The sequence below is a fragment of the Stomoxys calcitrans genome, chromosome 4 (genome assembly GCF_963082655.1).
Source record: "Stomoxys calcitrans chromosome 4, idStoCalc2.1, whole genome shotgun sequence".
Taxonomy (NCBI): Eukaryota; Metazoa; Arthropoda; class Insecta; order Diptera; family Muscidae; genus Stomoxys; species Stomoxys calcitrans.
This window is the reverse complement of record NC_081555.1, coordinates 20651362-20765117: the sequence shown is the minus strand read 5'-3', so window position 1 is coordinate 20765117 and position 113756 is coordinate 20651362. Positions and strand designations below refer to the sequence as shown.

The window sequence follows — 113756 nt, the reverse complement described above, 5'->3', positions numbered from 1 at the left end:
AAGACCCCAGATCGGTTTATATGGCAGCTATATCAGGTTATGAACCGATTTGAACTATTCTTAACACAGTTGTTGGAAGTCCCAACAAAACACCTCATGCAAAATTTCACCCAATTCGGATAAGAATTGTGCCCTCTAGCGGCTCAAGAAGTCAAGATCCCAGATCGGTTTATATGGCAGCTATATCAGGTTATGGACCGATTTGAACTATTCTTAACACAGTTGTTGGAAGTCATGACAAAACACCTCATGCAAAATTTCAGCCAAATCGGATAATAATTGCGTCCCCTAGTGACTCAAGAAGTTAAGACCCCTAGTGACTCAAGAAGTCAAGACCCCAGATCGGTTTATATGGCAGCAATATCAGGTTATGGACCAATTTGTTGTTGGAAGTCATAACAAAACACGTCATGCAATATTTCAGCCAAATCGGATAATAATTGCGTCCTCTAGTGGCTCAAGAAGTCAAGACCCCAGATCGGTTTATATGGCAGCAATATTAGGTTATGGACCAATTTGTTGTTGGAAGTCATAATAAAACATCTCATGAAAAATTTCAGCCCAATCTAGTAAGAATTGCGCACTTTAGGGGCTCAAGAAGTCAAATAGGGAGATCGGTTTATAGGGGAGCTGTATTAGGCTATAAACCGGTTCATGCCATGTTCGACACGTACGTCAAAGGTCATGAGAGAAGCCGTTGTACAAAATTTCATCCAAATCGGATAATAATTGCGTCCTCTAGTGGCTCAAGAAGTCAAGACCCCAGATCGGTTTATATGATAGCTATATCAGATTATGGACCGATTTGAACTATTCTTAGCACAGTTATTGAAAGTCATAACAAAACACCTCATGCAAAATTTCATCCAAATCGGATAATAATTGCGTCCTCTAGTGGCTCAAGAAGTCAAGACCCCAGATCGGTTTATATGATAGCTATATCAGATTATGGACCGATTTGAACTATTCTTAGCACAGTTATTGAAAGTCATAACAAAACACCTCATGCAAAATTTCATCCAAATCGGATAATAATTGCGTCCTTTAGAGGCTCAAGAAGTCAAGACCCCAGATCGGTTTATATGGCAGCTATATCAGGTTATGGACCGATTAGAACTATTCTTAACACAGTTGTTGGAAGTCATAACAGAACACGTCATGCAATATTTTAGCCAAATCGGATAATAATTGCGTATTCTAGACGCTCAAGAAGTCAAGACCCCAGATCGGTTTATATGACAGCTATATCAGGTTTTGGACCGATTTCAACCATACTCAGCACAGTTGTTGGAAGTCATAATAAAACATGTCATGAAAAATTTCCGCCAAATCGGATAAGAATTGTGCCCTCTAGCGGCTCAAGAAGTCAAGATCCTAGATCGCTTTATATGGCAGCTATATCAGGTTGTGGACCGATTCAGACTATATTTGAACAGTTGTTGAAAGTCATAACGAAATTCAACTTGGTACAGTTATTGAAAGTAATAACGAAACACCTCATGCTAAATTTCAGCCAAATCGGATAAGAATTGCGCCCCCTAGTGGCTCAGGAAGTCAAGATCCCAGATCGTTAATAAATCTCCGAGACCGGACGGTATATCAACACTCGTCTGTTACGCAACCTTTTCAACCTTGGTTACCGTACGGGAGTTTTCCCAGCGCGTTGGAAGCTTGCGAACATTCGCCAATTGCTATATGCTCCGCGCTCTCCAAGGTTATGGAGAGTATGGTTAGCCAACATCTTGTGAGATATTTAGAGTCCAATGGCCTTCTTAGCGATAAACAGTATGGGTTCCGCATAAATCGCTCTACGGGAGACCTAATGGCATTTTTGTCGGAACGTTGGAGTCGCTCCTAGCAAAAAACTTGTCGCTTTTGAAGCCGGTAATCACTTCGTTCGATTTATATCAAGCTTACTCAGAGATCGCATTATACGAGTTGTTGTAGATGGGTTCTCATCCCATGAGTATACATTGACCGCAGTTGTGGCACTAGGCTCTGTCCTTTCCCCTTCCCTTTTTCTTATTTTCTTTGACGATCTATTGGGTAAGACTTTGAATCCAGTCTACTCATTTGCCGATGACAGTAGTCTGTGTAATTCATATTCATTCGACCATAGGTCCAGTCCTCAAGAAATTTTGGACAGTAGGCACATAATGTATGAGACACTCTCCCAAGATTTGTTGGCCATTTCCGAGTGGGGTAGAATGAACAGAGTAGACTTTAGCGACATTAAAACGCAGTGCTGTTTCTTTCCTCATCGATATCTATCGACGGTATAGATATTGAGCAGTCAGATATCTCTTGATGTTCTGGGCATGAAGATACAATGTGATGTCCATTGGTCAAAACACGTATTCGAAGTGTCGAAAGAAGCATTCAAGTGTTTGAGCTTTCTTAAGCAGTACAGGAAGTATTTCACCTCTTCTGATCTTCTTAATATCTATACTACCTACATCAGGCCGAGGATGGAATATAACTCTCATACATGGGCAGGAGCTGCTAAAGTGATCCTTGGAGCTACTTGACCGGGTTCAACGGACAGTAGATTATCCAACTCTATTGTTTCTCTTGAACATCGTCGGAATATGGGTAGCGTTGTATTACTGTATCGTTACTTTCATGGCGTGTGTTCCAAGGATATTTGTCTACATATCCCTGACGTTAGGATGTTCACCACGAATACAAGACTTGCCAGGAACTCACACCCGTTTGTAATTGATTGGCCAGTCGACCAAAACATTTATTATCGAGAAAATTAATTTTTCGCCCGAACCATTCGTATGTGGAATCGACTTCAGGCTAATGTCATTCCCACCGACATTGGCGTTCAGAAATTTAAGACGAGTATCCCTTAACTTTTCTAATCGCCAACGCAATGAACTGCATTATAGGGGACATCCCCTGCATGTTGGATACGTGAAAAAAAGGATTCAAGATCGCTTTATATGGCAGCTATATCAAAACGTGGACCGATATAGGTCATTTACAATCTCAACCGATCTACACTAATAAGAAGTATTTGTGCGAAATTTCAAGCGGCTAGCTTTACTCCTTCGAAAGTTTACGTGCTTTAGACAGACAGACGGACGGACATGGCTAGTTCGACTTAAAATGTCATGACGATCAAGCATATATATATATTTTATGGGGCCTTAGACGAATATTTCGAGGAGTTACAAAGAGAATGACGAAATTTGTATACCCCCATCCTATGGTGGAGGGTATAAAAACACTGTTGTTGCGATAAGATGGTAATACAATTTTCTACTTCCCGTTTTAAGAGGTAGTTGAGATACACACCGCTAACCGAATATACAACCTGTACAATCCCATGGCAGCGGGGTGTACGCACCCGATTGACCCGATGGAGCCCTCATCGGCAAGGGCTGCCGCCTCAGTGTACGTGTTTGTCTTTTTTCTTCATGGGAGAGGCACATCCCGGAGTGCCTTCTCCGCACGCTTCTGGTCCGTGGCGGGATTGAAAAGAACTCCGGACCCTGGTTCTGATCGGTTTGCCAGAATCGCCTTCATCATCGGTCGGTGTCGGTGAGGTGTAACCGGTGCATGGAGTGGGTACATTTCCGCTCTTGCTCTGGCCTCACTTCACTAAGGGAGTGTAGTCATACTGGATATGTCGCAAGGTGCTGTACGAACATAGCCAGCAGTGGGTCACAAGCGTCGTGTCGTCGCCTTCTGCGTCCTCGTCGTCGGACTATGTGACCCCTCCGACTTCTCCTGTACGGCAATATACGCAACGGTAGCATCCCAGCCCGGCCAGTGCCGGGAAATGTATAATTTTTGCAACTAAACTGCTACGGTCTTCGAGGCAAAGTTCGATGAGATTGTGGATTTCTTGAGTCGGAAAGATATATTGGTCGCAGCGATCCAGGAGACAAAGCTGATCAAGACCTGCAGCTTGCATAGTTGTCACGGATACAATGTGCTATGTAAGGTTCGCTCAAGGAATGGAGGTGGGGGATTGGCCTTCGTGATACTACATTCCGTGCAATATAGACCCATCTCGCCTGAGCCTGGCGCTAGTGACCCCTGCAGCTTGCACAGTTGTCACGGATACAATGTGCTACGTAAGGTTCGCTCAAGGAATGGAGGTGGGGGATTGACCTTCGTGATACACCATTCCATGCAATATAGACCCATCTCGCCTGCGCCTGGCGCTAGTGACCCCTACATGGAGTGCATGTGGATAGCAGTCAAGTCCTTTACCGCTGAGATAGAGCTATACAACGTGTACATACCGCCGGTTGGAGTGAGTAATAGTTTGCCATTACGCTGTTATGTCTTCAGGATTATATCTTCAGCAATTGCCTATAACAATTGGAGTATGCCGTTGCCTTCTGTTGTGCTTTTTATTGGGTTGCCTAAAAAGTAATTGCGTATTTTTTAAAAGAAAGTAAATGCATTTTTAATAAAACTTAGAATGAACTTTAATCAAATATATAATTGCCATTTTGTTCGATAACCTTTTGCCATCTTCCTGGCAAATTTAGTATTCCACGCTCATAGAACTTCTGGCCTTTATCTGCAAAAAACTGAACCAAGTGCGATTTAAAGGAGTTCTGCAAAGATCGAAATAAATGGTAGTCTGATGGTGCAAGGTCAGGGCTATATGGTGGATGCATCCAAAGTTCCCAGCCAAGCTCACTCAGTTTTTGGCGAGTGACCAAAGATGTGTGCGGTCTAGCGTTGTCCTGGTGGAATATGACACCTTTACAATTGACCAATTCTGGTCGCTTCTCCTTGATGGCTGTATTCAATTTGTCCAATTGTTGACAGTAAACATCCGAATTAATCGTTTGGTTCCTTGGAAGCAGCTCAAAATATACCACACCCTTGCAATTCCACCAAACAGACAGCATAACCTTCTTTTGGTGGATATTAGCCTTTGAAGTGGTTTGAGCTGGTTCACCATGCTTGGACCATGATCGTTTTCGACTAACGTTGTTGTGAACAATCCATTTTTCATCTCCAGTTATGATTCGTTTTAAAAACGGATCGAATTCATTGCATTTAAGGTGCATAACACAAGCGTTGATTCGGTTTGTTAAATGAATTTCTTTCAATGCATGTGGTACCCATATTAAAATTGACGCCAAACAAACAAATGTAAACAAAATTTCGGGCAGTTTTTCTTCTAAAGCAAGCTAAAAATAACAGCTGAAAACTGACAGAAGAAAGAATGCAATTACAGAGTCACAAGCCGTTGAAAAAATTTGTCAACGCCGACTATATTACTACTATATTACCGACAATTACTTTTTGGGCAACCCAATATAAAGAGATACAAAAATCCATTTTTTTTTTAATTTTTGTAAAAGATTTCTTTATTATTTAGATATTTGTTTTTTCTGTTTTTACTACACAATAAATATATTTATATAACTTATTATTTTAAATATAAAAATTTTATATTATTTTTTTTTTATTTGTCTTATAGATAAATATACGGCTAAAGCTTTTCTTTCATTGATGTGATGTTTGTCTTTTTTTGTAAATATTAATAAATTTCTATTTTAATTTGTATATATGTATATAAATAGATTTGTATCAAAAAATTGAGCAAGTTCTATTAAGGAAATTCTGTTTTTTTTTTTTCATTAAACCGTATTAAAGCAGTTTCTGGTAATGTACGAATGGTTAAAAACTATAAAATAAACAAAAAATAATATTATACAAAAAAAGAAATTTTTGATTTGAAATAACTTACTTTAAAACTCATATACAGACTCTGTTTGGGGGAATGTTTGCTGTTGTTTTTTATTTTCTCAATGAGATTCGAGTCGTTTGCTTGTGTCACTATTTTTGTTTTTTATAGAAAATTCATTAAAAAATTAATTTTTTGCTTATAAATCTGTTATGTTTGTATATTACAAACTCATTACGGCTTGGCTGAAGTTATATATGAAATAATTATTTTTCTTTAAATAAAGTTTATATTAATATTGCCACTTTTCTTATGTTTTGTTAAAATTTCTTTAAATAATAAATTTAGTTTTTGTTTTTAATATTAAAATATTACATACATGTTTATGATACTATTCGACAGTGCCGAATTTTTTATCTTATGATTTTTTTATAAAATATCCAACACTATAGGGAGAGGAGGGATATGTTTAAAAATATCGAAAAACCAAGTTTAGAGTATACAAATGCAAATATATTATCGCCATATAAGTGTAGTAGGCAAACGAACTAGTTCAATTGAACGAGTCAGTAAAATGTATGAACTGAACTAGATTGCATCATCCAGTTGTTTTCAATTCTCAATATATATAATCAAATACTTTTTTTCTTTCACACCCTTCACTAGCCACCGCTCTTTTGTTGTTTCAATCCGATGTGCGTATGATGGTGAGCTGACCAGAGATCTGCAGCGGTCGAACGAAACGCATGCCTCAACGCATCATGTTTTAATTTTTGAATGACTCAAACAGAATATTTCTATGTATTGAAAACAACGGTACTTGAATGAACACACAAACACAAGACGTTTAAGGTGGTGGGGGTTTTTGTATGTTACCGCATTTTGCTTGTGGGTGGCGTTGATTTAGCTTTTTTGCCTTTTTGGATGTCGAGTACGTGATTCTGAGTGCGAGTTAAAAAAATGATGAAACATTCAAACCAACCCTAAATTGTCATAAAATCTTATTGTGCATGTACTCGTAATAGGGTGAAGTAGTGTTACCGTTGTGCGACCAATGTGGGAATTTCCAACCTTTTTAGAGACAAATGACACTTTGAAACTGACAACTTTTCTGCGATACTTCCTGCAAAAGTGCGACTTACAAATTCTTACAAGACCCTGTCTATTATTTTTTAAGGGAAAGTTTTTTTTTAACTTGTTTTAATCGAATTTTTATGTGACCTTTTCTAAAATCTCAACGGTAACCCTGTTTTAAAAACTATCAACAGAACTACCAAGATAACAATTTCCCATCCCTGATGTTACTAAAGCAACACCGCAGCATCATCACTATGATTTTATTGAATGCTTAAGGCTCTATTACACGACGTGTAGATGTCTTATGACATGTCAAATTTAGTGTGATATAAACGAAACTAAAATATGACAACTAAGAGCATGCTAAGTTCGGCCGGGCCGAATCCAATATACTCTTTACCATGGATCACATTTGTCGAGTTCTATGCGCGGTATCTCTTTTTAGGCAAACAAAAAACATTGAATAAGAACTGTTATGCTATTGGAGCTATATCAAGTTATAGTCCGATTCGGACCATAAATGAATCGAATGCTGAACATTGTTGAAGTCATTGTGTAATATTTCAGTCCATTCGGATAAGAATTGCGCCTTGTAGGGGCTCAAGGAGCAAAATCGGGAGATAGGTTTATATGGGAGCTGTATCAAGCTATTGATCGATTCAGACCATATTAGACACGTATGTTGAAGGTCATGAGAGACGCCATTGTACAAAATTTCTGCCAAATCGGATGAGAATTGCACTCAAGATCGGTTTATAAGGCCCAAGATCGGTTTATATGGCAGCTATATCAGGTTATATACCGATTTGCGCCATACTTAGCACAGTTATTGGAAATCATAACAAAACACCTCATGCAAAATTTCAGCCAAATCGGATGAGAATTGCGCGCTTCTGTTCCTTAGTGGAATGTTAATGGGGAATTTAGTTAGTGTGGTGTAAAGTTGAAAAAAAGAGCTAAACAAAGTGACATAAAAACATGAATGTGGAATACTCCATATGGAGTAGCTGCAACGGCAGTCACGGACAATCAGCGGTATCGAGAGGAGAGTCTCAGTGAGAGACCGGGCGGCACCGGCTCATGCACAAATACTGATTGCCTATGATGCTCGATATGACAAGGCAGGTTATTGGCGTCTTTAAATAGCCAATGGCCACCCTGTACCCCCAGCAATCGGTTTTTTGGACCGGAACGAGCTTGGTCACCAACAGGAGCTTGACGAGGATCGCCACCTCCACATGAAAATGTGGCTGCAACAACAACAACAATGAACTTCTACTTTAACTGGGTCTTCATGCGAAATCTCCATGCCCGGGGGAGATGGAAATGCAAAATGCAAATTTTACCCATGAACATTCCACAAAGGAACAGGGGCAAACTTCTCACATATCAATGGGTGCTGTCCAATTCAAGTTTTAAACTCAATGATAAGGAGCCTCCTTTTTATAGCCGAGTCCGAAAGGCATGCAGCAGTGCGACACCTTTTGGTACAGAAGTTTTTACATGGCATAGTACCTCACAAATGTCGCCAGCATTAGGAGGGTATAACCATCGCTGTAACATTTTTTATGATGGTCTCGCCAGGATTCGAACCCAGGCGTTCAGCGTCATAGGCGGACGTCTGCGCTACGGTGGCCTCCGGGGGAGATAATATGGAGGAACTGATTTAAGGTCGATAAATATTACCATACTCGGTTTGAAGTCAATTAAGAATGCAGTGCCGGGAACTGTCCTAAGAGACTCAATAAATATGGATACTCCTCAATTCTGTTCGAAAATTGGCATTACGGCAGGTTATATTTTTTCTCTATTAGCGACTAGGATGTTCAATTTCCGGGTAGGGAGATTGTGCCCAAAATGTAACCCACCTTCACAGAACCCTCGATATAAACGGATAAAGTAAAACTAGACTGGGATCTTTATTCTTTGACTCTCCATTTTGCAGACTCTGCATACGACTTCGAGGCAGGGGTTTATTCAGAGTCAGACAATTACGATCTATGTTGAAGATATCGAGAAAGGAGGGGGATCTTTATTAATTTCTTAGGAACTAAGGAGTTATAAAAACTAGTCATTATGAAAGCTCTGTATAAGATTACGAGGCAAAGATGGCACCCAGACAGGAATTTTCAATCTATTTGGGACATTTATGTGAAGCTCAGAATTATGAGTTTAAGACTATGTATTCGGGTCATGTGAAATCGAGTTAAGAAGTCATACAGACAGATCATTTTGTAGGCTCTGGGTACGATTTCGTGGCAGGGGTGGCTGCAATATACGAACATTCAGGTGACGCTTAAGACTCTGTCTTAAGGTTATATGAAATCGAGGCATCTGGCAGGATGCATGTGTGGATCTGCGGTTAATGAGATAGGCTACTGGGCCTTGTTGGGCCTCTTGTCATCAGGGTTTGGAAAGCAATCAGGAATGAGCTGGAAAGCAATGGCTAACTTAAAGACATGGTCCATGTTACGCTTTACCCGAATATTGGAGTAACACTTTTTATGACAACTGTCCAAATCGGATGTAGTTCTTAGTTCTATTTTTGTCAGGGAAGAGGAGGTTCCGTATCCTATGGCTAGGGAAGCACGATATTGGTAGGGAGAACGCGGAAGCGGTAAAGCATCTCTTGTGTCAATACCCCTCACGGGTGGGATGGGTTTGAGGGATCTTTTGTTACTGTGGGTCTTAAGTGGTTGATTAGAGGAAATGAAGGTTTATTCAGGTATGCCGAACCCATACCTCACTTGACTTCTCACTCGCACTGGTTTTCTCGAACGGTCTGTCTTTCGCTGTGTCAGCTTGTGCAAATTTGCACAAATTGTTACTGGAAGTCATTTGCGTACTTTATTTGTTAGAAGAAGAGAGCGGGAGAGTGCGCGAGAGCGAGCAATTTTTTTAAGAGTTTAGTAATTGAGAGCTTGCAAATTTCTACTGGAGGTTGTTTCCCTGTTTTATGAAAATCAGCTGCTTAATTCAAATAAATAGCTAAAGAGAGCAAAGGTTATTCTTACTCTCCTGCAATTTTACTGAAAAAGTACGCGAACAGATCTAATATTATAATTGTTTCAAATGATGAACCACCAGATGGCGCTTCTTTGCGCTCCACATATTTATCTGATGTTTTAATTTAAAAATTTTTAACTATGCTGGTTTTTCTTGAACAATATGTTTTTCGTTGTATCAGCAGGACTATCGTTGTTTTAGTTGATAAAAACTTTTCACCACCAGATGGCGCTGCTCTATGCTCCATATATATAACTGATGTCTAAATTTAAAAATTTCGTATACATCTCCAAGCCTTAAGAAATTTAAATTTTTTAAGAGACGTTCTAGGTTGTGGGTGTCATAATAAAATCGATAATTTAGAATTTGCGTTCTTTAAACTCCATTTTCCTGATAAACTTGAACCAAATTGGGTCAAAACTAATTTCTATGCAGTAAAAGAAGGGTTTAACCTTCAAACCATTATAAAAGTGAATTCCAAGCATGCTCCATAAACATTGGAGTATGAAAATAGCTGATTTCCATTTTAAATATTTCAAGAATTTAACTTCCTCTCCTTTCCTTTTAGTGTTGTTTATCCTTTTAGCATACCAATCAAGATCACAGTTTTGTTGTTTACTCTCAATGATGACCTTTCTCCAGCATAACAATTTCTTCGCCACTGTCATCGGCATCTATGCCTATGCCACTGTGTTGAAAATTGTTATCATCATCCTCATCATCATCATCATCGTTGTCGGAATGTATAATTCGTTTCAAATCATCATCGTCCTCATCGAAGTAGGGTTTAATGGTCATGCCCTCTGTAAATGTAAGGAATGATAACAGAAAAACATTAAAATATGGAGATATGCCAACAAAAATCCATTTACTCACTCTTTATGGGAGATCTAAACAATTCTGTCTCTCCATCATCTCCCTCATCTTCGAACAGTTCCTTGCCCTTTTGTGGCAGCAAGGAGAAATTATAATAGGGCTTATCACCTCGATGTCGTCTAGCCAATAGACATTGGGCACACAAAATGCACATTACAACGCCGGTAATAATGGCCAAACTGGCCAATATGATGAACACAAAACGTGGCATACCCATAACGTGCTCATTCCTCTTCAAATGGAAAACCACATTTTTTACTTCAGCACCCATGGATGCAACATTGACCAGCCTTGAAGTTTCCAGGAATCGAGGTGCCTCCACCTTTAAAGTAACTTCTCCTGTGGGCACATTTTTCAGTATATAAGTACCCAAACTGTCAGTGAAATTGCGTATGAAATGTTTAACAATGGGTTTGACCACTGACACTTTGGCATGCTGTATGGGATGATTGGACATGTCCAGCACAAAGCCCGAAACCATGGTGGTATCTATTAAGTCTCCCAATCTGCCCAGGGGCTGTATTTCACTATGACCCACTATAAGGGTATAGGGAGCTAGTTTAATGACTCCCAAATCAGTAATTTCGTCATGTTTCACCACTGCCTTTACAACTTGGGTTTCGAAATTGGGGGCACTCACCTCCAAGGCATAAGTGCCTTCGGGCAGTATCAATTGGAAGCGGGCAGCATTTTTACTAACATTATAAACAGGATTGTGGTCTATGATGCGTATGAAAGCTTCGCGTATGGGCTGACCCTCGGCATTGTGCACAAAACCCACTGCCCCGGTATCCACTAAATGCAGGAAATTCTTAAGCTTTTCAATATTTTTACGCCATGCCGAGGTGATGTCCTTTTGGTCAGGCATACTGCAACAGGAGAGACCCAATGTAAACATGGGTATGTTGTACATTTTGTACAAGAGATTGGTCAAACGTTCTGTAATGTCGTGGCGTAAGGCTCGCGTTGAGGTAGAGGAGCACTGCAGGGGGGAATAATTGAATTCTGTATTTTCTATGTTATGGGCAAATTTCTCAAAGATTTGTTCTCCTTTGGGGTAACTGAAAAGAAGAAGGTTAATAATAAGTCAAGGATATTTTTTTTTACCAAAGGGGTGGCTTACCTTAATTCCGACGATCCTGTGGAGAAAGTCAACATTAAATCGAATCTTTGGTTTTCTAAAAATGTCAGCAAGAGATTTCTTCTCTTTTCGGATTCAGGGCTTAAAATACGTTCTCCCAACTCATTGCCAATGACGGGATCACATATGGAGTTGCTGAAAAAAAAAACAAGTACGAATACGAGCGATTAAACAAAAATTAAAAAATGTTAAAAATTTTTATTTAAAAATTATAAATTTAAAAAAAAATTACAAAATTTTATTTCTACCAAAATTTTTTTTTAAATTTTACAGTGAAACAAGTTGGCAATTGGTTATTTAAAGGCGTCAATAGGTTAGGTTAGGCTGAAAAGAGGGTGCAAATATTAATCAGCCCCATGCCAAAATTTACCTCGAAAATCTAAGTTAGGAATTCCGTGCTGCTTACAAAATCCTTTATTGTTTTCCATACCACGCCCCTAAGTTGGTTCATACCTGAATTTTGTCCCCACCTATGTGCCGGTATATGTTAGCCGCGAAAGCCGGGCAATGACAAAGGAAATGCTCCAACGTCTCATCATCTTCCCCTCACGCCCTACACATGCTATCACTTGCTGCACCGATTTTACATAAGTGAGCTCGTAGTCCTATGTGTCCCCGCACCGATTTTACATAAGTGAGCTCGTAGTCCTATGTGTCCCGTTATGGTACCGAAAGCTATACTGGCCTCCTTCTTACTTCCTTTCAGTAATAGGACCTCCCCATATGATTTTCGCCGTCCTACCGGCCGTTTCGCTGTTCCAGATGGTTACATGCGCATTCGTACCCACTCCCTTAACTAAGACTGTGTCGACCCGAAAGGCTTCGGGTTAACCAAGTTTATTGACGGCATTTCTCTGGCCTTCACTGCCAAAACGTCTGCTTTCTCATTCCCAGTTACTCCGCTATGGCCCGGCACCCAAACGATGCGGATCCTCAGAGAAGGCGTTAATTTCCAACTTACATTCCAAGACTGCTCATGATCTTACCGTCCTGTTTGTTATTGCCTTTATGGCCTGTTGATTGTACGTAAAGATGTTCATACTTTACGTCCTCGCGTTAACACCACACCACCTCACGCATTCCGTGATCTCCAGTACCTCCGCCTGCAGGACTGTATATTGGTCAGGCACTCTACAATAGATCTCATTCCCTGGGTTCTCAATATAGACCCCCAGCCCCACTCTGTCCTCTAGCTTTGATCCATCCGTGTAAAATGATCTTCCAGAGGGCAATACTAAGGTTCAATCTAAGACTATGCCGCTGGCAGTAGTCCTCAAGTATCGTCTCCGATCGGAAACTTCTCCTAGATTTTCTATCGTCGCCTCGATTATACCGCGATGGTATGAGCTGCTCCTATCCTCAATCCGCTCTCCTATCGCTTTAAGTCTCATAGCCGTAGTGGCTGCCTCGCGTTTAATCTGAATGTCTATGGGTCGGATATACAGATATGCCCTGGCAGCATTGCGCTGCCTCACAGTCCACCTCAAGTGTCGTCTCAGGTATCAGATCGAAACCTCTTCCATTTCTTCCAGGTTTCCTATCGACGTCTTGATTATACCGCGATGGTAGGAGCTGCTCCTATCCTTAATTCTTTCTCCCATCGCTGTAAGTCTCATAGCCGCAGTGGCTGCCTCACACTTAATCTGTATGTTAATGGGTCGGATATCTATAATAGTCTCCAGTGCCCTAGTGGGCGCTCCCCTCTCCTCCTAATGCTGGCAACATTTGTGAGGTACTATGCCATGTAAAACTTCTCTCGAAAGAGGTGTCGCACTGCGGAACGCCGTTCTGACTCGGCTATAAAAAGGAGGCCCCTTATCATTGAGCTTAAAACTTGAATCGGACTGCACTCATTGATATGTGAGAAGTTTGCCCCTGTTCCTTAGTGGAATGTTCATGGGCAAAATTTGCAATTTGCCCTAGTGGGCGTGATCCTCATCGTTCCGTCTATGCAAAGACAATATGTTCTCTGAACCTGTTGTATGGACCTTATGTTGCACTTTTTCTCCATAGCAGTCCACCAAACTACTGAGGCGTAAGTAAGTATTGGTATAATCACGCTCCTGTAGAGCCAGTGGACTTTCCTAGGATTCAGGCCCCATTTCAAGCCTACGGCCCGTCTACATAGTACCCAACATCTGTGAGCCTTCTCAGTACGCTCTTTAATGCGACACTTCCAATTCAGTTCCCTGTTAAAGATCACACCTAAGTATTTGACCTTGTCGGATATCGAAATAGTTCTATTGAGGAAACGCCAACGTCGTCAACAGACAGAATTCAGTTTTCTTTGGGTTAACATTCAGACCCCTAGGTCTAACCCAGACGTTTCCCATCAGCAAGACACATTGGGCCCTTCTGCATAGCTGGTTCGGATCCTTACCCCTTTAGAAGTATTATAACATTGCCTGCATAGCGGCGGGTTCAAATATCTCCTCAGTCAACATCCGTAATAGGTCATATATGGTGGTCACCCATAGGATTCGATCCCATAGCAGCCGGATTGAGCCTGATGGATTCCTTCATCGGCAAGGGCTGTTACAAAAATAACAACCCATAGGAGTGGCGATAAAGTACCACCCTGTGGCGTGCCTTGTGCCAATTTCTCCCCTATATTTATATCATGAGACCCCCAATTTATCCACCTGTTGCATATGGTTTATCCAGTCTCTAAGGACCCGGTCCACCCGGTACTGGTCTAAGGATTGGATCAATGTGTCGTTATTAAACGCCCTCTCGATGTCAATGCATACCGCTAGTGTGTACGTTATGGCATCGAGGGATTCTTCTATTTTATGCACAACCTTGTTCAGAGCAGTCTCCACCGACCTTCCCTTTACATAGGCATGCTGTTTGTATTTGAGCAGTTCACTGGATGTTCTACTCTTTATCATGGTGTCCACAATCCGTTCCATGGTTTTGAGTAGAAAAAACGTATGCCTTATAGATCTGTAGGGCTTGGGTATAAAAACCACCCTTGCCTCCTGCCAAGCTTTCGGAGTATATGCAAGTCCCGGGCACGCTTAAAAATATTGGCCAGGTGGGGCTCCAGATAGGCGTCAATAACTCGCCTTGTCATATCGAGCATCATAGGCACTCAGTGTTTGTGCAAGAGCCGGTGCCGCCCGGCCTCTCACTGAGACTCTCCGCTCGATACCGCTGATTGTCCGCGACTGCCGTTGCAGTTACCCTGTATGGAGAACTATCCACAACCTGTGGACGCGCCCGGTAGCTCGCAGCTAAGTTTCTCGTGACAGCATTGAACACTATTTAGACCGGACCTTAATGTTCCAGCCTGTGTGGTGCTCACAGCTATTCCGTGCCCTTATCATTGAACTTAAAATTGAATCGGACGGCACTCATTGATTTGTGAGAAGTTTGTTCTTTAAAGGAATTTTCATGGGCAAATTTGCATTACCATTAACGAATGGTAATGAAGGCTACCCAGGTGACACCGTGGGGAGGTTTGTGTCCATATTTGAGATGAACAAGACCAAGATAAACATGGATTTTGGATAGTTAAAACCAATCAGAACCGCTGCTTGATTTCCAACATTCACAATACACCCCAAGTGAAATTTTCAGTTTTTTAGAAAATTTGTATCACATGTTTTCCTGTAGAGATTTATTTTTATATATATTTTTTTATACTCACTTTTTGTTGAAAATCTTGAAAACCTGCTCAAAATTTTCCGTTATTGGCAAGAAATACAAAACGCTGTTTTGTAGCAGCTTCATAATTAAGGGTTCCCTTAGTTTGTAACCCTCAATGACATGGCGTACCATATTCATGGAAATTTCACGACCCAAAGGTGAAGCAGAATCAAAGAAGGAGCTTAAGATCAGAATTTTATATTTGTTTTCCTCGGGGGCGCCAATCTGAAATAGAATTCAAAATTATTAAAAATAAAGTAATTATTTAAACTAAAAGCAAGTGATTTCACTTATGTATTGGGTTGCCCAAAAAGTAATTGCGGATTTTTCATATAGTCGGCGTTGACAAATTTTTTCACAGCTTGTGACTCTGTAATTGCATTCTTTCTTCTGTCAGTTATCAGCTGTTACTTTTAGCTTGCTTAAATTATTATTATTTGATTAAAGTTCATTGTAAGTTTTATTAAAAATGCATTTACTTTCTTTTAAAAAATCCGCAATTACTTTTTGGGCAACCAATAGATTGATTTTTTAGCTATTATCTTTTTGGCAACACTGGTTTAAACAGCTCACGAAGGTTTTGTTTCACTGTCAAACATCTTCAGTTTGGTCTATAATTTAACCATGAATCGTCTTACAAACGGACAAAGCTTGCAAGTTATTGCATTTTTTAATCGAAATGCGTGCTCTGTTAAGAACGTTCATCGCGCGCTTCTTCCATTTTACGACGAAGTACATTTTTGGCTCAATGGGTGAATGAGTGAAGATCAGCCAGAAGCGTTGCAAGAGTTACGAATGCATCCAGAAAAAAATCACAGTTTAGTGTGGCTTACGGGCTGGTGGCATCATTGGACCGTACTTCTTTAAAGATGATGCGAATCGTAACGTAACGGCGAGCGCTACCTTGAGATGACATCCAACTTTTTCCTTTGCCCAGAATGCAAGAGCTTGACTTGCATGACATGTGATTTCAACAAGACGGTGCCACATGCCACATAACACGCGTAACAACGGACTTATTGAGAGCCGGTAATTTGGCCGCCTATATCATGCGATTTAACGTTTATGGGCTGGTGGCATCATTGGACCGCACTTCTTCAAAGATGATTCGAATCGTAACGTAACGGCGAGCGCTACCGTGAGATGATATCCAACTTTTTTTTGCAACACACGATGTTCGTCGTGCAAATTAAAAATCACTTCCACTGAATGATTACTAACTCTATTGTATATGTGCGTGTGTTTCTAGCTAACTTTGCTTTTATGTGTCATGCGATACAGACAATTGCCTTAGCCAAAGTGGCTATTGGCCCTCATGCAGTTCTCTGCTACTGACACAGCGGATTAAGAAATGCCATGGACAAATTAAATTTAAAACCAAAATTCAATGTGTCATTATTGTTTTTAATCACTAAACGTGGTATATTAAGTCAGTGGGAGAAAGTATAATCCGAAGTTTGTTTTTTTTTTTGGTTGTGAAAAGCGATCAGCCCAGTTCTTGCCATTAAGTATTTCAACTTGTTCTCATTTTACTTTCATTCTATGTTTACGTTTTCTCTTATTTGTGACATTTCTAATGGAGCCTTTTTGACATCCTCAATGTTCATGGCAACTTTACAATCTATGTTTTCGGCTTGCATGTGACCTTCTAATCTTCTATTATTGAGCCATGTTTTTTCGCCCGCTCCACCTTACCTTGATTAGTGTACCCTGACTTCATTTTAACCTTCTTACTTACATCTGCTGTCAATTTAATGGAGTTGTAATATAAACCAAACTCAGATTCTGCATAACCAAAAGCAGCTATTTGACCATTACGAGATTCAAATTCGGCCAAAGTGGATCGTAGTTCGGCATTTGTATGATAACGAGTATGCACCACATTTTCTATGATACGATAATCGTTGGCCGAGGCCCAATGTTGGGGATCATCACGCATTAGGGTAAAGTCCAAATGGATTTTTCCGCTGGCTGGCACCTCAATAAGTTCGCGTTGGGGAGAGAATCTGAAAATTACAACATTTTAAATTATTTTTTACACAAATTGACATCAAGTCCAACTTACCCATCAGCCAATACCGTTATATTGTGCACCCCCGGCAATGCCAACTTCATATAATCCCCATAGGTCCCACTGTAGGTAGCATGTTTGGCATCATCCAACATTATGGCCGCTCCTGGTACTGGCGTACCTATCGAACTACGCACAAAGCCCTGTGCTCCATTATGAATTTGTTCTATGAACAACAATAAAGGCTCGCGATTATCTTGCCAATATTTGGGTAACTCCGATGCCATGGGGAATTTATCACAACCCAATTCCATGGTCAATTCTAAAACTCCTGCCTTCATATAATTCCAGTCTTGCATGCCTCCCGTCACACTATACCACTGGGCGCCATTGGTAATGCCGCCAGGGAAATGTTCATTCTTAAACAAAGGACAAGGATTACCCAAATGCATGGTGGGATGAGCATTGGCATAGACCTGGGCCAAATGTTGAAACAAAGCATTGTCCTCGGTAGGATTCAGTTTATGGGCTCCGTTGGCCATGCGTAATCTGGTCATGGGATCATTGAAATCATTCTCATTGTCATCAAAAGGATAATTGGCCACCAAAGAGCCACCATGTAAATTGGCTGACAAAACAAAGGGAATGCTCAGAGTCCAATTCATAAGGGCCAATACCTCGGGTTCTGTGATCTTATTGAACTTATCTGTGCCATATTGATCGGGAAAATTGCGATTGAGATCAATATTATGGGCATTTGCTCGCCCCAAGGCACTGGACTTATCACCTTCTCTTGCCATTTCATAGCCATCCGGATTCATGGAGTACAGGAAATGCATGCGGGTGGTGTTTACCATTTTGGTTATGCGATTATCGAAATTGTAGCGCTCACAAATGTATTTGGTCAATAGGATGAGCATTTCACGGCCCACAGCCTCATTGCCATGCATATTGGCTACATATTTAAATTCTGGCACTCCCGGAACATGTTCACCCGGTGTGGCAAAAATTTCCATAACCCAAAGGTCACGGTTCTGGACGGATTTACCAATGGAATACAGTCTGGTTATGGACGGATATGAGTCAGCTATATCGTGTACAAACCTGAAAATTAAATGAAATGGAATGGTAATTTTTTTTAGAAAATACAAAAAAAAAAGATAAGTTTTTTAGAAAAAAATTTTACAAAATTTTTATAAAAATAAAATTTGTGAATGGGGTACCTAGGGGGGGGACGCCCCACCCCAAAACCTACCAAATATATATACAGACCAATCATGACAATATGGGACTCGAATGAAAGGTATTTAAGAGTAGAATACGAATCTGATACCCAAATGTGGGACCAAGTATTAGGGGGACCACCCCAACCCCCAAAACACCCCTAAATCGGACATATTAACCGACTGTGTTAACATGGGACTCAACTGAAAGGTATTTACTAGTAGAATACGAATCTGATATCAAACGAATCTGACCATTGCAATATGGGGCTCAAATAAGAGATACATTAGAGTAGAATACGAAACTGATATATATTTTCAGAGAATGACACTGAATGGCCTCCCCATTCCTCAAAACACCCCCAAACCGGACATGTTTGCCGACTATGTAAATATGAGGCGCAAATTAAAGGTATTTTGGAGTAAACCACGAATCTGATATCAACATTCGGGTCCAACTGCCTAGGGGACGTCCCACCCCCATAACAACCCCCAAATAGGACGTATTTGCTCACCATGTCAATTTGCGTCTTAAAGAGAGTGGAGCTCCCCACAGAGCGAACACATTTTCTGACTTTTGAAATAAGGGGTTTTGAATGAAAGGTATTTGAGTTTAGACAACGAATTTGATATCCAACTTCGAGTCCAATGGCAATATGGGGTTCAAATAAATGATATTGAGAGTAGAGCACGATGCTGATATATTTTCAGTGCTAAGTGTTTGGGGGACAACCCCACTCCCCAAGACACACCTAAATCGGACATATTAACCGACCAGGTCAATGTGGGGCTCAAATGAAAAGTATTCAGGAGTAGAGCACGAAATCGATACCCATTTTCGGGATCAATTTTCTGACGGTCTACCCCTTCCAAAAAACACCCCACAAACAGCAGTTAATTATTGACCATCTTAATATGGGGCTCAAGTAATAGTATGTGGGAGTAGAAAACGAATCTGATATCCAAATGTGGGACCATGTATTTACAAATTCACCGACCAAATGAAAGGTGTTTGAGATTAGAAAACGTATATGATAACCAATTTTGGAGCCAAGTGTTTGGGGTACTCCTCATCCCATAAACTCCCCTCTAACCAATGGCAATATGGGGTTAAAAAAAGTGGCATTTGAGAGAAGAGCACGATGCGGATATGTTATTCAGGGACAAGTGTCTGGGGACCACCTCACCCCGAAAACACCCTTAAATAGGACATGAATATTTACGGGTCAAGGCAATATGGGACTCAAATTAAAGGTATATGAGAGTAGATCACGAAATTCATACCCACTCTCGGGACCACGTTTCTGGGAGTTGACACCAACCCCTTAACCCACCAACCGCCACCCTGGGAGCCTTCTTACTCCCAAAATCCCCATGAGAATATCGGGCTTGAATAAAGTTTCATAGAAATGGAGTACATCTAATATCCAAACTCAAATGGCCTTAAACCTGTGGAGCGAATTCATGAATCAGTAAAGATGATATGGGATTCAGATAAAGGCATTTAAATCATTACTGTCAACAATTTGACAAATTGAATACAGCCATCAAGGAGAAGCGACCAGAATTGGTCAATCGTAAAGGTGTCATATTCCACCAGGACAACGCTAGACCGCACACATCTTTGGTCACTCGCCAAAAACTGAGTGAGCTTGGCTGGGAAATTTTGATGCATCCATCATATAGCCCTAACCTTGCACCATCAGACTACCATTTATTTCGATCTTTGCAGAACTCCTTAAATGGTAAAACTTTCGGCAATGATGAGGCTATAAAATCGCACTTGGTTCAGTTTTTTGCAGATAAAGGCCAGAAGTTCTATGAGCGTGGAATACTAAATTTGCCAGGAAGATGGCAAAAGGTTATCGAACAAAATGGCAATTATATATTTGATTAAAGTTCATTCTAAGTTTTATTAAAGATGCATTTACTTTCTTTTAAAAAATCCGCAATTACTTTTTAGGCAACCCAATATTTCTACCAAATGAAGAACACGTACACTGAATGAGCTTGCCTCATATTTCGCTGCAAGAAATCTGAACATATCCGCTACCAAATCTTCAGCCACACTGTTCACTACAAATACGCGTGAGTCGAATACTGAGCTGACTGTGATGGTCGATGGAGAAATGATTCCGAGCATCAAGTGTCCCAAAATACTTGGCGTCACACTTGACAGCTCCTACACTTTCTCCCCACATGCCACAGCAATCTGCAATAAAGTCAAAAGTAGAAACAAGGTCCTCAAGTCACTCGCTGGCAGCACTTGGGGTGCAGACAAAGAAACCTTGTTGACCACGTAGAAAGCAATTGGCCGGTCTGTGGTAAGTTATGCAGCGCCAGTGTGGTCACGTCAACTTTGTGACACGCAGTGGAATAATATTCAGATCTGTCAGAATGCCGCCCTCCGAACTGCGACGGGCTGTCTCCTCAGTTCTCATGTGGACCTTCTCCATTAGGAGACAAAGATCCTACCAGTGCGAAGATATAACTACATGCTGTCTAAGCAATACCTTTTGGGCTGTTATCGCAGAAATCATCCAAATCATCATCATGTGGATAGATATCCACCGCCCAGAAGCCTTAAGGTAGATCTACACGATCTAGAGCGTGAGGTTCAGCGCTACAAGAGAGAAACTCTAGATCAAGCGGGTCTGAACAACATTCATGCAGACACGGTAGCAGACGCGTTAATTGGCTACCGGGTGAATGTAGTCCTTGGAGAACGACCGCCACCCATTGCACCCGAAGAAATCGACCTCCCCCCGCAAACCAGAGTAGTTCTGGCTCAATTACATTCCGGCAGATGCAGCCGCCTCAATTCCCACAGAGCTAGGATTGATGCCGACGTGCAAGATGTATGTCCCGATTGTAACCAGGGACCGCACGATACACGTCACCTGCTTAACTGCCCGGCCAGACCCACTCGACTCAGACCCAGATCCCTGTGGACGCACCCCATCTTAGTCGGGGAGTTCCTGGGTCTTGACACTCAACAGAATCAAGCAGACGAAAGATAGAACACAATAAACTGCTACAACAACAACCAAATGAAGATATCCAACTATAACAACAAAACACACTTGTCCAACTGCTACTCTAAGCAATCGTTAATTGCCATAAGAGTAAATTTTCAATGTGAGCATTTTGCAGACTTCACTGTTTGCGACGGACCGTTCGGTTCATTCACACGTTTTGCGCTAAATTTGAAATAATTCATACAATCGGAAAGTGTCCGGCTACAGACGGTGGGGTTACCTGTTAAACATATGCCTGTTATCATACACCTGTATATATAGTAAATGTAGCACAAAACTTGTGAATAATTTTTTTATAAAAAAAAATTATAAAATATATATATTTCATACTAACTTTTCCAGGGCCACAAAATTATGATGCTCGAATTTGGTGGGTGTCAAGAACCCTCCATTTTTTTCAATATCCTCATCACTGTCGGCTCGTACAACTTTTACTTTGCGAAAATCACCTGAAATGAGAGCATAAGAATAGAAACTGAAGAAATGATGATGATAAAGAAAATCAAAAGGATAGTCAAATAGTTTAAGGATTATTAGAAATGAAAATTAAGGTGATTTAAATAAAATTTAAGAAGTTAAAGAGTGACATATGTAAATGATGAAAACCATAACCATAAGATTCTACATTCCTTCTCCTCTTTTTTGCTCTTCTATTCTTTTCGCATATCTTCACACATTTAAGTGAGTTTTGAGGTTTGAAACCACATTTAAGGTGCTCTAGGACACAGAACTCATGAAATGCAAGACAGGGGATGCAAAAATTAAAAACAATATGCAAAATGAAATATTAAGGAGATATTATATGCATGATGTAAATGATAACTATTCCAATATACGCCTTCTTACGTTACGATTTCAAAGATACAGTTTGTTGGTAGGGTTTTTGCTATATAAATTTTATTTATTAGCCATTTTTTGTTTGTTTGTTAGGTAATAATATACATACATCAATTATTTTAGGGTTAAAATATTGAATACTTGAATTGTTGACATTTTTGTTTTTAGGGGATCTCTGATATATTTTGTAGTTTTGTTTTTATTGATACGATAATTAGCCTAATTATACAATGTATATATAAATATATAGTTTAAAATATATATAGGCATGTTAAAAATTTTATTTTCAACAAAATTCCACACAAAAATATAGACACTTTGCTGCTAGTCATTCATAGATGGTATATATAAAGAAATATTTTTTTTAATTTTTATAATTTGATAAATTGATAGTGAAGTGAAAAGTGTTTTTATTATTTATAGGCTTAAAATATATTTAAAAAAAAAAAATTAAAAATAGTTGACACATATTTTTATTCTGATTAAATAAATTGGAGCTATTGATAAAATTTTAAATTCATATTTTTTTTTAATTATGTTGGATAAAATTTTATAATGTCAGATTATGTATTGCGAAAAAATGTTTTATTTTTAAGGAATATCCTTTTTTTTAAATTTTGAAAAAGAAAAAATTTTTAAGATAGCTTTAAAAAAATTAATTTTTTAATAAAAAAAATGATTTTTAATAAAAAAAAATTAAATTTTCCCAGAAAGAAATAAAAAATTTGGCGCAGAACATGTGAATGAACGGGAGGCACTCAGCAAACAGTGTAGGCTGCAAATATGCTTACATTGATAACTAACTCTAACTAACTAATCAACGATTACTTAGAGTAGAAGTTGGGCAAGTGTGTTTCTATGTAATACGTAGTTGAATGTTTTCATTTGGTAGAAACATATGAAGTGAAGTAATTTTGTTTCTAGCTGCACTACAAATGAAAATACTCTTAAGAGTATAGTATCAACATAGAAGACATACCTATTTGACAAATCCTACCGAAGAGTTTGGGTGGTTCCAAACGAAATAGCGATAAAACAAACTAGTCAAATGGTATTACAAAGCAAAAACACATTTTTCTGCCTAACTTTAGAAAACAAGGGTTTTTTGTGTTCTATTGGGTTGCCCAAAAAGTAATTGCGGATTTTTCATATAGTCGGCGTTGACAAATTTTTTCACAGCTTGTGACTCTGTAATTGCATTCTTTCTTCTGTCAGTTGTCAGCTGTTACTTTTAGCTTGCTTTAGAAAACAAGTGTAAAAAAAGTATATTTGATTAAAGTTCATTCTAAGTTTTATTAAAAATTAATTTACTTTCTTATTTGTATATAGAAGCAGATTACCCTATGGTATGCAGCCGGACAATATCCAATTGTATGAAAAAATAAAAACTTAATTTTTTAATAAAAAATATTTTTCTAATAAAAAAGTTAGCTTTTTTCGTAAAAAAATTATATAATAGTTAACTTAATATCTATTTAAGAAGAAAAAAAAACAACTAGAAACAATTTTAATATTTCAAACAAAAAATCCTACTGATAAGTTTGGTGTGGTGCCAAATGAAATCTCGATCTAGGAAACTGGTCAAATGCCATTACAAAGGAAACAAATTTTCTTTTCTTACTTTAAAATAGGGAACTTTACACAGGAAAAAAAATCACAAACATTTTTAAATTAAAAATTTTATTGAAAATAAAAATGTTTTCAATTAAAAAGTTAATAGAATCAATCATTTATTAATTGAATCTGATTTTTTTCAGTTACGATCGTGATTGATATTTAGGCAATTAATTAATTGATTCAATCATTGTTTTAATGAATCTGAACGTTTTTTCAATTACAATCGTGAATTTGAAATATTACTCATTTTCGATTAAAATATTAATTGTTTCAATCATTTTTTAAATGGAATCTGAGCAATTTTTCAACTACGAAAGTGATTGAAATTTTTGAAGTTTTTATTAAAAAGAAAAAAATATTTTTTTGAATACATTTTCATAAACATATTTAAAGTATTATTTTATTTTTTCTTATTAAAAACAAATAATTTATTTGTTTAAAGAAAACATTTTTTATAAAAAAAATTTATTTTCGGAGTAAAAAAAAAATATTTTTTAAGAAATAAAATTTACCTATTCCAAAGACAAAATGATTTCTAATTTAATTTTTTCTGAAATAAAATTTCTTTTCGAAACATTTTTTTTATTTTTTTTTTAATTATATTTTTTTAATTAATTTTTGTGAAACATTTTTTTTCTTAAAAAATTATTTTTTTTTTGCATACTAATACAATTTTATTTTTTTTTTAATTATTTTGATTTTATTTTTTTTTTCTTAAAAATGATTTCTTTTATATAAGAAAAAATAATTTTTTAAGTAAACAAATATTATATATTAAAAAGTTTAAAATAAAAAAAAACTTTTTGTTGACCAATTTTTTTATTAAAAAATTAATGTTTGAGATTCCATTGCAGGAATTTATTTTTCTTAAAAATTAATTTTTTTTTGCATACAAATACAATTTTAAATTTTTTTTAATTATTTTGATTTTATTTTTTTTTTCTTAAAAATGATTTATTTTATATAAGAAAAAATAATTATTTAAGTAAACCAATATTATATATTAAAAAGTTTAAAATAAAAAAAACTATTTTTTGACCAATATTTTTATTAAAAAATTAATGTTTGAGATTCCATTGCAGGATATTGACCGGCTTTAGACTATTGTTTAATGCTTTTAATTCAAAGAATAGTATAGCAAAAAAAAACATTTAAAAGTCAGCAAAGAGTGTGTTGTTGCCAGAAGCATTTGACTGGTTTCCTGTATCGCCATTTCATTTTTGACCAAGAAAAAATAATTAGCAGGAAAAAAATATATTTTACAAAAAAATTATTTTTTATAAAAGAAATAATTTTCTTAAGTTTTTTTAATTAAAAAATTAATATTTGCAGTAAAAATAATTACTTTTGTTAAGAATACATTTTTTATTACCAAATTTATATATAAGGTTTTATTTAAAAAATAAGTTTTGTTTTTAAAAAATTTAATTTAATATTAAAAAAAAAGTTTTTCTTACTAGAAAAATATATTTGTCATTAAAAAAACTAAATTTTATGAAATCAAGCTCGAGGTCTTCAGATTCATTTATTTATGACAAAACAGACAATGGCCGCCAGTAAAGATGGTTGTAAAATGCAAATTTTGCCCATGAATAGTCCACTAAAGAACAGGGGAAAACTTCTCACATGTCAATGAGTGCAGTCCGATTAAAGTTTAAGCTCAATGATAAGGGACCTCCTTTTTATAGCCGAGTTCGAACGGCGTGCCGCAGTGCGACACCTCTTTGGAGAGAAGTTTTTACATGGCATAGTACCTCACAAATGTTGCCAGCATTAGGAGGGGAAAACCATCGCTGAACATTGTTTTTGTGATGGTCTCTACAGGATTCGAACCCAGGCGTTCAGCGTCATAGGCGGACATGCTAACCTCTGCGCTACGGTGGTTGTTGTTTCTTTGTTACTCTAATTACTATTGTCTTGAAATTCTCTCCAACGGATGGGCAAAATATCGAATAAATAAAGAAATCTGAAGACCTTGAGGTTTAATTTCACAAAATTTAAATATTTAACTAAAAAGGTCGAACAAAATAAAACAAACAAAACTAAACATTTTATTAAAAAAAAAATAATTTTCTTTTTTCACAAAACTTAATTTTGTATAAAATTTAGTTTTGTCTTAAATTTTCTTAAAATTGCAGATTTTTATTAAAAACTCAAATTTAGTTTTTGTTAAAAAAAATTATTTTATCATTTTAAATGTTCCGGTGTTAGGGCGAAGATCATTAAATTACACAATTTTATTTCTCTTTCGAGAGGAGTAAACAAATATTATTTTATTTTAACTTTGACCCCTTACAAAACATCGAAAAATTCCACCAAAAACAAATATTTTACTTTAATACTTTTCACTGGATAATTATTTTAATTTTTTTTTGTTTATTTCTAATATGTTTTGTGTTTCCATATGCTCATATTATTTGTAATAATAATTTTTTTTATGTAATGGGTTGCCCAAAAAGTAATTGCGGATTTTTTAAAAGAAAGTAAATGCATTTTTAATAAAACTAAGAATGAACTTTAATCAAATTTACTTTTTTTACACTTTTTTTTCTAAAGCAAGCTAAAAGTAACAGCTGATAACTGACAGAAGAAAGAATGCAATTACAGAGTCACAAGCTGTGAAAAAATTTGTCAACGGCGACTATATGAAAAATCCGCAATTACTTTTTGGGCAACCCAATAGAATAAAGTTGCCAAGTTCATCGTTATAAATTTTATTATATTTAAAATGAAAAAAGAATTTGTATTAAGATTTGTATATCTATTTGATATAAATTCCATGTGGTGATATTTTGTTAAAGAAAAAGCATAAAATAATAATACAAAAATTTTGCATAAAAAATATTGACACTGAGTAGGCAATCTTAGATCTACAGCAACACTGACATAGAAAATTTTCCTATGGAAAATTAAAAAAAAAATTTAACCCATAAAAATTTTGTCAAATTAAAATTTATTGACACTGCATAGGCAAGCGTAGGTGTTACCAATACTAAAATAGAGAATGCCAACAAAACTTTTTTAATTTTTTTTTAGTTTTTATAGCGCACAACAAGCCGTTTACTGCCTTAGGTGTATGTCCATAGTGGCATGGGGCGTATAAATATCCGCACCCTATTTACATCCTTACCTAACCTAGTTTTAGAGAAAATTTTGTCCCAATTTTACTTCTAAAAAAATTCTATAACTTTGTCTTCTTGGTTTGGCTCGAGGTCATCGAACTATTTACAAAAACAGGTGTTGGTGTTTTATTTAATTTTTTTATTTGTAATTTTTACCAATATTTCGACCACCGCCGGTGATCCTCATCAGGGTTTTAAATTTTGAAACAAACCCCTGATGAAGATCACCGGCGGTGGTCGAAATATCGGTAAAAATTACAAATAAAAAAAAATTAAATAAAACACCAACACCTGTTTTTGTAAATTGTTCGATGACCTCGAGCCAAACCAAGAATACAATGTTATAAAATTTCAAAGGTCAACAATAAAAGCACAGACTAAAAAAAATTCTTTCAAAATTTTATTTTTATATAACACAAGCTGGACAGGGCCCGCTCCGCTGCGCCTTCTTTCACTCCCTATACTGTCACGGTCAGGAAAAAAGTCCTTTTTGGTGGCGCTGGCACGCCCTCTCAGATATTTCGCCCCATTGTGGACATCATATTGGTGCTCTACTCTCAAATTTCTTACATTTGAGCCTTATATTGCTATGGTCGGTGAATATGTCAAGTATGAGGGTGTTTTTGGGTGTGAGGTGGACCCCCATGTATCAGACTTGTGCTCCAGTCTCAAATACCTTTCATTTGAGCCCAATATTGTCATTATTAGTCTATATTTACATTTGGAGGGCTTTAGTGCTGGGGCGGCCGCCCTAGACAATAAACTAAATTTCGCTTAAATCGCCCCACCCATCTCCGAGACCTGGCGTTTTTTTTCAAATAGGGTAAGGGGAGGGTTTGAAGCTGAAAAAGTGTACTCTCCTACCAAAGACTTTTTATTGCTATCCTATACTATCCTGATTGGGCTTCATATATTTTTTTTAATTCCTTTTTTTAGATAGGAGGGGGAGGGCGATTCCCCTCTAATACGTCCTATCATATGAATATAATTTATTTTCGGTCGTCCCACATGACAGTTTGGTGACGCTAAGATGCAAAAGTCAATTAATTTGAGTCCAGTAATGTCGAGACGTGACGTCACCCAGATACTTGAATCCTTGTATCAACATTAGATTCGAACTCTACTGTTATAGACCTTTCGTTTAATTCCCATATTTTCCCAATTGAACAACATGGCTTATTGAAGCGTTTTAGGTGGATGGGCCGGTTCCAGACTCTGTCCCAAATGTGTAAATCAGATTCGTAGTAAAATCTCAAAGAAATTTCATTTTGGGTGTTTTTGGGGTTGAAGGGGCCTCATCTCTAGGCACCTTGGACCAAATTCTTATAACAGATGTGTACTCAACTTTCAAACACCTATCATGTGATACCCATATTATCGCAATCGGTAAATATGTCCAGTTGAGGGGTTTTTGGGGGGTGTGTAGCGCAGAGGTTAGCATGTCCGCTATGACGCTGAACGCCTGGTTTCGAATCCTGGCGAGAACAGAAATAATTTTCAACGGTGGTTTTCCCCTCCTAATGCTAGCAGCATTTGTGAGGTACTATGTCATGTAAAACTTCTCTCCAAAAAGGTGTCGCACTGCGCCACGCCGTTCGGACTCGGCTGTAAAAAGGTGACCCCTTATCATTGAGCTTAAAACTTGAATCGGACTGCACTCATTGATATGTGAGAAGTTTACCCCAGTTCCTTAGTGGAACGTTCATGGGCAAAATTTGCATTTGCATTGAACTACCTGTATTATTGAAGAGTATTAGGTGGGTGGGCCGGTTCCAGACTCTGTCCCAAATGTGTAAATCAGACATTTCTTTTTATACCCATTTTGTGACATTGGACATTCATGCCCGTTTTGGGTGTTTTTGGGGTTGGAGGGGCCTCTCCTCTAGGCACCTTGGACCAAATTCTTGATATCCATATTTTCCCAATCGGTAAATATGTCCAGTTGAGTGGTTTTTTGGGGGGTGTGGGGCTCCTCAGCCACCAGGGAATGAATTTTTACATCATCTTTTTACTGTACTGTTAAATACCTTTCATTTGATATCCATATTGTCCCAATCGGTAAATATGTCCTGCTGGGGGTTTTGGGGGGTGGAAAGGCCTCTCAGCCACAAAGAAAGACATTTTTATATCAGATTTGTACTCTAATTTTAAATACATCTCATTTGTTACCCATATTGTCCAAAGCGATGAAAGTGTCCTGTTAGGTGGTATTTTTGGAGGTGCGGAATCCTCCCCCCCCACACTTAAGGTGACATTTTTGTGCCAAGTACGTACTCTACTCTTAAATACCTTTCGTTTGATACCCATATTGTCCAAAGCGATGTTAGGTGGTATTTTTGGAGGTGCGGAATCCTCCCCCCCCCCCCCCCCCCACCCACACACACACACACACACTTTAGGTGACATTTTTGTGCCATGTACGTACTCTACTCTTAAATACCTCTCATTTGATACCCATGAAAGTGTCCCGTTAGGTGGTGTACCCTCCTCCCACACTTTAGGTGACATTTTTGTGCCAAATACTTACTCTTCTCTTAAATATCTCTCATTTGATTCCCATATTGCCTAAAGCGGTAAAAGTGTCCTGTTAAGTGGTGTTTTTGGGGGTGGGGGACCCCCGAGACTAGAGAGGGGGAAATTTTTATGCCAAGTTCGTACTCTATTCTTAAATACCTTTCATTTGATACGCATATTGTCCCAGTTGGTACACATGTCCGTTCGGGTCGGTTTTGAGATGGGGCGTCCCCCCAGGTTAGTTGACCCCATAACTTTATACCAATTTCGTGTGGCATACAAAATTTTGCTTAAATCTGTTTACGCTTCTTCGAGATCTGGCGTTTTAGAAAATTGTGGTATGGGGGAGGGTCCGCCCCCCCTTCGGATATCAAAAAATGTATTTTCACCGGAGGCTCAAACTCTACCATCTGTGAAAATGTCATGAAAATCGGTTCAGCCGTTTTTGAGTCTATACGGAACAGACAAACAAACTAACAAACAAACAAAGCGCAACAATTTAATTTTTATATAAAAGTTTTGTCAAAAATTTATTTCTAAAGATTATTTTGTCAAAATTTTATATCTATAGAAAATTTTGTCAAATGTTTTATTGACATAGAATTTTTATGTTTCTATTAAGAACTTTGCAAAAATTTAATTTGTTTCAAATTTTATTTATTTTTTTAATTTTTATTATATTTTTCTCATGTTTTGAAGACAAGTCATTAGAGTTTAAAAAAATAATTACGTCTTGGTAGAATTGCCCATTTTTGTTTAATTTGTCTAATAAACATGGCCTAGTAATGTGACAGGGCTTTTAATCACATGGACAGCACACACAAAACAATCAGAGCCTAGATTTAATAAATAACCATTTTTAATTACAAAAAATCGTAATTTAAAGAGAGGACCGGTTTTATTTATGACCAAATAATACAAAGCAAAGTAACCAGTTGTTATAGAATGCCCCTTTAAACTTATTTCTGGGGTTCATATGGCCTTTTGAATAATTGTGTAATCTGAAGGTTATTTAAACAATTGTTTACCCCGGCATTTTTTATTCTTTACAAAGCATATTTGAATTTTTAACACAATCTAAACGATTTGTGTAATAAGTGGACCATTTGGAGAAATTATTAATGAACAGAAACTTTCAGGGAGATACTCTTCACTTGTAAGCACAAAGTAGCGGCAATTAAACTCCCATCACTGAATGGGGTTGCTCTGTAAATGAAAAGTCCAGGGTAGAGAAATACCGAGTCCCAGTTATCGAAACTAAGGAGAAGGTCTCAGAACATCTGGCATTGAGACCAGGATTGTATCTTCAAAATAAGCTGGTAAGATTAGGCTTATAAACGAACGTAGTCTTAAAAACGAGGGTTGTCTTATAAACGAACGTACTTATAAACGAATGTAGTTATAAACGAACGTAGACTAACAAACAAATGTAGTCTCACAAACATATGTAGTCTAACAAACAAGTAAAACCATTCTAAGTTCGGCCGGGACGAATCTTTTATACCGTCCCCCATGGATCGCATCTGTCAAGTTTAAATGACTTTTTCGAATAGAAAAACACCACCTCCAAAATTTTACGCAAATCGAGTAATAATTGCGCCCTCCAGAGGCTTAAAAAGTCAAACTGAAAGTTTTAGTCATACTAAAATGACATGTGCAAAATTTCAACCATATTGGATAAGAATTTCGCCCCCTAGCCCAAGAAGTCTAATTGGAAGATCGGCGTATGTGGCTGATATATCAGCATAAAGACTGATTTAGACCATACATAACACAGTTGTTGAAAGTCAAAATAAAACACTTCATGCAAAATTTCTGCCAAATCGGATAAGAATTGCGCCCTCTAGAGGCTCAAGAAAACTATTTAGGAGATCGGTTTATATGGCGGCTATATCAGGTTATGGACTGATATATACTTCGCACAGATTGGAAGTAGGAAGTCATACCAGAACACTTCATGCTAAACTTCAGCCAAATCGGATAAGAATTGCGTCCTCTAGAGGCTCAAGAAATCTATTTGGGAAATCGGTTTATATGGCGGCTATATGAGGTTATAGACTGATACAGACTACTTCGAATGTTGTAAGCCATACCACAACACTTCATGCTAAACTTCAGCCAAATCGGATAAGAATTGCGCCACCTAGAGGCTCAAGAAGTCTATTTGGGAGGTCGGTTTATATGGCGGCTATATGAGGTTATGAACTGCTATAGACTATATTTCGCACAAATGTTAGAAGTCATACCAGAACATATCATGCAAAATTTCAGCCAAATCGGATAAGAATTGCGCCGTCTAGAAGCCCATGAAGTCAAGACCCAAGGTCGGTTTGTATGGAAACTATATCAAGGTATGAACCGATTTAAACCATACCTGGCACATTTGTCGGATGTTATACCAGAACACTTCATGCAAAATCTCAACCAAATCGGATAAGAATTGCGCCTTCTAGAAGCTCTAGAAGTCAAGACCCAAGATCGGTATATATGGCAGCTATATCAAAACATGGACCGATTTGGCCCATTTACAATCCCAACCGACTTACACTAAAAAGAAGTATTTGTTCAAAATTTCAAGCGCCTAGCTTAACTCCTTCGAAAGTTAGCGTGCTTTCGATAGAAGGACGGACGTTTATTATACCCTCCCCCTAGGCTTACAAACAAACGTAGTGTTATCGACGAACATAGTGTCATCAACGAAAGTTGTCTTATAAACGAATGTAGTTTTCAAAACAAAAGTGGTTTTGTGGTCATTGTCTTATAAACGAATGTAGTTTTCTAAACAAATGTAGTCTTATAAACGAACGTAGTTTTCGAAACAGCGTAGTCTTACAAACGAGCGTAGTTTTCTAAACAGCGTTGTTATTTAAGTAAACCTTCTTGTCTTATAAACGAACGTATTTTTTTAAGCAACGTTGGATTGTATAAACGAACATTATATTCTATAAATGAACATTGTATACATATACGAGCAAAGTTTTCTAAGCAAACGTTGTGTTCTATAAATGAACGAAATTTTCTAAGCAAATTTTTTCTTATAAATAGCGTTGTCTTTTAAGCAAACCTTCTTGTCTTATATGCAAACGAAGAAAAGTTTTCTAAACAAACGTTGTATTCTATAAATGAACGAAATTTTCTAAGCAAATATTGTCTTCTAAGCGAACGTTGTCGTTGTCTTATAAACGAATGTAGTTTTCTAAACAAACGTAGTCTTATAAACTGTCGTTGTCTTATAAACGAGCGTAGTTTTCTAAATAGAGTTGTCTTTAAAGCGAACTTTCGTGGCTTATAAACGAACGTAGTTTTCTTAGCAACGTTGTATTCTATAAACGAACGTTGTAGTCTATAAACGAACAAAGTTTTCTAATCAAATGTTGTTTTCTATAAAAAAAATTAAATTTTCTAAGCAAACATTGTCCAGGATATGTAGATCGCATGTAGATGACTCAAAAAAAAAAGGTCTATGACATTAGAGTACAAATTTGATGTTAGTATTTGGGTCCATGTGATCGGGGAACCAAACCCCTCCCACTCCGTTAAAAAAAAACACCAAACGGTCATATAGGCCAACCGGGACTATATTGTTCCTACGTGAAAGTTCCATGGGAGTGGAGTATGATTCAGATATCCTATTTTGGGAGAAGTCTGGAAGGGTCTGGAAGCTGCTTACCACAAAAAGAAAACTCAAAGGGACATGTAGTGCAATCGGAACATATAAAAGATCTACGGGGGCCGTCCACCTTAAGGACCGTCCACCTTAAGTATGCCGTTCTGCAATGAAAGTTCATTGGTAGTAGAGTACAATTTTTTGGCCTCAAACTAGAGCACCAAATGAAAGATCTATGGGAGCCATCCACTTAAAAAAAAACAACAACAACAAGCGGACAGGTAGGTCGTTCTGGACAAAATAGGACCCCAATGGAGGTTCATTGGTGGTAGAGTAAAAATTTTAATCTCAAACTAGTGCACCAAACCAGCTAGACTATTATCTAAAAATGAAAGTGTTTCGCTTTGTTTGTTCCGAGTTGACTAAAAAACGGCTGAACCGATTTTCATGAAATTTTCACAGATGAAAGAGTTTGGCCCCCTCGGGGAAAATAGGGCATATCATTTTGTGATACCCTCAACTCGAAGGGAGCGGACCCTCACCCTAAGCCCAATTTTCAAAAACTCCATATGTTGGAAACGGTTTAAGCAAATTTTTGGATCAAGTCCTGGGGGAGCCGTTTCAAAAACCGCTCCCAAAGGGACATGTAGGACGATCGGCTCAATATGCGATTCCAGCGAAAGGTACTTAAGAGTATAATACGAAAATTAGATAAACATTTTAGGTATATTCCGATTCGGGCCGGCCCACCTCAAAAACCACCCCCAAACGGACATGTGGCCCGATCGGAACAATACGGGATTCAAACGAAAGGTACTTGTGTGTAGAATAAGAAACTTTTAAATTTTAATTTTAGTGCAGAATTATGCCGTGGAGGAAATAGGGTACATCACACTTCCCGTTATCCTAATTTCCGAAAACGCCAAATCTCGGAGATATTTTTCTTTTTTGCATGTTAATAGTAACCTAAAAACAAAAATTTGTTATACAATTTTGGGGTGGGTTGCCTAGGGGGACCTTCCCACCCCCAAAGCCCGCCAAAGGAATATATAGACCAATCATGACAATATGGGACTCCAATGAAAGGTATTTGAGAGAAGAAAACGAATCTGATATTAAATTTTGGGACCAAAAATTAGGGGGCTTTCCTGGGGGTGAAAACTCCCCACAAATCGGATATATTTACCGACCAAGGCAATATGGGACTCAAAAGAAATTTATTTGGGAGTAGAGCATGAAATTGATACCCACTTTCGGGACCAAGACCGTGGAAGTCCACCCCGCCCAAAACCTTAAACCAAACAAGGCTTATTTACTCACCATGGCAATAAGGGGCTCAAATTTCAAATTAAAGGGAATATGAGGGTAGTGCACGAACCTTATATCTACTTGTAGGGCAAAGTGTCCGTGTGGCAAACAAATTGCTAATTTAGCCCATAGAAATTCCATTAAGGAACTTCTCACATATCAAGTTTTAAGCTCAATTATAAGGGGCCTCCTTTTTATAGCCGAGTCCGAACGGCGTGCCGCAGTGCGACACCTTCTGGTAGAGGAGTTTTAACATGACATTGTACCTCACAATTGTTGCCAGCATTAGGAGGGGAAACCACCGCTGATCTCGCCAGGATTCGAACCCAGGCGTTCAGCGTCATAGGCGGACTTACTAACTTCTGCGCTGAGGTGGGGTGGACCAACCACCCCCAAAACCAGACGTACTTACCCACTGTGGCAATATAATGCACAAAACGAAGGTATTTAGGAGTAGAGCACTATTTATGTAAACAAATTCCGGGCGGACTCACTTTCTAAACACTCCCAAACGGGACTTATGTACGGGTCATGGCAATTAAGGGATCAAATAAAAGATATTAGAGAGTAAAATAATGCGCACCGGAGGTTGTCCGATGCGGCTAGCTTTCTAAAGAATTTAAGTTTTAACGAAGTTTTCTATAAAAATAAAATTTTGTCTGTTTGCGCTTTCTTTTTGATAAAATTTTCTACAAAAATAAATTTTTTTACAAATTTTTTATAGAAACAAAATGTTTACAATATTTTCTAAAAAAAACTAAATATTTACCAAATTTTCTATAGAAATAAAATTAACAAAATTTTCTATAGAAATAAAATTTACAACATTTTCTATAAAAGATAAAATTTACAAAATTTGTTATAGAATTAAAATTTCGACGAAATTTTTTATGAAGATTTAGAGGGGATAACGAATGGAATTGAGGGACTGCTCCGTTGGATTTGAACCCAACATATCCTTAAGCATATCGATCACATGTACGCTTATATCTACAAAATTTTCTTAAGAAACCAAATGTTCAATGGAAAAATTTACAAATTTTTCCATAAAAAAATTGACCAAATTTTCTATTTAAAATTTTTTAGAAAATTTAGATATACAAAAAAATTACCGAATTATAAATAAAATTTACCGAATTTTCTACATAAAAAAATTAGATAATTTACAAAATTTTATATAAAAATAAAATTTACCGAATTTTTTATATAAAAAAATTTAGAAAAATTTTTTTATAAAAATAAAATTTACCGAATCTTTTATAGAAATAAAATTTAGAAAATTTAGCAAATTTTCTATAGAAATAAAATTTTAACAAATTTTTCTATATTGAATCAAATTTTAAAGAATTTCTCTATGGAAATGAAATTTCGACAAAATTTTCTAGGGAAATCAAATTTTGACGCATTTTTTTTTTTTGGAGAAAAAAAAACTCTGCAGAAGATTTTTTATTAAATTTTATTTAAAAAAAATTATATTTATTATCACATCTTAGTACAGTTTCAACCCATATTTTCGCTGGCCATATATGTTGGTGCTACTAGACCTCCAAGAGATCAATTGCTAGCCCTGCTATGTAAACTCGTACAAAACTAAAATAAAAAGCCTCTACTGATGCTGCTGCTCCCCCATCGTCATCAATAACGTCCTCATTACAACCGTCAAAATGAGTGAAACTTGCAGAGTATGGGTCCGGGTGGTTGTACTCATTCTGCAATGATTTGCATAGGACCATTGCTGCAGGGTGACTAGTAACAAGAAAAATGAAACCTGCTTTAAAGTAAAAATCGATTTTTTTTGTAATTTTAGACAAATTCATTGAAGGGGGGTGGGGAACATTTCTGGTTTGGCTTTTATGGAAGCAGCATAGAAGTTAAGCGATTTTTTTTTTGGGAATGTTGTTAAGCCTCATATGGAATATTTCGTCAATACTAGTGGTACATTATTTGGTGAATGGTCAATCGTTTTTCATTTCAGTTCAAATGTGGTAACAAAGTATGAACTAATGAGCCATAAAAGCATTATGAAATTCGATAAATGAGTAATTTAGTAGTTTTTCTTCTATATTTGATGGGCATATGTTTCAAATAATCTTATCAACATTTTGTTGCCAGGTCTTCTGTCACAAAATGTGTCAACGAAAATAGTGACCTTTAAAATTTTGCGATAAAGTTAGTGGGTTAGGTTAGGTAATAGTGGTAGTCTGCAATCAATTTGTAGTGAAATTAAAGTTTCCATTTTGTATCTACAAACCAAAGGTTCTGGCAGGAATCGAACCCACGACTCCAGCTATGGTAAACAAAGGAAGTTGCTAACTCAGTTAATCACAAAAGTTGTAGGGTAATGAAAAAAGCGTGATAACTCAAATAGGGTTACCAAATAGGGTTAGCAAAAGAAAGGCTTCAACTTGCTGCATGCGTTTAGGGGAATTTTCCCAGCAGTTTATTCATTCAGAACCAAGCTTTTTGTAGGTTAGTGATAATGGCCTTGGCGCATAGTTGTTCTTTGCGCAGATATGGAATGCACCATTAAGGGCACAAAAATTGAGTTTTGCATTCAAAGTGGTAAAAGGTGGTGGAAAAAAGCAACTCTGAACCCATGTAATTGCAAAGAGTATATCGACAAACGTTAAGGAGTTATACCAGGGAAAGCAAATATTGTCTGATTTTATCAAAAGAAAGCCAGTTGTAAATTCCCTGGATTTGGTTTTGCTTGTCCGGTCGAGAACATCAGAAAAAATTGTCTGCAGTGGTCATCGCCTCACTTTATTCAGTTGTATAAACCTTCCCTACTAAGTGTTGCGCTTTTCGCCACGACGTACAAACTCGAAAATCAAAAGTAGATCCCATATCATTGAGGTAAAACTTTGATTCGACTACATTCATTGATATGAGAGAGTAACCCTTGTTCCGCAATGGAATGTTCATGGGGGCAGAGCCTGGCCAGGATTCAATCCTGGGCACATGTAACAGCGGGAACAATTGCCGTTGTCTAGAGTTCGAAGCCATCAATACAACTTCCAACAGATGAACAGAGTCATATGTATACCATGGGAGAGTCAGAGTCATGTGTATACCATGCGAGTAGTGTAAGTGTGTAGACAAAAAATTTGCCTAATCTGTGGTTAATTTGGTATTTATATCATAGAGGTATTTTCGCAAAAACTTCGGTATAAGTCTAACATATCAACACACGGGACTTGAAGCCTTCGCACCTAATATGGCTGATGAGTAATTTAAACCTAATTACGAAATGCGACCCTTAGTGGTTGGTGTGTGTTGTGATCTCTTACTTTCCTTTTTTATTTGCAAAGAAAATCTTCGATTCTCTAGCTCGTCCCGGAAGAAAAACAACCAGAAGTAGTTTTGTTTGTTCGACACAAAATCAGAACAGAACATCATCAGAACACACAGCGAACTTTTATGTATCAAAAAAAAAAACAGCTGATTTTGTGGTTGGTGTGTGTTGTGATCATCGACATTCCATGCACTTTTTATAGGACCAAGACCTTAAATCGAGAGATCGGTCCATATGGCAGCTATATCCAAATCTGGACCGATCTGGGTCGTCTTCAAGAACGATATCGAGAGGCCTTACACAACTCACTGTTCTAAATTTCAGGAAAATGAGCCCAAGACCTTAAATCGAGAGATCGTACTATATGGCAGCTATATACAAATCTGGAACGATCTGGGCCAAATTAAAAATAAATGTAGAAGGGCCTTACACAACTCACTTTCCCAAAATTCAGAGAAATCGGACAATGAATTCGTCTTTTATTGGCCCAAGACCTTAAATCGAGAGATCGTACTATATGGCAGCTATATCCAAATCTGGACCGATCTGGGCCAAATTGAAAAAAAAGATGTACAAGGGCCTAACATAACTCACTGTCCCCAAATTTCAGCGAAATCCGACAATAAATGCACTTTTTATGGGCCCAAGACCTTAAATCGAGAGATCGGACTATATGGCAGCTATATCCAAATCTGGACCGATCAAGGGCAAATAGAAGAAGGATACCGAGTGGCCGCTGTCTCAAATTTCAACAAAATCGGATAATAAATGTGGCTTTTATGGGCCTAAGACCTTAAATCCGCAAATCGGTCTATATGGGGGCTATATCTTATCCATCTACGAACTCAACCTGCCTATGGAAAAGAGAAAGAACCTGTACAAAGTTTCAGCTCAATATCTTCATTTAAAAGAGTGTAGCATGATTTCAACACAGACAGACGGACGGACTAGATCGTCTTGGATTTTTACGACGATCAAAAATATATATACTTTATATAGGATCGGAAATGGATATTTCGATATGTTGCAAACGGAATGAGAAAATGAATATACCCACATCCTTCGGTGGTAGGTATAAAGATGAATATACTCCCATTCTTCGGTGGTAGGTATAAAAAACAGTTATTTGTAATGGGTTCCATGGGTAATAGTGCGATTGCTTTATATTTGGTAAGAAACTAACAACCAGCCACTGTTGGCGAACTCAAACTACTCAATGTGTACAAAATTTTTGTTTATCGCATCATAAATCATTATAATCATACAGACAGTGTTGTCAAACGTCAGAAATAGTTCAGCGAGTGAAGGCTTGAATTTAACGAAATCCACGCCATAGTGACAAGCAAATGGCTAAAGATCTGATAATATTGCGTAAATGGATGCAACATTAGGGTGTTCTAAAAAAAACTGAAACGATTTTAATAAAAATTCAGCTGAGGCTTTCAGATGAGTAATACAACATACTATGAAGGCCACCGTGGCGCAGTGGTTAGCATGTCCTCCTATGACGCCGAACGCCTGGGTTCAAATCCCGGCGTGAACATCAACAAATTTTTCAGCGGTGGTTATCCCCTTACTACTGGTGACTACATTTGTAAGGTATCCTGCCATGTTAAATCTTCTCAACTAGGTGTCAAGCCGTTCGGACTCGACATAAAAGAGAAGGCCCCTTATCATTAAGCTTACACTTTAGTCGATCTGCACTCATTGATATGAGAGAAGTATCCCCTGTTCCTAAACGAAATCAAAAAACTTAGGTTCGAAAGAACAAAAGAATTGTTATGGTTGCAGAAATGTCCGAACATCGTGTTGTTTTCCGACGATTGAACAATTCAAAAGCTCCCAAAATTATCATTTTTACTAAACCGAGCGCACACTCGAGAAACTGAGCCCACTAACGGCCACCAAAAGTAATTTTCCATCTATAGTGTTGGTATGGTTAGATGTCACTGCCGATGGCCGCTCTCCAATCGTTTTCATCGAACCTGAAGTCAAAGTAAATGCGACCTGTTATCGGGAAAAAAAATTTTGGCAACAGTTTTTCTATTTGAGCCTTTTAGAGAACAATGTAATGACTAAACTCGTAAGGAAAGACAAATGTCGGGAGGTGCCGACTGTCTGGGAAAGCGTTGTGCAAACTTTTGTGAAGATTGGCCAATAAATGCGCTTGCAGTGGCTCCAGAAATGAAAATCGGGCGATATATATATATGGGAGCTGTATCCAAATCTGAATCTATTTCTATGAAACTCACCAGTAATGTCGACAGTCATAAGAAAATCCCTCATGTAAAATTGAGGGAGAATCGGTTAATAAATGACTACATTATTGCAATATTTCTCAAAATCGGACAAATATATATATGGGAGCTAAACCTAAATCTGAACCGATTTTGAGTAAACTTCTCAGATACTGTGGCAGTCATATAGGAAACCGTTATGCAAAAATTTTAAGAATATTGGTAAAAAGTACGCTAGCAGTGGCTCTAGAAGTGAAAATCGGGCGATATATATATATATATATATATATATATATATATATATATATACAGGGTGGCTGATGAAAGCCGCTACCAAAAAAAAATGTAATAACTTTTTTTCTATTTAATAATAATAATTTAATAATTAATTTAATTAATTAATTAATTAATTTAATTAATAATAATTTAATAATTAATTTAATAATTTAATTTAACATGAATAAAAGAAAAATGTATTCCATACACCGAAAAAAAAATGTAGCAATATTCATCATTGTAGCAATATTCATCAGCCACCCTATATATATATATATATATATATATATATATATATATATATATGGGAGCTATATCCAAATCTGAACCAATTTCTATGAAATTCATCGGAAATATTGAGAGTCATAAGAAAAACCTTACTCCCAATTTCGAGAAAATCGGTTAACAAATGATCACAATATTGCAGTATTAGTCCAAATCGGACGGACATATATATGGGAGCTATATCCAAATCTAAACCGATTTTATCCAATTTCAATGGGTTTCGTCTCTTGACTAAAAAAATGTCTGTGCCATATTTGAAGATGATTGGATGAAAATTGCAACCAGTACTTTATTCACAAATTAACGAGGACAGACAGACGGACATAGCTAAATCGAATCAGAAAGTGATTGTGAGTCGATCGGTATGCTTATCAAGGGGTCTTGCTCTCTTCCTTTTAGTCAAGGCAAACAGGTTTGACTACCTGCACCAAAGGCCTGCACAAGACCATTCACTCCTGCTTTCAAGACACATTGGACAACCATAGAGTATTACAAGAAATGAACTCTTCGTTTAAAAATACATCCTTGTATGAGACAATTGAGAACTCAGTAAAACAGATAGCAAGACACCAAGACAACGGGATGAGTGAATGCATAAAAAGAACGCTTCAGTAAAAAGTTAGATTGATTGAAATTTCAGTGAGCGCACCTTGTACAATGCATGTATTCGAGTACATTTTGCTTCAGATAAAGTACTTTTCTTGTCGTCTGCTTTCGTTGTACAAATTCAACGAAGGCAAAGTTTTTCATTTACAATAAGAAAACAATCAGTTTGCATATGATTTGTGTGATCAGTTCATCTTTTGAAAATGACAGCGAGACGCTTTCATATGACTCAGTGCGCAGCGAGTAATTTCTCATATCTCACTGTGACGGCGATGAATTCGAGATAAAAATACTTTCAAGCACTGAATGGTGGTTGTTTTCAAAAATATCTACCCAACAGCAACTTGTTCGTTTTACTCTATCTTCAGTGTCTCGCTCTTTAGTAGTCTTGAAATACAACATCATATGGGTTCAGCGTTCACGAGTTCAACAAAAGCAGCCAACAAGGAATGGTTTTGTGCAGGCCTTTGACTTGCACACATTCTTGTCCAATGAATCAATTAAAAATATTTTCACAGAAAAAAATTTATTCGTGTTGGTAATACTGGCATTCGAATAGGTAACACTTTGTATCAGATACCCTGTAGATATAGAAAACATTTTAACCAAAGGTCAACCCGGGCGAACTTAAATGAGTTAAACTTATTTTTACATAAATGTGGATTTTTTTGTTTTTGTTTTTTTTTAAGATTACCTTTTTAACTTATATATAAAAATATATAATTTTTTCCATACAGTTCTAATATTGTACAGGGTGGCTGATGAATATTGCTACAATGATGAATATTGCTACATTTTTTTTTCGGTGTATGGAATACATTTTTCTTTTATTCATGTTAAATTAAATTATTAAATTAATTATTAAATTATTATTAATTAAATTAATTAATTAATTAATTAAATTAATTATTAAATTATTATTATTAAATAGAAAAAAAGTTATTACATTTTTTTTTGGTAGCGGCTTTCATCAGCCACCCTGTAGTTTAAATTTTGATATTTTATAAACCCGTGTTGCCTTAGATTTATAATAACATACTAAGTGTGTTCGTGTACTCCAAAATTTTTGCAAATTTGCACCTATTGTTACTGGAAGATGTTCGCTTACTTTATTTGCCAGCAGAAGAGAGCGTGAGAGTGCATGGGAGCGAGTAAAATTTTGAGAGTTTGGCAATTGAGAGCTTTGCAAATATCCACTGGAGTTTTTTTTTTCAGCAGAAATTTGCAGCATCGAACAACTTCAAACCAGCTGTTTAATTCAAATAAATAGCTAAAGAGAGCAAAAACTATTTTTACTCTCCAGCAACTTTACTGGAAAAGTACACGAACAGACCTAACGTCTTTGTAACTTTTCTGTATCATTACCAAGTACCTTTTGCATATCCAAATCAGCTAATGTCATATAGAGAAAACTGCTGATTAGTCTAAACAACGTAATCAAAAGATTGATTATAAGGCCTATCAGGTCAATATTTTTTATTCTGTAAAACTAAATTGTTACTGACTAGAATGTGCACACATAGTAAACACACAATTGTTTTTCACAGTGCATGGTGATCGAACAATAACAGTGATTTGGTGCATGTAGATAAAAAGGACAACATAAAATAAATAAACATATGAAGACTTGTAACACAAAAAAAAAATCCTAACGTGTGGTGGATTGCTAGTTATAAGCGAAAAGGAGTATCAAAGCATTATCTGAAGCCAATGACTTAGACAACATTATCCGATCAGCTGACTTACAACTTTACACTTTGTTCATTGTTTCTTCGCGTTTTCCCTTAAGCCTAGTACTGACTTCATTCGCAGCGAAAATGGCTATTCTTCGCGTTTTCCCTTAAGCCTAGTACTGACTTCATTCGCAGCGAAAATGGCTATTAAATTATTGCGAAATCTGACGGACTCTATTCTTTGCCAGCACAAAAGTCAAACAACAACACAAAACAAAGAATACAGCATTGAAAAAGAGTTGATTGGTGACCATTTCGTGAGAAATTAATTAAGGGAAATTTGTTTTGGTACAGCGACAGTTCGCCGATATATTGCTCATAGAACTTAAAACCACTTCTACGGAATGTATTCGCATTTTCTTCGTCACTATTTTTTTTATAATGCTTTTTGACAGTTGTTCGGACGAAAAGTCGAAGTCAGTACTAGGCTTTATTTCGGACAATTAATGATAAATTTGAAAATTATAGTGTTCATGGGGCCTTTACACTTTTTGCTTGTGGCAATATGATTGCCAGGATTCTTTAAATAAATTTAAGCCTAGCGATCAGCCGACTTACAATTTTTTGAATTTTCGACCGTACTCGGCTTTGAGGATGTCATCTTGCTCTTTGTTTACATTCTCGCATTCGTGGTTTGCTTACATTTTATGTTTTTTATTTCAGTTTGAATTTGCATTTGAGTAATCGCTTTGATTCTTCATTTTGTTGACTGCACGTTGTCGCTAAGGAGCCAGGCCTTGACTGAATATTGATCGTAGAACTTTTCTCTGGGAGTCACATTCACAATCATTGGGAACTTTGTAAATTTTTATTTTCCAAGGGTGCGGCTGGTGACAGCGCTTTATGTTTAACAAACAGCAAAAAACAAAACAATTTGCGTTTCTTTTTTTTCAAAGAAAGGAATCGAGAATGGAAGAAAAAAAAATCAACTGACATTTGATGACAATTTCAATCATGGGGCCTATCCACTTTATGTTTTCTCAAGAGACCTAACCTTCTATTAGTGAATCTTGTATGATTGCCAACACTATTATTGTTAAAAATAACTTAGTGATTAGAGTAATGTAAGCTACCTTCTATTGCAGGATTCACTCAATAAGGATGCGAAAAGCGATCTGCCGATAATTTTGGATTTTTGACAGTACTTGTCATTAAGGATGTCATCTTGTTATTTTTTACATTCAATTTTTGTTTATGTTTTCTCTTATTTCTGTGATTTTTATCGGCACAATTTGATCTCAGTCTTTCCACTCCGAACGGCTTTGAGGCATGGCTTTTTTTCAGGGTTACTTTTTGGTATTAAGAGAGCAAAACGATTTCATTTCTGGCTTAGGTGTATGTTTATAGTGGCATTGGGCGGGTTATTATCCGCATTCTATTTTCAACCTAACCTTAAGGAATCTGAAAAAAGCCGAATCTACAGTTCTGCCAAAACAAACTGATCCATTAAAATCATTGACCGATCTTAATTCTCTTTGTTACGATGCTGCGTTTTTGCAATTGCCTATTTGCGTGCTCTTACGGTAAGAATTAACAGGAGAGTAAAAGCAAACTTACTCTCTTTTGTTATCTGTTTAAATAATAAGCTAATAACTGATCACGAATGCAAAACAAGAAGCAAAACGAATCTCCAATGTACAGCTTCCCGATTTACACCGGGCCATTTTAGTTGCGACAATTCTTCGTGTAGAAGAAACAGCATAGTGTAAATCAAGACAAAACATAGCGGTAAAATCTACTCTTTGCAAATTAGTTATTATTTTCCAATCAAATTATGTGCATATATTTTAAATTGATTATGTAAAGTTGCAAAAGAGGAATAGTAAGCACTTAATTTATTTATTTTGACCAGATAACTCAAAAGCTCTTTGTAGAAAAGGCCCTTAAAATTTTACGTACAACAAACAATAACATAACGGTTGACTAGAGTTGCCACTATGTGTGCATTTTGGTACACTGTGCAAATACAGGGAGGGCATTATCTTGGCTTTATGTTTTGTTTTAATACTTTCAATGCTAAGAAAACTCCACGAAGACGACTTGTTAGGATTACAAACATAAAAATTGCCGATAAAAATTAAAACTAATGAAAATTAAAAAAAAAAAAGAGTTTTTTTTTTTTTTTTCATTTTTTTACACAAAAAACAAACATTTTATAAGAAAAATAACAATTTTTTTTTTCTTTTTTCTTTCCATTTTTTGTACACATACAACGAACATGATATTGTTTGCTTTATTATTTATATTATGAATATGATCCAATCAATTTTTTCTTGTCATAGTATATATAATATGTGCGTTTTGATATTTATTTATTTATTTCAGATCATTTTTATTATTTGTTTTGCTATACAATTTAGACAATTTACAAATAAAAAACAAAAAAAAAGAAAAAAAAAATAAAAACATAAAATATATATATAAAAAAAACAAAAAAAATATACAAAATATTTAACATAGAACAAAAGCTTTAAATGAACACAAAAAACAATGAAAAGTTTACATGAGACAAAAAAAAACATTTATAATGAAAATATATAACAAATAATTTAGCAAAATTAAATAAAAACCAAACAAAAATTTTCTTATGTGATAACGTTTAAGAGTAAAAGTTTTGTTTTGTGGTTTTACCTATGTATGTATAACAGTGGGCAAGTGTGAGAAAAGTAATAACAAGTTTGTTCGGCTTAAATAAAAGTCTGAGAGTGAGAGAGGGAAGGAGTAGTAGTTTAATGCATGAGTTACACATCAAGCTATGTTAGTAAGATGAGTTGTGAGAGCGCCATTATATGCATGAGAGTATGAAAGTAATGCAAAAATGTGTCATTTAGCTATAAAGAGATTCTAAATGTTATGCATAAAATGAGATAACTGGTATAAATAATGAGTTGAGAGAAAAATACTACAATTTAGAATGTTTTGCCATTTTCAATTAAAAATTTTAAGATAATAATAAATGTAGCTATAAGCTGTTTAAAAATAATCACAGTTTAAAAAATTTAGAATAGTCATTAAGACAATAAAACAAAAAAAAATTTTATAATTAAAAATATTGTTTACAAACGTAATTAATATGGTTTCTCCTATATATTTATATTGTATAATTAATAGAAAATTTTAAACTAATAAAAAACTTCGTAAAAAAAATTAATAAAAAAAAGGTTTATCTATCAAAATTATGTTAAATAACAAATGAAATTGAAATTTAGGTTATTTTTGTAAAATTGTGAATTAAAAAAAATAGTCTCATGAAATCAATGGTTTTTAATGAATAATTCCCCGTTTTTATTTTATCTGTAAAAAATAAATGATAAAATATATAAATTATACTTCTCATTTTATATAATAAATCAAAACAGTGAACAACATTGGAATAAATTATGAAAATTTTAAATTTTCAAAATAAATTTTGAGGTTATGCAAAAGTCATAAATAAAGAACAAAATACTCCATTTTCTAGTAAAAACAAAATTAAACTGTTAAAAGACTCCTTTAAAACAATTGAAGACTACAACAAAAAATTTGGTTTAAATATATGGAACCTTAATTTAAATGAATGACTAGAAAATAAATCGATTGTTTAAAAACAATTCCTAATTTTAAACAAATTTTTATTATCTTCTGAAATTTTTTGGACTATTATCCAATTTAAAAAAAATATATGTATTTTTAATTACTTCTAAAATTTTTTTGAAAATTTGTTTGTTTAAGACGACTGGGTGCTTTTAAAAAATTAAAAAAAAAATATTTAGTTAATACAAATTCATTTTGTTATGCTTTGTTTTACTTAATGTTAACTTATTTTTGTTTAACTTCTTTTCATTTTATTTTACTTTAATTTGTTAAGTTATTTTTTATTGTTTTATATTTTATTTAATTTTTTTTATTTTACTTTAATTTTTCCTTGTTTTTATTTTGTTTTATTTTATATTATTTTATTTTGTTTTATTTTATTTTTTTATTTAATTTAATTTTATTTTATTTTATTTTGTTTTATTTTAATTTAATTTTTTTATATTTTATTTTGTTTTATTTTATTTTATTTTATTTTATTTTATTTTATTTTATTTTATTTTAATTTTATTTTATTTTATTTTATTTTAATTTGTTTTGTTTTGTTTTATTTTATTTTATTTTATTTTATTTTATTTTATTTTATTTTATTTTATTTATTTTATTTATTTTATTTATTTTATTTTATTTTATTTTATTTTATCTTATTTTATTTTAATTTATTTTATTTTATTTTATTTTATTTTATTTTATTTTATTTTATCTTATTTTATTTTATTTTTATTTTTTTGTTAATTTTGTTACTATCTAATTTTATATATTTTTTTAAATAATTCTCTAAAAGAAATACAAAATTTAACAGTAAATCTCTTTAACTCTTTGTATTTTTGTACCCTTATTAATTTTAATTGAAAATGGCATTAGAATTGCTTTCTTCCTCATTGATTCTCCTTATGATGTTTTTATGAACGTATTGGGAATGTGTTTGTAAAGTTTGTGCAAAACCAATATGGTGGTAATATGCATGTAAATGTGGCATTTGTAATGAAATTAAAAAAAATCAATTGACAGCTTTTAAATTTGTAAGGATTCTCAAAGAATGCTTCAATCAGTCAGAATTTGTCATACAAATGGCTATTTTATCCTAAGCAAATGGCAATCAGCTGTTTTTATAAAGAGAAAACAGCTGTTTGGTAGCAATAAAGCGAATTATAGCCAAACGTAAGAGTGAAAAATCAATAGTGGGCAATAGATTTGTATGTCTTTCTAATAGATTTAACGCATTATGATTGTTTTTAAAGGAAGGGAGAAGCAAAAAAAAAAAGTATGAACTAAATTTTATATAAATTTCTCTTCTAGTAAAAATCTCATATTGTAAATTTAATTAAGATCCCGGTCAATACAATAACAGCCATTAAAACATGAGATGACCTCCATAGAGCATACAACACATACAACTTTTCCTAAACTAATTGTACAAAAGTGAAAACGCGAGTTATCCAAAACAATCGACTTATATCAAGACTTTTAAATTGATGAAATCGATCATTTATCATCATCTTTTAAAAACCAAAGATTTTAAATATATATATGAATGTTATAAAAACTGAATAAAATAATTACGTTATTTATCGGCAGAATATACAGCAAAACCTGAGTTATTGATATATTGAAGACCAGTAATGAGCATATGACCTTACAACAGCATCCTAATTTCTCGATATAGAGCCCTAAATAGCTGTTCTCATTTTCGTTAACTGGTTAAAAATCTATAATCTATATTATGACGTGAGTACCGGGAGGCCACCGTAGAGCAGAGGATAGTATGATATATTATCATAAACATTAAATGAGCATTAAACTGTCCACAAAAATTAAATTTTGACAAATTTTCTCATATATTATAAAATTATTGATAAAATTTTAATAAAAACACTATATTGAGCAAATTCCCTATCGTTAAATTTCTTGTTTACTTTGTTAGTTTGTTGTACAATAGCAAAACCTTAATTAGCGGGTGTTATCGGTAAACTGTAGACCAGTTAAGAGCCTCTGAATTGGTCTTTATAAACCTCTTAATAGCTAGTTATTGTAGACTAGTAACTAGCATCTGACCTTAGTTATATAGAACATTTAATAGCTATCTACATCTTCGTTATCTGGATAACTCTAGACAATATTATATCATAATCGATAACTTTCAATAAAAATCGATAACTTTCGATAAAAATCGGTAACTTTTGACAACTCGTCTACTCGATAAAATTTATAACTGCATAAAAAATCAATAACTATCGATAAAAATCAATACCTATATATAAAAATCAATAACTATCGATAAAAATCAATACCTATTTATAAAAATCAATACCTATATATAAAAAGCAATAACTATCGATAAAAAATCAATAACTATCGATAAAAATCAATAACTATCTATAAAATTCGATAACTTTTGACAAAAATCTATAACTCTATATAAATCGATAGGTGAGAGTAGAGTTGTAGTCCATTTTTTTTAACATAAATATCAATAACTATCGATAAAAATCCATAACTTTCAATAAAAATCCATAACTTTCAATAAAAATCCATAAAAATTGACAACTCATTAAAAATCGACAGGTTGGGTTGTAGTTCATTTTCTTAAAACAGACTCACTAAACCAATTTAGTTCATTGTAATTTCACAGTGGCGACAAACCACGTCCCTGGTGGGATTGCCATGCAATGGTAATCCATACATGGTACCAACGCGGCTACCGGGGGAAGTTGGTTACTATATCTTACCATAGCTAACTTTCGATAAATTTGACAACTAATAGCTATCTAAATTTTCGTTATCTGGATAACTCTTGTCAACATTATATGGTAATCGATAACTTTCGATAAAAATCTATAATTTTCGACTACTAGACTACTCGATAGAATTTATAACTCCATAAAAAACCCATAGCTATGGATAAAAATTAAAAACTATCGATAAAAAATATAATATTGATTACTTTCGACAAAAAATCGATAACATTCGATAAAAACTCATAATTTTAGATATAAAAATCGATAATTTTCGATAAAAAATACATAATTTTCGATTCAAATCGATCATTTTTTATACAAATAGATAACTTTCGGCTACTGGGGGGAGTTGGTTACTATAAATTTTCATAAGAATCGATAACTTTCGATAAATTCGGCAACTAAGTGCTATCTAAATTTTTGTTATCTAGATAGTTCTAGTCGACATTATATGGTAATCGATAACTTTCGATAAAAATCTCAACTAGACTTCTCGATAGAAATTATAACTCCATAAAAATCAATAGCTATCGATAAAAATCAATAACTATAGATAAAACCAGATAATTTTCAGTAAAAAATTGATAACTTTCGATAAAAAAATCGATAACTTTCGATAAAAATCAACGACTTGTGCTGAAAATCAACAATTTGCGACAAAAATCAACAACTTGCAAACCAATAACTAATTCTCCTAAGTTCAACTTTTTACTTCAAATACCTTTTAAAATAAAAAAACTTGTGCAACATTTTCAAAACAAAAATACAACCATTGAGAAACATCTTGAAAAAATGAAAAAAATTTAAAACTTTTTGAAATTAACAAAATTTTGTATAGAGTTTTAATTGTGAAAAAAAGAAGAAAAGCAAAAATTTCTATAAAAAAATAAAATTTTTAAGAATTTTCTATAAAAATCAAATTTTGAAAAAAATTGTATAGAAATTAAATTTTGAGAAAAATTTCCATGTAGAAATTTTCTTTGAAATACATTTTTAAAAAGTTTTCAATGTTTTGTTTAGGATTCAGTTTAGCTTTAAAACTAAACAAAAAATCTTGGCTACTATTGTAGTTATGCTCTTTCCTAATTTCGCTAATCAAAAAATTACAAAATTTCATCATTTTTTAAGTATCTTACAAATCACTACTCCCCCACTTTAAAAACAAAACATTTGTGGCATTAAAAATGGAGTTCCGAGTTTATAGCATTTTTCTGAACTGTATAACAATGAAAGTTGTTTTTTTTTCAAATTGGGTCTAATAAACGATAAAAAAAAGAAGGTGATGATAATGATGATGGGTTTGAAAGTGATGGTTATGATTAAACATTATATTCATTATATGTCAGAGAGGAGGAGAAGGAGCATGTCGGACATATAAAGTTTGTATATGGCTGTGTGTGTGTGTGAGTGCATGTGCTTGTGTTAGTGCAGCAAGTGCAAATGTGTCGGTGATAATCTAAACAACAACAATAAAAAGAAAATGTGTTTAAAAATTTAAAATGTAAGTGGGGACTTAAACCATTTTTGGTGATACAAAACCGACCATAATGGTTGGCTTTCAGCATTTTAATGCCTAAAAAAATATGGACTATAAAAACTGCTAATACCATCATAGTTGGTCTCAATCGGCGACAAGGTAAAGTCCAAACGCTGTGCCACATTCTTGTCATTGGTTATATGGACTTGTTGTGCTACACTGGCCTGGTAACTGGAACGAGATCGAGAAAAAAAGACAATGGAAAGTCCCCCACGAAAAAGGAGACCGAAACAAGTTTCATTAATAACATTAACAATAACATTAATATCTTATGTAATATCTTATGTAACAAACAAAAAAGGAAAAAAGACAAAAAAAAACTTGCCACAGACAGAAAATATGTTAAGAAAATATTTTTGAATAAAAAACAACAAAAAAACAAAAAACAATACAATATTGAAATCCTACCCAAAAGCCAAAGCTTGTATATTATAAATGCCTGGAGTCAGCAGACGCCAGTATTCTCCTCGTCGCGTGGTACGTATAGGTTTCTCCTCCAAACCGGAAACCACAATTGTTGCATCATGTATGGGATAACCATTGACATCTTTAACCACACCTTTCACTCCTATATGGGCCAGTTTCAGTAGTTGCAACAAGCTGCGCTTATTGCGCTGCCACTCAGCAGGCAGTGTCTTTGCCGCAGGGTATTTGCAACATGACAACTCAATTGTCAACTCGAAACAATTGCTAAAGGCATAGTTGAAATCTTGCATGCCTCCATTTAGTTCATACCAATGAGCGCCATTGGTAATGCCATCGGTAAATGTGTCATTGCAATTGGCACCCTTGCGCATTATGGCATGGTTATCGGCATAGGTGTGGGCCATGAGTTTAAACACACGATCGTCAGGGGTCAAACTGTCCTCGCAGCATTCATGGTGAGCTCTGTGAGAGAAAAAAAGGGAATAAAAACATTTTTAAGACATAAATAACGAATTTATTTAATATTTATTTACAAATTTTACTATAATAAATTGTGGTATTAAACGGTACAATTAAAAAGGTCCAACCGAAAAGGGTTTTGACCAAGAAGAAATAAAATTGAAATTTTGTATGCCACCTTATGGTACCCCAACACGAAATTTGCATACACTTTTTGGGTCAAATAATCTGGGGGGACGCCCCATCCCAAAATCCACCCGGACGGCCATGCTTACCGATTGGGACAATATGGATATCAAATGAAAGGTATTTAAGAGTAAAGTACGAACTTGGTATACGAATTTCGCCTAGAGTATTCAAGGGGTCCCCCAACCCCAAAAAAGAACCCCCACAGGACTCCTTCACCGCTTTGGGCAATACGGGTATCAAATGAAAGGTATTTAAAAGTAGAGTAAAAATCTGACACAAAAATGTATTCTTTGGTGTTTGAGGGGTCTCCCCATCCCCAAAATCCTCCGCAGGGCATATTCAACAATAGGGACAATATGGATATCAAATGAAAGGTATTTAAAAACGAAGAGTACACAGCTGGCATAAAAATTTATTTCTTGGTGCCTAAGGGGCCTCCACACCCCCCAAAATCCCCAGCAGGACATATTTAGCAATTGGGACAATATGGATATCAAATGAAAGATATTTACAAGTATAGTAAAAAAAACTTATTTAAAAACGTATTCCTTGGGGTCTGAAGTGGCCCCCACTCTCTAAAAACCTCTCAACGGGACATATTTACCAATTGGGACAATATGGGTATCAAATGAAAGGTGTTTGGAAGTTGAGTACACATATGTTATAAGAATTTGGTCCAAGGTGTCTACGGGGCCTCCCCAACCCCAAAACCCCTTAAACGGGCATGGATGTCCAACGTCAAAAAATGGGTATCAAATGAAAGGTCTTTTGGAATTGACTACGAAACTGGTATACATTTTTGGGATGAAGTCTGGTACCGTCCCACACACTTAATACCCTTCAAAAGGACGTGTAGTTCGAGCGGGCTAATGTGTGAATTAAAAGAAAGGTCTATGTCAGTAGGTTCGAATCTAATGTTAATATAAGGATTCAGTCTTAAAGTCAGGATTGAGTCTTAAAGTCGGGGGGAGTGACCCTCCCCTCCCAATAAAAACAACACCAAACGGTCATGTAGGACGACCGAGAAAGGATGTGTCAGAGTGCAATTCGTTCACTTTTTACCCTCAAAATGGGATAGACAAAGGAGGACCTTCGGATCTTTAAAAATGTTGTAAACCAAATGGTGGCTTTAAAATATGATTGTGAATGTAGATAACCAAAACGAGACCTGTTGCCCTGAATATCTTGATGGCCACCTTCAAAATGCTTGACACTATAGGGCCGAACAAAATCGTACTCTAGCACGATGCTGATATTATTTCAGGGTCCGCCCCCGCTCCCTTCAACGGGGGCGGACAGTCTTTAAAAATAGAGATATTGAGCTAAAACTTTGCACAAATTTTCATTGTCCATAAGCAGGTTAAGTTCGACGATGGGCTATATCGGACTATATCTTGATATAGCCCCCATATAGACCGATCCGCCGATTTAGGGTCTTGGGCCATTAAAAGCCACATTTATTATCCGATTTTGCTGAAATTTAGGGCAGTGAGTTGTGTTAGGCTCTTCGACATCCTTCGTCAATTTGGCCTAGATCGGTTCAGATTTGGATATAGCTGCCATATAGACCGATTATGGACCGATTTGAACTATACTTGGCACAGTTGTTGGACATCATAGCAAAACACGTCGTGCAAAATTTCATTCCAATCGGATAAGAATTGCGCACTCTAGAGGCTCAAGAAGTCAAGACTCAAGATCGGTTTATATGGCAGCTATATCAAAACATGGACCGATATGGCCCATTTACAATACCAACCGACCTACACTAATAAGAAGTATTTGTGCAAAATTTCAAGCGGCTAGCTTTACTCCTTCGGAAGTTAGCGTGCTTTCGACAGACAGACGGACGGACGGACGGACAGACGGACGGACATGGCTAGATCGACATAAAATGTCGCGACGATCAAGAATATATATACTTTATGGGGTCTCAGACGAATATTTCGAGTAGTTACAAACAGAATGACGAAATTAGTATACCCCCCATCTTATGGTGGAGGGTATAAAAATAACACAAAAAAAGAAATTTTGTATCTTTAGCCACCTCCCAAGACCGCTAAATGAAAATAAAAACCAATAATGATAGTATGGGGCTCAAATTAAAGGAATTTGAGACTAGAGAATGAATTTGATATATGGCGGTCCACCTCATCCCCAAATATACCCCCATACCGGACTTATTTACCGACCATAGCAATATATGGCTCAAATAAAAGGTATTTAGGAGTAGAGCACCAATATGATATCCACATTGGGGCGAAATATCTGAAAGGCCGTACCAGTACCCCCAAACAGGACTTTCCTGACCGTGCCAGTATAGGGCTCAGACAAAATAAGAGAGTGAGAGAAGACGCAGCGGAGCGGGCGTGTCCAGCTAGTTTTCTTTAAATATAAAGTTTTTAAAATTTTTTTATAAAATTTCATAAAAAAAAAATAAATGTTTTAAATAAATTTTATAAAAAAATTTAAAATTCACAAAAAAAAATTCTATAAAAAATAGTTTGTCAAAATTTTCTAACAAAAATTTTTGACAAATTTTTCTAACAAAAATTTTGACAAAATTTTCTAACAAAAATTTTTGACAAATTTTTCTAACAAAAATTTTGACAAAATTTCCTAAAAAAATTTTGACAAAATTTTCTAAAAAAATTTTCTAAAAAAATTTTGACAAAATTTTCTAACAAAAATTTTGACAAAATTTTCTAACAAAAATTTTGACAAAATTTCATAACAAAATTTTCTAACAAAAATTTTGACAAAATTTTCATACCAAAACTTTTGACAAAATTTTCATGAAAAAAATTTTGACAAAATTTTCATAAAAAAAATTTTGACAAAATTTTCATGAAAAAAATTTTGACAAAATTTCCATAACAAAATTTTGACAAAATTTTCATAACAAAAATTTTGACAAAATTTTCATAACAAAAATTTTGACAAAATTTTCATAACAAAAATTTTTACAAAATTTTCATAGCAAAAATTTTGGTAAGATTTTCTATAAAAATTTAATTTTGACAAAATTGTTTATAAAAATACTGTTTTGTCAACATTTTCTTGTGGTTTATTTTGTTTTAAAAATTTCTTTTTATACATTTTTATATCTATGCTATATTTTATGTCTATGTTTTCGGTACTTACAATGAATTATCATATGGATAACTGGCCACCACAGCTCCACCATGGAAATTTGCCGACAATACAAACGGTTTGCTCAACACCCATTCAATAATGGCCGCGGTTTCCGGTTGCCGTGTCAGCGAACGTTGCTGAATTTGTTGCTGTGAATCCAAACGGTCGGGAAAATCGCGATTTAAATCAACACCGGCCGCATTGGTGCGGCCAATGTAATGGGGCAAAGATTCACAATTACCTTCCTGAAAACAGAAAAAAATTGATATAAAGCAGGTTAGTAAAGGAAAACAAAAATGGAAATTGGATTAAAAAATAAATTTATGGGTAAACTTATTGTTTAATATTAAGAAATAGTTGAAACCAAGTGATGGACAACTTCAATTTTACAATGTGTTTCTTGAGGAACACCTCAAGGAGGCGTACTGCCTCCTCTACTTTGGAATTTAGCCATTAACAATATATTATTATCTCTGGAAGAAAAAGGTGTAAAAATGATGGCGTATGCTGATGATGTGACAATTGTGGTAAGAGGAAAGTTCCCAGCACTCTAAGAGATACATTTCAGGAAGCTCTACGTGCTACAGCGAAATGGTCTAGGTATAAATCCATGCAAGACAGAAGTATTGTAGTTCTTTTCAGTGGGAGCTAACAGTTGCCTACAGTGGCACCTGCCTCCTTGGGAGGAGAGAATGTTCTAGGGTTGCCCAAAAAGTAATAGCGGATTTTTTAAAAGAAAGTAAATGCATTTTTAATAAAACTTAGAATGAACTATAACAAATATACCTTTTACACTTTTTCTAAAGCAAAAGTAACAGCTGATAACAGCTGACACAAGTTGTGAAAAAATTTGTCAACGCCGACTATATGAAAAATCCGCAATTACTTTTTGGGCAACCCAATATTTACAGAAAGAACAAAATAACTGGATGTTTTGCTGGACAGGAAATAGAACTGCAAATCGAACATTTTGGAAAGGGCATGTAAGGCAACTCTTGCTTAGAGGCTTAGACCGCGAGTCATGCATTGGGTATATACTGCAGTTGTAAAACCTATAATGCTATATGGTGTTGTAGTCTGGTGGACGGCGCTTCAAAAGTCCACCTACAGTTCAATACTCAATCGGATCCAAAGGATGGCTTGTTAATGCATCACAGTCGCACTGAGAACGACACCATCTGATGCACTGAATTTAATACTACATCTAATGCCTCTGGTCATTGTGGCGAGACAAAATGCTGCGACCACTGCTGCGAGGCTAAAGAAGCTTTTTCTTTGGTCATGTAACGGCTACGGAGCCTGTGTTATCCTTCATACAATAACTGATTTTCCAGGCAGGGTGGATTACACCCTACCTGTGCCGTTTTTTGATAAACATTTATGTTCCACTATTCCTGATAGAACCAGGAATAGTGGAACATAACATAACATATGTTCCCCTATTCCTGATAGAACGATGGTTGCAAAAGTTACATAGACTTCTATACGGAGGGTTTCAAACTAGACGGCCAGGTGGGCTTTGGGGTGTACTCTAAAGATCTAGAACTGGTCATATCGAAGAGCTTACCAGACCACTGCTCTGTGCATCAAGCAGAAATCCTTGCAATTAAGAAAGTGGTGAAATGGCTATGATATAATGTCGTTGGCATAAATATCTTCTCAGGCAGGCATTAAACCCCTGGAGAACGTATTTCTGAACACAAATATAGCCCTCCACTGTCGCAGTTCCCTCAGCACGATAATTGAACAGTTCAATATCCACCTGTTCTGGTTGCCGGGCCACAGAGATATCCCAGGGAATTCTAAAGCAGACGAGCTTGCGAGACTAGGAACTACCTTACACATTGCAGGGAAACTGGAATCTGTGGGTATGCCTCCAGCGATGTATAAACTAAGTTTGAGGGCCAGGCCCGAAGGACAACAAATGATAGATGTTCATAAAAAGGGGGATGTGAGCATTCCAAAACTATGTGGCCTAATCTAGACTTGAAGATGTCTACTGCTTTGCGGTCATTGGCTAGAACAGACGTCTCAGTCATTGTGTCCCTCATGACAGGTCACTGTCTTATAGGAAAACATGCTGATAGACTGAAGGTTGCCAGCAACGACTTTTGCAGAAGCTGTGAGGACATCGAAGAAGGAGAGACTATAGAACACATTCTGTGTGTGTGTCCCGCACTTGCAATCAGAAGAAGTTTCACTTTAGGTTCTTATTTCTTTGAGAAACTGTAGTAATGAATGAGGGCTTTGCTAAGCTCACAAGAAGACCAAGAAAGCATTAGGCACCGGCAACGCAATTGCGTGAAAGTGCAGAATGCTCGTAGAGATAGAAAGAACATTTCAACCACTTCTACGAAAGTTGGAAAGGGAATCAGGGCGGCGGAAGAGCAGAAAACTGCGAAACCGATGAAAAAAAAACTTCCCCGCTTTCGAGTATTCTTGGAAGACCAGAACAGCCCTCCCTTAATGCAGACTCCGGACAGTATTCTACGGAGGTGGACAAAGTCGGAACAGCGTCGGAGGAACCGCATGGAGGATTGTGAATTCCAAAAGAACGCCATCACGTAAGGGGAGGATGGTCGCTGAAAAAGGTAAGGAGCCTCCCTCTTACGCCAAAATGGCCAGGAAGCTTGGCGGTGGCGGCAAAGTTTTGACACAGTGTTTTAGAAGTGATTCGAAGTAGAAGCAATATTAGAAGCAGGGCTTGAGGATGAAAGATTTGGGTCTACACCATTAGCAAACCCAGCCCAGCCTTCTGTTCATTGATGCAATAAAGGATGCGTTGTGAGTGGGAACTGATGGTGAACCCCTGAGGTAGAAGGCGGTATTCGAAAGCAATCGCAGATAGCCAATTATTGTATATCCAGGGAATACAAAACATCCTAAATTAAAACTGAACTGCAAACTTTTATAGCAAACTTAAAATAGGTCATTCAATGAAACTTTTATAGATCATTCAATAAACTGAAGCCAGAACTAGTCTGATTTTTCGTGGGTTTGGTTCACTTTATCAAAAGGTAGTGGCAGCGGATGGTCGTAAAAAACAACATTTACACGGTATTTGTTATCGGGGCACTTCCGTGTGCTTAGCCCCAAAAATTTTGGTGGCTTCGAAAATTTAAAATTTTGATGGGCTAACCCCTTACTTGAAAAATGCAAAAAATATCAAAGTGGACATTTTTGAGAAACGATTTCGCAAAACGATTCCTTTTCGAGCTTGCAATCCAGGGTTGCTTTCTAATGTTTGAAATTCAAAAATGTGAAGGAGAAAAAGTCATTTCGAATTCTAAAGAATTTTTCAAATTTTAATTTTTCAAATTTTAATTTTTCAAATAAGTGATGTGAACATTCGCTAGTTATTGGGCTTTTGAAAACGATCTGTATGGTTCAACGCTAGGAACCTTCTGTGCCTGTGGTATCACAATCAACGAAAAGTCTATGTGAGAATGATGGGAGACTGCCACTTGAACCTAACCTAACCTTCCAATTTTTATTGATTGCCGACATTGACAGCGACCTATAGTGAAATTTTATGACGATCAGTTTTGTAGAATATTTCAATCAGCAACAATTCCACAAAAAAGAAGTTTCAACAATTAATCTCAAAAAGTGAACAAAAAGTGCCGTTAATGAGTCACTTGAGGGTTAAGATGTTCCACAAAAGTATTCGTGTTATGCGCCAGCAATTTATATCTAAATTTAAAGGATTTAGAGTAGTCCTAAGCCGAATATTTATAAAAAAATGCAATATATAAAATAATTTCATTATACCCTACACCACCACTGTGGGGGAGGGTATTATAAGTTTGTGCATTTGTTTGCAACGCTAAGAAGGAGAAGAGCTAGACCCATTGATAAGTATACCGATCGACTAAGAATCACTTTCTGATTCGATTTAGCCTAGTCCGTCCGTCTGTTTGTCCGTCCGTCTGTCTGTCCGTCCGTCTGTCTGTCCGCCTGTCTGTCCGTCAGTCCGTCCGTCCGGACGCACGGAGAAGAGTTAGACCCATTGATAAGTAAACCGATTGACTCAGAATCACTTTCTGATTTGATTTAGCCATGTCCGTCCGTCTGTCTGTCTGTCCGTTCGTCCGTAAGTCTATGTATTCTTGTTTTCAAAGTGCAGATCGTATTTGTTATCCAATCATCACGAAATTTTACACATAACACTTTTTTGGCCCAAGGACGAACGCTATTGATTTTGGTAAAAATCGGTTCCGATTTAGATATAGCTCTCATATATATGTATCGCCCGATTTGCACTTAAATGGACGTAGTAGCTAGAGTTTTTAACCGATCTGCACACAATTCGGGATGGATTTTTTTTACTGATCTTAACATATCTGCGAAATTTCATCAAAATCGGTTCAGATTTAGATATAGCTCCCATATATATATCGCCCGATTTTCATTTAAATTGCCGTAGTAACTACAATTTTCAAACGATCTGCACAAAATTCGGCAGGTATTGTTTTTTAACTAATCTTAGTATATCTGCAAAATTTCATCAAAATCGTTTCAGATTTAGATATAGCTTCCATATATATTTGTCGCCCGATTTCCATTTAAATGGCCGTAGTAACTACAATTTTCAAACGATCTGCACAAAATTCGGGACGAATTGTTTTGTCACTGATTTTAACATATTTGCAAAATTTCATCAAAATCGGTTCAGATTAAGATACAGCTCCCATATATATGTATCGCCCGATTTGCACTTAAATGGCCGTAAAAGCTAAAATTTTTAATCGATCTGCACAAAATTTGGCATGGATTGTTTTTTTACTGATCTTAAAAAATCTGCAAAATTTCATCAAAATCGGTTCAGATTTAGATATAGCTCCCATATATAGCTATCGCCCGATTTGCACTTAAATGGCCGTAGAGGCTACAATTTTTAACCGATCTGCACAAAATTTGGCACGGACTATTTTGTTATCGATCTTAACATATCTGCAAAATTTCATCAAAATCGGTTCAGATTTAGATATAGCTCCCATATATATTTATCGCCCGATTTCCACATAAATGGCCGTAGTAACTACAATTTTCAACCGATCTGCACAAAATTTGGCATGGATTGTTTCTTTTACTAATCTTAACATATCTGCGAAATTTCATCAAAACCGGTTCAGATTTACATATAGCTCCCATATATATGTACAGCCCGATTTTCACTTAAACGGTCGTAGAAGTTACAACTTTCAACCGATCTGCACGAAATTTGGCACGGAATGTTTTGTTACTGACCTTAACATATCTGCAAAATTTTATCAAAATCGGTTCAGATTAAGATATAGCTCTCATGTATATATATCGCCCGATTTGCATATAAAGTGATGTAGAAGCTAAAATGTTTAACCGATCTGCACGAAATTTGGCACGGAATGTTTTGTTACTGTTCTTAATTACTGATATTTGTTACTGATCTTAACATATCTGCAAAATTTCATCCAAATCGGTTCAAATTTGGATGTAGCACCCATACATATTTATCGCCGGATTTGCACTGATATGACCGTAGTAACAACAATTGTCAAACGATCTGTTTGAAAGTCGGTTCAGATTTAGATATAGCTCTCATAAACATATATATTCATATATTGTCCGAACTTAAAGTTGTAGAGTAGGTGTAGGGTATTATATAGTCGGCTCCGTCCGACTATATACAAATTCCAATTATTGCCTATTTTTGCCCTTTATTACGAAATCTGTTTAGTTTTTCTTGTAATTTTCGAAAAAGTTGAATTTTGTTTCACAGTGTTATATAAACATTGTTGATACAAAATGAATAACATTGTTGATGTTTATGTATGTATTTGCAAAGAATGATTTATTATTTACACTTAAATTATTGCTTATTTATGCTAAACAAAATGACCTCAATTGATTTTCTTTAATCTGTGCCAAATCCAGCCAATAATTAGTCAAGAGATAAGTTGCAGAGTCAAAGAACAAAAAAATCGTGACTACAATTAAAAAAAAAATACACACAGTCTCTGCACTTCTTCATGAGACCATTGTCTTTTTAATATCTCCCATAGACAAGATGCTTGCGAGTTTGTTGATACAGCCAATTTGTTTTGAATTTAGTAAAACAAAGCCACAAAAAATAAACAAAACAACAAAAATCGTGTTTAAGTGCTCAATTGAGAAAATTATAGATTTTTTCTTAGGCTTTTGAAGAATTTTGCAATGGGAATTCTGAAAAAAAAAATAATAATTCGAAGGTGGTTATTTACTTTTCATTACCTTGTACCTAATTGATTTCATATTGGATATAAATGATTTATAACACAGTATGTGATTCCCATCAACACTATCGATATGTTATAGAGATATTTTGTTGTTTTTGTTTTGGCTTTATTTATACTTAAAACAAAATTCTCATTAACAAGTGGAATAACAAGGGACTTTACCTTGTTATGTCTGCTGTTTCCCATATGATTATTATGTGATTTTTTTGTATACTTCCAGGCAAGCAGGAAGACTTAGCAAACGACAAAGCACAAAGAAGATTTTATTTTATTTCTCTTTAATGCCTTATTAATACCTTTTTTTAATCTTATTACCATTTTTTTCAACTCCACATACGTCAACAAAGATTAAATCCTTTTTTTAAATTTTTTGTTTCATTAGCTTCAAATGTAATGGTAACAAATAAAAAGGATTTTATGAGTCCAATAGCTTAAATACGGAGATCGGTGTATATGGCAACTATATCCCACAATAGTCCGATCTATTGGGTTGCCAAAAAAGTAATTGCGGATTTTTCATATAGTCGGCGTTGACAAATTTTTTCACAGCTTGTGACTCTGTAATTGCATTCTTTCTTCTGTCAGTTATCAGCTGTTACTTTAAGCTTGCTTTAGAAAAAAAGTGTAAAAAAAGTATATTTGATTACAGTTCATTCTAAGTTTTATTAAAAATGCATTTAATTTCTTTTAAAAATCCGCTGCAGATGTCGAGGCGCACAAGTCTCTGTGCCAAATTTCAGCAAAAACGAGTAATAAATACGTATTTTATGGGTCTAAGACCTTATATCGGAAGATCGGTATATATGATAGTCACCAAAATTAACAAGAAATGCACCATTTATGGGCCCAAGAACTGAAATCAAGATCGGTATCAGAGAATAGCAGCAAGTCACCATAAAAATAAGTGCACATGGTCGACATGTAAGTCTGTCACTTTTGAACAGACGGAGACAGGCAGCACGTACGTTACTGATAAAAGCAATTCCCATCCAAAAATAAAACAAGTAAGAGCGTGCTAAGTTCGGCCGGGCCGAATCTTATATACCCTCCACCATGGATCGCGTTTGTCGAGTTCTATGCGTGGTATCTCTTTTTAGGCAACCAAAGAATATTGAATAAGATCTGTTATGCTATTGCAGCTATATTATGTTATAGTCCGATTCGGACCATAAATGAATGCTGAACATTGTAGAAGTCATTGTGTAATATTTCAGTTCATTCAGATAAGAATTGCGCCTTGTAGGGGCTCAAGAAGCAAAATCAGAAGATATGTTTATATGGGAGCTGTATCCAGCTATTGATCGATTCAGACCATATTAGACATGTATGTTGAAGGTTATAAGAGAAGCTGTTGTACAAAATTTCAGCCAAAACGGATGACAATTGCGCCCTCTAGAGGCTCAAGAAGTCAAGATCCCAGATCAGTTTATATGGCAGCTATATCAGGTTATCAACCGATATGAGTCATACTAAACACAGTTGTTGGAAGTGACACCAAAACACTACGTGCAAAATTTTAGTCAAATCGGACGAGAATTGAACCCTCTAGAGGCTGAAGAAGTCAAGACTCAAGATCGGCTTATATGGCAGCTATATCAAAACATAGACCGATTTCAACCATATTTAACGCAGTTGTTGGAAGTGATACCAAAACACCACGTGCGAAATTTCAGTCAAATAGGATGAGAATTGCACCCTCTAGAGGCTCGAGAAGTCAAGACTCAAAATCGGTTTATATGGCAGCTATATCAAAACATGGACCTATTTGGCCCATTTCCAATCCCAACCGACCTACACTAATAAAAAGTATTTGAGTAAAATTTCAAATGGCTAGCTTAACTCCTTCGAAAGTTAGCGTGCTTTCGACAAACACACGGACGGACATGGCTAGATCGAATTAAAATGACTTGACGATCAAGAATATATATACTTTATGGGGTCTCAGACGCATATTTCAAGGTGTTACAAACAGAATGACGAAATAAGTATATTCCCATCCTATGGTAGAGGGAATAAAAATAAGTGCAAAAAACAACGGAGTATATCTATACCGCTCAACAAAACTTGATGTCTCATTCCTCTGCTTGCTTTGGGTTTATATGATACTCATCTGAGTGGTGTTCATTTGCAGACAACACACGATGTCCGTGGACGAAATTGTAAAACAAATACACTGAACGATTACCAAAACCTTCGCGCATTTCTCACTCTAATGTATTTGTGCGTGTGTTTCTAGCTAACTTTGTTTTTATGTGGCATGCGGCACAGACAATTGCTTTGGCCAAATTTACTATTGAGTGCAAATTTTTGGGTCTCATGCAGATCAGTATATATGGAAATATAGTACTATCCAGGCCATTGGTTAGGTTAGGTTTAAATGGCAGTCTGCCATCAGACTCACCTAGACGTTTTCGTTCATTGTGATACCACAGAAACAGAAGAAGGAAGATGCCTTCTAGTTCCTACCGTTGAACTATCCAGATCGTTTTAAAAAGCCCAGTAACTTGCGAATGTTCACATCCGCTAAATCAGACAGGTTCTCAAAGAAATGAGAACCTAGAGTGGAACTCCTTCTAACTGCTAGAGCGAGACACACACAGAAGGTGTTCTATAGTCTCTTCTTCCTCGATGTCCTCACAGCTTCTGCAAAAGTCGTTGCTGGCAATCTTCCGTCTATCATCATGTTTTCCGATTAGACAGTGACCTGTCATGACGGACACAATGATCGAGACCTCTGTTCTAGCCAATGATCGCAAAGCAGTAGACCTCTTCAAGTCTAGATGAGGCCACATAATTTTTGGAATGCTCACAGCCCCCTCTTTGTGACCATCTATCATTCGTTGCCCTTCGGGCCTGGTTCTGAAAACTTAGCTTACATGTCGCTGGAGGCATACCCACAGATTTCAGTTTCCCTGGAATGTGTTAGGTAGTTCCTAGTTTCGCAAGCTCGCCTGCTTTACAATTCCCTGGGATATCTCTGTGGCCCAGCAACCAAAACAGGTGAAATTTGAATTCTTCAGCCATCTTGTTGAGAGAGGGCTGCGACAGTCAAATGCGGTTTTTGTGTTCCGAAATGCGTTCTCCAGGGATTTAATGGCTGCCTGGCTGTCTGAGTAGATATTTATGGCAATCGTCGTAATGACAATATATCTTAGCCATTCTACCACTTCCTTAATTGCAAGGATCTCTGCTTGATACACACTGCAGACCCTACTAAATCGGTAGTCAACAAACTTGCTGTTTTGACTGAAATTGCGTAGTTGATTGACCCAGACGGCTGATTGTCCCCTAAGATTATTGTGACCTAGATTATAATGCTACAAGCATGGAAGACAAATCAGATTGGGACAAGTGTTTGAAACCCTTGACTCTAAAAATATGGTTTGCGTTTTCGAACGATTATAGTGAGATCGAACGGACCTCCGATGGGTTGATTGCAGCCCAGACAAAGAGGCACAACTGCATGCCTTTTGTGATGCTTCCGAGAAGCGTATGCGACCTCTCTATATATCATAGCTGGGTCCTAACGCCATCAGCAAACCGGCCACTATTGTGATCCACGTTCACGCGGGATCTCACAGAAACCTCTTGTGTTAAATGTGAACTGTGTATGTCCATGAACGACCTTGAATTCTTGTATATATAAATAAATATGAATTGCATTTCTTCAAAGGGTTCGGTATTGTAAACACAACCCTGTCGAAGTTTTGTAACGAAGAAAGAAAAGATGAAATGTCAAAAGAACTTTTCGATAAAGTATAACAACAAGTAAAAGCGTGATAAGTTCGGCCGGGCCGAATCTTATATACCCTTCACCATGGATCGCATTTGTCAAGCTCTTTTCCCGGTAACTCTTTTTCGGAAAACAAAGGATAAAAGAAAAGAATTGCTATGTTATTGGAACTATTTTAAGTTATGGTTTATTTCGGGCCATAATTGACTTGAATATTGGAGATCATAGTAGAAGTCATTGTCTTAAATTTCAGCCAAGTTAGTAAGAATTGCGTCCTTTAGTGGTTGAAGAAGTAAAATAGAGAGATGGGTTTATAGGGGAGCTGTATCAGGCTATAAACCGATTCAGACCAAAGATCGACTTAACATGTCATGACGATCAATATATATACTTTATGGGATCTTAGACGAGGAGTTACAAACAGAATGACGAAATTAGTATACCCCCATCCTATGGTGGAGGGTATAAAAACAAATCACTCAAAAATAAACACAGATACCCGAAGGCAATATTTAATCCCGCATTTTCACCCTTTTATGTTAAGAATAACAATGTTGTCGAATAAGGAAAGCGAATATTCCTTAATCGATTACATTCTTTCTTTAATCAATAACAATGTATAATAGCTTACTCTATTACAGAACAATGCTTAAATATTCAAAGCAATTCATACTTCATGTTTCAATTCAAAGAAATTATTTTATACGCCTGACATTTTTAAAAAACGATTAAAAACCTATTATTTTAATTTTTAGTAGCCTAAAACCTGTCATTTTTTAAAAATATTATGATTAACTGAACTTTTAATATCCATGGAATGAGGTAGTAACTCATTATAAACTTAGTTGACAAAGATCAATGGCCACTCTTTTTTCATGCATAAACCAATAATGGATTATTAATAAATAAATAAACAATCAATACGCCGTAGGGGGGCACTAAATACATAAACCGGTCAGTCACAGGTTAATCGTTTTCACAAAAAAGAGCTACGTTTCTTTTAAGGTAGAAGATAAATTCAATAATAATGAGGCATATACAAAACGTTAGGAAAAAAAAAAACAATTTATAAAAACAAAGATTTTTCAACACTTTATACAATGAGAATTCAATAAAACCAGTAGCTTAAGTAAATATACATGAATTTGAATAAAAAATTGCGGATAAGATTTGAATTTCATAGCTTTTTTGAATATCAAACAACAACAAAATAAATCTCTGCTTAAGACTTAGTGTCAACATATTTCACATTCCTTTTAACATTTTTTTCACAAGATCCCATTTGATATGATTTTTAGTTGTGTTATTAACTGCATTGATATCATTTAGATTGAGTTGATCGGTAATTTATGCAGTTACTCAACCATCCATTCCGCGGGCATTTGTCAATAAACTCCCACCAACTAACAAGGCGGCTGTCTACTTAGCCAGAAATTATGCATAGCCAGTCAAATAATTTGCATACCTTGTCTAGTTCACAATGAGTTTCTAACAACCCTGAATACTGGTAACGAATGCCTCAACATAAAATTTTATTGTATTTAGTTTAGATAGAGCAGTGCATAATATTTTTTCTGTGGTAAATAAAAAGGTACTAAAAGTTTTGCAGATTTTGAAAAAAATATTATATGTCAAGGTTTGATTAGAGAGCAGTTGTTTCAAAGATGAAATCTCAAAAAACATTGCTAAAAATCCACAACTCATGCTTATTAAGCATGAAGATTATCCCTTTAAGGTATAGAGGCGATCCAGAGTTTCCAACAAATTTTTTTTTTAATGTAAGGAGTGACAAGCATTTTAAGTTTGTGCCAAAATCTTCAAGCCTGCATTACTAGACGGCCATTATTAAGTTTTTGAAAATATTCAAGAAGTTACAAGCATTTTAAGTTAGAATTAAAATAGTTTAAACTGTTTCAAAACCACTCTACGAGGGCGGTTCGGAAACTTCTTAGCCTAGCACAGAAATCGCAGTATAGACAGAAAAAAGTTAAGTGTTTTGGAAACTTCCAACTCTGCTATGAACACATGTTAAATTTGTTTTTGATCTGGCAACTCCTTCATATAGAAACAGACGTTCACAAAAGACGCATCCGCGGTTTTTATACCCTGCACCACTACTGTGATACAGGGTATTATAACTTGGTGAATTAGTTTGAAATACTCATGATGGAGAATACCGTGCAAATAAAAACACATTATATTAATCCTATATATAATAAATATAATAATAATTAAGTTAATTAAGTAAATTCTAAATATAATAATAATTCGCTTTATTCTTCGATAGAGTGGACTGTATGTGTTGTATAGTTGACAGTAGGAATAATACTCAATAAAAAGTAAATGAAAAAAGCTCATGTGTACAAAAAACCAGACAGTGTTGCATTCATAGGATGGTTCCCTAACAACTCAAAAGGAAGAGAGATAGGTATACCGATCGACTCAAAATCACTTTCCTTTCATGTCCGTCTGCCCGTCTGTCCATGCTACAGGTCACAATTTTCATCCGATCGTCTTCAAATTTGGTATGGGCATGTTTTTCGGCCTAGAGACGAAGTCTATTGAAATTGAAACAAATCGGTTCAGATTTGGATATAGCTCCCATATATATGTTCGTCCGATTTGCAGTGTAAACTGCAATAAAATGGTCATTTGTTAACCGTTTCCCTCGAAATTTGGCAGGAAGAATTTTCTTATGACTCCCGATATTAAAGGTGAATTTCATAGAAATCGGTTCAGATTTGTATATAGCTCCCACATATATGTTCGTGCGATTTGCCGTAATAATGCAATAAAATGGTCACTTGTTAACCGATTTTCTCGAAATTTGGCAGAAAGGATTTTCTAATGACTCCCGATATTACTGGTGAATTTCATGGAAATCGGTTTAGATTTAGATATAGCTCTCATATATATATATCGCCCGATTTTCACTCCTAGAGCCACTGCAAGCGCATTTATTGACCAATCTTCCCAAAATTTTGTACAAAGCTTTCCCCGACGACTTCCACAATGTCTATAAAGTTTGTTCGAAATCGGTGCAGATTTAGACATAGCTCCCATATATATGTTCGTCCGATTTAACATAATAAGGCAATAAAATGGTAATTTGTTAACCGATTCTCTTGAATTTTGGCACCAAGGATTTTCTAATGACTCTCGACATTACTGATGAATTTCAGGGAAATCGGTTTCGGACAAAAATTGCTATTGGACTTTCTCCAAAAGAGTAAAACAATGAATTCAGAGTACTATTGCAACCTTATGGATCAATTGGATCCATTAAATGTACAAATTCGAGAAAAACGTCCCGGCTTACAACACCAAAAAATAATTTTTCATCAATGGCTAAAATCAACGAATTAAAGTACGAGTTGCTTGACCTCCCACCTTATTCTCCTGATTTAGCTCCCAGTGACTTTTAGCTGTTCCCAAATCAAAAAAAAATCCTTGCTGGCAAGCGATTTAACTTAAATGAAGATGCAATTACAGTTGTAAACCACTATTTTGAAGACCTTGAGGTAAACTATTTTAATCAAGGTATAGAATTGCTAGATAAGCGTTGAACTAAGTGTATTTAAGTTTCAGGAGATTATATTGAAAAATAAAAATATTTTTGAAAAACTAACTATTCTCTATCATTGATAGGCTAAGAAGTTTCCGAACCGCCATCGTATATGTACATACTATGGCTAATTATAGCAACTCTTAAATAAAACCCATTTCCATACCAAATATTGTGACCAAAACAAAATTAATAATTACCTATGGGAACAAAAAAAAGGTAACAGCAACAAGCGAAATTAAAATGTCAATGGGGTTATGTGTTTGGGAATGAGTAGGAGTTTCCAGGCTGATGCCATGATTGTTTGACTAAGCTTACTATAACCAAGTCAGCAACGCAAGCTGTTGTTAGGAAGCTAGAGTCACGGCTGGTACGACTAGAGAGCTGTATACTCAACTATTGCATTTCATTACAAAACGCGTAATTTTTTTTTTAGTTTTATTTCTCTTTTTTCTACTATTATTTTTTTACTTTTCAAATCAATTAGTTCAACTATATGGTTGAAATCGTGTTGCCGCCACTCATGTTGACATATAGCAAAGTTGAAGCTTTGTGGCACTTCATAGCCCATAGAATAATCTAAACAGGCTAGAAGAGTATGGTGTTACCTTACATTAAAAAAAAAAAACATTAAATCATTCATAAATATTTTTGTATTTGCCCCATATGAAATGAGCTGAAATGTTTTGTAGATTATAAAATGATATTTCCATATAGAGTGACTTAAGTTGAGAGAGTGCAGGTTAGACATAAAGCCATGTAAACAATTGTTCAAATAAAAGCAAAAGGCAAAAAAGTTGATTAAACTGACTGACATTTAAACTTATGCATATATAAAATTAATCAACAAATAGCTATAGAAAAGTCAATAAAAACACGAGAAGATGACAATAATCAAAAAGTGATTTCATCAACACAATACTCGTATTCTCCTATTTCTCTGGAAGAAAATAATTAATAACGGAGTTTTCGGGGAGCAAGCCGATAAGTAAAATTCTCCGAAAGACAACACAAAATAATGAAATAAGCAAACGATATCGACATCATGGGTAGAACAAAAAAAATCCAACAAATTCAACTGCAACTAAAGATTACGAACTTATGATAAAAAATCATGAACGAGCATATTTTCGTAAAGAACATTAATGATGAACTTTTCGTAAAGAAAAGTCATCAACGACGATCTCTTCATAAAAAAAGTGATCAACAATAACCAATTGGTATAGAAAAATAATGAAAAATACACTTTGCTTAAGAAAAGTCTTATATGATCTCTTCATAAAGAAAAATCATCAGTGATAATCTCTTCTTACAGAAAAGTCACCGTTTATGACATTTTCGCATAGAAAAGTCATCAACGAGTATCTTTTCATAAAGAAAAGTCATCAAGGATGATCTTTTCGTATAGAAAAGTCATCAAGGATGATCTTTTCGTCTAGAAAAGTCATCAACGATGATCTTTTCGTATGGAAAAGTCATCAAGGATGATTTTTTCGTATAGAAAAGTCATCAAGGATGATCTTTTCGTATAGAAAAGTCATCAAGGATGATCTTTTCGTATAGAAAAGTCATCAAGGATGATCTTTTCGTATAGAAAAGTCATCAAGGATGATCTTTTCGTATAGAAAAGTCATTAACGATGATGTTTTTGTATAGAAAAGTCATCAAGGATGATCTTTTCGTATAGAAAAGTCATCAACGATGATCTTTTCGTATAGAAAAGTCATCAAGGATGATCTTTTCGTATAGAAAAGTCATCAACGATGATCTTTTCGTATAGAAAAGTCATCAACGATGATCTTTTCGTATAGAAAAGTCATCAAGGATGATCTTTTCGTATAGAAAAGTCATCAAGAATGATCTTTTCGTATAGAAAAGTCATCAAGGATGATCTTTTCGTATAGAAAAGTCATCAAGGATGATCTTTTCGTATAGAAAAGTCATCAAGGATGATCTTTTCGTATAGAAAAGTCATCAAGGATGATCTTTTCGTATAGAAAAGTCATCAAGGATGATCTTTTCGTATAGAAAAGTCATCAAGGATGATCTTTTCGTATAGAAAAGTCATCAAGGATGATCTTTTCGTATAGAAAAGTCATCAAGGATGATCTTTTCGTATAGAAAAGTCATCAAGGATGATCTTTTCGTATAGAAAAGTCATCAAGGATGATCTTTTCGTATAGAAAAGTCATCAAGGATGATCTTTTCGTATAGAAAAGTCATCAAGGATGATCTTTTCGTATAGAAAAGTCATCAAGGATGATCTTTTCGTATAGAAAAGTCATCAAGGATGATCTTTTCGTATAGAAAAGTCATCAAGGATGATCTTTTCGTATAGAAAAGTCATCAAGGATGATCTTTTCGTATAGAAAAGTCATCAAGGATGATCTTTTCGTATAGAAAAGTCATCAAGGATGATCTTTTCGTATAGAAAAGTCATCAAGCTTTATCTTTTCGTAGAGAAAAGTCATCAAGGATGATCTTTTCGTAGAGAAAAGTCATCAACGATTATCTTTTCGTAGAGAAAAGTCATCAACGATTATCTTTTCGTATAGAAAAGTCATCAACGATGATCTTTTCGTATAGAAAAGTCATCAACGATAATCTTTCCTATAGAAAAGTCATCAAGGATGATCTTTTCGTATAGAAAAGTCATCAACGATGATCTTTTCGTATAGAAAAGACATCAACGATGATCTTTTCGTATAGAAAAGTCATCAACGATGATCTTTTCGTATAGAAAAGTCATCAACGATGATCTTTTCGTATAGAAAAGTCATCAACGATGATCTTTTCGTATAGAAAAGTCATCAACGATGATCTTTTCGTATAGAAAAGTCATCAACGATGATCTTTTCGTATAGAAAAGTCATCAACGATGATCTTTTCGTATAGAAAAGTCATCAACGATGATCTTTTCGTATAGAAAAGTCATCAACGATGATCTTTTCGTATAGAAAAGTCATCAACGATGATCTTTTCGTATAGAAAAGTCATCAACGATGATCTTTTCGTATAGAAAAGTCATCAACGATGATCTTTTCGTATAGAAAAGTCATCAACGATGATCTTTTCGTATAGAAAAGTCATCAACGATGATCTTTTCGTATAGAAAAGTCATCAACGATGATCTTTTCGTATAGAAAAGTCATCAACGATGATCTTTTCGTATAGAAAAGTCATCAACGATGATCTTTTCGTATAGAAAAGTCATCAACGATGATCTTTTCGTATAAGAAAGTCATCAACGATGATCTTTTCGTATAGAAAAGTCATCAACGATGATCTTTTCGTATAGAAAAGTCATCAACGATGATCTTTTCGTATAGAAAAGTCATCAAGGATGATCTTTTCGTATAGAAAAGTCATCAACGATGATCTTTTCGTATAGAAAAGTCATCAACGATGATCTTTTCATATAGAAAAGTCATCAAGGATGATCTTTTCGTATAGAAAAGTCATAAAGGATGATCTTTTCGTCTAGAAAAGTCATCAACGATGATCTTTTCGTCTAGAAAAGTCATCAACGATGATCTTTTCGCACAGAAAAGTCATCAACGATGATCTTTTCGTCTGGAAAAGTCATCAACGATGATCTTTTCGTCTAGAAAAGTCATCAACGATGATCTTTTCGTCTAGAAAAGTCATCAAGGATGATCTTTTCGTCTAGAAAAGTCATCAACGATTATCTTTTCGTCTAGAAAAGTCATCAACGATGATCTTTTCGTCTAGAAAAGTCATCAACGATGATCTTTTCGTCTAGAAAAGTCATCAACGATGATCTTTTCGTATGGAGAAGTCATCAACGATGATCTTTTTTATAAAAAAGTCATCAACGATGATCTTTTCGTATAGCAAAGTCATCAACGATGATCTTTTTTATAGAAAAGTCATCAACGATGATCTTTTCGTATAGAAAAGTCATCAACGATGATCTTTTTTATAGAAAAGTCATCAACGACGATTTTTTCGTCTAGAAAAGTCATCAACGGAGATCTTTTCGTCTAGAAAAGTCATCACCGATGATCTTTTCGTCTAGAAAAGTCATCAACGATGATCTTTTCGTCTAGAAAAGTCATCAACGATGATCTTTTCGTCTAGAAAAGTCATCAACGATGATCTTTTCGTCTAGAAAAGTCATCAACGATGATCTTTTCGTCTAGAAAAGTCATCAACGATGATCTTTTCGTCTAGAAAAGTCATCAACGATTATCTTTTCGTCTAGAAAAGTCATCAACGATGATCTTTTCGTCTAGAAAAGTCATCAACGATGATCTTTTCGTCTAGAAAAGTCATCAACGATGATCTTTTCGTCTAGAAAAGTCATCAACGATGATCTTTTCGTAGAGAAAAGTCATCAAGGATGATCTTTTCGTAGAGAAAAGTCATCAACGATTATCTTTTCGTAGAGAAAAGTCATCAACGATTATCTTTTCGTATAGAAAAGTCATCAACGATGATCTTTTCGTATAGAAAAGTCATCAACGATGATCTTTCCTATAGAAAAGTCATCAAGGATGATCTTTTCGTATAGAAAAGTCATCAACGATGATCTTTTCGTATAGAAAAGACATCAACGATGATCTTTTCGTATAGAAAAGTCATCAACGATGATCTTTTCGTATAGAAAAGTCATCAACGATGATCTTTTCGTATAGAAAAGTCATCAACGATGATCTTTTCGTATAGAAAAGTCATCAACGATGATCTTTTCGTATAGAAAAGTCATCAACGATGATTTTTTCGTATAGAAAAGTCATCAACGATGATCTTTTCGTATAGAAAAGTCATCAACGATGATCTTTTCGTATAGAAAAGTCATCAACGATGATCTTTTCGTATAGAAAAGTCATCAACGATGATCTTTTCGTATAGAAAAGTCATCAACGATGATCTTTTCGTATAGAAAAGTCATCAACGATGATCTTTTCGTATAAGAAAGTCATCAACGATGATCTTTTCGTATAGAAAAGTCATCAACGATGATCTTTTCGTATAGAAAAGCCATCAAGGATGATCTTTTCGTATAGAAAAGTCATCAAGGATGATCTTTTCGTATAGAAAAGTCATCAACGATGATCTTTTCGTATAGAAAAGTCATCAACGATGATCTTTTCATATAGAAAAGTCATCAAGGATGATCTTTTCGTATAGAAAAGTCATAAAGGATGATCTTTTCGTCTAGAAAAGTCATCAACGATGATCTTTTCGTCTAGAAAAGTCATCAACGATGATCTTTTCGCACAGAAAAGTCATCAACGATGATCTTTTCGTCTGGAAAAGTCATCAACGATGATCTTTTCGTCTAGAAAAGTCATCAACGATGATCTTTTCGTCTAGAAAAGTCATCAAGGATGATCTTTTCGTCTAGAAAAGTCATCAACGATTATCTTTTCGTCTAGAAAAGTCATCAACGATGATCTTTTCGTCTAGAAAAGTCATCAACGATGATCTTTTCGTCTAGAAAAGTCATCAACGATGATCTTTTCGTATGGAAAAGTCATCAACGATGATCTTTTCGTATGGAAAAGTCATCAACGATGATCTTTTCGTATGGAAAAGTCATCAACGATGATCTTTTTTATAAAAAAGTCATCAACGATGATCTTTTCGTATAGCAAAGTCATCAACGATGATCTTTTTTATAGAAAAGTCATCAACGATGATCTTTTCGTATAGAAAAGTCATCAACGATGATCTTTTCGCACAGAAAAGTCATCTAGAAAAGTCATCAACGATGATCTTTTCGTCTAGAAAAGTCATCAACGATGATCTTTTCGTCTAGAAAAGTCATCAACGATTATCTTTTCGTCTAGAAAAGTCATCAACGATGATCTTTTCGTCTAGAAAAGTCATCAACGATGATCTTTTCGTCTAGAAAAGTCATCAACGATTATCTTTTCGTCTAGAAAAGTCATCAACGATGATCTTTTCGTCTAGAAAAGTCATCAACGATGATCTTTTCGTCTAGAAAAGTCATCAACGATGATCTTTTCGCACAGAAAAGTCATCAACGATTATCTTTTCGTCAAGAAAAGTCATCAACGATGATCTTTTCGTCTAGAAAAGTCATCAACGATGATCTTGTCGTATAGAAAATTCAACGTTGATGATCTTTTTGTATAGAAAAGTCATCGTGTTGATATTTCGTGTAAAGAAGTCATCGTTCAGATCTTTTCGTATAGAAAAGTCATCGTTCATGATATTTTCGTGTAGCAAAATTATTATTCATGATATTTTCGTATACAAAAGTCATCGCTGTATATCAAAACTGTATGGATCCAAGAAAAGTATTCCTTCACGGGTGCAGTGAAACGATGAAGGAAAGAATGCTTCACCATTGCTCCTATAGAAAGGTCATCGTTGATGATCTTTTCATATAGAAGAACCAAAATGATCTTTTCGTATGGAAAATTTATCATTGATGACCTTTTCCTATAGACAAGTCATCATTGAACATTTTTTCGTATGTTTAAGTCATCATTGATGGACTTTTTGTATAGAAAAATCATAAGTGTTGACAGTTACGTGTAGAAAAGTCACAATATATATTACTTCTTTATAGAAAAGTCTTATCACACTCTGTTCTTTAATTAAGAATTCATATCCGCAAAGACCGAAATACTTGTATTTAATGAAATGCTGCGGATTTAATGGTTTAAGATCAAATTTCGTGTTTTGAATTTAATTTCTTCCAAAGTCTGTCATTGTTACGTGCACTTATTTCGAGCTAGTGCAACCGGGCTTCACTATCTTGGTACACTATTTGAATTTTAAAACAGATTTGCAGTTAAAACTCCAAAATAGTTTGAATTTGTTAATAAACCCGAAAGAAAATAGATTTTGGCATTTTTGGGAATAAGCCATTTAAAACATTTTTTTTATATTCGGCTTATCCACTTATTGATGGGGTTTGAAGAAAATTATTTCTGTTACAAATCATGTCCTAATCGCCAACACCCAAGGGTGAATAACTTTGCTATCCCTGTACAAATTTACCCAAGGCCATATGCCTTGGCACTTAGTAATTTAAAAAAATATTACCAAGCATTCATGCACAATATCACATAATAACAATAAATTCTGCAATTTCATGTTGGCTTCTCTTTCTGGGTTTTTGGCCAAATCATCCTTCACTAGACTTTTTTTTGGGTATTTCTTGGTTTGCAATGGCTTACAAAAAGAGTCTGAACTTAGTCTTAAGCCTTATAACGTGACTTTTGTTTTCATTACGTGTAAGAGGGGGCAGATGAGGGTTTTGTTTGTTCAGCAGTTAACACATACTTAAGCCACTTAAATGGTTAAATAATTTTGTTTTAAATAAAATGGTCACAACGGCTTAAGGCAGTTGTTTATAAGGCCAAAAACGTCGCATGGCGAAATTATTTTGTTGCTTTTTTTTGCCGAAACTTTTTGGTTTTTATGTTTAATAGAGGAAAACATTTTTAGCATGTTTTCGGACGTGATTTAAATGAACAAATTATCGCTTTTTTGTAATGTTTGAAAAAAGATAAAAACAAAACTAAAACCAAATCTATTCCTTCCAATGTTTTATTGATCGATCACATGTCGCAGTCTGTCCGTCCGACCATCAGTCTATTGTCTACTGGAAATTGTAGTATTTGGGTGCACTTAGACTTATAAGGCGTTCGATGGGTGACATTGATCATCGTTTTATAAAAAATAGGCAATTTTTTGTATTCAGTAGAAATACTTTAAAGTGCCCATGAATAGAGGTGTTGTTTAGTTTTGTACAATAAAATTAGACCAATAAACCGTTTTAAACAATTACCTTAAATGTTATGAGGTTTTGGACGACAGAAATGTAAATAAAACAAGCAATTAGGCTTTTGGGGTTCAATGAACGATTTCCTAAAATATGGTCTATAATGGGTTAATGTAAAGGGGAAAATAGCAAAAGCCGGCAATACAGGTGTTACTTTTCGAAAGGGTTAATAAAACGGTAACCATACTATATGTCATCGTTATGGTTAAATCAACATCATAAAAATAGTGATTTAACTTTCCCAGATGGTTTGAAAACTAACTGTTGTTAGTCTCATATAGACAAGTGACTTTTTACGCAGAGAAAAGTCATTATAAAATATCTTTCATTGGAAAAAGTCATCATTTACTATCTTCTTTTATAAAGTAGTCATCAACAATGATCTTACCATTGATGATGACTTTTTCCTTGATTATTTTTAGTATAGAAAATGCATCGCTGATGATCCTTTCGTATAGAAAAGTCATCAACGATGATCTTTTTGTACAGAAAAGTCATTAACGATGATGTTTTTGTATAGAAAACTCATAAACGATGATTATATTCGTATAGAAGTCATCACTGATGATCTTTTCGTGTAGAAAAGTCATCAAAGATGATCTTTTCGTATAGAAAAGTCATTAACGATGATATTTTTGTATAGAAAAGTCATTAACGATGATGTTTTTGTATAGAAAAGTCATCAAAGACGATCTTCTCGTATAGAAAAGTCATCAAAGATGATCTTTTCGTACAGAAAAGTCATCAAAGATAATCTTTTCGTATAGAAAAGTCATCAACGATGATATTTTCGCATAAAAAGTTATCAAAGATGTATTTTCGTATAGAAAAGTCATCAACGATGATCTTTTCTTATAGAAAAAGTGATCAACGATGATCTTCTCGTATAGAAAAGTCATCAAAGATGATCTTTTCGTACAGAAAAGTCATCAAAGATAATCTTTTCGTATAGAAAAGTCATCAACGATGATATTTTCGCATAAAAAGTCATCAAAGATGTATTTTCGTATAGAAAAGTCATCAACGATGATCTTTCTTATAGAAAAAGTGATCAACGATGATCTTTTCGTATAGAAAATCATCAACGATGATCTTTTCGTATAGAAAATCATCAACGATGATCTTTTCGTATAGAAAAGTCATCAACGATGATCTTTTCGTATAGAGAAGTCATCAACGATGATCTTTTCGTATAGAAAAGTCATCAACGATGATCTATTTATACAGAAAAGTCATCAACGATGATCTTTTCGTATAGAAAATTCATCAACGATGATCTTTTCGTATAGAAAAGTCATCAACGATGATCTTTTCCAATAGAAAAGTTATCAACGATGACCTTTCCATTAGAAAAGTCATCAACGATGATCTTTTCGTATAGGAAATTCATCACCGATGATCTTTTCGTATAGAAAATTCATCACCGTTGATCTTTTCGTATAGAAAATTTATCACCGATGATCTTTTCGTATAGAAAGGTCATAAACGATGATCTTTTCGTGTAGGAAAGTCATCAGCGATGATCTTTTCGTACAGAAATGTCATCAGAGACGATCTTTTCGTATGAAAAATTCATCAACAATGATCTTTCCGCATTGAAAAGTCATCAACGATGGGGTTTTTCGTAAAGAAAAGCCATCAACGAATATCTTTTGGTGTATAAAAGTCATCGTTGATGGGGTTTTTCGTAAAGTCATCAACGATGGGGGTTTTCAACGAATATCTTTTGGTGTATAAAAGTCATCAACGATGATCTTTATCTTTTCGCAGATAAGTCATTGTTGATGATATTTTCGTATAGAAAATCATCGCTCAACGCTAAGTCGATCGGACCAGTGCTTCAGATTGTAATATAGTCGATGTTTTGAAGCTGGAGTAATAGAGATTACCAGGAATCGCAGTTTGGTTAAGAGACGAGCACTCTTGTTTCAAGTCCGATTTAGACCATGTGTAAATACTTAAAAAATATGGTCGGACCGTCTGTAAAATGTTTGTGGGACTCGTCTGTAAAAAGGTTTGTCGGACTCGTCCGTAAAATGGTTTGTCGGACTCGTCTGTAAAAAGTCTCATAAAAAGCACATTTTTTTCCGATTTCGCCGAAATTTGGGACAGTGAGTTATGTTAGGCCCTTTGTCAGCCCTCTTCAATTTGGCCCAGGCCGGTTCAGATTTGGATATAGCTGTCATATAAACCGATCTCTCGATTAAAAGTCTTGGCCCCATAAAAGGCGAATTTTTAATCCGATTTCGTTGAAATTTTAAACAGAGACTTATTTTAGGCTTTTCGTCATCCGTGTCGTATATGGTTCAGATCGGTCTATATTTGGAGAGGGCTACCGTATCAAATTTGGTCCGGACATATTTAGATAAAGCTGCTATGGGGGTATAAATTATGCATATTTCACCGGATTATGACGAAAGGTGGTTTGCATATATACCCGAGGTGGTGGGTATCCAAAGTTCGGCCCGGCCTTTTTACTTGTTATGTTTATTATCATGTATATAAGCCATAAAATTAAAATATTTGTGATTATTTTAGTGATATATTTAAATTAAAACATTAAAATGTGAACTTTACTTTAGAATCTTAACAAATCATTTAACAATCAAGTGGGATTTGACTAAAACACTGAAGTTGGAAAATTTCACCAGCTGGGCTAGTGACTTAACCTTCTTTGTTGAACCGTGATGCCGACAAAACGAAGCCCTTGCCAATCCATTCTGGTCCGCCTTCTTATTTTCCCTCCTCCCTTCCTTTTTTCGTTATATTGCAACGTACTATGAATATATCTGTATTCTTCGTCTTAATTTTTCTCCTTTCACGGAATGTCCTTCAACCTAACCCAAACTTGCCTGATTTTAGTTTTTATCTACCATACTGTTTTTAATTTTTCACAAAAAAATTAATATTCCAAAAATATTCTTCCGCCATTGGAATTCTTTAAAGGACTATGGTTTTTATCAAAGAACAATTTTGATAATTTTTTAATTATTGTTGTTGTTTAGGCATAATTAAAAATGGATTTTTGTGTTTTTTATCTACACTCACTTTTCAGGTTTTAAAAAGTACCGTGGGGAATTTTTGGCTATACTCATATGGATGTGCTTCGTTGTCGCCCTATTTACAATAGATACACTAACACTTGTTCTCATATTAGTTATTTTCATCATTTTTTCATAAAGCGCAACAAAAATTTACCCACAGATGAGCAACAGTTGGGAGTATAAGGGATACACACACACACGTACGCACTAATGACGATCATAATCAGAATGTACAAAAAAATCCCCCAACAAGTAAACTCAACAAAAGTGAGGGGGTTGAGCGAGGTGGCAGCATTGTTAACAGCTGTTATCAGTAAAACAATAGAGCGCTTAAAAAGCAACACCCTACGGTAACACTTGAGGTGAGGTGAGAGTAAGGCCCCCTCTCTTTGTTCAAACACAACTCGTAATTATTAATTTGGCACTTCACTAGTACTTATTCTTATTGCAACTTCCTGACTTTTATCAAATGAAATTTAATATAAACAAAAATCCTAGTTACCTGTGACCTCTCAAAGCCATCTGGATTCATGGTGGGCATTAAGTAGATATCGGTGTTATTCACCAATTCGGCAACCTCTAGATTTGTGTGATAATTATACAATAGATATTGAGCCAAATAGACTAACAGCTGTCTACCAATGGTTTCATCACCATGCATATTGCCTATATATTTGACCATGGGAGTTAGCAGGTTACGATGGCGTACATTTTGGCCAATATGCAGGAGAACCAATGGCCTGCCTTCCAATGAGCGGCCTATGGTCTCTACTTGGGCATTTTCGGGAAATTGTTTGGCGAGACGAGCAAAGGCATCCTCGATATCGGCTTGCGTGGCATAGTATGGACGTTGCAGGAAACTTTCATCTTCTTTGATAATGTAACCTTGACACAAACTTGGAGTATAGACGACAACAATAAAGTTAATGGCCAAGAAGCATAATGCAAATGTGGAAATTAATCGAGGAGATGTTGATGTTGAGCGTGGGTGTTGCTTTAAATTGAATGTCAACATGGTGGCTGTAGCTGCTGCTGCTTCTTCTTCTTCTCCGTCGATGCTCTTGTTATATTTTCGTCCTGTTGTTGTATTTGTTGCTGCTTTTGGTTTTTTTTTGCACTTTTACTTCTCCAAAAGTAAGGGAGTGATTTTTGTGAGCAAGCGAGAGTTGTTGTTCTTGGCGAGTGAGTGGTGAGAAATTGACAACTGTTTAGTTAGTTAGTGGGTGGCTGGGTTGCCCTTTGACGTAAATGGGGGCTCTTACGTGCGTCGTCTGACTCTCTCTATAATTGTGCGTTGTTTCTGTATGTCCTCTTCGAAAAAACGATAGAGGCGTTTTATTTTAGAATGGTGGTGGTATAGGTATAGTGGCTGAGGCTACTGCTGTGCGATTGTTGCTTGCCCTAAACGTTGACGTTTGTCAAACCAAATGTCATCCTTATGTGCGTATGTGGGTTGTGCAATTGTATAGATACTTTATGACGAGGAAATTATTTGTAATTTTTCTGTCCTTCTCTAGAGTTATACTTTTAAGTTTTAAAACCATAAATCTTTGGTATATTAATAATTAAAAGAGTTTGCTGCGGAAAGTCTTTTCGTTTATCTTCGTGGAAGTCTGTTTGCATATGATGATGAAGTTAGTTTAGTTGTTATTCGTTTTTGTCGTCTGGTGCTTTTACTGAAGTGCTCCACTTTTAGTTGCAGATAGTGTTGGGGAGATTGATAGGTATATCCAACAAAGATTCTATTGCTGCTGCTACTGCTGCTACTTTGGTATACGTTATGCCAATAATTAACACACTGAGTTTTTTTTCATCTTAAATTAAATGCTAATTTAACACACACGCAAGTGGGAAGTTTAATGATGGACTTTTTTCTGGCATAAAATATTCTTAAAATTTCATTTTTTGCACTTATGTTGTTTTTTTCGTTTTGTTTTTCTATGACGCTTTGATTTTTTGTTTCAATTCTTGAGGTTTTCTGTTTTGTCTTTCCCCACTTTATTATTTGCCCAGCAGTTGTTATGTGGTTTTGTTGAGAATATGTATAGAGCTGCTATTGATTTTAGCCGCTGCTATAATATTTTTATTTTTTTGCTTTCGTTCCGTTAACTACTGCTACTCTCTGCCATAAGTACAAATAACTGACTGAAATAACATCAGTGACTTAACGGTGGGTTTTGTTAACATATTTTGTTTGGTTGTTTTGTACTGTGGTGTGATAAACACACAAGTTACAGTACAAACAATACGTGGTGGGTGCGCGCTGGGACTCAAAGTACGAATATTTCAACAGCAACAACAATAATATCTGTTAACAGAAAACAGCGCAATACAAGCGGGCATTTCATCAAGAAATCAAAAGAGAGAAAATGTTAAAAAATAACAGAATAAGAGAAAAGAGAGAGCGTTGATTGTTTTGCTAGGGGTAGCTTTTGTAAAAATAGCCTAGGAGGGCTGTCTATTAAGTTAGAAAATTTTAAGGAAAAAAATTGTTTGGAGCCTGGTGTATATTTTCTTCTATAGGCCATGGGAAAAACAAAATTTTTTGGCTGTTTTTTGTCGAGGTTTAGATGTTTACACAAAATACAAGATTTAAAACATTTTAGTAACATAATTCACAATATTATTTTTCAAATATATTACATTTTAAAATATGGAGTTGCGTTTAACGTGATGCTGTTGTATTCACCGTCTAGATAGCTTTGAGGAAAATCCTTAATTTTTATACCCACTACTACAGGATGGGGGTATACTTACCTAGTCATTCCGTTTGTAATACCTCGAAATATTGATCTGCGACCCCATAAAGTATATATATTCTGGATCCTCTCGACATTCTGATTCGAACTAATCATGTCCGTCCGTCTGTCTGTCAAAATCACGATGGAGGTCGAACGCGTAAAGCTAGCCGCTTGAAATTTCGCACAGGTACTTATAATCGATGTAGGTCGTTGGGGATTACAAATGGGCCATATCGGTTCAAATTTAGATATACATCCCCTATAAACCGATCTCCCGATTTGACGTCTTGACCCCTGGAAGCCGCAATTTTTGACTTATTTGGCTAAAATGTTGCACGCAGTGTTCCTTTATGACTTTTTGCTGGTTTGACAGAAGTTTGGTATGTAGAATAAAATTATGCCCCTGCAACGTAATTTATGTTGCATACATTTTTAGCAGAATCCATGGTGGTGGATTCCCAAGATTCGGCCCGGCTGAACTTAGCACGCTTTTACTTGTTGTTTACTTGTTCAAGTCTAATTTTGCCTACATACCTCATCTTCGCCCCATGGGGGGGGGGGGGGTCTATCACTTACAGTACCTATTCTGTATAAGTGCGCTCATAGTCCTATGAATGCCGTTATGATACCAAAAGCCATACTAACCTCCTTTTTACTTCCTTTCAGTTATAGCTTTGTCTTCTCACGGTTCGGATCTCCCCATAGGATTTTCGACCGTTTCGCTGTTCCATACCTACCTACCGACGGTTTCGCTGTTCCATAGTGTTACGTGTGTGTTCTTGGCCCACGCCCTTAGCTCGGACTCTGTCGCCCCGAAAGGCTTCAGATTAACCAAGTTTACTGACGGCAACCAAGTTTCTCCGGGCTTGGGTATAAATACCACCCTTGCTCCCCGCCAGGCTTTCTGAATATATGTAAATCCTGGACACGCTTTGAATAAAGCGGCTAGGTGGACGGCAAGTAGTCGAACTCCTTCTAAAGTAACTCTAAAGCCTTCCTTTACCATAAAGTCTGTAATTATAAGCCTTCCGTCAATTTCCGTGTCTCCGTGAATCCTGTGGAAAATGCTTTTCAACAAAAGTCTCAACATGTCCTCCGTTGTCTCTGCTCTCACTTCCATGTCATCCACTAACGTTCTGGCTTGGACATGGGTTTTTAAGAGAAACTTTTTCATATTGGCTACTTCATTAACGCTATCGACCTGTTCGCAAAAAAGCTTTCAGAAGGTATGTTTGGCTACTCAATCCCATGGCAGCGGGTTGTTTGTACCGGATTGATCCGATGAATTCCTTTCGTCGGCAAGGGCTGCCGCCTCATTGTACAACACTGCTACAACAACAACAACGTTTTGCTGCTCTGACCATTATTTTATATTCCTTGAGCCGTGAGTAATAAACATCCCAATAAACTACCGCTCTTTTACGACGTGCTCTGTTATAAAATCTTCGGACCTCTTTCCCAATGTTGCGTATCTCCGCAGTCATCCGAGGTTTCCTTGGGCTTTCCTTTTCCTTTCTCGAAGAGGAATATAATTTAATATGTTTTATTTATTTTTCTTAATATTTTATATAATTTACTTTTATCTTATTAATTTATTTAGCAAATGTTCCCCAAACTTTCCATACTGACATCGTATACCAAAGCCTCATAAACAATAAACTCTTCTACGCGCCTCACCAATCTCCCTGTTAATAACCTCCATTTGGCTCTCTTACCAATAAATATCCAAATAACATATGTTCTCTGTTTACATATCTCACTTCTCAAGCTCACTCTTCTTGTAGGGTTAGAAGAACTTTAATGTTGCTGTAGGTTGTTGTTGGCGTTGTATACATTTCGCAAACGAATCTTATTCATAATTAACAGCACTAAAACGGGTTTTGAACTCAACAAAAAGTCCAAAGCTCCTCAATGAAGCTATATTAAGCCTTTGCATGCAGCTGTGGCAATCAATGGCTTATCGCAAATTAATGCAAATGATCAGTGTTACACGCGAAGGAAGTAGAGCAATAGTAAAACCCAGTAAAAATACGTTATCAATTTTATAACATATGCCTGTGAAATGTTATCAATGCAAAAATGAAACTGGAATATACTGGTGCATACAGAAAAACTCGAAATGAAACAACCACAACAAAAACAAATAATTAATAGAATGGGCGCCATGGTATAATAAAAAAAGGGGAAAAATGTTTTTTTCAAGCCTTTTTAAACAAAGGCAAACAAAGAATCATAATGCCAGCAAAACCATACAAAAGAGCGCCAAGAAGAGAGCATGTATAACATTCAAGATGAAGAGCTTTATTTTTTTACGGTGGGGGGGGGGGGTGGTTTAACAGCAAAGCTTTACAGTCTGTTGGTGTGTTGCACCTTAACGATTTTTTGTGTTTTGCAAAACTCAACACGACATGAGTGTGGTGAGTTTGGGCCACATGTAAGTTACCTTAACATTTTCAGTCTCCAATGACGTTTTACTGTTAGACATTTTTGCAAAATGGGGTGGCAGTTGGAAAATTGTTTGAGAGTGGGTGCTTGTGTTTGTATGCCATCTCTCTCACTCTCTCATTTGACTTGTAACTTTTTTCGCTCACTTTGCTCCACATTGCTACCAAGAACTGTAGGTAAACAAAAAAAACCCCACATGAATGGAATAGACGCGCGAATATTTATGCGTTGGATATGTACGGAGATGGCAAACTAATGGCACGTCAAAATATTTGCTACAAGGCGGACAAAAATATTTAAAAAACATTTTAATTATAATCCAGTGGGTGTAATATTTTTTAGCTGTAAACACAAAACAAGCCCTTGACGATTGAACACACTCATTCTCGATATGTCAATGTAGGAAATATCGGTAGCACAGTGGTTTATTTTAAGTTCACTTTCACAAGTGCAGCACTCTAAAATTCATCAATATGCCCGCATGGATTAGCAATGCCCAAATTGTGTTTTTATATTTGTTTCTTTCCCCATGAATCTACAGTACCCCAGCTTGGCCATTACTGTAACGTTGTCCACAATGTCATACCTTGTGATTTCATAGTTTGTTACACACTTCACACCCACGAGCTAAAGCGCCTCTGTCTATCGCCTCATCCACAATAATAGGTTACCTACTATTTACGGCTTATTAACTTCATTCTTTCCATATGGAACGGCGATAGATAAAAATAGCGATTTTATTGGCATGGCGTTTTACGAAGGAAAACCAGATCATAAATTAACATGGATAAATACGCAGAAAATATTTAACCATTTTGATAACAAAGATAAGACCTTTTATAAATTTTAATGAATAAGCAGAGAGCTTTATTAATTTTTCTTTGTAAGATTGTCTATCCCTTTTCATATTTCCATTCAACCCCAAATCCAATTTCAAGGACTTTTGACTTTGAAATAACTTGCCTTGCCATTTTTTTTCTTCCATTTTCATTCATGATTACCAGGGTAAAATAACAGAACGCCTACATGTTTGTATATGCATACTTTGAGGCCCCAACATGCTGACGTACGCACAAAAAGGCATAAAGGCTCAAAACAAATTCATATCCTTTTTTGGTTTATTTGTTTTGATGACGCTTAAGAGGATTGGGTATTGTATTTACGTCAGTGGCAACCTCATAATGGAGTTCGTTATAACATTCTTATCGCCGCCAGTTACTATTTTTAGCACAGTCCCCCATTGGCAGTTAAGCCAAATCAACAATCATTTGAACCTTATAAGTTCCAATAAATGCACAGTGGTATGAAATAGTAAAACAAGTAGGTCAAAAATGTTTGTCTTAAAAAAAACAAAAATTATTGGAAACTATAATATAAAATTAAAAGAACCAGGGTTATTATAAAACAGACAGTAGAGTAGAGGAAACTCAGCACACAAGTCGTGGGTCGCAAATGCAAATTTGCCCATGAACATTCCATAAAGGAACAGGGGCATACTTCTCACATATCAATGAGTGCTGTCCGATTCAAGTTTAAGCTCAATGATATGGAGCCTCCTTTTTATAGGCGAGTCCGAAAGGCGTGCCATTAAGCGACACATATTTGAATTATAAGAAGTTTTTTTAAAACAAATTTTTTATAGGAATAAAATATTTAAAAAATATCCTAAATAAAATTTGAAAATTGAAATTTTCTATAAAATATGTTTTGACAAAATGAATATAAATTTTTACAATACTTCTCATAAAAATAAATATTTTAAAAAATATCCTATAAAGATAAAATTTTGACAAAATTGGCTACAAAAATAAAATTTTGACAAAATTTCCTATAAAAATAACATTTTGACAAAATATTCTAAAAAAATAAAATTTTGATAAAATTTCATATAAAAATAAAGTGTTGGCAAAATTTTCTATAAAAATAAAATTTTTACAAAATTCTCTATACAAAAAAATTTTAAAAAATTTATTAAAAAAAAATGACAAAATTTTCTACAAAAAAATAAAGTTTTGACAAAACATTTTTTTTTAAATTATAAATTTTTAACAATTTCCTGCAATGGAATCTAAACACACTTCTTTTATTTAATTTCAAAATCATGTCACAAAGCTACCACTAAAATGAAAAAGTTAAAGTTTTAACAAAAAAATTATAAACATAAAATAAATTCCATTTAATTTCAAAATCATGTCACGAAGCCACCACATGGGACATATAATTTTCAAAGATCCATTTTGGCTGGAGCGACCTACAGCCAGTATGATGTTTTATTTTTTATTTGTCCCGTCGCCCTTTGTGTTTTCTTGGAATGGGCGTTTGGCAGAATTTTTTCCTAAATCTGAATATCAGATTCGTAGTCTACTCCCAAAGTTATTTCATTTGTGTATCAATAGTCCTAGTCGGCCAACATCTACGTTTGAGGGTCGGTGCCCCTTTTATTTAAGTCCCTTATTGTCGAAATATACATGCCCTGTTGAAGAGCAGGACATGACCCTGATGTTAGGTCCCTTATATTTATATTCTTACTCTAATGTCAAATACCTTTCATTCAAGCCCCATACTGTCCCGATCGGCCTAAATGTCTCGAGTTTTTTTTTTTTTGGGCGGAAGCTCCCCCGACAATTTCTTTTCAATTTTTATACCAGATTCGTAGTCTTCCCCCTAAGACATATCATTTAATACCCATTTTGTGTCGATGAACATGCATGCCCGGTTTGGGGATTTTGGGAATGGGGAGGCCCCAAAATCCCTTGAACTACATTTTTTATATTAAAATTTTACTCTACTTTCAAATACCTTTCATTTGATACCCATATTTGGAGATGAGGAAGCCTCAAAATCACTTGAACTAAATTTTTAATATTAAAGTTTTAATCAACTTTAAAACACCTTTTATTTGATACCCATATTGTCCCATTTGGTAAATAATGAGCGGTTGGAGGATTTTGGGGGATTGGGTGGCCCCAGACACCTGGAGCTTACATTTCATATCAGAATCGCAATCTATTTCCAAATACCGTTCAATTAATATTCATATTATCCCTATCGGTAAACATGTCCGTTTGGGTGGGTTTTGAGGTAGGGTGTCCCCCCAGATTATTTGACCCCAAAGTTTTTTACCAATTTTGGGTTAACATAAGGGGCATACAAAATTTCGCTTATATCGGGGCACCCACAAAATCATTTGAACCAAATTATTTATATTACTCTACTTCCAAATATCTTTCATTTAATACCCACATTGTATCATTTGGTTAATTTGTATTGAGGGATTTTTGGGGATGGCGTGGCCACAGATAACTGGAGTTAAGATTGTATATCAGGTTCACACCCTTCTTCAAAATTCCTTTCATATGATATCCATATTGCTCCGACCGGTAAACATGTCCGTTTGGTGGGTTTTAGGGAAGGGCGTCTCCCAGATAATTTGACCTCGAAGTTTTATACCAATTTTGTGATTTTGGTTTACCATAAGGGGGCATACAAAATTTCGTTTAAATCGGGGCACCCACAAAATCATTTGAACCAAATTATTTATACTACGTTACTTCCAAATATCTTTCATTTGATACCCATATTGTCCCATTTGGTAAAAATGTCCGGTAGGGGGATTTTTGGGGATTATCAGATTCGTTCTCCATTTCCATGTACCTTTCATTTGATATTCACCTTGTCCCAATCGGTAAACATATCCGTTTGGGTGGGTTTTTGGATAGGAAGTCCCCCCTGAAAATTTGAAGTTTTATACCAATTTTGTGTTTTTGGGTTACCATAAGGGGCATACAAAATTTCACTTTAATCGGTGCACCCATATCTGAATTCTAGCGTTTTTGTATCGTGGTGAGGGGTAGGATCTGCCTTCACCGGAGGGCCATGGAATGAAAATTGGATCAGCCGTTTTTGAATCTATATATACGACACAAAAAAATAAAGCGCAACATTTTATTTTTATATAATAGAATTAAAAACATCAAATAAATACATTTTTCCCTACCAAAAAAATTTAAAACATCTTTTAGATAGGATCTCTTGTATACAATCATCTCATTTGAATTTCTTGCATCTCTCAAATAACAGAACCTGCAATTTGTTATCTCTCTGTCTCTCTCTCTCTCTCTCTCAATTTCACTTCACTGTGCTGATTGAGATAACTGAGTCAGTGTGTGAGTGAGTGGTAGGATACAATGAGCTAGGCAATCCATTTATGACAAATACATTGTCAGCAGATTTTTACGTTATATTGCGGGAAAAAAATATGACGCATTTTATGAAATATCAATAATTTCAAAAGCAAATATAAGTGAATTGGCAAATAAACAAAGGTATTGAATAAGCAATTGCATTTGAAAAGAGATTTACAAACACTTGGGTTGTTTTATTTTTAATATGCCTAGCTGCCTTCTAGTCATGATGATGGATATTGTGCTATTTGAAAAAAAGTCAAATCTGAACGATAAAATGAGTCGCTGTAATTTTCCTCTGCCAAACGTACCCTATCAAGAGAGAGAGAGAGAGAGAGAAAAGATATTGTTCATAATTTGTATGTATTAGTGTACTATACTTTATTAGGCCATTCTTTCATTTAATGGCCCTATGGTAACCTGACCTATACTTCAAAATCTTTCCTCATAATATCAATGAAAACTTCATACCATGCTTTGTATATGAAATACCTAACATAGCACTTGCAACACGTTCTTACTACGAATCCTTGGAAATTTCATTCATTGGTTATTGAAGAGTGAGATATCATCTTCACAAAACCACTTGGGTCACGAAATCTCGATATATACTTTTTTCATTTCATTATTTCTTTACCTAACTGCAGGCGCTACAGCTGAGAATACTTAGAAATGTATTAGCAAAAAAAAAAGTTATCAGCTCAACCATAATCTTGTTGTAGTAACTTAAGAACATCGCATGCCATTATAATTGTCAGCCGTCCTCTTAATGCACAACAAAGAAGCAGTAGATGAAACCACAAGCCAAGCCCATCTTCCCCAGTCAGACAAACTTGATGTCAGTTGAAGTGTCGAGTGTATCAGACGTACATGTGTAAATTGATTCTTCAAATCTTCTCATACACGAATGCTTGGATTATTTCTTCTTTATTTACTGGATTAGCTCATTACTCATGAATAAAATGGGGAAAAACAGTTAGCTAAGAAAGTTTACGTCACCAAAAATACCAAAGTAGACAAAAAGAATCTTAAACCAAAAGTTAACAAAAAACTATTTATAAAAAATTTTATAAAATTTTACTTTAAAAAATTTTGTTTAAATTCTATTTTTAGAGAAATTTTTGTTTAAAATTTAATACAAAGAAAATTTGGTAAAAATTTGATTCTCTTGGAAAATTTTGTCAAAATTTGATTTTCATAGAAAATAGTATTGCTAAAATTTAATATCCTAGAAAACTAGGGCAAAATTCTTATTTTTACAAAAAAAAAAAAATGTTTGTCTAATTTTTTTGGTGGGTTGAAGGGGTGATATGGACCCCAGAAACGTCCCAAATATGAATATCAATTTCGTGCTCTACTCCCAAATACCTTTCATTTGAGCCCCATATTACCATGGTCGGTAAATATGTATTTCCGATTAGGGGTGTTGTGGTCCTCCAGACATTTAGCCCTGAAAAAGTATCAGCATCGTGCTCTACTCTCCAATAGCATTTATTAAAACTCCAATTGGCATTGGTTTAAGGGGAGTTTATGGGATGAGGCGACCCCAAAATACTTAGCCCCAAAATCGGATATCAAATTCGTTTTCTAATATCAAATACCTTAGATTTGAGCTCCATATTGCCATGGTCGGTAAACTTGTCCTCATTGGGGGGATTTTGTGGGAGGGGCGGTCTCCAAATACTTGATCCCACATTTGGATATCAGATTAGTATTCTACTCCCAAATACCTTATAATTGAGCCCCATATTGCCATGGTCAGTAAATAAGTCCTGTTTGAGGGGTGTTTTGCGAAAGGGGTGGACCCCCAGAAACTTGGTTACGAAAGTGGGTATCAATTTCGTGTTCTTCTCCCCAATATCTTTCATTTGAGCCCCATGTTGCCTTGGTTGGTAAATATGTTCTATTTAGGGATATTTTGGGGAGTGGGGTGGTCGCACAAACACATAGCCCTGAAAAAATATCAGCATCGTGCTGTACTTTCAAATGTCATTTATTTGAAGCCAATATTGCCATTGATTTAAGGGGAGTGTATGGAGTGAGGCGGCATGGTGCGGCCACTAAGTAAATTGGCTCTGAATATATAAATCATATTCGTGTTCTACTCTAAAATATCCACCTATTTGGGGGGTGTTAGAAGGGTGAGGATGCCCCATAGACACTTTTTGTGGGATGTTGATATCAGATTCGTGCTCTACTCCCAAAGACCTTTCATTTGAACGCCATATTGCTATGGTCGGTACATTTGTCCTCTTTTGGGGATGTATTGGTGGGGGCGGCCTCCCAAAACCATTAGTCCAAAATTGCGATATCAGATTTGTATTCTACTCTCAACTGCCTTTTATTTGAGTCCCTTGTTGCAAAAATTGCAAAATTTGCCCATGAACATTCCAATAAGGAACAGGGGCTAACTTCTCACATATCAATGAGTGCAGTCCGATTCAAGTTTATGCTCAATGATAAGGGGGCTCCTTTTTATAGCAAAGCCCGAACGACGTGCCGCAGTGCGACACCTTTTTTGAGAGAAATTTTTACATGGCATAGTACCTCACAAATGTTGCCAGCATTAGAAGGGGAAATGCACCGCTGAAAATGTTTTTTCTGAAGGTCTCATAGGCGGACATGTTAACCTCTGCGCTACGGTGGCCTCCATACGGTGGTCCCATATTGCCATGGTCGTTAAATATGCCCGATTTTGGGGAGTTTTGGGGCCTAGGGTAGTCCCTAAAATACTTGGTCCTAAAATTGGATATCGGATACGTTTTCTACTCATAAAAACCTTTCATTTGAGTCCCATATTCTCGTGATTGGTCTATAAACATATTTAGTGGGTTTTGGGGATGGGGCGGCCCCCTAGTTATCCCACCCGAAAATTGGATACCACATTTATGTTTTTAGATTACAATGAGAGGGCACACAAAATTTCGCTTAAATCGCACCACCCATCTCCGCAATCTGGCATTTCTGAAAATTAGTTAAAGGGGGAGGGCCCGCCCCCCTTCCGATATCAAAAAATTTAGTACCCTATTTCACCGCGGCATTATTATGCGTCATCTGAAAATTTCGAGAAAATCGGTTCAGCCGTTTTTGAGTCTATACGGAACAGACAAACAAACACAAATTGATTTTTATATATAAGATTTTGTCAAACTTTTTTCTTAGAAACTTTTGTCAAAATTTATTTTATCGGTTTTTTTTTGTTAAATTTATTATGGAATAAAAATTATAATCTTATAAAATTTCAATTCTATAAAATTTTTTAAAAATTTTCATTCTATAAAATTTTTTAAAAATTTTAATTCTACAAAATTTTTTTCAAAAATTATCTCTTTAGAACATTTCTTCAAAATTTTATTTATTTTTGAAAAAAAAAGTTATAGAAAAAACATTTTTTCCAATAGAAAATTTTATTATAGTTTTTTACCATGGAAAATTTGTTCTGCATCGGTGCCTTAAAAAATTTAATTTTCTCAATGCATCATACTTATGCTCACCACTGTCCTCAGCTGATTTCATTCACACATAGACGCTACATCAGTGCCATCCACAAACCATTTAAATGTCGTCTCAAGTGCACTTGGACTTGACCAACTTAATGTGATATCCAAGTGTGGTTCGTATACGAATGCGAAGATGATGTAGAAATGAGTAAATAAAAAAAAACAATCCGAGTAAATGGCGCTTTGTATCAAATATTGGCGTTAAAATATAAATCCAACAGAAAAAATAAATCTCGCATACTATATGTGATGACGACAGAAAGTCGGACATCGTATGTGTGAACGGAGAGATATGTGGTTAAAATAAGAAACGGAAGTTTACACGAAACGTAAAGCAAACTGAAGAGAAGCATTTGCAATATTTTTCAAAAAGTCATTGAACTCTAGGTGAGTTTGGGCTTTGCAAACAAACAAACAAAAGGTGCAATTAAAAAGTCCCAAAAAAGCGGCATTACCAAAAAAACATTCAAACGAAAGCATTAGATAACGTTTAACGGTTGACGACAATAATAATAATATTACGGCGTATGGTTATTAGCGTTAATTTTGGAGCTTTTGGCAAATGGAGGAAAAAATAAAAAGAAAACACTGTATAAGCGCCATCTATATATCAAACCAAAATGTTATTTAAGGCGTAATTAATATTGCCAAATTTTCTATAGAAATAAAAAAAAATTCTTTCGAGAAATACAATTTGTCATGTTCAAGTTTCAAGTTTGGGCGAAGATCATTTTAAACTTTTACAATCTTGTTTTTCTTTCGAGACGAGCGGAGCCCGGCCGGGATTTGAATCTGGGAGCAGCGAAGATCATTTTAATCTTTTACAATTTTGTTTCTCTTTCGAGACGAGCGAAGCCCGACCGGGATCCGAACCTAGGAATGGAAAATCGCAGCGGATTGGGTTGCCCAAAAAGTAATTGCGGATTTTTCATATAGTCGGCGTTGACAAATTTTTTCACAGCTTGCGACTCTGAAATTGCATTCTTTCTTCTGTCAGTTATCAGCTGTTACTTTTAGCTTGCTTTAGAAAAAAAGTGTGAAAAAGTATATTTGATTAAAGTTCATTCTAAGTTTTATTAAAAATGCATTTACTTTCTTTTAAAAAATCCGCAATTACTTTTTGGGCAACCCAATAGAATTGTGACAAAATTTGTTTTATAAATGAAATTTTTACACAATTTATTACGGAAATAAAATTTTGACCCGCCTTTTAAAATCACGCTAAAATCTTAAAAAATCAAGATATTGAGCTAAGAACAGATAATATTTTAACCCTAGGCATGTTATGTTCAAAGGTGGGCTATATTGGACTATATCTTGATATAGCTCACATAAAGACCGATCTGTTGATTTAAGGTCTTGCAAATGCAAATTTGCTCATGTACATACCATTAAGGAACAGGGGCTAACTTCTCACATATCAATGAGTGCTGTCCGATTCAAGTTTAAGCTCAACGATAGGGGGCCTCCTTTTTATAGCCGAGTCCGAAACGGCGTGCCACAGTGCGACACCTCTTTGTGGAGAAGTTTTAACATGACATTGTACCTCACAAATGTCGCCAGCATTAGACGGGGATAACCACCACTAAAAATGTTCTAATGTTCACGCCGGGTTTTGAACCCAGGCTTTCGGCGTCATAGGCGGATATGCTATCCTCTGAGCTACGGAGTCCTCCAAATGTCTTAAGGTCTTGTGCTCATAAAAGAAGTATTTATTACTCGATTTAAGGGAAATTTGGCATCGTGATTCATGATTTATGTAGGTCCCTAGATGTTTCTGTCAAATATGGTCCAGATCTGACTATATTTGCATATAACGGCTATTTATACCGATCTACAGATTTACGTCGTTAAAATTTGTCACAGTTACATTTTTTAGGCTTTTCGATATCCATGCCGTGTATGGTCGAGATCTGACAATATCTGGATATTGCCCCATTAGACCGATCTCCCGAATTAAGGCCCTGACCCCATAAACCTCGCATTTATTGCCCGACTTTACTGATTTTTTGCACAGTGAGATTTGTTAGGCCTCTCAAGATCTGTGCCGAGTATGGTTCAAATCGGACAATGTTTGGATACAGCCCCACTATAGGCCGATATGCCGCTTTAAGGTCCTGGCCCCATTAAGGGCGCATTTAGTGCCCGACTTCGCTGATATTTGACACAGAGAGCTTTGTTAGGCTTCTCAACATCTCTGCCGAGTATGCTTCAAATCGGGCAATAAGTGGATATTGCCCCCATATAGAGCGATCTCCCGATTTAAGGTCCTGGTCCCATAAAGCGCCCATTTATTGCCCGACTTTGCTGACATTTTGAACATTGAGATTTGTTAGGCCTCTCAAGATCTGTGCCAAGTATGGTTCAAATTGGACAATATTTGGATATAGCCCCACTATAGGCCAATATTCCGATTTAAGGTCCTGGCCCCATAAAGCGCGCATTAAAGCCCAACTTTGCTGATATTTGACAGATAGAGAGTTTTGTTAGGCTTCTCAATATCTGTTCAAATCGGATCATATTTAAATGTAGCCCCCTCATAGGTCGTCCTGGCCCTATAAAACGCGCATTTGTTGCCCGGCTTCGCTGAAATTTGCCATAGTGAGTTTTGCTTGGCATCTCGATATCCGTGTTGGGTATGGTCCAGATCAAACAATATTTAGATAAAGCCCCATACAGACTGATCTACCGATTGAAGGTCGTTGACCCTTAAAACGCACATTTATTACCCGATTTCCCTAAAATTTCGATAGTTTGCCAGCTCTAGTGTATGGTCCAGATCTGACAACATGTGGATATGGCCCCCATATAGACCGATCTACCGATTGAAGGTCTTTCACCTATTTGGAAAGCTGTCATATATATCCCGATCTCTCGATTTAAGACTTTAGCTCCATAAAACGCATATTTATTACCCGAACTAGTTGAAATTTGGCACAGTGAATTTATTTAGGCCTCTCGATATCTCCGCCATATACAAAACCAAATAGGAGCATATTTGGATATAGCCCCCATGTAGACTGATTTCTCGTTTGAAGGTATTTTACCAATTGATGGCGTATTTATTACCCGATTTTGCTGAAATGTTGTATAGTGTGTTGTATTTTTTGAAGGAGTCACAGGTGAAATTTCAATCTTTAATGGATTTTCGATGAAATTCTGAATTTTTGATGGAGTCACTAAATAAGGCCCATTTTCCTCTAGGACGCATAGTTTAGGAGATACGGCCATTTTAAGTTTTCCAAGTGAAATTTCTATTTTTAATGGATTTTTGATGAATTTCTAATGGAGTCGGGAATTAAGGCACATTTCTCTCCATGGCGCATAGTTTGGGAGATACAGCCATTTAAAGTTTTCCAAGTGTAAAATAAAATTTCACAAAATTTTTTATATTCTTAAAAAGAAATTTTTTAGCAAATTTCTTCTTATTGTCTATTTTTTCTCAGTGTACTTTAATTTTAGGTTACTCATACAAATCTCACTCCACACTTTACCCATTTTTGTTTCGACAATTTGTAGCCAAATGTCTTTTTGCGTTTACTTACATTGATAATGAATCGGGTGGTATGGTTTCTTTTGGTGTGAATGAATTAAACAAGTTTTGCTTTTGTTGATTATCATGTCAGCATTCAGAGTCTTTTCATTTCACATCTCTTTGTTGGCAGATTGATGTTTTTCCTTCATTTGTTTTTGTACTGAGTCATGCCAAGCATAAAAATTTTAGCTAACGTCAAAGCTTTGGAGTAAAAGTAAAATCTAATTGCTCTAATTTTTTTTTTTTTTTAAATTTGAATGTAACGATTATTATGTATGATTTTTAAGCCTTTCCCTTTTTCAATTATTAATTTTTTTGAAACGAGTTTTGGGAAATATGGCTGTATACCTTGGTCATTTACTGTACATTGGTTCGCTCTATTTTCTCTTTGGTGTATGTGAGTGATATTACTCATTTTTTTAATTGCTTTCTTTTTGCCACTACCTGCAGACAAAGTAGAAAGCATACCTGATTTGATCAAGCAATGACCTCTATTGGAAAAATTGAAATGGATTCAGCTTGTCTGCGATGTTTGGGTTACTAAAAACTTGTAAAGCTATCGTTTTTACTATTGGTCCTGTTCAAACAGAAAAAGTGGTTTGAAACCCACAAATAACTTTATTGTGCGAATGAAAACGCAGCTTTAAACCATCTATGGAACTGTAGGACGTTCAGACTGAGAGCCTAAGGCAAATCAAAGAGAGTCAAGAGTCTGTGTCAATATCTTTACAAACATTTTATATGGAAAACAAAAAACAGCTGAGGTGACGCTAGCGTCCGAAGCCGGCGGCAAGAAATCCCCATATGCGATACTTGTAAAACAACTTGACGCTGATTTTGACGCTTCGATTGGGTTTAGACTCTGACGGTTATAAATTACAATGGTAGCAATGGATTGGTCTAGTGAATTATCAAAACGCGTTTGCCAATGGTGCGATAACAATGTCTTGGTTCTCTAACCACAGACAGTAAATGGATATAGATACACCATCTAATCTTTGAAGAGGCACCAATTACAAAGATTCAAAATAAACCAAGAAAATTAAGAGAAGAGAGAATTTGAGGAGAAATTGTAAATGATCAATGAATATGATTTACCTCATTGACTCTTACATTACATATATGTCTCATCCGACTCTTAAAAACCTTCAGTTGCAACGATTAGAAATAATCTATGAAATTTAAGAGCATATCATCGAGTAGAAACAAAACCGGGTGATTCAAAACTTGTTGTGAATGAAGAACAAGTAAAAGCGTGCTAAGTTCGGCCGGGTCGAATCTTGGCTACCCATCACCATGGATTTTTCCAAAAATTTATACAAAATAAATTTAGTTAAAGGGCATTATTTTATTCTACCTATCAAATTTCTGTCAAACCAGCCAAAATTAAAGCTTCTAGGAACCCAACAAGGATGGTCGACAGACAGGTTTACATGGGAGCTATATCAGGTTCTTGACCGATTTGGTGGAAGTCATAACAGAACATTATGTGCAAAATTTCAGCCAAATCGGATGAAAATCGAGGCTTCCAGGGGCTCAAGAATTCAAAACGGGATATCGGTTTATATGGGAGCTATATCAGATACTTGACCGATTTGGGCGCAGTTATTGGAAGTCATAACAGAACACTATGTGCAAAATGTCAGCCAAATTGGACAAAAATTGAGGCTTCCAGGGGCTCAAGAAGTCAAATCGGGAATCGATTTATATAGGAGCTATATCAGTTTATAAACCGATTTGGAATGTACCAAACAAAGTTGTTGGAAGTCATAACAGAACACTATGTGCAAAATTTCAGCCAAATCGGACAAAAATTGGGGCTTCCAGGGGCTCAAGAAGTCAAATCGGGAGATTGGTTTATATGGGAGCTATATCAGATTCTTGACCGTTTTGGACTGTACCCTATACAGTTATTGGAAGTCATAGCGGTACACTATGTGCAAAATGTCAGCCAAATCGGACAAAAATTGAGGTTTCCAGGGTCACAAGAAGTCAAATCGGGAATCGATTTATATGGGAGCTATATCAGTTTATAGACCTATTTGGGCCGTACTCAGCAAATTTGTTGAAAGTCATAACATAACACTATACGCAAAATTTCACCCAAATCGGATTAAAATTGAGGCTTCCAGGGGCTCAATAAATCAAATTGGGATATCGGTTTATATGGGAGCTATATCAGATTCTTGGCCGTTTTGGACCGTACTCTACACAGTTATTGGAAGTCATAGCGGAACACTATATGCAAAATTTCAGCCAAATCGGACAAAAATTGCGGCTTCCAGGGGCTCAAGAAATCAAATCAAGAGATCGGTTTATATGGGAGTTATGTCCAAATTTGAACCGATATGACCCATTTGCAATCCCCAATGATCAACATCAATACAAAGTATCTGTGCAAAATTTCAAGCGGCTAGCTCTACGCATTCGACCGCTATCGTGATTTCGACAGACGGACGGACGGACATGGCTAGATCGACTCAGAATGTCGAGACGATCAAGAATATATATACTTTATGGGTCCTAGATCAATAATTCGAGGTGTTACAAACGGAACGACTAGGTTAGTATTCCCCCATCCAATGGTGGTGGGTATAAAAAAGATGATTTAGCCACAATTAAACCAATTTTGTTTCCACACCAAAACACGTTTTTATACCCTCCGCCATAGGATGGGGGTATAATTTTTTGGTCATTCTGTTTGTAACACCTCGAAATATGCGACTGAGACCCCATAAAGTATATATATTCTTGATCGTCATGTCATTTTAAGACGATCTAGCCATGTCCTTCCGTCTGTCTGTCGAAAGCACGCTAACTTTCGAAGGAGTTAAGCTAGCAGCTTGAAATTTTGCACAAATACTTTTTATTAGTGTAGGTCGGTTGGGATTTTAAATGGGTCAACTTGGTTCAAGTTTTGATATAGCTGCCATATAAACCGATCTTGGGTCTTGATTTCTTGAGTCTCTAGAGGGCGCAATTCTCCTCCCATTAAGCTGAAATTTTAAACATGGTGTTTTGGCATCACTTCCAAAAACTGTGGTAAGTATGGTGTAAATCGGTCTATGGTTTGATATAGCTGCCATATAAACTGTTCTTGGGTATTGACTTCTTGAGCCTCTAGACGGCACAATACTCATCCGATTTGGCTGAAATTTTGCATGAGGTGTTTTGTTATGACTTCTAATAATTGTGCTAAGTATGGCGCAAATCGGTAAATAACCAGATAAAGTTGCCATATACACCGATCTGGGATCTTGACTTCTTGAACCTCTAGAGGGCGCAATTCTCATCCGATTTGGCAGAAATTTTGCGTGACGTTTTTTGTTATAACTTTCAACAGCTGTGCTAAGAATAGTTGAAATCGGCCCATAACCTCATATAGCTACCCTAAAAACCGATCTGGGGTCTTGACTTCTTAAGCCACTAGAGGGCGCACTTATTATCTGATTTAGCTGAAATTTTGCATGAAGGGTTTTGTTGTGACTTTCAACCACTGTGCTAAGAATAGTTCAAACCGGTCCATAACCTAAAATTATAGCTGCCATATAAACCTATTGGGTTGCCCAAAAAGTAATTGCGGATTTTTTCATATATTCGGCGTTGATAAATTTTTTTACAGCTTGTGCCATATACACCTATTGGGTTGCCCAAAAAGTAATTGCGGATTTTTCATATAGTCGGCGTTGAAAAATTTTTTCACAGCTTGTGACTCTGTAATTGCATTCTTTCTTCTGTCAGTTATCAGCTGTTACTTTTAGCTTGCTTTAGAAAAAAAGTGTAAAAAAGTATATTTGATTAAAGCTCATTCTAAGTTTTATTAAAAATGCATTTACTTTCTTTTAAAAAATCCGCAATTACTTTTTGGGCAACCCAATATATAGGATCTTGATTTCTTGAGCCTCTGAAAAGCGCAAGTATTATCCGATTTGGCTGAAATTTTGTACAAAGCTTCTCTCATGACCTTTAACATACGTGTCGAATATGGTATGCTTCGGTTTATAACCTAATACGGCTCCCCTATAAACCGATCTCCCTATTTTATTTCTTCAGCCCCTAAAGTGCGCAATTCTTACGAGATTTTACACAATGACTTCTGCTATGGTCTCCAATATTCAATACAAGTCAATAACATAGCAATTCTTTTCGTTTATCCTTTATTTGCCTAAAAAGAGATACCGTGGAAAGAGCTCAACAAATGCGATCCATGGTGGAGGGCATATAAAATTCGTCCCAGCTGAACTTAGCACGCTTTTATTGTTTTTTATATGGAGTTTGACAGCATTTCGCTCGAAAAGCTGAACAGAGTACTATGCCTAATAGCATTGTCATAATAACCCCTCTTTTAATATGATTTCGTTTCATATTAGTAAAGCTTTGTTATGGACGATAATTTTTGACTCTCACTGTACTTAAATATACATTTCATTTGTGTTGTGTGGGATTTAAATTAGCTACTAGGGTTTTGTTTTTGTTTCCAAGAAAGCTAAATCAAGTTACCTATTGTATACAAACAAACAATGTTTAAGTATTAATCGCTCTCACGTTAAGCAGTCGATGGAGAAAAAGATAAGAGAGGGAAGTGGTACTGAATAAAGTAGAACAAATAATACAAAATTTGGCAGATGCTTTTGATTAAACATTAGAGGATGGCGATAGAATTTTTTAATTATAAAATTGAAAAAATATATATATATTTTAATGTAATTTCTTTTTATTTACCATTTATTAATCTAAAACTATTTTCAATAAAATATTTATCTTTTTGAAATATACAGTTGAAGTAATTTTGAGGTTATTTTTCAGTTTTGCTTTTAGAAAATTTATTTGATAACTACAAATCTTTTTAAAATTTAGAAAAAATCGTTTTATTCATTATTTACATGTCGACATTATTGTAATTGATTTTTCCCACTTTGATAGCTCAAGTATGATATATTGCCCATGACCATGAACACTGATTATCGCTACAATGCAAAACGCCGGTTCTTATCTGTTCTAAATGCGCCTTATTTTAAACGCTCTTTAAGTTAAAAAAAAGCTAATCATATAAGAACATTTCAACAATTTGTTTAAAGCAAACGGGCTGGAAGCTTTCGATGGGTCTTTTTAAAAGTAATAAATATTAATAATATTTTGTTTGCATAACCTTTTTGTACCCACCACCATAGGAGGGGGGTATACAAATCTAGTCATTCCATTGGTAACACCTCGTACTATTAATCTGTAACCCCCTAAAGTATAATATTTTTGATCGTCTTGACATTCTGAGTCGTTTTAGCCATGTCCGTCCGTACCTTAGTCGGTCGAAACCACGATAGCGGTCGAACGCGTAAAGCAAGCCACTTGAAAATTAGCGCATATTCTTTTTATTGATGTAGGTTGTTGGGGATTACAAATGGTTCATATCGGTTGAGATTTGGTTATAGCTCCCATATAAACCGATCCCCAATTTTGATTTCATAAGCCCTTTGAAGCCTTAATTTTCGTTCAATTTGACCGAAATTTGGCACAAGCACCTCTGTTCTGACTTCCAACGTACATAAAACCGATAACCGGATTTTACTTAATAAGCACATAGAAGAATCAATTTTCTTCCGAATTGGATTGAAATGTTGTACTAGGACTTCTGTTCTGACTTCCGACATTCGTGGCGAGTATGATCCGAATCGGGCTACAAGCTGATATAGTTCCTATATAAACTGATCTCCGGATTTGACTTCTTTAGCCCCTAAATGTCTCAATTTTTTACCCAATTTGGCTGAAATTTGGTACAAGAACTTTTATTCTGACTTCTAACATTAGTCCTAAGAATCATTTTAATATATAAATAGCCCTCATATAAACAGATTCCCGGATTTGACTTCTTGAGCCCCTTGAATCAACAAATTTCGTCAGATTTGGCTGAAATTTGGCGCAAGAACCTCTGTTCTTACTTCCAATATCCGTGCCGAATATGATGCGAATCGATCTAAAAACTGGTATGGCCCCCATATAAACCGATCTATAAACTGATATATCACCCATATAAACCGATCCCCGGATTTGACTTCATGATCCTCTTGAAACATCAATTTTCGTCCGATTTGACTGAAATTGGTACAAGAACTTCTGTTGTGACTTCCAACATCCGTGCTGGGTATGATTCAAATCGGTCTATAAACTGATATAGCCCCCATATAAACCAATTCCTGGATTTGACTTCTTGATCCCCTTGAAGTCTCAATTTTCGTCTGATTTGATTTAAATTTGGTAAAGGGCATCTGTTCAGACTTCCAAAATCCGATCCCTGGATTTGACTTCATAAGCCCCTTGAAGCTTCAATTTTCGTCCAAAATTTTAGTTCAATTGGCTAAGACAGAATATTTGTCCCAGTAGCAGTACATAGAATAGCACCTCCATTTGAAGGCCAGTTTGGTCCATTGAGGTACTCCAGAGAGAGTAAGAGAAGAGAAAGAAGATGTGAGTCCTTAGACTAGAGGTTATGGAGAACCCGAGCGGGGGTGAAGAAAACGTCCGTCCCCACGCAAGCACAGATCCACCTACGACGGAGCTTGTGGCACCCCCCTCAGAACCATCCTGTCCCCTCAACAAACCTTAGGAGACATACCAGAGGTATGTTCGAAAATTCACCCAGATCACAGAAGGAACGGCTCCCCAGAAAGGAGAGCCTACGTATCTGCAGACCCGGACAGGAACACAGCAAGTGCTCAATAGTCTCCTCCTCATACTCATCGAGGCAACTCCTACAGAAGTCATTGTGCGGTATCGAACGCCAGCAACTCCCTCGTCCTCCTCTGTTCGATGACTGGCCATAGCGCCTTTACAGTCCGGCAACCATTCACCGAGTCCCACCTCGCCACCCTAGCCATCCCATCTACTGCGTTCATTAGCTCGAAAAATGCCACGTAGGCAAGACCGATGACTGGTCCGTCCGGCGGAGACGAGCCCTTCCTGGGGCACTTGTCCGCGCTCTCATTCCTTGGAATACCCTCATGCCCAGGAACCCATGCCAGCATCATATCGCGTGCCCGGAGCCTATCCAGGAATTCCAAACAATCCGCGACGCATCACGACCTCACCTTCCTCGACCCTAAGACCTTGAGTACCGCCATACTGACCATACTGACATACTGATATTGAGTGCATTAGAGTAGACCCTCCATCTTGGAGCCATCTGTGTAAATCGAGGTCTCATCCTCCTCAAGTACACCACTCGCACTCCATTCGTCTTTCTCAGGAATCAGGAATGCCCTCACTTAAGTCGACACTGGTGCCACGTAGTCGGAGGTCCTCCTCAGTCTACCCTCCGTATCCATAACATTCTACGGCATTCCACTATACCTACGGCATTCCACCATACCAGTGCTCCATAGGCCAGTACTTGTCTCACGATGGCCTTATACCTCCAATAAATCATCATTAATCACGAGATTTCATAGAATCGGTTAGAACACCCCTCCTTAGGGGGTTCCTCTGGTCACCCGCCTTCTGACCACACTATCTCCCAGGTTCGCATTTATAAAGGTTCGCATGCCATAAAGCATATTATTGGTCCACTGAGAGATTAAGGGGTTAATCCCTGTGCGGTCTAGTGCGGCGACTATCGCCCCTATCTCCACATTATTGAAGGACCCCTCAATATCCAAGAAGGCCGCTAAAGTGTACTCCTTCTGTCGGAGAGACGCCTTGACTGTACCAACTCGGGAAGAGCCGTCTCCACCGACATGCCTTTGAGGCATGCGTGTTGTGCGCCACTGAAGTTCTCCGGCGACAGTCCTCCTCTCACCCTCAGCACAATCAGCCTAAACCGATCCCTAGATTTGATTTCATGAGCCCTTTGAAGCTTCAATTTTTGTCCTAAATTTTAGTTCAATTGGTTAAGACAGAATATTTGTCCCAGTAGCAGAACATAGAATAGCGTTTTAAGCGCCTCCATTTCCATCCGATTTCCCCAAGTATGATCCGAATCGGCCTTTATACTAATATAGGCCCTCTTTAATATCGATACCATACCCCTATATGAATTCTTGAGACCATTTATTTATTTCTTTTAAAATTTCAAGTTATTCCATTACTCTTCTACATATTCGATAATTAACCCATACTTATTTGTTGAAATCAAAAGTGATAACATTTGTTAAACATTTGTTTTCGTAAAACAAACAAGTCTGCTGTTATTGGCAAAGTAAATAAAGCAATCAATCACAAAAAGGGGAAAACTAATTATGGACAAATTTTTATCAAAGTTTATTGAAATCACATTTTTCTAGTTCTTAAAAACATTCCGAAAAAGTCCTGTGCGGAGTGTTGCATCAACGTTGAAGACCCTTTAAAGCCCCTGAGCTGCTTACACTTTCTCTGTAAATGTTCTGGTTTATGTCCAAAATGAGTAGTGGGGTTGTTTTTTCAACAACTGAGGTTCATTAATCTGAGTAGGGCCAAAGCATTTGTACCAGATGGCAAAGCTGAATACTCAATAAATGGTTATTGTTATGAGAAGTATTTATCGGAGAGAGAACAAGTAACAAGCCATTAAGTTTGGCGTTGTTGGACTTTGGATACACACCGTCGACTATCCGGAGAAAAAGTGCACCATAGCAGCTTCATCAAAATAGGGTCGGATCTAGACCAAAGATCTGCAGCGGTTTATAGCATTTTCGATGCACCGCAAAAATATTTGTCTTTTTGTATCAACGCAATTTTTTTTGTACAGAAAAACACAAATAATATGGCGGTGGTGCCGCTTTAAAGCAACGAGTAACGCCTGAGTTGAAACTACCACCGCAAATACTTATGCTTATGTCTCTCTTGTATATGTATATGTGGCATGGTAAGTGTTTTTCGAAAACAACGCAAACACCGCAATTTTTTTTATACCCACCACCATAACATTCGCTTGTGAGTAGCTCGTTCTATTCCAAGTTTAATTTTTTCCATCCGCCGACCTTCTGTATTTTTTACTAGTGGGTGCTGTCGATAATAATCATAAACTTTCGATTTGTTTATATTTTCTTTGCTCTGAGTATGTGTTATGAATTATCAAAAATTATCAGGAGAGCAAAGATTGAGTCGATTTCCCATAGATTTATAAGGGAGTCTGCTTAAAGTCTAGTCTCACATGTGTTTAAAAATTAGGTCCGCTTGTGGTAAGATAAGATTTAGCGATAAAGTAAATCGTAGCCCTTGACATCTCCCGATAACAGTTGGTAACTTAAAATTTACTGTGTTAATAGTTAAATGGATTGCAAAGAGAGAAAATACTATATCGCATTTTGACATTTCAAAGAGAGTATTTCAAAATCGATAGAGAACCAGGTTAGCTTTGTCCACCTATAGTAAAAAGCAGCAATGGGAAAATGCACTTGTTCATGTGTAGCTATACTATATTGCACATATAGTATAATGAGCGTGTGTGTGTGTCCATCATGACTTCTCTTAACATAACTATAACCATTTTGCAACTCTGTATTTAAATTACTTTGTGTAAAGTAAAAGCCCGTCATAGAAGTAGAATGAGCAATGAGCATGTGTGTGTGTGCTTCAACTGTGGTCATTACATAACTGTTTGTAGAGAGAAAGTGCAGGTTTCTTCTATTGCCAACTCTGACTTTGATATGTCAAAATCCGTTTTACTTTTTGCTGAGCAAAATGTTGACATTTTCAATATGTACCGACTTACACATAACGGCTTAATCGATGTCTTTTTTTGTGCAAACTATGAGTTATCGTGGTTTACGCTGAGAGAGATTCTTTGCATTTTTACGGAAAATATTTATTTCTATATAGATAAGTATGTACCTGCCATGGTAAAATATATATAAAAATTATTTTACCATGATACCTCAACATTATCAGCAGAAGAAAGAAAATAAACAAACACATTTTCTTAATTTTTATCAACTTAATCTTACCTTGGCTGCCGCAAAACCATCCGGATTGCAACTGGGCAATAAATGTATTTCCGTTGTATTCAATAATTCTTGCACTTCCGGCATATTGGCATAATTTTTAGTTAAATATTGAGCTAAAAATATTATTATTTGCCGGCCTAGTGTTTCATCACCGTGAATGTTGGCGGTAATTTTGACCAAAGGTCTCAAGAGATCACCCGTTACGACATCTTCTCCCGGTGCGGAGAGAACCAAAACATTCATATCACGATTTTGCAAAGTTTTGCCGATAGAATACGCTCGCGCTAAGTGTGGAAATTCCCGTTGCAAACTTGCAAATAACGAACCGACTTCATGATTATCGAGATACTTTGCATTTACGAGGAAGTCCTCATTTTCGTTTACAGACTGCGCCGACGTCGCAGTTACTATCAAAACAGAGACGTAGACAAAGCCGAAGACATTGAGCAATCGAAAGAGAGGTGAGTCAGAACACCTTTTAGAATGCAGCGAAGCGAACGCCGCACCTGCGCTCATTTTTCTTGATTCTTTTCTGGGTTACCCGGACGACACACACACACACACGCCGCGCACTATGCACAAACCAATGGGTAAAAAAAAATTTTTGCTGCTGCCGTTGTGTTGAAAGCAAAAAGACAAAGAAAGGACGGACACTGTAATGCCACCACTTTGTATTTTTTTTCTTGTAATACTTTTAGCTAGACACCAGACTACATGTGGCAGTTAAACAAATTGTATTATTTTATTTTTTCTTTCTTTCTTTTCTTTTTTGTAAGGGGATTTCTTTTGGATTTTCTGTTGTTTAAACAACACCTTTGCTGACGTTGATTTCTGGCCTCAGCTAGAGCTTTCTTTTGTATCACACGCTTAAATGCACTTCACTTTTTTTTTGGCTATTCTTATTGGCAAAAATAAGGCACTTTTTCGCTTTATTAGATTATTTATTATAATATTTCGCTATTTCTATAAACTTTGAACACATTTTAGCAAAATCTAATCACAAAATCTTAAACCGAAACGAGCAATATCTCACACTCACTCATAGATACTTCTTCCCGCAACCAACCGAACAATTGTTTTGTTGTTTACGCGTCAAAATAAATACAGCACACAGGCAGAGCACAAAGGGGGCTTTGTTATGATAACGGCGTACGATAATGAAACCTTTGGCGGCGACATGGCAATAATCCATAACTACTTATGTTAAGATCAGGAAATATTTAAAGCATTGAGCATATCCAAAGGAATTTTGAAAATGTGGACTATAAGAGTAACATGAACTATGGAAAAATTGGAATTTCTTAATAAAAAAAGATTTTTTTACGATATTTCTAAAAACGGTTTCGAGTAGAAAAAATTTACATTACAAAAAAAAAACACAATTTAACAAAAAATAAAAAATAGAAATTAGTTAAAAACTTTACATGAAATCAAACACAATTTAATGTAAAAAAATAAAAATTAATTAAAAACTTAGAAAATTTACGTGATGTCAAAACACAATTTAATGAAAAAAAAACATTAAATTTTAAACCAGCATATTCCTGAAAAGCTTAAACCACTTTAACACTGATCATTAAAAGCTTTTTCAACGGTTCAATCATTGGAATTGTTGCGACAAGCTTTTACAAAATATCATAATTACATTAATTTTTTTATACTAACTCAATCTTACATTCATATAAAACTAGAATTAATTGTTTTTAAGTACTCCCTTTAAGTCATTAGCTTAAAAAAGGCATTTATATATTTCGCATGTTTTTAGCTAATACGTTTTTTTATATGGATGTTAACAGTTGTTCACGTAAAAAACAAAATACAATAGAATATCAACCCTTATACATAAAATCAGCTGAGCAGGTGTGAATACAGAAAGTGACATCTCATCTGACATGTCTGATCGTGTAATTGTAGCTTAAGTTGCCAAAATCATGGACAAATATTGTGGAGAAAAGTTGTGTTTTCATTACAAAAAGCTCTATCAAGCTCTTACAACTTTTGCCAAATATTATTGCTGAGCGCATTAAATTAGGTTAACCTTCATGTTGTAATAAGCTGTCAAAATCATGGAAAATAACCACCAATTGTCAAAATTTGCAAGCTTGAACGAGATCGCCTAATTTCAGAAATTCAGAAAAAGCAACGTTAACAATAAGAAAAACACTTTAAATTTGTTACAAACGTAACCTCTTAAATGTGTGTGGATAGAAATTATCAAAAAATCTACGCTCCTTTCAAGGGCTCACCATAGAAAGGCTTTTAGAAGTTGCAGCACCTCCAACATCTCTCGCAACAAAAGAACACAACGACGACATAGTTGGTGTTGAGTAATTTAAGGCAACACCACCACACCACCCAACACACACATACACTCCCGCCCCTTTACTACGCCTAGAACTGCTGCTCAACGACAGTCGCACGTCGAATAGAACAAGGAAGCAATTACAAGTGCAAACAAGACGAACGAAAGGGAATTTCTTGTATTATTCAACGAAGGCCGCATAGCGAAGGTAAACTAGAAATCTATCTACCAAGATGGCAAATCCTAGAGCATCGGTGGCAGCCGAGGTGGTCCATCACAGTGGCCCACAGCCTTTGGTCAAAATTGGCCATTATCTGCTGGGCAACACTTTGGGTACGGGAACTTTTGGCAAAGTGAAAATAGGCGAACATCAAATGACCAAGCACAAGGTGGCTGTAAAGATTTTGAACAGGCAAAAGATTAAGTCCTTGGATGTGGTGGGCAAGATCAGGCGTGAGATACAGAATCTAAAGCTCTTTAGACATCCCCATATTATCAAGTTGTATCAGGTGATATCGACACCCACTGATATTTTCATGATTATGGAATATGTAAGTGGCGGTGAGCTTTTCGATTACATTGTTAAGCATGGGAAACTGCAGGAGCATGAGGCCCGTAGATTTTTCCAGCAAATTATTTCGGGAGTAGACTATTGTCATCGCCACATGATTGTACATCGTGACTTGAAACCTGAAAATTTGCTATTGGATCACAATCGTCATGTGAAAATCGCCGATTTTGGCTTGTCCAATATGATGTTGGATGGTGAGTTCCTGAGAACTTCTTGTGGTTCTCCCAACTATGCTGCTCCGGAGGTTATCTCGGGTAAATTGTATGCTGGCCCTGAGGTGGATATCTGGTCTTGTGGTGTCATACTATATGCCCTGTTGTGTGGCACCTTGCCCTTTGATGATGAACATGTGCCCACATTGTTCCGTAAAATTAAATCAGGCATATTTCCCATACCAGAGTATCTCAATAAGACGGTGGTCAATCTGGTATGTCAAATGTTGCAAGTGGATCCTTTGAAGAGAGCCAATATAGAAGAAATCAAGAAACATGAATGGTTCCAAAAAGATTTGCCCTCATATTTGTTCCCTTCATCCATCGAACAGGATTCGAATGTCATCGATACCTATGCAGTGTCAGAGGTGTGCACCAAATTTGGGGTAAAAGAACAGGAAGTGCATAATGCCCTTTTGAGTGGAGATCCCCATGATCAGCTGGCCATTGCCTATCATTTGATTATAGATAACAAAAGATTTGCCGATGAGGCAGCCAAAACAGAGATAAATAACTTCTTTGTAGCCGGTTCGCCACCACCAGCAGCCCATTCGCCTAATGAAGCGCCGGATGTCAACTTTGGAGTGGGTTCCTCGTCGGGCAACTCGACGCCTGGTCGCACTTCTTTAACACCCTCCATGAAGCCACATCCTGAACGCATTGCCCCTTTGAGGGAGAGACAACTTGCTATGGCTGTACAAGCCCAAGGCGGAGGTGCCTTCCCCGAGAAGACCGCTAGAGGCACTCCCATTAAACGCGCCAAATGGCATTTGGGCATTCGATCGCAAAGCAAGCCGAACGACATTATGCTGGAGGTTTATCGTGCCATGAAAGCCTTAGATTACGAGTGGAAAATCATCAATCCCTATCATGTGCGTGTGCGCCGGCAAAATATCAAAAATGGCATCTATTCCAAAATGTCTTTGCAACTCTATCAGGTGGATGCTAAAAGTTATCTCTTGGACTTTAAATCCCTAACCAATGATGAGGTGGAGCAGGGCGATGATGTGATATTGGAGAGTTTGACACCACCGCCTTTGAGTACTAGCGGCATAATGCCGCCACAGCCAACGGGACATCATACCATGGAGTTCTTTGAAATGTGTGCCGCTTTAATCATACAATTAGCTCGCTAAGTAACAACCCGGCGTTATAGATGCTGCAAGCCTGGATTTTCTAAATTTTTATTAGTAATTTTATAAACTATACCAAAAAAAAGAACACAAAACAATCCCCTTCCCCTCTCTAAATAACTATTGAACACCCACATATAAATCAATTACATACTTGTTGTTTGTCATAAATTCTATTATTATTATGATTATTATCCATCGACTATAAGTACGATTAAATTTAAAACCTTTATGTTATCCTAAATGGCTATCTTTACTAGGTCATCTCCCAAAACCTTTCTTCTATTTTTTGATCTACTTTGGGTTTTTTTACGTTGTAGAAAACTTATTTCGATCGACTTTAGCAAAATGAAAATGTTACAAATCTGCAAATATGCCTATAAATTAATTTAATCAAAATGTAAGTTATGCTTATCGAAAGGCGCAATATGGAATAATTTCAAATTATTATTTTTCAATAGTATGTAAGTTTTATTTTTTTTTTTGTTAATAAAGGTTAAGAAAAAAGTATTAAAACACTAAAAATAATAAAAATGTTTTTTTTTTTAAAGGGGAGCTTTTCTTAAATATTGGGTTGCCCAAAAAGTAATTGCGGATTTTTTAAAAGAAAGTAAATGCATTTTTAATGAAACTTAGAATGAACTTTAATCAAATATACTTTTTTTTACACTTTTTTTCTAAAACAAGCTAAAAGTAACAGCTGATAACTGACAGAAGAAAGAATGCAATTACAGAGTCACAAGCTGTGAAAAAATTTGTCAACGCCGACTATATGAAAAATCCGCAATTACTTTTTGGGTAACCCAATAGTTTAAGTGCTTGCAGAATTGCGGTGCCCAAAGTATCACCGTTGTAACCGGGCCTAGGATGAGTTTTGCAGAGGGGAGGAAAGCCCAACCAGACATTTCTGGCTCTCTCAATCTCACAAGGGGTCTCTTTGATGCATTTTTGGCATACAAATGGAATGACATCACATCAAGTTAGCTGTAGCTATCGATCTGGAGATTGGTAACGACAACGCATTGTCTTCAACCTTTCTAACAAGTTTTTCCAGTATCTTATCCCGAACCATACACCCAAAGGTAGCTAAGTTTGTGCTTATCCTAGAAAGAAAAGCAAGATGTGAGAAGTGAGTATACAGAGTAGTGTCGGATATAGACAGAGGAAACCACCCAGTGTGTGACGCAGTAAGAGTAGTTAGATTTTGCAGAACCTCAACCAAAGTTCCTCATTCAAGCCGCCTTACAGCAGTCCAGAATGATCAGAGGATTGAATGACTAAAGTGAATTAAAATAGGACAGCCCATGGCAGCCGGTTGTACGTACCGGATTGACCCGATGGAGTTCTTCATCGGCAAGGGCTGCCGCTTCAGTGTATAAAACACTGCTACAACAACAACAACAACAACAAAATGGGACTTCTGGAATGTTTGTCCTTACAAGCTCTGTAGAAGTCGGCATCTGCCTGCGTTTAGTGCAATGTCAGTGTTCACATATCGCAATGGCAAGTCAGCACCCATGACAGCCGGCTCAGTGTATAAAACACTGCTACAACAACAACAACAAAATGGGACAGCTGGAATGTTTGTCCTTACAAGCTCTATAGAAGTCGGCATCTGCCTGCGTTTAGTGCAATGTCAGTGTTCACATATCGCAATGGCAATTCAGCACCCATGACAGCCGGATTGACCCGATGGTTTCCTTTATCGGTAAGGGCTGTCGCCTTAGAGTACAACACTGCTACAACAAAAGGACCCGGCACGGCATAGCTGTGAGCACCACACGGGCTGGAACATTGAGGTCCGATCTGTGTGGTGTTCATTGCTGTCACTAAAAGCTTAGGTGCGAGCTACTGGACGCGACCACAGGTTTCGGATAGGGGAATGCTCCATACGGGGTAGCTGCAACAGCATTCGCAGACAATCAGCGGTCGTGCCGCACCGGCTCTTGCACAAATACTGAGTGCCTGTGATATGATAAGGCGAGTTATTGGGGCTTTAAATAAACAATGGAGGATCGCCACCTCCACATGAAAATGTGGCTACAACAGTTACAGCAACAACCCTAAAGTTGCCAAAGTTCGTAATAAGGTTAGCATTCCAACCCTGCAATGGCAGTCGCGGACAATCAGAGGTCGTGCCGCACCGGCTCTTGCACAAATACTGAGTGCCTCTGATATGATAGGGCGAGTTATTGGGGCCTCTAAATAACCAATGGAGGATCGCCACCTCCACATGAAAATGTGGCTAGAACATCTACAGCAACACCCCTAAAGTTGCAAAAGTTCCTAATAAGGTTAACATTCCAACCCTGAAACGGCAGTCGCAGACAATGAGAGAACGTGCGGCACAAATACTGAGTGCCTATGATATGATAGGGCGATTTATTGGGGCCTTTAAATAACCAATGGAGGATCGCCACCTCCACATGAAAATGTGGCTACAACATCTACAGCAACACTCCTAATGTTCGTAATAAGGTTAGCATTCCAAACCTGATATCTACTCGCTTCATTCGGATATCTTTGGTCCATTGCATTGTGATGTGAGGGCTCCCCCTCTTCTGGTGAATTTAAATGTTGCTATGCTGAAAGGCAGAATAATCAATGCTACACTAGTAGACGGCTCGATTAGAAAGATTGTGGCTACAGGAATGCCGCAGAGAGAGAGAGAACATTCTTATTCCCTCTCTTGCAGCTCTTGATTATCAATGAAATTTTCAGAATCTTTGAAGAGGAGAGTCTATACCGTCACGGTAAAAAGAAAAAAACCTGTTCACCAGAATACGGAAATATGGAGAGTTCAAGCGACCGGTACTGGATGGAGGGGAGCTGCCACTCTTTTGGCAGTCAAAAGACTTGGGCATTTTTCTTGACCAAAAGTTGAACTGAGGAATAATGAGGAATTGGGGACTTAGGCCAGGGGTGGTCCACTGGATGCACACTGCTGAGATTAGACCTTTTCTCACCTATGGGCGTCTGATATGGGTTCGAACCCTGGAGAGGGTGGTTTGCTGGAAAATATACAGGGAACCCTGGAGAGAGTGGTTTGCTGAAAAATAACATGTGATGCAAGAGACTAAGCGGGTCTTTCTTCAATGGCGGCCTGGAGGTTATCCTACCGGAGAGGGAGCTTTGGACTGAAGGCGTTCCGCCCTTATCGAGTCCCTCTGCTATAAAAAGTTTGTTCAAGCTGAATGGGGGCACTGGGTCAAGGGTGTTTGTTGAGCTTATAAGAGTAAGGAAGTCAGGGCCATGGATGGGATCCCGGGTAAGCAGCGGCCTGACTGTGCACAATATATGTGGCTTTAAAGGAGCTAGCTGTGAGTCATGTGAGTTCGAGGCTGGTCGGGAGTTTCAGGGAACATCTCGGCGGTTTGGAGGTTGCTGTCATATAGTGCTGGGTCCCAGGTCACCAAGAGGTGGCGCGTAACGAGATGACTGAGGAACTTCAGGCGGCGCTGAAGGACCTAGCTGCGGGACATGTGAGGTTGAAGCTGGTTGGAAGCTTCCAGTAGCGTCTCGTTTATTTGGGAGCTGCTATCAGATTGTGCTGGGTCCTGGGCCACCAAGATGTGGCAGAGTATGAGGTGGCTGAGGAACTTGTCAGGTTTGGATCGCGTATTCAGTTTGCGAGTGCTACGGATATGGTGTA

General features: G+C 36.1%; 2 protein-coding genes across 6 annotated transcripts; one reads left to right on the top strand and one right to left on the bottom strand.

Annotated features, from left to right (window-relative positions):
* Positions 1–5446: 5446 nt before the first annotated feature.
* LOC106093712 (carboxypeptidase D) lies at positions 5447–106962 on the bottom strand. 5 transcript variants are annotated; one of them, XR_009398192.1, is made up of 13 exons: positions 105887–106962; positions 55192–55427; positions 51382–51861; positions 51044–51144; positions 22023–22137; positions 17482–18531; positions 17155–17422; positions 15418–15641; positions 11748–11900; positions 10625–11685; positions 10340–10551; positions 5729–5817; positions 5447–5665 (listed from the first exon to the last, which is right to left on the bottom strand). XR_009398192.1 is itself a non-coding variant. In XM_059368146.1 (12 exons), the coding sequence occupies exons 1-11, from the start codon at positions 106400–106402 to the stop codon at positions 10370–10372; spliced, it is 4386 nt and encodes a 1461-aa protein (XP_059224129.1). In that variant the 5' UTR covers positions 106403–106962; the 3' UTR covers positions 5447–5817; positions 10340–10369. The 5 variants fall into 5 exon arrangements, 4 of the variants coding, with proteins under 4 accessions (XP_059224129.1, XP_059224131.1, XP_059224130.1 ...); XM_059368146.1 differs by having other exon boundaries at positions 5447–5817; XM_059368148.1 differs by lacking the exon at positions 105887–106962 and adding an exon at positions 80070–81795 and having other exon boundaries at positions 5448–5817.
* Positions 106963–107949: 987 nt separating this feature from the next.
* Positions 107950–110378, top strand: LOC106093713 (5'-AMP-activated protein kinase catalytic subunit alpha-2). The gene has a single exon (XM_013260844.2). The coding sequence runs from the start codon at positions 108422–108424 to the stop codon at positions 110105–110107; it is 1686 nt and encodes a 561-aa protein (XP_013116298.1). The 5' UTR covers positions 107950–108421; the 3' UTR covers positions 110108–110378.
* Positions 110379–113756: the final 3378 nt, after the last annotated feature.

Excerpts from the sequence above, each read along its gene's own strand:
- LOC106093712 (XM_059368146.1), bottom strand. The coding sequence starts at position 106,402 with ATGAGCGCAGGTGCGGCGTTCGCTTCGCTGCATTCTAAAAGGTGTTCT. Across the intron at positions 55,428-105,886 it reads ATGGTTTTGCGGCAGCCAAG|GAAGGTAATTGTGAATCTTT; the intron begins GTAAGATTAAGT and ends TTCTGTTTTCAG. Across the intron at positions 51,145-51,381 it reads ATACAAGCTTTGGCTTTTGG|TTACCAGGCCAGTGTAGCAC; the intron begins GTAGGATTTCAA and ends ATCTCGTTCCAG.
- LOC106093713 (XM_013260844.2), top strand. The coding sequence starts at position 108,422 with ATGGCAAATCCTAGAGCATCGGTGGCAGCCGAGGTGGTCCATCACAGT.